We start from the raw sequence: 144,179 nt of genomic DNA on the forward strand, positions 1-144,179 counted from the left end.
CTTAAAAATGAGAATGGATTTTCAAGTTTTACACAATTTAAATGTTTTAGTAAAGACAAGTATTTGAGCTTTATTTCTTGACCTTTGCTTCTGAGCAATTGCTGTTAATATTTACCCATAAGTCAACTCGGCTCTGCTTTTTCCAGTTTCCATTGAAGGGTGAAACTCATTCATCTCAGTGCATTTGATACTATTTTAAATGAAATCTCTGGAAATGCAGCGTGATGTGGTAAGCCATCCATTAGGCCTCAATTTTACTTACAATCACAGGCTACAAAGTATCATGCTTCAATTTAAAGAAATAATGGCTAAAAAAACCAATCCTGATAGTGATCCCTAGAGAAATGAATGAGTGTGTACCCATGATACTGGCACCTTCTCAAGAGAAGAAAGTTTTTAAATGAAGAGGCAGGATGACTAATGTTTCCATGGGTAAAAGATCATTTCTTTCCATAGAAAGAAAAAGCCACTTGGCTCTCAACAAAGATCAGGAGATTGAAATTGAAGAAAACAAAGTGAATAAACATGGAAAGGATATCTGGAGTCATAAAGGATAAATTTGTTCCCCAAATCACAAATACCCTCAAAAACAGAAACAGGACACCACCTTAAGGGAAAATTTTTATTTATCCAAAGGAGACAAAGGCTCAGTAGGGGAAGCTAACAGGGGACTTATTAGCATAACATAGCAGAGACCTCATTGCAGTGCCCTTTTTTTGTCTTTGGAGTGGTAGCCTAAAATGGGTGGTGGCATTGCTCCCTTCTCTCACTGTGGCATTGCTCTCCCCTTTATTTTATACACCATACCCTCCCCTTCGATTCCAGGAGGGAAAGCCATGGCAATAGCTCTATTTGCCCACATCCGTCTACTTCCTAAGGTCATTCATGGCATTGACCTTGCCTTTATTGGCTGCCAAATGGCTATGACCTCAAGCCCTTGCCTCTCCCAGTTACAAAGAGATTTTTGGGTAGTTCTGATGGGGACGTTGGCCACTTCACATTGGTTGAACCATAGTCTGGTTTGGATTTCTCGAAGGATTGGGAGAAGTGCCAACCAAGAAGGTCCTCAATGTGTCTGTACAGTTGTGGTACTCTCTCTTATTTTCCAACTTTCAAATAGATTTTTCATTCCTTTATATTTTGGTTATTCCAATGGGAAAAAGAGAGGGTAGGGAATTAAAGATTAGTTCAAATCACCATCTCCAACTGGATGTTGCAGATTCTTTTTATATCAACACCCTATTTTTAACTATTTATTTATTCTTAAATGAGGAAAGGGAAGGTCCATCCTTGACATCTATTTGCCTAGAATCGTGGAGAAGACACTTACTGTGTAACCCCGTACTTCACTGCCTTCCTGTGAGCATGCCCAGTGCTGCAGTCTGAAGCATGTGGGTGGGCCCTGGCTGAGGAAGGACCTTAGCCTCCAAGCCACCTCACTTCAGTGTGTGTTGAGGGACAGTTTTCTATATTAGGATGTCAGAAGTTCTGCTTACCCTCACATCCACACCAGGTGTGTGGTGTGCTCATATCAAGTCTCCTTCCCAGTGCTATGGCTGCTAAGTTGAGTGAGTGTCCCATTACCCTAGGGAGCTCAGGTGCCCGCTTACATTGGCTGGTGACTCTCCAGTCCACAGCACTTACTGTTCTACACAGTGATCCAAAAGATCCCCTAGTCCTGGTCCCATCTCTGCCAGCCTACAAAGAGGGTCACATTGGTAAAGACATGATTCATACCGAAGAAGTAAGAGTGTTGAACTTTTTGCAACAATTATATTAGCTTCAAAACTGAAAAACTGTTAGGAGAAGAGGAAAACATAGGAAAGGAATTATAGTGAATTACTTAAATGCACCAATTTCAGTTCATGAGAACAAGTAGGCAAAAATAAATGAACAAACAAAAAGAGGTAGGAAGAATTTAAATATTTAAATAATTTAAATATCTATATTTATATTTAAATATTTAAATAATACAATGACTAAGGTAGACTTAATAGACATAAATGAAAAACTACATTTTTAAAGCAGACAGTGCCTTCTATCACAGGATCTAGGTGGTGATTAAAGATTTTGTTTTGATCATGAAATAAATGTAATATATTTGATAAGCAGAAATAATAGATAGCACACTCTTTGACAAAAGTAGAACAGATCCTGTAAGTAAGAAAAATTAGACAAAAAAATAACTCTGCTATTTTCCATTTGTAAATTGAAAAATTGAAAAATTGAAAAATTCTATGAAAAAGGCATTACCATTTTTTTCCCCCTGATTTCTGGGAAACCATCAGATGTAAGACAAACCATGATTTTAAACCGCAGATTTTTTAGGATTTTTAAGACAAGCTAATTGTATTTATTCTTGCATTTTATATAGATTTGGGTTAGAAATTGATGTTAAATACTTTTTAGAAGTTTACATATAAACTGACATTCTGATTTATTCTTCTGCTTTCTTAATTGTAGTAAAATGCACATAACATCAAATTTACCATCTTAACTATTTTTAAATGTAAATTCGGTAATGTTAAATACATTCACATCATTATACAACCAATCTACAACCAATCTCCAGTTAAAAAATAACTCTCCATTTCCCCCAGCCCCTGGCAACCACCTTTCTACTTTCTGTCTCTATGAATTTCACTCCTCTAAGGACCTCATACATGTGGAATCATACAGTACTTCTCCTCTTCTGATTGGCTTATTTCACTTAACATACTGTTCTCCAAATTATTTTTCTTATATTACCTATAATTATATATTTAGTAATATATTTCCTAACACCTTAAATTTCATTTGTGGATTAAGCCCTTCTTGGTCACAATATTCTTTTAATACATTCTTGAATTCAATAAGGTTAGAGTGAATATATACAAATGTTACAAATTGTCTTAGGCTTCTTTTGGATGTCACTTTTGGAAGGCAGCTATGCTCACCACTATACCTCCAGCCTTTTGGTTATTTCTTAGGTATTGTTATTGAAGTTTGGTTTGCTTCATAACTGGGCAGATGTCAATATTTTTTAATACATACTCTGGAGAAGTTAATTCATTTTCTATAATGTCTTACTAGTACACTTGTCCGTCTCCTGATTTGTTTATTTCTAATTTTATTTCTATTAATTACTTTATTGCCTTTCCTAATAACTGTTTCATTATTCTTTTGCTTTTCTAGAGTTTATTTTCTTTGTGTTACAGTAAACGATGAAAACATTTCAGGTTATTTTCTTCTGATCATAGATTCGGCACTCTTCCATCAGTTTTTGTATGTAATGTTCTCATTTTCATAATTGTTTATTAATGTATATGTGATTTCTTCTTAACTTACCGTAACTTTTTGACTTTAAAAGGGTTATTTCTCATACTTTAACATTTTCAAAATTGGATTGTGACTTAAATACAAAAGACAGAGAGCAAATAAGAAGAAATAAATTAACAACTTTTCAATATAACTGGTGGATACATAGGCTCTGTTAAATAATTCTTTGTGCATATTTATATATTCAGAATGTCTTATAATTAAAATAATTTACATGCTTAAAAAAAGAATAGGCTATAAAGTGAGGTATGGAAGGAAGTAGGGTAGGAAGATTTAAAAAAAAGAAAAATCTAATCCAATCTGTTCCTTTCACTGATGAGGAAACTGATGTCATTTTAGAGGAAATTACTGGTTACAGACCTTGAGTATTTTTAGGCCAAAATTTTAGGGGCAAACTGTCTGTGGAGCGTGTCCTCTGAAATGAATGGCCTTGCAAGGACAAAGGGAAAAGAAAGAGGGCAGGATCTGGGGCTGATATAATCCACCAGGACAAGTGCTCTTCACTGAAATTCTTTAAATTGATGCAAAAATCTAAAAATAGCTCCTTAGCAGACTTCCCAGGGTGTCTGGAACACCTACCATTATTCATTTCTTTAGACTAAAACATTGGAAAGTTCTAAGAGACCAGTCTCCTGGGAAAGTTAGCATCATAACCTGGCATCACCTTTAAAACCTTGGCCTCATTGTATTTACTAGATCTGATTGCAGGTTCTCTTTCAGGACCCAGATTATATAGGACACAGAAAGGTTAACTTTGCGGGGGAGAATAATGGGTAGGAAAGGTCCACTGCATATGAGTCCACCCATGCACAATGTCTGCTGATGGAACTGACTGTGAGAGTGGGAGGGAAAGATGAACAGGCCATGGATGCCAGGATTTAGCCATATCACATGGTTGCTGAGTCTGGGGCCAGGCCAGGGCTGAGGGCTTGCCCCCTTCAGGGTCAGATTTCACGGCACACTGTGCATGTGACCAGCCCTGAGATGTCTCTAAGCCCTTGTTCTGTTTTCCAAATCTCTAGAAAACCCCTTCTTGACCAAATGACAATTTGTTGACCTTTAAAATATCAGAGCTGGGAGAAGTATTTAAAAGGAAATCTGTCATGAACTTCCTAGCTGGAATGATAACTAAATGGCTTTGCCAATTTAATGTCTGGAAATTAATAACAAAAATAAAAACATAAACATTAGAGATAGTTTTTATTTAAAATTATAACTTTTAACTTGCTAGAGTCTTGATTTTATATTATTGCTTATTTTGCAGCAGGAGAAATGAAAAATAAACATGATCAGAAACGTATATTTTAAAAATGACAAAATATTAAAATCACGAGTGGAGGAACACTTTTTAAAAAGTAATCAAATGCAGCTGGTGTTTTGTTTTGCATGTTTAGCAGCAGAATTCTTTTATTCAGATGAAGTCTTTTGGGGAAGCTGGTATATAAAACAGTAATGAGTAGAGCTTTACCAGTGCAGGTAGAGTTGGGGACCAAGAGGCAGCTCATTTGGGCCGTGTATCAGTCAACTTTTGCTGCAGTAGAGCTGTATAACAAATAACCCCAAATTCTTAGTGGCTTACAACCACAAATATTTCTTTCTTGCTCACAAGGCTGTGCAATGGCCGTCATGGCTCTCTTCCAAATTGAGGAATAGGTTAAGAATTTTGCTGCATATGTATTCTCATTGTAGGACCAGACTGAAAGACCATCTCCTATCTAGGATTTGATGTTCTCATGGGAGAACAGAGATGCAAGAGGTTAAAATGGAAACATGAGATACCATTTAAAGTCTCTGCTCAGAATTGTCACATTGCCACTTCCACACAAATTCCACTGGACAAAGCAAGTCATCTGGCCATAACCAACATCAATAAAGTCGGGAAGTAAACACCTCTTATGGAAATGTGGGAAGAACATTTGCTAAACTAAAATATTATCTACTTGCTATAGCCTGAGTGTTTGCATCCCCCTAAAATTCACATGTTGAAACCTATCCCCAAAAGTGATGGTATTAGGAGGTCAGGCCTTTGGGAGACAATTAGGTCATGAGGGTGGAGTCCTCGTGAATGAGATTAGTGCTCTTTTAAGAGACCCCTGAGAGCTCCCTTGCCTCTTCCACTGTGTGAGGATACAAGTAGAAGTCTGTGACCCAGAAGAGGGCCCTCGCGCAACCATGCTGCACCTTAATCTAAGACTCTTCCAGCCTCCAGAACTGTGAGAAATACATTTCTATTGTTTATAAGTCACCCAGTCTGTAATATCTTGTTATAACGACCCAAATGGACTAAGATACCACCATCCCTGGAGTCCTTCAATCATCTCCATACAACCCTAAGACACTAAGGAGTAGAGTTTGAAAATCAATGAATGATCCAATCCAACTCCTTTCCTTTTACAGATGTGGGAATGAGGTCAGGAATTGATCAGGGTGATGCCTGCAGCATCACAGCAAGTTAGAGGTGTACCTAGAACCAGAACACAATGTTGCTAACTCGTTCAGTGCTCAATCAGTTGGAAGACAGTTCGTCTCTGCTAAATGATAATGCTCCAAGCTGCTGAAATATATCTTTTAAATACTTAAATATTCAAGACGTTAGGCAAAATTTATAATTATAGAGTACACAGTGAGACTATTAATTAACTTGTACCTGGAGTGGATTCAGCCCACTAATACATATCCTCTGATTTTGTCAATGTCAAAAACATCTTGGCAAAGATTTGCTGTCAACCCCAATCATTGGGCTTGGTCTTAAGGCCCCTCAGGATGGAAGATGTGATGAGATTTGGGAGGAAACAGAGGGTTTTATTTTTGTACTTGTCATTGATTTTTGTTTCGTGTTTTCAAATTTGTTTGTTTGTTTTAATCTGGGACATTCTCCTGATGAAGATAAAGAACTCATCATGGAGCTGTCCTATAAAAATGACAAAAAGAGGGGATATATTTATACATATAGCTGATTCACTTTGCTGTACAGTAGAAAGTAACACAGCATTGTAAAGCAACTATACTCCAATTAAAATTAATTAAAAAAAAATATACAGTCAGCCCTCTGTATCCATGGGTTCTGCATCTGTGGATTCAACCAACTGCATATCAAAATATTGAGGGGCTTCCCTGGTGGCGCAGTGGTTGAGGGTCCGCCTGCCAATGCAGGGGACACGGGTTCGAGCCCTGGTCTGGGAAGATCCCGCATGCCGCGGAGCAACTGGGCCCGTGAGCCACAACTGCTGAGCCTGAGCGTCTGGAGCCTCTGCTCCGCAACAGGAGAGGCCGCGATAGTGAGAGGCCTGCGCACCGCGATGAAGAGTGGCCCCCGCTCGCCGCAACTGGAGAAAGCCCTCACACAGAAACGAAGACCCAACACAGCCAAAAATAAAAATAATAAATAAATAATAAATAAAAAAATTTAAAAAAATATTTGAGAAAAAAAAATTCCAGAAAGTTTCAAAAATCGAAACTTGAATTTGCCGCACTGGCAACTATTTAGATAGCATTTACATTGTATTAGTTATTATAAGTAATCTAGAGATGATTTAAAGAATACAGGAGGATTTTAGGTTATATGCAAGTACTATGCCATTTTATATAAGGGACTTGAGCATCTGCAGATTTTGGTATCTGCAAGGGGTCCTGGTACCAGTACTCTGCAGATACCAAGGGATGACTGTATTGTTAGATGAAAAAGCAAAATGCCAATCATTGTGTAGAGTGTGCTATCATTTTTTTAAGAGAAGAAAAATAAAAGAATATACCTAAAAAAATAAAATGAAATAAATTTTTTAAATAAAAATAAAAATGACATGTAAGTCCCAACAAGCTCAGGAGGAGCCATAGACAAATACAATGGAAGGAAAGAACAGCCAGTGTGTATTTTTAAAGACTCTCCCAGACTTTTTTCCTTATGCAGTTAGCAAACACTTCTAGAAGATTCCTAAACTTTTCTTTCTGCCACTAAAGGTTTTCACACCAGCCTGCGGATTTTAGAGCAATGGGCTTTCCTGAATCCTTAGCCCCTTCTATAGAAGCAGGAGTATTTACAGATCAGTATTGCTTACCAACTGGCAAAAGACTTAAACAAGGCTTTCACCTCTCCTGTTATTAAACAGCAGAGAGCAGCAGTCCAGACTTGCTTAATTCTTAAGAAGTGAGCTTCTGTGTTTTGGGTAGAGAAATTTGGTTGCTGACAGATGGATTGTTCTTTGGTGCATGTGAGCCCATGGTCCTAGGAGAACATTTTTCTGAGGATGTTGACATTGTGTGTTCTCTCTTCTCTAGAGGCAGATGGCACCACCTTCACACTCTTGACCTGATGTTCCTGTGATCTGAAGATCTTGAAAACATTCAAGAAAGAAACCTTAACCCAGAGTGGAAGAATGTATCTCCCTTTGAGTGACTGGAGAGAGGGGAGGGGCAGGGGAGAAAACTGACAACAAAAGGCACAGCCAGAACACGTGCCTCTCCTGGTGCCTTCTTCCTGGAGTGTGAGATGCACAAGGAAAGAACCTCAACTTTTGGAAAAATAACCTAACATTCTCCTGAGTAGCTTTCACTGCCAATAAACCAACACTGACCCAGAAGCAATCAAGTTTATGATCTAGCTGAATCTCTGTTCATCAAAAACCAAATCTTAATAATCTAGATCAATGCAACCAAGGAGAATGCTCTAATGTCTAGGTATTTGTGACCTTTTATGTCCCTTAAATTTCATCTGAACAAAACATAAATTATTGAGTGAAACATTAACTTTATTTCAGAATTAACTTGGGAACCCCATTTCATTTCTGTGCCTCTTTCAATGGAAAATACAACAGTTATTATAATCCAATGTACCCTTTGAGATCAAACTGTAGTACTTTAGATATAAAAAGCTGATGTAAGAAATCATCTAGCATAGCCTTAATTTAATAGATAATTAAAAATCAGAGAGAAAAGGAGTCTTTCTTAGTATGGTAGGCAGAATTCTGACATGTTCTCTAAGATTCCCACCCCCCTGATGTAGATGCACAATATAATCCTCTCCCTTGAGTGTGGGTAGAGCTGTGAATATGATGGTTTTCACTTTTGTGGTCAGGCTATGTTGTATGGGAAAGGGTGACAGAATTTTTCAGATGTACAGTAAGTCCCCTGTATATGAATGAGTTCCATCCCGAGAGTGTGGTTGTAATCCAATTTGTTCGTAAGTCCAACAAAGTTAGCCTAGGTACCCAACTAACACAATAGGCTATATTGTACTGTACGGTCATAGCTTTATGATACTTTTCACACAAATAATACATAAAAAACAAACAGAAAAAATAAAGAAAACATTTTTAATCTTACAGTACACTACCTTGAAAAGTACAATAGTACAGTACAACAGCTGGCATACAGGGGCTGGCATCAAGTGAACAGGCAAGAAGAGTTACTGACTGGAGGAGAGAAAGGAGGTGGGAGGTGGTACAGCTGTACTACTGTGCTCTATACAGTACTGTACAGTAAAGTACACAAAAGCACAACCACTTGCAGAGGATGCACGCACGTGACAATGTACACCAGACACGTGAACTAACTTACATGACTAGACATGCAAACACATGTTCGCATGTTTGAAAGTTCACAGATTGGAAGTTCATATGTAGGGGACTTACTGTAATTAAGGTCCCTAATCAGTTGACTTTAAGTTAATCAAAAGGGAGATTATCCTGGGTGGGCCTGACTTATTCAGGTTGAGTCCATAAAAGAAATGGGAGATTCTCAGCAAGAGAGAGTCTCTGATTGGCCTTGATGAAGGACACTACCATGTTGCAGACAGGACCACGTGGTAGAGGACAATGGGCTTGCTCTCAAGGAGCTGTAGACCTCAGACCTACAACTGAAAGAAAATGAATTCTGCCAATAATCCGAATGAGCTAAGAAGATGAGATTGCAGTCCTGGCCAAGATCTGTTGAGACCTTGAGCAGAAGACCCAACTAACCCATGCCATAGACCCACAGACTGTGCAATAACAAATTTGTGTTACTTTTAGCCAAATTTATGGTAATTCATTACAGAGCATAGAAAAAAAACTAATACACTTAGATCAAACATTGAACCCGGGCAAGGCTGGACCTAGAAAAGCCTCTTTACTGACAATTTAGTTTCTTTCTGGCTATTGCCAGAAAGATCTCAGCTACCCCCCAAGAGCACAAAGCAACATGCAACCCCCAGAAGAGCTCAGAAACCTTGAGAAGGAGTCCACTGAGCAGAGTTCCTACACTCAGCTAGGATGAGCACAGCCGGACCCAAACAGAGTTTATAGCTTTATCCTCACAAGTTGAGGGCAGAAATCACACACCAACATCCCACAGAGGTGGTTTGCTTAAATCTTAAGAAAACTTGGGATTGGTTGCCAATATGTAAAAATTCAACAGATTTTATACAAAAATTAGAATATCTGGCTTTTCTTGAAAAACTTGGAGGACATGACAACATCAGGCCCATGGGGCCTGAGCAGCAGTGTCCTTTTCAAATGGGACAGTCATGGCAGACCCCATGGCTCCAAACTGTCTTGCACCTGGACTGTTTCACTCATTAGCTTTAAATGTCAGGTCCGGGGAGACTGTCGGTTTGGCACATGCTTAGGGCCATGTCCCTGCAGGGAACAAGTTGGCAGCTCAGCCTGGAGAAAGAAGCGAGGGTCCCCAGTATACAGGCAGGGCTGTCAGCCTTTCTTCCAGCCATGCTGGGGTGTCGTGGTCTCAGCCCCTTCCTGCTCTGGCAGGGGGAGCAGGAGAGGGAGGGGAGGAGAAGATGGGGCATTGGCCGCCGGCCAGGCAATTCCTGCTTCTCAGAGCAGATATTAAGGCACAGAGAAATGAGCGGCTGCAGCCGAGCTTGGCTGGAGGGCTGAACAAAGAACAAACTGCTGGTGACTCCCGCCTGGGGCTCTCAGCTTGCCAGCAGCCGGGGGCCAGGGAGGGCAGGTTGCGCCCCCCACACCTGATTGCCATTCCTTTCCAGCCAGGCAGCTCTTAGCAACGGCTACCGGAGCTGTGCGTCAGCTAGAAACGCAAGGTCCCCGTCGGCCTGGCGAGGCAGAGAGGGAAGGCAGAGCAGAGAGGAAGGCTTCCCTGGCGGGGCGCAGGCAGCATCTCCGGCACCAGGCAGGAGCTATGCTTTTCAGAGCTGAGCATCCCCGAGCCCAGGCAGCCTCTCAGCATCCTGCTCCAACACTGCAGGGCAAAGCGCCCAGGAGGGGAGCTGTCTGGCATCAAGGGTGCATTGATAGAAACGCAACCCTTGTTCTTGGCTCCAAATGGCCTTTGTCTGGGTCCTCACAGCCTGCGCCAGTGCAGAGAGAGAGGTGGGCATGCCACCAGCTGCCGGGCACCGCGGAAATGAGGGCAGAGGCGAGAGCAGAGGCGCCAGTTGGTGGCGGCAGCAGACACCACACTGCTCAGCTTCCCAGGAGGGAAAGGTAAGGGGACACACAGGCCTGGATGTTGCATTGCCTGCTGTCCTGAAAACCCTTTTTCAAATTTCACAAGGGCTGGAGAGAGGAGGCTCCCTGGTCCCGGTTCCTCACCCAGCCAGCGTCTGCTCACTCAGTCAGCAGCAAATATGTCCTCTTAACATTTCACCACTGAACTGGGAGCAATGGCTACTTGGGAGGCAGATTAAAAGGGTGTGATTGGGGGGGCGCGCCTTCTTGCAAAGATGCCCATCCCTGCTCTGCAGAAAGAGCCCCCTCAGCGCTGCTGGTGCAATTAGGGCCAGTGATGGCCTTGTGTTCATTCCCAGTGGCCTCGCCCTCAGGCATGTCCTAGAGGCCCTGATCTGGGTTTATACAAGGGCAAAGTTGTCCTGTCGCCATTTTGGCCCAGAACCCAAGTCCTCATCTGTCAAGTAAAGGGGTGCCTGCAGCTGTGATGTGAGCCATCTCTGACTCTGCAGGTCACCTCTCAGGACCTCGCCTTCCCCAGATCACAGGCACTGGCCACACTTTTGTGTCTCCCGTTGGTCTCACTCACATTCAGCAGCTAGCACGATCTTAGGTCTCAATGTAAGAGAGCACAGAACCAAGCCGTTGTCCTAACTTGAAGTCAGTGCCAGAATGGACAGTCTAGCCTGGACATCGGCAAGGAAGAAAGCCTTCCGTTGGGTAAGAAAATGCATATGAAAGCAACATTTAAACTGTAAAGCACAATACAAATGCCCAAAGTGGTAATTAGTAGTCCTACCACTTGAGCACTAGGACCATAAATTTAATGATGCATTCTCCAGTTCGTTTGGGGCTTACAATCATATATACTTTGCACTCCTTTGCATCAGGCTTCTATTGTCTTATATATGCTTGAGACTGGCCCTTGAGAAGACAGTGGTGCTTGTCTTAGGGCAACAGAGGGGGCGCCAGACAAGAACGCAGCCTGCAGGGTTTTGTTGCTTGCCTCTAGACATCCAGGAGTGCTGTGAGGCTTCTCGTGCCTCCCAGGGGCCAACTTATAGTATTTTTATTTTTTGAATTTTTGAATTTTATTTTATTTATTTTTTTATACAGCAGGTTCTTATTAGTTATCTATTTTATACATATTAGTGTATATATGTCAATCCCAAAGTTTCTTGAACGGCCTGGGACAGGCTCAGTCCCCTGTGCTGGGTGAGAGGTCTTCTTCTGGGTCTCTTCATTGGTGGCTTCTTTGATTCCCATTCAGGAGTTTCACCTTTTTGATGTGCACAGCGGCACAGAGTAATCAACAGAGAAACACCTTCAATGTGCTCCTCCCTGGCTCAGGGAGCTGCAGGTGACCCACCAGGGCCACCTGTCTTCCCGCCACCTGCCAGGTGAATGATTCCCTTTCCTCGGTGCAAGTGTGGTGTAAATCCTTCTGCACTAGTTTTCTCTCCTAATCCAAGACTCCCTTTATTATGGCTGAAAGAACAAACACAGAACCTGCACCAATCAGTGGCTGAGAACCTTACACTTAAGGGGAAGAAAAAAAATCCTTCAACAAAACTGCTTTTATAAGATGCTCCCAATCGGTATGCAATGTCTGTCTTGGAATGGCTGATCGGGACGTGTGTACAAAGCTCCATAGCGAAGCTGCAATTTGTTTCTTTCAAAGTAGCCCTTTCTACTTTAAAAGGAAAGGTATGGCCAGAAAATTTTCTTCTATCAAGGACATACAAATTACCTCTTCCATACCTCACCCATCATTCTGGATCCATTCAGCAAACACTCTGATTGATTTCCACTGACTGGGGCTAAGAACACACGAGGAGTGAGGTATTATGTGTGAAAAAATCCTCCCAACTCTGTTGCTTTTGTATGACAATACAATTAAAAAAACATCTTCCAAGGACAGGGGGACCCTACGGGGAATGAATTGTAGCCAATACTCAAGTCCACAGAACCTGGGTAACTTGTGACTGGGCCAAAAGCATTGAACGAATGCTTGCATGGTCTGGAATGATTTTTTTTTTTTTTGGTTTTGCACAATAAGCTGATTATTTCACATTTTGAGAAGTCAGTTTCAAGTGCTTTTTTTTTTTAATCTGCAAAAAGAGAACCTGGAAAGGAATACAAATTCTTTCCTGGAAGACATGTATCCTGCCCTCCCTCCACCCCTGATAAATAACACGAGCATGCAGCGATTTGCCAACAGCAGCTCCAGCATGAGGCACCACATCTGTTACTGAGACACTGGAGAGACAGTGGAAAGCAAGCTGGCTGCCTGCCAACCCTCAGACTCCAGAGTTTTGCTGACAAGGCTGTCAATAAATGGGCAGATGGCATCAGCTCTGCTGGCAGGAGCGTTCCGTTAACCCAGCACGGGACATTATCTCAAATTCATGGTGCACTGGGCTGAGCCCTTTGTTGGGCCATTAAAACCATTCCTTGATGGAGAAGGGGGAGCAGGAAGACGAAGAAAGTAGGAGGCACTGGCTTTGCTTAATGAGATTACCTAAGCCGCACATGATTGGCAGACCAAATAAGATTAGCCCTTGTGACCATGGAAGAGATGGGGGGAAGGGTACCACATTCACACGTTGCACGTTATGCCATTTAAACACAGGGATCCAATCCTCAGGAGCTGTGCACGCCCCTGCGAAGAGAACTTGACCTGAAATAAACACTCACCAGGAAGGGTCTGCATGTCTGCTTTGTAAGCATATGCACTTGCCGGCTTTTCTTATAAGAACTGTGTGCCAGCAGCTCTAGATGAAAAGCCAGAGTGGGCTCCCTGTCCTATCAAGCCCCAGAATAAATAGCAGGAGGAACCCTCAGAGACGTCCCCTAGTGGTGACTTGGGGACTACACCCTTTCCTGTAGTAGAGAACTGTTAAAACCATGTAGAATAGGGATGAATTGGGAGATTGGGAATGACATACATACTCTACTATGTATAAAATAGATAACTAGTGAGAACCTACTGTATAGCACAGGGAACTCTACTCAATGCTCTGTGGTGACCTAAATGGGAGGGAAATCCAAAAACAGAAGGGATATATGTATACGTAGAGCTGATTCACTTCGCTGTACAGTAGAAACGAACACAACATTGTAAAGCAACTATACTCGAATAAAAATTTTTAAAAAAGAAGCTTGCATTGATTGCATGTAATCTAAAGAGCCCCAGGTATGACAGATCGGCAGCGTGACCTGAAACAAGTCATTGAAACGACTCACCCTCTTTCCCCATCTAGAAATTGGGAATAATAACAAACCACTCAGCTGTTTAAAGTCATGAATGAGATAATTCCATGCTTCTGCAGAGCATAATTCCATGGGCGTTTGCGTACTTTAAGACAGTGGTTCTCAACTGGGGATGGTTTTGCCCTCCAGGAGACATTTGGTGTTGTCTACAGACGCTACTGGCATCTAGTGGGTAGAGGTCAGGGCTGCTGCTAAACATCCTGCAGTACACAGGACAGTCCTCCACAACAAAAATGATGCAGCCCAGAATGTCCACACTGCCCAAGTTGAGAAACCCTGCGTTAGGACTGTGTAGATAAAAGCTCTTCCTGTACCTTCAAAATGAGAGAAAAGAAAGACAGGCTGGCCAGGCGTGGAGAGAGAAGGCTGTATACAGTAAGACCCCTACATACCAATGAGTTCCATTCTGAGAGCACATTCGTAAGTCCAGTTTGTCCTTAAGTCCAACAAAGTCAGCCTAGGTACTCAACTAACACAATCGGCTGCTTTTACGCTTGCTTCCGGACATCCTGGGCTTGAAATAAAGATACTGTACTACTGTACTCTATACAGTACTGTACAGTAAAGGACACAAAAGCACCACCACTTGTAGAGGATGCACACACGTGACAGTGTACGCCAGACACGTACATGATTGGACATGTGAATTCACATCTTTGAAATTTCGCAACTTGCAGGTTCGTATGTAGGGAACTGACTGTATTTGTTCTTAGTGTCTCTGGGTGACTCCCTTTCTGTGATACTCTTCCAAGTGTTATTTGCTATTTTTAACCCTTCACTGCATTGCCGGTTCCCCCACTTTCCTCCAGCTATTCTTACACATCAGATTTAAATAGTGAAGTATCACCTCCATAAAAGGCTTTTTAGTTTAAGTTCTCATTATCTGATGAGAATATACATCTGCCCAATAACTGGGCCCGGAAAAATTTGAATAGGAGCGAGGTTTAAAAGTGGCAATTAGAATCTAAGATGTAAACAGGATTTAGGGGGTTAATAGGAAATTAAGTTGATTTCAGAATTGTTGGGCTTGGGGGGTTTGAGATCTAGCTACGGATGATCTCTTTCTCATTTCTCATTTTGGTTTTGAATTGCTTTGGACAGATAGGAGAAGAGAGAGAACCCACACCCAGTGTTAAAGGTGTAGCAGCCCCTTTGCAGGCATCATTCAGGTAAACCTCTGACCTGCCCGTCTCTCCATCAGGGAGATAGGCTGAATTGTGCCCCCCATCCATATGATGAAGCCCTAACCACACCCACCCCCGTACCTCAGAATGTGACCTTCTTTGGATATAGGTCATTATAGATTCAATTAGTCAAGATAAGTTCACACGGGAGTTGGTTGGGCTTCTCATCCAATATGACTGGTATCCTTATAAAAAGAGGAAATTGGGACACACACATGCACCCAGGGAGACTACCATGTGAAGATGAAAGCAGAGCTCAGGGTGATATGTCTACTAGCTAAGGAACACCAGCAAAACTGCCAGAAAAAAATTGCCAAAGATTGCCAGCAAGCCACTGGAAGCTGGGAGAAAGGTGGATTCTCCCTCACGGCCCTCAGAAGGAGCCAACCCTGCCAACACCTGGATCTCAGGCTTCTAGTCTCCAGAACTGTGAGGCAGTAGGTTTCTACTGAAGCCACCCAGGTTGCGATATTTTGTTACGCAGCCCTAGCAAACTAGAACAGTTGGGTAGATAGGAATTGGAGTTCCTGGCAAGGAAGGTATCACTCTTGCTGGAGTCATCCTCCAACCCCTCCCAACCCCACCCAGTTATTCCTAAAGAGCATGCAACTCTCTGCTCCACTTGGGCAGCCGAAGCTGCCACCCAATCCCCTCTCTAACAGGAGAAAAGAAGGAGCTTCATCAAGAGTCTCATTTTGTTATGCCCCCGGTGAGGTTTCCAGGAATATCTGCTACCCAGCTGGGTGGCAAACTCTTAAAACCACCATGACAGGGTAGGGGATGAAGGGGCGTGGCTGCTTACCTTGATTCCTTCTACCCTGTATCTTGGGAACTGGGAGATTTTTACACTCCTTATAAGTAGGGCTGGTTCAGCTGTGCTCACCTCTGGCTATGCACCAGCAGCATCTGGGAACTTAAACAAACAAACAAAACAAAACCCCAGGGTCTGGGGCCCCATCCCAGAATCTCTGGTCAGGGATGCTCAAGCAGCATCCCCAGGTGATGCTGATACACAGCCAGGGTTGATCCCCACTGGACCAGAAGGAGGGTCAGCGAGGACGGTAAGGAGAGACTTGCTGGAGAGAGTGAGGATGAAATCAGGTGATTTCTGGAGGATTTTGTGTTCATGCTCCGGAGTAGGCAACGCAGAGACCCTGAAGAATTTGAAGCTGGGAAGTAATGTTGTCAGATGGCCATTTCAGTGGCAATAAAGGGTGTTTTGGAAAGAGGAGGTAAGGAAGGCAGCAAGAGCAGTCAGAGGCTATTGTGTGGTCCAGGTGAGTGGTGGCAGGGATCTTAATGGAAGCAGTGGAGGTGGGCTGTCATGCTGTGGGTGTAAACAATACATAAGTGATCACTTGATTGGCAATTTAGACAAATTAGATTTGGGCATCGAGAGGGAGGGAGGAGTCAAAAGTGAAACCCAGGGGGTGTATAGTGGTGACATTTACTGGGACAGGAAGCCCAGAAAGAGACCCTGTGAGTTCTGGTCCAGACATGCTGGGATGGAGGGGTCCAGGAGGAGACTGGAACTCTTCAGGTCTGGAACTTGGACAGGCACATTAGGGTAAGTGGTAATTTTAGAAGTTGTCACTGTTAAGAACAGATTGAGAAAGAAGGGGCCACAGACAAAACTTGGGGACCACCAAGGCTTAAAGGGAATAGGAAAAGGAGTCTAACAGAGCAAAGGGCATCACACCGAGGACACATGATCGTGCACAGCCCTGCTTTGATGGGTCTCTGCTCTTATAAAGTAAAACCTCACTCCTTGACTTGACCTGCAAGACCTTCAGGATCCACGTCCTCCTCCCCTTCCTAATTCTGTAAACTCATCAGCTGCCTCTCCGCATCCCTCACCTCACCCCCGCCACACGCAACCATTCTCTGCTCCCCCAAATGACACACTTCCTCAGACCTCTTGCCTTATGCTCTCTCTGCCATTCATGAGCCCCTCCTCCATGAACTTGATCTTAGATCTTGTCCTTCAAGATACAGCTTCTCTGATCTTCAAATCAGAATTAGTATTCCCCTTGAACCGATGATGAAGCATCTGTAAAGCCGCATTGTAATTTTTTTTATTAATTTATTTTTATTATTTATTTTTAAACTTTTTTTGGCTGCATTGGGTCTTCGTTGCTGCACACGGGCTTCCTCTGGTTGCGGTGAGCGGGGGCTACTCTTCATTGCGGTGCACGGGCTTCTCATTGCGGTGGCTTCTCTTGTGGAGCACGGGCTCTAGCTGCACGGGGGCTTCAGTAGTTGTGGCTCGCGGGCTCAAGAGCTCAGGTTCAGTAGTTGTGGCACACGGGCTTAGTTGCTCCGCGGCATGTGGGATCTTCCCCGACCAGGGATCGAACCCATGTCCCCGGCACTGGCAGGCAGATTCTTAACCACTGCGCCATCTGGGAAGTCCCATGCCACATTGTAATTAATGGGCTACCTTTTCGTCCCCAAGACTGTGAATTCTTCGAGGGCTGGGACTGAATCTGATTCATCTCTACTTTTTCTGTGCCAGACGCAGCTCCTGGAACAAGGTAGCTCTTTAATCAATGTTTATAGTCCACACAGTTAAATCAATGAAAGCCTATCATGAAAGCAAAGCCTCGTTTTTTAGTGGGTAGAATCACACCACTGCTTACCTGAACGTGTTGGTGGAAGCCAGCGTACTTAAGCTTGTAAAGAGAGAAGGGTGGCAGGGTTTAATGTAATCAAGGGTTAGATGATCTACCAACATCTTCCCAGTTTCCTCCCCAGAAATCATCACCCTCCAAATGGCTGTTCAGAATATGGGAACAAAGGAAGTATTTTTCTTCAATCACTCATGACACATTTAAAGATAAAAAAGAGCAAGTTCCCCTAATACCTCTTTAATTCCTACCTGAAGTAGCCTGAGGGAATGAATATCTGATTCTGAGTCTTCCTGCCTGAAAAGAACAATGATTAAAACTTGCAAATGTCAGAAGAGGCTAAGGCCGGTGGTGCCGTTTGATCTATGAAGAGGAACTGTAAACTGGGATATCTTCTATTAACTCCACATCAAAGCAAATCGCAGTTCCTCCTTTTCAACAGCAATTAACGATTTTATGATTTGTTTAGGTTAAATCAGCCCAACTTTCTCCATTAAAAAAAAAAAAGCAGAAATTTGATCTTACAGAGAATTCTGGCAGAAATATTAAACTCTTCTCTCCACTTCCTTTCCATAACTAGAATCAAAAATACCTTTCATGCCTCTGGTATGAGGCGTCGAGCCTCTTGTGTGGGGTGAAGTCGGCACAGCGATGAACATGGTGCTGGCTCAAGGCTGGGTGTATTTGGACAAGGGTGAATGTGTGAGTCTGGGACGAAGCGGCCCATAAGTCAGCTCCATCCTCGCCTTGCTGAGAGGAAGTAAGCAATCAGAGTGGGACAGCTTTCCTTAAAGATCTTACTCTGAGCTACAAATGTGCGGAGGGTGAGCAGCACAGAGAGGGCGGACCTACGGGTCAGAAAAACAAGGAACTGGGAGGAGGAAGCAGAGACCTAACTCAGCTTCAGACGCCCTGCCCAGTGCATCCACCCTCTTTGCCTTTCAGCCGTGGTCCTTTTTCAGGAGTCACAGAAGAGTAGGCTGGGCAAACAGAAAGACCCAGGCTGGAGCACTTCCCACACCTCTGTGACTGGAAAAGCAGAAGCTTCCCCTGGGTCACTTCTCAGGAAAGCCACAGGAAGCCTCTTGAGGATGGCTTGTGGGGTCCAGGGTGCTTCAAACCTCCTTCCCCCTCCTCCCCCTCCCCCTCCTTCTCCTCCCCCCTTCTCCTCCCCTCCTCCTCCCCTCCTCCCCTTCTTCCTCCCCCTCCTCCTTCCCCTCCTCCTCCCCTCCTCCCCTCCTCCTCCCCCTCCTCCTCCCCTCCTCCCCCCCCCCTCCCCCCCCCCCCCTCCTCCCCCCTCTCCTCCCCCCCCCCCCCCCCCCCCTCCCCCTCCTCCCCCTCCTCCGAAGCTGGGATGAGCCCCCACCCACACGCTTCACTTCTTCCCCTTTAAACAAAACATATTCAATCTGCCTCTGGGAGCTGCTTCAGTCCAAGGCCAGCACAGTGCTAAACTGTGAGGCCAGGAAAAGCCCCATGATGACCCTCTGAGGGGTCTCAGCTTCCTCATAAGATGAAACACTGGGACCCCAAGGTTGGAGCACTTGAAAGTGAATCTTTACCTGGGAAGCCTTGCCACAAAGCCCGAATGCTGTTCCTGCATCCATCTCCACCTCGTAGGGCTCTATCCCTACTCCTGCCACCACCTTCAAACATGGTTTCCCCTATTGGAGCCTGGACACAGCCCTCTTTCTCGTTCCTCTTTAGCACAGATGCCTGCAGTTTTTGAAGGGACTATTCAAACACCAAGAGAGAATAAAATGAGAACAAACACCGATGATGCCTTGGCTGCCAGGGACTCTGCCCTTCTTGAGCATTTTCTCATTTCATCTGTGCTGCAGCCACAGGAAGCAGATGCCACCCCTATTTTACAAATGATGAGTCGGAGAGATGGTAAGTCCCGGACTGCCCACCAATCCCTCCTCTCTCCTCCGAACAACATCTCTACCTTCTTTAGGGCAGCCTCTCTCCCTCTACCCTCCAACAGGCATGGTATGGAGTAGTGGTTAAAAGCACGGATCAGAATTGCCTAGACTCTAACCCCACCTCTGCAATTTACTAGCTGTGTGACCTTTGAAAAGTCACTTAACCTCTCTGTGCCTTAGTTTTCTCATCCCTAGAATAGGGATGATCTTCAGTGTACCTACCTCATGGATTATCTCCCAGTGCTGTGAGGAGGACTAAAGGAGTTAATATGAGCAAGTGTTTGGAACATTAACTGCCACAGAGTAAGTGCTGTGAGTTTGGTTATTGTTTTTCTGGAGAGAGGGGGCAGGTTATCATAGCACCCAGCTCCATGGCCACAGCTGACCACCATCAGGGTGGACACATGACTCATGCAGCTAGTTAGGGTCTACCCATTGGATTTTTCTGCTTGGACCTGGGTTAGGAGAATCAGTCCCTCTGGGGTGGCTCCATTCTGAGATGTGAGGTGCAGGAGCTTCTTGCTGGATGGGCTGAGTGATTCTGAGAGAATATAGCCAAGCAGAGGGGAGAAACTTCGAAGAGTGTTCCCAGCAGCCTTTCTGTCTCTTCTTCAAGGTATTCCTGGCATCCAGAGCTTCATCCCATCCCAGACCCCACCCCTGTATCCTATGGAAGTCTAGTACCTACTAGTGGTAATAAAAAGTAGCATTTAATGTCTTCAGGGTGACAATGGTCTTATTAAAATAGCTGTTACTTGTAGCATGACCAAACACTGATTCAGGACACTGGAACACAGATATATAGTTTGCAAATATTTTCTCCCATTCTGAATGTGACCTTTTCATTTTGTTGATTGTTTCTTTTGACGTGCAGGAATATTTTAGTTTGGTGTAGCCCCACTTGTTTATTTTTGCCTTTGCTCCTTGTAATTAAGGAGCTAATATCTAAAACATATAAAGAATTCATACAACTCTATAACAAAAACGCAAACAATCCAACTAACAAATGCACAGAGACACTGAATAGACATTCCTCCAAAGAAGACATACAAATGGCCAACAGGCACATGAAAAGATGTTACACATCACTAATCATCAGGGAAACACAAATCAAAGCCACAATGAGACATCACCTCACACCTGTTAGAATGACTGTCATGAAGAAGACAAGAGATAACAGGTGTGAGCAAGAATGCGGAGCTAACACTACAGTGGTAATCATATTGCAACATAGAAATGTATCGTACCAACACGTACACCTTAAACTTACATAAGATGTCAATCATATCTCAATTAAAAAAAAAAAAAGATACTATGACAAAATGCTCAGAGGGGTGTTACACACCCAGGGTACCACAATTCACCTCTCACCAGGATCACTGAGCCAAACCCTCCCTGGTTCCCACCGCCCATTTCTCACTCACATCCCTCCACACTATAGCATACCTCTAAGATGCTGGATGGTTTAACTTGGCCATTGGGGCCAGCTATTTGGATGTGATTCTTGATGATTTTATCACTGCCAATTTCACAATGCCAACTTTATATTCCAGCCAGTTATTCATCAGTTGAGTTTTCAACCTTTGTCAGTGACGCTGTTCGAGGAAGGGGGTGAGAAGGATTTGTGACATCATCCTTGCCGTTTTCCAGGAAAAACATGATTGGGGATGTGAGGCTTCATGAAAAGTAATGGACATCGATGCCATGCTACATGCCTGGGATACAATCAAGTCTTTTTTTGGCAAATAAAGAAAATACCAAACAAGTTCATACTTAACTCATGCTTATCCCTGGGGGAACAAGTCTATAAAACTTTCAGCTATCAATAATTCCTGTGGAACATCTACCACTAAGAAAAAAAGAAGTGAATGGATGTTGCTCTTTGCATATGGTTTTCTAATTGATCTGAGACACACAGAATTAGATAAGCAGCTAAATCTTCAACTCCACAATCGCCTCAGCACCGTGTAAACCGTCAGTCTCAGTAAGTTTCTGTGTCTCTTGTAGGTGTGTGTGTTGATCTTAGTCTGGTAATGAGGAATCCTAGCCCCACCACTAATGTGTAAGCCCAAGACAAATTCAGGGTTTGGGAACATCATTTAGCCTTTTCCTCCTTTTCTCTTCACAGAGTTCACCCAGTACAGTGGGGAAAGGGGTGAGACACCAATGCCTCTAAACCAGCTCTGCCTTATGCTCTTTGTGTGACCTTGGATAAATCACTGCCCTCTCTCAACCTTGATTTTCTTACCTCCAAAATAGGAATAATAAGCCCTGCACATCCTGTTAGAAGGATTTGGGGAATTTAGGTGTGCACAAGTACATATGCATTGTAAGTATGGGACACCATCATCATCGTCATCATTATCTTCATCATCTTCGTCATCATCTTCTTCATCATCATCGTCCTTATTTATTCTTGGTCATGGTGTAGAGCATCCCATTAAATGGGATGGGTCTAAAGCAAGGTTTCTCAGCCTGGGCACTATTGACTCTTTGGCTGCTGAGGTAAGCCAATGCCAGTCCTGTGCATTGTAGGATATTTAGCAACTTCCTTGGCCAAGATGCCAGTAGCACCCCCTTCCAATTGTGACAACCCAAAATGTCTCCAGACATTTCCAAATGTCTCCTGGGGGTAAAACCACCCCTGTTTAAGAACCACTGGTCTAAAGGGTAAGCACTGTCTTTCCATGAGATGAAAGGAGAGAGGAAAGAGTCAAGCTCTTTGGGCAGTAAAGCAACTACTCCCTTCTGAACATTTGAACAGGAACCAGAAGAGACATCTGTGCCTGCATCCCATTGCTTCTGGAGTATCCTTTTGCTCCTTTATCCAAACACTCTTGCTTTGTCTTAGATGGCATTAGTCTAGTAACCTGGGAATCCGGTGTCTCTCCCAGCAAGTCCACTTTGTTTTACATCAGCCCCTCTGCCATTTACATGGAGACTTCACCATCTATTTTAACCTCTAGATTGTCTAGCAACCTGGAACCAGGAATCTGAGTATATACCTCCTGGCTTTTGGCCATGCCAGGGGCAACTCTAGTATCCATTCAGCTGGGAAGGAGACAATCCAGAGGATAATCAGGGGAACCTGTCCTCCACTTTCATAATGCTACCAAGAGAGTCACCTCCCTCCCTCAAAGCCACCTGTGGGAAACCCAGACCTGACCACCATGGAGTCCTCTCTGCTTTTGTGTCCTGCTTGGTTCTCTCCCAATAGATGGGTCCTCTCTAAAAGACCCCAACGATCTCTTTGCCGCTGAGAAACTTATCAGTTGTGTTCCGTCTTGTCTGGATTCCTCAACTTGATGCTGCAAACTTGCCCTCCTCTTGCAACCACCCTGGCCCAGCTGCAGACGCCAGGTGCCTCTTATTCCACCCCAGGAATTTCTGCCAATCTCACTCCTGGCCCTGGCTCCTGGAGCCCCATCAGGGGCTGAGCCCCTTACCCTGCCCTGTCCCCTGGTTGAGGAGGGGAGATAGGAGCTCTACAACCCTTTAACAAGAATAAAGGATTTGAAAAATTCAAGCACCCAGACACACAATTTTACCCGTCAACACATCAGCTAGCTTGATTTTTCTGTATTCCCATCTAATCCTTAACTATGTGCAAACACAGCTTGCATGCTTAATAAGGTATAAATTTCGTGTCCTGCTTTTTCATAGTATCATATCATAAGCATTTTCCATCTTGCTTTCAAAATGACCATTTTAATGGTTACAAAATTCTTCACTTAACCATTTGTCTAAGATCTGGTCACCTTTTTTTCCCATTAGAGTTCATTCTGCAATCGATTTACAACATCATCCAGAACTCAGAATTTTTTTCTTCTAAATTATTTCCATGGGATAAATTCCCAGAAATAAGATTAGCATTCAATCAAGGATATACATGTTTCTATGACCTTGATATAGATTGCTAATTGATTACCCAAAGGGTGGTCCCCAATGACCCTGGAATGAGCAATGCTGGTGTCATTATTTTATCCCAACCACATCACTCTTAATTTTTTTTTTTTTTACTTTTTAAATGGAATCATATTGCTTATCAATGTCTTCACCTGCATCTGTTGGACCACTACTAAAGACAAACATTTTCCCTATATGAATTTTGCAGTTCTATCAAAGAATGCATGGAAGGGACAGAGGAAGGGATTTATGTCTCCAGTTCTACCACAAACCACATTAAATATTTAAGAGTTCCGTCAAAAACCTTCCTAGGCCTCCTCGCCACTCTCTGTATGTTTCGCGGTTACTGTTTTGCTCTCCTCTCATCCTCCCAGGCAACATCAACTTTCTGACACATCTTCCCTCTTTTCCACAGAACCTCAGATTCCTCAAGCTTTTATTATCACAGACCAACTCAGCTCTGCCCAAACTCATAAAGGCTCAAATGCCCCCAAAAGCCCTACAGGTAAAAACCCCAGCAAACACAGAAGGCAGTCAGCCACGGCGTTCTGTAACTTCAGCTCATTGACACCCCCGCCAAGTCACCCCTTTCATAACTAGAAGGTATCACTGGTACTTCCGCACAGATACAGAGCTGTCCAAAGAATTCTGGGGAAGAAAATTTTCTCTATCCCCTGGTAAACTTCCATCACCAAAGAGAAACCATGTGTATCTCTTCATCACACACCTAAAGAACTTCATGGAGAATCTGTACCCTGATTCTGATAGATTTGACAATGTTTTCCTTCTTCCAGATGTAACAACAACAACAATAATAGCTAACACTTCCATAGCTCGCATTACAAGCCAGGGACTGCTCCCAGAGGTTCACGTTTATTTTTTTTTTAATAAATTTATTTTTTTGGCCACGTGGCATGTGGGATCTTAGTTCCCCAACCAGGGATCGAACCTGCGCCCCCTGCAGTGGAAACACAGAATCTTAACCGCTGGACCACCAGGGAGGTCCTGGGGTCTACCTTTATTAACTCACTTAATCCCCACAAGAAGTGGATGAGTGAAGTATAATAATTATACCTAGTTTGCAGGTGAGGAGACTGAGGCACAAAGCCTCTGGAGCCTTAGTCTCTTAGCAGCATGCTGCTGTGTGTCCCCTGATGCCACAGTAGCTGGCAGAGCCCAGGGAGCAGAGGGGAGGAGTGTGTGGGGACCAAGCAGCCCCTCCAGGTCCTTGCTCTGTTCGCCCACAAGGCCAGCTCTTCACACCAGACCGTTCAGAAGGGACGCACGTTCCTCACCGCAGTGGGCTCAGGCCTTCTCCCCGTCCTTGGATACAGCTTTGTAGAAACGCTCTAATGTCTTACTTCTCTTTGTCGGCCAATGATAAGGTCAGAGCGAATGTGGTTGGATAATGGATCTTAGTCAATACTGCACAGCACTCACGTTCTGCTGCCCCTAATGCTGCCTTAAAAATCAACCCCATTGGCATTAATAGAATGTCTCATTAAAAATATATGAGACATGCCGAGTGGTGTATGAATGGAAAATAAACATTGTGAAATGAAGTCAGTCACTGTGCTGAGTCTATTCTTCACCGACTTCTCCTTTTCTCCAAACTTACAGGCCACCACTCTGATTATTGCTAACTCATTACCAGCTATTCGTGCAGAACAGACAACATCACCGTCTGAATGACAGCACCACATACCAGGATGGACACCAGGCTTGGAGTGGAGTCTCAGCTGTGCCACCTGGGGCAGGTGTCTTAACATCTCTGAGCCTCACGCTGCTTCTCTATGAAATGCACGCTATTAAAAATCTCCTGACTGCCATCTGGGTCTCTATGAGAAGAGACCCAGTTGAAGAAGAGACTCAGTTTTTTGTTTTTTTTTTTTGGTTTTTTTTATCTGTAGAAGTAAATTTTTAATGGCTGGTTAATTATATCACTACATTTTTATTGCAATATAGTACTCATTTAAGCACTTAAAAATGGAAGGTGTACAAAGATTAAATTAAGACACGGTAAATTGACTAAATATTTGGTTTTTATATAAATAAACGTCATGACCACACTGTTGACATGTAATACTGTTATAATACAACAGTTAAACTTGTGAGTCTACACAGAAGTCATCTGTAGTTAAACAGGAAACAAAGTTGAAAAAGACCCTCGCTAATTATCCGATTTTTGCAAGTGACATACCTGTGCGAACCTCAGTTTCCTTGTCAGTCATATGTGGATGACAATCGTGGGGTTGAGGAGGGGAAGCAGGAAGGAATAGATGCAGACCCAGTTTGCAAACTACAATGTGCTGTGCGTGCATAATCAATGCCTCCTGCCTCTCAGTCACTTTACAAATTAAACATAATAACTAGAGAAAGGATGGAGATCCTTTCTGTTCTCATGCTGTATCTCTTTTTTTCATCCCAAAGGTGGTCTGCTGGCACCCCCAAACACCCTTTCCTCCCCCCCTGAGAGATTCTGGAGAGCCCTCAGAGGTGACAAAGAGAGGAGGCACCTCATGAATGTCCAACCGCAATGGTAACCTGTAGAGTGAGTGGACTCTAGGGGCTTCTGTTGGCTCGTGCAGAAACCAGGGCCATCCAGGTTAGTGCAAGAGGTGACATTTTGGGTCCACACGCTTTGAGCATCCTTCATACTCGGTGCCAACTTCTTCACTCAGTTCTGAGTTCTTTTAAAAACACTGATGAACCACTATAGGATAGTGATACTTTGGGGGAAGTTAATGCCTGGGAGGTGACTCGAGGGAGGGGGAACTTTTAGGTAGCTGGTAATGTTCTTTTTCATTACAGGAACACACTAAGTGCTACAGAGACATCACCGAGAGGGATTAATTGGCTGTTAAAATCTGATTGCTTGAAGCTCCCTTGTTTTTTTTTTTAAAGTTTGTACCCTTAACATCTCTCCTATTCCCCATACCTCATTCCCTGGTAACCAGCATTCTACTCTTAAATTTTTAATTTTTTCTTTTTTTGGCTGCATCGGGTCTGAGTTGCGGCATGCGGGACCTTCAGTGAGGCGCAGGCTTCTCTCTAGTTGTGGCGTGTGGGTTTTCTCTCTCTAGTTGTGGTGCGTGGGCTTCAGAGTGCGTGGGCTCTGTACTTGAGGCACACGAGCTCAGTAGTTGTGGTGCACAGGCCTAGCTGCCTCACAGCATGTGGGATCGTAGTTCCCCGACCAGGGATCAAACCCGTATCCCCTGTATTGGAGGCAGATTCTTTACCACTGGACCACCAGGGAAGTCCCAAAGCTCCCTTGCTGAGAGTCCGAAAAAGCTAACGTGATCGGTCAGGTGCTCCGCTGGAAGCTTTTGTGGAAGACCAGACTGAGGACAGGGGCGCTCACAAGTGACCCAACTGCCCAGAAATGGTCACTAGCTGCATCAATTATGGACCGTGTTTTTCCGAAGCGTACCTTGGCTCTAAGTTTCTCCAAGTTCTAATCAATCCAAATTAAACTGCATGAGACATTCGCTAAAACAACTAGTTGTAAACTATTTGCTCTTTGGTAACTTCCAAAGTTTATTCCCCTGGATGCCTAAGGTAAATGTTGACATTAATGTGTGTGAATTTTCCATCACGTTATAGGTTCAGATTGCAAGTTGAGCCTTCAAAATGCTGTTTTTTTCATTTACTCATTCATTCATTCATTCATTCATTCATTCAATTCAGTAATCAATTCAACAATTAAGGTCTACTGTGTGTCAGGTAGTAAAACTAGTGAAAGAAACACAACATTAAACATGGCCCCAGAGAGCGTGCAGTCGAAAGAAATGGACAGATGCGTAAGCTGAGTGTAATGCAGTGAGATTTGTGTTATAACAGAGGTGTGTACAAAGTGACTTTATCCTGCAGGCAGTGGAGAACTTGCAGTGGGACACTTAGTGGTGATCACGTTGTCATGAAAACCACCAAGACAGATACAATGAAAACAATATATGATAACTTGAAAATTAAAATTTTCTTTACAGTTAAAAACCCCAAAGTTACAAGACAAAATTATGGGAAGATATTTGTAATTTATTTTATAAAGTGTTGATATACTTAATATATATGATATGTTGATGTAATAATTATTAAGCAAAGAGACAATCACTCCAAGGGGATAAGGAAATAATGGATTAGTCCACAAAATAAGTTATTCAAAGGCCTAATAAACACATGAAAAAAATTTTCTCTCACTAGAGACAAAGAAACAGAATATTTAAAATAAAATACCATTTTCTATTCATTGTGCTAAAAGAGAATTTTAATATCTAGTCCTTGGAACAATGTGGAGAAACAAGCATTTTGACCACTGTTCTCAGGATTCAATTGGTTCATCTTTTCTGTAGAACTTTTGCTTAATATGTAACAAATTATTTTTAAATGTCCATCTTCTTTGACCAGGAAATTTCATGTTGAAGAATTCGAACTAGGAAAATAGTTTGGCAACTGCACAAGGACCATGTATAAGAATGTTCTTCACACCATTGTTTTTATTAGAGAAAAATGAAACAAACCTAATACTCAACCATTAATAAAGGATTATGCCATTCAAATATGGTGCAACCTTATGGTAATATACTGTGTGGCCACTAAAAATGATAATGACACACAGAAAGATGCCCATGACAAATCGTTGGCTGAAAACAGTAGATTAGAAAGTAATATGTAAAAAAAAATAAAAAAGTAATATGTATACTATGAACCCATGTGTGGGAGACATTACTAGATTACCAACTTGTGGTCTTCTTCTTCTTCTGGGCATACACAGAAAGTCTTATTTTTCAGTTTCATTGAAGTTGGGTTGGATCATCCGACTAGTTCTGGCCAGTGAAGTGTGTGCAGAAGTGACTTGTGTCATTTCTGGGCTGAGGAAGTAAAAAGCCAAAGCCTGATTCTCCAGTCTCTCTTCCCTCTTGCAGCAACCAAGACAACCCCGTGTTCCAGACGATGTGGTCTGTCTCCGTTAGCTTGGCTCGCTGAACGGCTGAGTAGAGCAGAGCCCCTGCCAACCTGTGTTGCAAAAGTATGAACGAGGAATAATCTTTGTTTTATCAAGCTGCTGAGGATCCAGAGTTAATTTATTGCTGCAGTAAAACTTAGCTAACGTGAGTAACATGCTATTTTTTTAAATAAAATCACAACAAAAGGGGGGTGTGAATGTGTATGCATGTGCTTAGTGAAATATTTGGACTTTTAGTTTCCAGAGTTTAAATGGTGACTTTCTCTGGGTGATGTATTTTCATCATTGTAATTCAATCCGTATTTTTTCCCCCAAACTTTCTACAATAAACATGTATTACTTTCACAATCAGAAACACTGAAGCTGTTTCCATTTTGAAAAATACAAAACACATTGATAATATCTCAGGGGGGATTATCCTGGTCATTTGAGAGCTTATGTCTACTCACATTCAGCTGTTATTAGGGGAAGACAATAATCCTCTAAGGATGCCTTTCTCAATAAACAAGCATATCATGTTTGGGTAAGAGTATGTTTTCCTTCTGTGCTAGTACTGAGAAGGACTAGCATGGAAATGAAAGATAAGGTTGCCAGAGTGAGTGGATGTCAGCTGGGTGGACCCCTGAACATCAGGCTACAGAGAAGCACCTAGAAGGGGAGAAAGGAGTAGGGGACTGAATGAAACCATGGAGCCACGGGACCCAACACGTTGTCCTGACTTTATTCCAACAGGGTCCCCGGGGGAACTTGCGTAGCTGTTGGAAAAGCCAGAAACCTGTCAAAATCTGTGAAATCAGCTGCATAAGTTAGGGTTCTGTTTGTTCATCTTTGCTCCCAGAATGTTATTCATTCTGTGACCAAGTTTTTAAAAAATCATCATTTTTTCAGGATAAAAAGTAAAAGCAGAGACTTTGATGTCATTTCATGAACGCAGTACACTTCCTCACACGCATCTGTGCTCCCCTTGCTCCTCTGCGTCCTCCACCACTGTCGTTCGCACACATATATTCAAGGGCAAGGGGGGAAGAGATGAGGAAGCAAAGTCATGGTAGAACAAGGGTCCTACCACGCTCCAAGGTGTGGGAGATGCCTCCAGGAGACGCTCCAAGGTGCGAAGACTGAGTCTGAGAGGGGGGCTCTGAGAGATGACGCAGTGTGTCATTTTTCTTTGACTCTCCCCCATGGACTGCTAGTTTCAGATTTCTGGAATCTTTAGAATTTCCCAAAATGTTAACTGTGGGTATAAGCAATCCAGTAAGTACCTAAGGGACTTTGTAGGAGGAAGGGGTTGGTGTGACAATAACTCACTGGGCCAGTTATTATGTTATCACATCTCAACTGCAAACCCACTCCTTCTCCTCGTCCACATGGTGCTGGGGTAAGGACCCTGCAAACCACATTGCTGCTGTGCCAACAGTTTCCTGGTAGGTCTGGAAATTGGGGTTCTGGAGGGAGACTGGGAGGCTGGAGGAGACAGTAGAGTTGACAGATAAAATACAGGGCACCCAAACGAATTTGAATTCCAGATGAACAACAGCTACTGTTTTAGTGTAAGTTGTCTCAAATATTGCATGAGATATACATACAATTATTATCTCTTGTTGGTCTGTAATTTAAATTTTACTGGGCATCCTGTATTTTTATTTGCTAAATTTGACAACCCTCAGAGAGAGAAAGAATGTGTTAATTTCTGTTCCTGACAATGGGACCCCAGACTCTTCTTCACCCCAGCAGTCACAGTTTGTTCCAGGAGAAGCAATTCAATCCAGTGGACAGTTTGTCCTACACTCACTTGCAGAACCAGCCTCAATTTCACACCCTCCGTGATGCCAGCACCACCTGGCCAGTTCACCACCACCCCCAGAAGCCTGGATCCCAGTGGTACATGCCCGCCTCCAAGTTCAGAGACATTGGCTCCTGGCAGCCAGTGCCCCGTTCACAGAAGCCTGAGCTTCAACTCAGAGATCATTTCAATTTCTTCTTTCTATTCCCTCACCCTTAAGGATGGTGATTGCTACTTCTTAATACACGAGTATTTTCTTTTGGCTTATTCAGTTCTTTCACAACTAACGAGCAATTCTTTATAATGAATTTTCTCTGTTAAAATGACTGACGTGGTTTTTCTTTGGACTGGGCTTGTCTGATCCACCATTAATCCTGGGGCAGGCATAGAAAGCAGCAGAGGAAAGGCAAACGGTGGCAGAGCTGTAAAGTAGAGGAAAAAAAGGAGGCAGGTTGTCTGGACTCTACAGGACATGGGGAACTAGGATGCAAGGGAACTAGACTTGGAAGAAATGGGCTTCAGGGGTTAGCATGCAGAAAGTCCACAGAAGTGCCTGGCAAGAGAGCGAGAAGGGATGTGTTTCAGGAGCTGGTGTCGAAGGAAAGAGAAGCTGATACTAGAAAGTGGCAAGGGGTTAAACAAAGATGCGGACGTGAAAGTGAAGGACAAGCACTAGGGATACAAAGTGATGGGGCATCAGATCAGTGGCCTACATGTGGCACTGGCCAGTACACGAGAGTAAGCTCCTACCCTTTCCTACAGAAGCGGGGCAGCTAGTAGGAACAAGGTCTCCATCCCAGTCACCCAGAGAGAGCCCAAGTTCAATGGAAATGAGCAGGGAGTAGACACAACTAAGGAAAGCATTCAAAACACATAGAAGTGTCCCCGCAGTGGATCAGGGCCCAGGGAGCCGAGCTAGTACTAGAGCATGCAGCACACTAGGTGTGCAGAGTGGAAACTGTGCTAAGTCAGAGTTGGAAGCGAGAGGAAGCAGAGGATGAAGGGAGCGTCTGGGAGGTGATGGGAGGGAACCAGCAGAGGAACACTGACTTCCGGGTTAGAATATCCACGGAGAATTGGGCAACAGAGTGTCGCTTCAAGTTCCTTCCTAGTCGTGGAGCTTTCAAAGTCCAATGGCTCCCTCCTCAGAAAGTGCAGTGGCAACAGGAAAACCTGTTCTGCTCCCAATTTCTCCCTTATTCTTCAGCGCCTGAGTCAGTAAAAATGTCTGCCTCTAGCCTTTGGCAAGCGATCATTAGCTCGCCTGCTGACAGAAGGTAGCAACCTTCCAAGAAGGCCCTACAGATTCCCATCACTGCTGTAACTGATAACCACAAACTCAGTGGCTTAAGACAAATAAATTTATCACCGCGTCGTCCCGGACATCAGAAATCCAGAATGGGTCTCACTGTTCCAAAATTGAAGGACTACGTTCCTTCTGGAAGACCTAGGGGACAATCTGTCTTCTTGCCTTGTCCAGCTTGCAGAGGGTGTCCTGATTCCGGGGCTCACGACTCACATCACTCTGGCCTCTGCTTCGTCCTCACATCTTCTCAGACTCCCCTACTTCCCTGATTCACTTATAAGTCCCCTTGTGATTTGGGCTCTCCCAGGTAATCCAGGTTAATCTCCGCTTCTCAAGATTCGATACCCTAACCACATATGCAAAGTCCTTTGTGTGATATGAGATAACGTGTTCACAGGTTCCAGTAATTAGGATGTGAACAACTTTGGGGGCCATTATTCTGTCTCCCATGGGGGCCAGGGCAGCGTTTCACGTGTACCAGTCCCTTTGAGCTTTGGAAGTGGACAGAGGTAGTTCACTGGCTTGTACTCCTTGCGATGACCACGCTGTGAGGTGGCGGTCACCCGTGGGTCATCTTGGGCTCCAGCAAAGGTGACAGTGAGGAGGAGTGTGGAGAGCGGGCTCAGGATGGGGCATAGGAACAAGGATGGTAAGAGGGCATCCAACCCAAGGTAGGACATTTCCATGACCCGCTGTGCTGGGAAAGTCCATCTTTAGCCTTTAGCCCTAGGGGAGTCAAGGTAAGTAGCAAATGGGAGGGAAGGTGACAGGAGGAATGAATAGGGAAGGTACAGGTGGAGACGATGCTTAAAGGAACCTCCCTAGCATTCGAGTCCTGGCCTCGGGGTGCTGCTACCACCAGAGGCCTCACCAGACCTCTTGCCTCAGAGGACAGACGTCCTCCCATAGAGAACACACGAGGACAGGAGCCAGTTGGCAATACTGTACCCACAGAAGTTTTATTATTGGCGACCTAGCAGCCAGGACTTCTGTTCCAGAACACCTGCCAAGTTGGCCAGCAAGAGACGTTTTGTGAACACGCTAGGCCAGAAGAAGCAACCTCCATTTGCTCAGGTGACCCTCTGTCTGAGAGGTTTAAGAAACACCAGAAGTTAATTTTCTGAACCTTCATTTCCCAACTGGAGTAATAGAGGAACAGAGATGTGAGTTAGCAGCTCCTGTGCAACCTCTGGAGAGAGAGACCTGCAAGACAAACCCCTCCCCAGGCTGGGCAGGCCCTGGCCACCATATTCCAAGGCCTGTTGTCATTTCATCCATGCTGAGCCTTCCAGGTCCCTGGTTCAGAGAGCATGCAAACAGATGCAAGAGCAAAAATATGTAAAATGACAAAGTTGTCACCTTCTGTCCTGGCCTATCTCTGGCTTTCTGTAAGACATGTACTTTCCTTCATAGGAGGCTCTCCAAATGTTTCTGTCATCTTTATCTGTTGCCCTAACGCTCCCCTAATTTCCAAATGAGGAAGTGGTCTCAAAGGAGTTAAGGGATGCAGCTACATTTACTGAACTTTACTAACCAGCCTTGTGGTTGTCTTGGGGAGCATTGCAAAGATGGGCAGGGAGAAGTTCCTGCCCCACGGGACTCAGAGCCGGGAGACCTACAGGTGCAGGTGGTTAGAATATGAACATGACAGCATGACGGACTGTGAGTGGTGACATAAAGTTCAGGAGAGTCGCGTGGGGCGGGGGCAGGGGACATCACTCTTAGATGGGGGAAAAGGGAAGTTTCCTCGAGAGTGGAGAGTTTGTGCTGAACTCAGAAGGAAGCAGAGGTGGAAGGGAGAGTGGAGGGGTGGACCCAGCAGGGCCAGGGCTTTATTTGGGAAACAGTGACCCTCCAATTGGGTTGCAATATCCAGTTCACAAAGGACACCAGAGAGAAGAAAGGGGTGAATGAAACAGAGCATAGGCTTCTTGTTTTCAGGTGTCTGCAGTCTTGAATGCACGCACATGACAATCGAGCCAGAAGATGACATGCAAAAACAAGCAGCTCCCTTGGTGGCCGTGAACTGCACTGCGGCTTTAGGAGTCTGTCCTGGCCACTTGGTCCTGAGTCTGTTCCTCAGGCTCCTCCAATACTGGGTAAGCTGTGTGCTGCCAGGAGATTTAACTCTTTCTGCTTAAACTAGCTGGAGTAGATTCAGCTTTCAGCAGCAGGATCCCGACTCATATAAGAGCTAGGAATATTTCCTATTAGCCAAAGGGTAGTCATCTGAGATCTCAAAACAAAGCCAAAGAATGGCCCCCAAAGATGTCCACACCTTAATCTTCAGAACTTACGAATATGTTACCTTACATGGTAAAAAGGACTTTACAGATGTGATTAAGTTGAAGATCTTAACATGTGGAGATCGTATAATTATGGGTATTACCCACATGGGTACCCAGTGTAATCACAAGGGTCCTTGTAAGAGGAGACTCAAGAGTCAGAGGAGATGTGAGGCCAGAAGCAGAGGTCAGGGTGATGGAGGCCATGCCTCTAGAAGCAGGTGGCCTCCAGAAGATGGATAAAAGGCAAAGAAATGGATTCTCCCCTGGAGCCTCCTGAAGGCACCCAGCCGTGTCAACACCTTGATTTTAGTCCCATAAAACTCATGTCAAACATGTCCAGAACTCATGTTCAGAACTGTAAGATGAAAAAAAAAAAAATTGTGTTGCTTTAAGCCACTTAAAGTCACTATGTGTAGTAATAATTTATTATGGCAGTGATAAGAAATTAATAAAAGTGTCACTAGGGATCTGCCCTGTGGTTGTTGCAAAAGGCACTGTACCCCTGTGTATTCATTTTCTAGGGCTGCCATATCAAATTGCCAAAAACTGAGTGAATTAAAACAACCAAAATGTATTCTCTCACAATTCTGGAAGGCAGAAGTTTGACATCCAGGTGTCAACGCTAGCTGCACTCCCTCTGGGGACTGTAGGAGAGAATCTGTTCCTTGCCTCTTCCAGCTTCCGGCGGCTGCCAGCATCCCTTGGCTTATGAGCCCATTGCTCCAATTTCTGCCTTTGTGGTTGCATTGCTGTCTGCTCTTCTCCATGCGTCTGTCTCAAAACACCCTCTGCCTCACTCATAAGGGATGATGCCTTATTAGGATACATGGGATTGTACTCTTATAAAGGTTCACCCAGATAATCCAGGACAAGTGCATACTCTCAAGATCTTTAATTTAATGACACGTTTCACCACATAAGGTAAATGTCACAGGTTCCGAGATTAGGACGTGAACATATCTTTGGGGGGCCACCACCACACCCTGGCACAGGGAGGTTCCTGGGGTCTAGAAGAAGGTAGCCAGTTGACACTGAGGTGGACAGAGGCCCTCTCTCTGGGAGCTCCTTCAAGGACCGCCCTGGCTTTCCTGGCATCAGTCTGGAGGTCCCCTCATTGCTCCTTTATCTCATGCCCTGCAGGGAAGAGTAGCAATGTAGTAGGTAGAACTGTAGGAAGGAAAAGTAGGTTTTTGGAACAGGATGAGCAGGGCCTGGGATATCCTGGACCAGTCTGAAAGCTTAGCTACATCTGCTGAAATCCTGAGAAATCTCCTTAATTAATATTTAGGGCTTCTTGGGAATCCAGCAGTGACTCCCGCTGAGACCCTCAAGAACTTTTAAGACTGAGCAGTTAGCAAAAGACCTGAAGTAACTGGACAGAGGTGGCTACATGACATTTTCTCTTTGAAACCAAATTGTAGGAGCAATTAAAAATACTCCAGCAGATTAGTGGGTGTCAGGGGCAGAAAGAAGAGGAGAATAGGGAATGCTTGCTTAATGGGTACAAGGTTTCCTTTTGGGGTGATGAAAATATTCCGGAACTGGAGAGTAGTGATGGTTGCACAGCATTATAAGAATGTCACTAGATTGTACACTTCAAAATGGTCGATTTTAACACATGTGTATTTTATCACAACAAAAAAAAAGAAGTCCTCTGCCCCTCATGGCTGGGTTGCAGCAATAAAGACAAACCATCCGAACATTCTGAAACTCTCCAGACACCCCTCAACCGTGAGGTTGTACTGAGTAGTCCCTGATCCATCCCAGCCCCAAGAGCACCTGCCCTGGGTGAGCCTTAGGCTTGACGCTGACAAGTTCAAGGGGGGAGTCCAGCTGGTGAGGATGCCCAAACCACCCATCAGCAGGGGCAGCCCTGGCCGAAGGACCCACATCTCACTGTGTGAGTCCAAGAGGTTCCTGGAATCCTCACGCTTTAATAATCCCCGCCCACCTCTGTTCCCAGGCACGCACTGGAAATAAATCAGAAAAGACGTGTAACTGGAGGACAGAAACTCCTGGGGTGTGCTCTGGACAAGGGAAGGGAAAATGTGTACGCTGCTGCTTTTCCCCTGCAGAGACGGCTAGACGGAGAGGACGCCCTGCCCCCAAAATTGTTCTCCTCTTGCTGGTTCTTTGCACAGCTAAGAGGAGCTTCCAGGAAGATGGCTGTCCTCCTCGGACACGCTGGGTCTGCTGGATGAGGTCTATAAGGACGGTCATTGCTAACGATGTGCCAGGTCTCTGCTCGTGGCTTAATTCTCCCAGCCGGCCTTCCGTTCTTTGAGGAAGATTCACTCTGACATCCATTTTACAGAAACTCGAGCCTTGAGTAGTTAAAGGCTCTATCCAGTGTCTCACATCCACAGAAAGATCCAGAACCAGACAGTCTGACTCCAGAGACTGCACTTTGAACCATTGCAGGAGGATGAGAAGATAAAGGTAAAATATTTGCACTTTATGTTGCTTTTAGAGAAAAAAAAAAGTCTTTGCTTTTTGGTCCTTAACATGGATTTGGACTGCATAGCTATTGTTTGTCATGGGTAATGTGTGTGCATGGATGAGAGGGAAGCAGGAGAGAACACATCTTCATCTCTTCACCTCCTACCAATGGAGAGACTTCAAGACAACCTGGACTTAGGATGCTAAAGCCCAACCTGGACGGTCACACCGAAGGTGCCTAAGGTGTTGTCCTGGGATCTAGAATGGGTACCCCCGCTCTGGGCAATGTGAGGCTGTGGGTTATCGTGTTCCAGGGTTTGGTGGAGAAGAAGGAATGATGCTGAGAGACATCAATTTGGTGTGGGGTGGCGGGGGAGGGGAGGGAGGGAGGCTTGAGACTGGGAAACAAGGTTAGGAACTGAGAGGTACCCATTAGGGGACTCCTATCAAAAGATCATTTTTCCTTTTTCTTTAGACTCTGATAACAGTCACTCTTTGAACTTTTTATTAAACAACCTTTATTAAACAACCACAAATCATATGTGTACACATGCACAAATCGTAAGTGTACAGCTTGATGCACTTTCATAAATGGAATACATTCACGTCGCCAGAACCCAGCCCAAGAAACAGCATGACCAGCATACGGACCCCTCCTTTGTGTCCCTTTGCGGTTGCTCTCCCCCTCTGGCCAAGTGTAACCACATTCTTGAACTCTAACACCAAAGGTCAGTCTGTTTCTGAACTACACATAAATAGAATCGTACAGTAAAAACTCTTTTCCGTGTGGCTTCTTTTGCTTGACAATAGTTTTGTAAGTTTCATCCATAATGTTGCATGTGGTTTAGTTTTAGTATATTCATTCTTATTTTTGCATAGTATTTATTTCATTCTGTGAATATATCTATCCATTCTACTACTGATGGATTTGGGGGTGTTTTCCACCTTGGAGCTATTATAAATACTGGTGCTAAGAACATTCTTATAAAAGTATTTTGATGAATCTTTCATTCATTTTTTAAAAAATCCTAGGTTAGTATCTAGCTTTAAACGTGTTTTGCCCCAACTACACTTAACCTCCTCATCTCCAAATCTACAGTGAAGTCTCTTATACATACATGTGTATTGAGTTGGAAATCTGAAAAGAGAAATGAAATAAAAATGAAATCCCAAATGTCTATCAACAGTAGAATAGGTAAGAACATGTTGGTATATTCACCAAATGTAATACAAAATTGTATTATGGAGTTGTGGAAACTTAAGTGATGGGGCAATAAAGAGAATGAAGTTTTATTACCGTTTACCCCTTTATTTCCGCTTCCCTGAGACCATCGTAACTGTAGCCACATCACAGTCAAGGAATGATCATCTCACGACAGCTGATGGCAATCTCTGTGTATGGTTGAAAATGACAAAAGTCCCAAGTAAGGACAATTAGAAAATCCAAGTTCAGATTAGAGTCACACAAGGGCCAACGTCACACTCCTTCAGAACTGAACTGTCTGCTGTCTTTCTTTTCTCCTATAATCTGATTTTGTGCTTTTTAAATGCAATTTCCTCTTTTGATGTAATCCATTACACACGCTGCTGAGGAAATGTTCTCTGAGATGAGTAGAGACCCATTTTGAGGAGTAGGGTTAGAATGAGAGAATCATGAGAAAGCTTAAGAGAATGAATGTGTATGGGTAGAAAAGAGGAGGGAGGAAAGAGAGACAGAGACAGACACAGAGACACAGAGAGAGATAGGGAGAGAGCAAAAGAGAAAGAGAGAAGCTACCCAATCAAATAGAGTTATCGTATCTTGCAAGTGGGATTTGGACAGTTGTCTCAAAGCTGATAGAAAAGAGCAATCTGCATGCCTAGTAAGATGCTCTAAGCCTGTCATTCATGCATGTGAGAGGGTCTGGGAAGGAAATACCTGGTTCGTATTTACCAACCTCTCTTCATTTAAGTTTCTGTATTTGGGACACTCATGAGGTGTATGAAAGAATTTTGAAATATGAATGAGAACTTCTGTTTCCAAATCAAAAGCTAGGAGAGAGAGCCCATGAGGTGGAAAACCAAAAGTTGAACAATACTCTGAGAATCTCATAGCTTGAGGAAAACACACATTAATATTGATGGCTTTTCAATAAATGTTTTTGAACAAAAAATCTCTTCCCAAAGGAAGTAAGCCAGTATTTCCATTTGGAAATATATATATTTCCAAATCGTTTCAGATAATTTTCCATTATTTCCTCCAAGTCTCCATAACTCACTTCCATCCATCTTGAGAAGAAAATTGTTTTCCAGGATTAAGTCTCAACAAACACCTCCCCTTTGAAACGGCTCCTGAGACTGTCAGCGTGGAGACTCCAGTGACGCTTCTTGGGTTTTTTTTTTTTTACAAAGGTCAATTTCACTGGGAGAGATAGAGCTCGTTCCTCGGGGACCACTTTTCACACAGTTCTGCATGCTTCTTTCCCTTCCCAGAGAAGACAAATGATGAACTGCAAAGGACATCTCCTCTTTGCCACTGGCTGGGGAGGAAATTTTGAAAGTCAGCCTAAACTGATTATTTTCCAATTTAACTGGTGTGTTTTTGTATGTTTGTTTTTCATCTGTTTCCCAGGCACCTCGCCTGAGATTTTCCCAGCGTGTTCCATTTCATATGAACTTTTCAGTCAGCTGTGGACACTGTCAAAGACCAGAACAGGGACTAAATGGCCCTGCCACGGGGACAGTGGGGCAGTGAGCTGGGGCTGCAGAAGCTGCCTGATCCTTGGTGCCCTGAAGATATGAAGTGTGAACCTGAAAACCAAAAGGAAATCGCCTCCTGAATAGAATCAAAGCCTCATGCGATTAGAAGTGAAATAGTCAAATATAAACACCACTAAGGTGTTGTAATAAGGTCATCTAGAATTCATGAGTCTTTTGAGCTTGGACCCAATCTGCAAGTTACCATTTGCACACACAAAAAAAGTATGAAAAATCACCTTCTTTCCATCATAACAACACAGAAAGAATATAGGCAGCTGAGGAATGTATACACAGGCGTAATGAGGATAGACACCTGCAAGGGCATATACGCAGTCACTGATACAGCAAAATTGTGTTGAATGCCTACCCTATGCACTGATCAAGCCCTGCCCTTGTGGAGCCTCCAGGATGGTGGGAAGACAAATAATATGTGTGACGAAAAACCAGCAAACCAGGTTCACGGGAGAGGCACGGTTGGAAGGAGGAGTCAATGAAGCCTGTTCTGTGGAACTGACATTTGAGGAGCATTTAAATGATGTGAGGGAGTGAGAAACTAATTTGAGGGAACATCATCCCTGACAGCAAACAGCAAGTGCAAAGGCCCTATGGCAGCAATAATAAGCAGGATACAGAACTAGTTTAAGATGTGCAAATGAGTACCTGGAAAACACTGAAACCAGAAATTAAAAGTAATGTTGTCCAGTTGAAAGGCAAAGTAACTATTTTAGCCACATCTCACTGGATGTTTTCATCAGTTTTTTAGTGGGTAGGAATTATATATGAATAATGAAACCCAATCTATTCCATGGAACTTGTAAACAGCAGGCAGAAGCAGCAGGGGCATACCTAGTTTAGATGGACTTCTCTCAGTAGTTGATCAACCCATCCTGACTTTCCTGGGACTATAAGTCCCACATCCCATGAAACCCCTTAGCCATGGGCAAACCTACTTAAGGATGAATAATAGCATAGGAAGCTTATGCAAAATATTCTGCAATATAGTGAAAAGTTGAAATAGCAATCAAAGGAAGAGAATAATTTTGGAAAATATTTGTAAGAAGAAACAGAAGTACCTTTAGAAAGTATCTTCTTGCTCTTCTTAAAGAGTCCAGAGAAAAGAGAGAAATACTACATATGAGTGTCAAAATTATTCTTGCAACAAAGAAATATAATGCAAAAATATTACTTTTAAAACAGATTTATAACCTGTTTATAACATGTAATTTATAATACAGACTTAAAATCCCAGGTTGTATGAACAAAGACAAAGAAGTTGGGATAAGGAATGATTTAGTTATGGATTCAATTCTTTTTTCAAGTCAAAATACTTGTTCAGGCTTGGTTAGGGGAAGCTGAGAAATGACCTTGAAAAATGATTATAAATTCATCTGAAAGAAAAGCCATATTAAAATAGCCAGTATTCTGGGGAGTAAAAAAGAGTTGTAACTGGCATGCATATATATTGAAGCAGATTAAAAGCAATATTGTACTGACTTGATAAAAGCAATGGAATCAAATAAAAGGCTTAAAACTAATCTCAGGTAAATATAGCTATTTATATAAGATTAAAATAGATGGATTATTTAATAAATGGTGGTGGGAAAATTGGCTAAGTATTTGGTGAGAGAGGAGAGTTAGATTCCCTGTCTCAAAACTTACACTGAATAAAGTCTAAGCCATTAAATACAGAGAAAACTTTTTTTAATTAAAAAAAAGTGAATATACAAGAAAATACAAGCAGACATATATAGGTTCAAAGTGAAGTGATGAAAAAAGACATTCCACACAAATGAAAAACAAAAGAGAGCAAGGGTAGCTATACTTATATCAGAAAATAGACTTTAAATAAAAAGCTATAACAAGAGACAAAAAAGGTCATTATATAATAATACAGGGGCAATTCATCAAGAAGATATAACAATTGTAAATATATATGCACTCAACACTGGAACCTCTAAATATATTAAGCAAATAAGAACAGATCTGAAGGGAGAAATAAACAAATATAAAATAATATTTGGAGACTTCAATACCATACTTTCAACAATGGATAGGTCATCCAAACAAAAAAAATCAATAAGGAAATGTTGAACTTGAACTATACTTTAGACTAAATGGACCCTACAGATACATACAAAACATCCCATTGAGTAGTAGTGGAGTACATATTCTTGTCAACTGCACACAGACCATTCTCCAAGATAGATCATACGTTAGGTCATAAAAGAAGTCTTAGCAGATTTAAAGAGATTGAAATCATATCAAGTATCTTTTCCAACCACAATGGTATGAAACTAGAAATCAATAATAGAAGGAAAACTGGAAAAGTCACAAATATGTGGAAATTAAACAATACACACTTGAACAGCCAATGGGTCAAAGAAGAAATTTTAAAATATCTTGAAACAAACAAAAATGGAAATACAATATACTAAAACTTATGGGATGCAGCAAAAGCAGTTCTAAGAGGGAAGTTTATAGCAATGAACACCTACATTAAGAAAGAAGAAGCATCACAAATAAACAACCTAACTTTACTCCTCAAGGAACCATAAAAAGAACAAACTAATCCCACAGTGAGTAGAAGGAAGGAAATAACAAAGATAAGAGCAGAAATAAATGAAAAAGAGACCAGAAAAACAACTGAAAAAAATCAACAAAACTAAAAGCTGGTTTTTTGAAAAGATAAACAAAATCGATAAACCCTTAGGGAGCCCAACTAAGAAAAAAAGAGAGAGAACACTGAAATACATAAAATCAGAAATGAAAGAGACAAAATAACAACTGATTTAACAGAAATTCAAAGGACCATAAGAGAATACTACGAACAATTATATACCCACAAATTGGATATCTTAGAAAAAATGGATAAATTCTTAGAAACATACAACCTACCAAGACTGAATCATGAAAAAATAGAAAATTTAAATGGATCAATAAAGAATGAGGAGATTGAAACAGTAACCAAAAACCTCCCAAAAAAGAAAAGTCCAGAACCAGATGGTTTCACTGGTGAATCGCACAAAACATTTAAAGAAAAATTAACACCAATTCTTCTCAAACTATTCTATAAAATTGAGGATGAAGACTTACTTTCAAACTCATTTTATGAGGCCAGCATTACCCTGATACCAAAGCCAGATAAGGATACTACAAGAAAAGAAAAGTACAGTCCAATATCCCTGGTGAATATAAATGCAAAAATTCTCAACAAAATGCTAGCAAACCAAATGTATCAGTACATTAAAATGATCATATACCATGAGCAAGTGGGACTTATCCTTGGGATACAAGGATGGTTCAACATAGATGAATCAATAAATGTGATATGCCACATTAATAAAATGAAAGATAAAAAATCATATTATCACCTAAATACAGAAAAAGCATTTGACAAAATTCATCATCTTTTCATAATAAAAACTCTCAAACTGAGTATAGAAAGAACATACCTCAGTGTAAAAAAGGGAATACATGACAAATCCAGTGTCATAACGATTATTTTTGGAAGGTGGGATTGAAATCTCTTTTCATTTTATTGTTTATGCTATTATCTATTTCCCATTTTTCCTTCTTTCTAACTCTACTATTTATGAACCAAAAAACCAACAAACATTATTTCAGAAAACATTAGCCCGAACTTACACAAGTCCAAGTACAAACTTGATTTGCACCACCCTACTTTGAACAAGAGTAGCTGAAAAAGTCTAACAGATTCAGGAATGACAGGTAGATTTAGGAGAGTGCTTGGTTTGTGGGGAGTTGGAGTGGGTGAGGGAAGGTGCCCCATTTGGTACGTTTGCCATAGGACAGGCATCAATCTCTGGCTGGTGGCAGTGAAGGGATTTTGCATAGAAATTATTAAATGAGATTGGAATTTGGAAATAACAGGAAAGGATTTGAGAAATGAGGAGAGATTTGATGTAAGTAAAGAATGCCTCCTAAATCTGCCATGGAAACTGTTCAGTGTAAAGGTCAGAAGAAATATGTGAAGGGCCCAGGGCTGAGGAGCCACATCCTGGGACCAGAAGGGTGAACCTCATCAGTTACAGGGATTTCTTCATCTCTAAGAACAGTTTTGAGTCCTTGCAAAGAACTGAGAGGATTTTTTGTTGTTGTTCATAGGATGGAGAATAGAATACCCTGGTTGTGTCGAACATTTAGAAAGTCCATCTTACTTCAAGTGTAATAGTTAATTACCTCAAGGCAAGCACCTCGACCCCCAATAATACAAACAAAACTCATGGTTTTCACTCAAGGTGAGGGGTAAACAAAGAGAAAATAAATATTTGAGCACTTCTTAAAAAGAAAGTAGCAAAACAATGAAGGAAATTAAAGGAAAGGAAGAAGGGGTGGAGGAAGTGATGGAAGTAAAGAAGAAAAAAGGAGGGGTAGATAAGGAAAAGAGAAGAAAAATCACTCTGTTAATAAAAATTTTTTAAAGCCATTGGAGAACGCAGAAAGCACTGTGTTTAGAATCAGGGGAAATGGGCTCTGGCCCTGGTCCTGGCCCTTGTGTGATCTTAAGAAAAATCCCTTAACCTCTCTGGATCCCGATTTCTCCTCCTACAAAACAGGTAAGGTAGCAGATGGCTTTATAGGCTGTCAGGGAAAGTTTTAGAATAAATTGCAACAGGATTTAACCAGTAATGATCATTCCTTATTTCTGTCCCACAGTAAGCAATGTAGTTTCATACACATGCTTTTATTTGAACAGGGGTAGACTTGGTGGAAAAAATTATATCATAATCTTCCTCTCATAACCATCCTTTGGTGGTGTCACATCCAAAGGAAAATAGAATTTTAAGTTAGGGGGCGATCATACATGCCAGATACTGCTGAGAGGGCTGGAAATTGCCAGTGGCTTTAGTGACAATAATGACATGGATGAGTTTGGCAGTGATTGCTTTAGTGGGTGGTGGGAGCAGAAGACACATTTCAGTGGACTCAGAAATAAGTGGGATATTTGGAAATGAAAAAATGAAGACAGAGAGCGTGAACCACACTTTCAAGCAGGTAAAATTCATGAAGCACAGCTGGGTGTGTTGGAGTGGAAGAACCAGGGTCATCTGGAGGTGATTGCCTCCTCCTTGTTATTTGTTTTCAGGTACGAGAGACTTGCACACAATCGTGGACCACAGAGAAGATGACAGTAAGAAATTAAAGGTTAGAAACATGAGACATCATGGAGTTCCTGAAAATAGAGAAGTAGTGGGGATAAAAGTCAGGGATGGAAGGGAAAAGATCAATCGTAGCTGAGCTAGAAGGGAAGGGTGAATATAAATGGAGAAAAGAAGACAGGAGGTGGACTGGGATGGAGTGGGGTCCTGCTGATTGTCTCTCAAGTGGAAGACAAAGCCATCTGCTGAGAGTACACGTACAAGGAGGGAAATTTAGAGCTGGGTGGGGAGGGTTTGCAGAAGCTCCTGATGGTGATGGGACAAGGATGTGACCAGGTTTCCCTAAAAGTCTTACAAAGCAGATATCCATAGTTTTAAGTGAGTTTTCTCCATTGTTGCTTGGCTACCCATGGGTAGGGTCAGAAAGTGGGTGATGAGAATAATTCAAGACTGAATCAGACAGGATGGATGTTGTAGAAGGACATAGGACAGCAAGGACTTAGAAGGTGAGCGAGAGGGTTTGGAGAATGCTGTTCTCTCAGATTCAGACTGGATGGGAAGGAAATGAGGCCGGGAATGATGGGATACTGGGGAAGGTGAGAAGAAGTGGACAGAGGATGTTAATTTGTCAACCAAGGTGCCCTCTATAGTGGGGGCTGCTCCTCTGTCCTTAGTGTGGATCCAAGCTGTGGTTAAAGCAAAGGGTGAAGTAAGCTTTTGGTGAGGGGGCTGGAATTATAGTAGAATGTGTCCTCACAACAATAGGAGTTCCAGAGGGGACGAGGTACAGGATTGGAAGGTTCCATAGTGAAAAGTCAAGGAAGGAAGCGTGGATAAGCAGGAACAGGAGAGCACGGAAAAGGTGACCTGAGGGGCTCAGATGTTGGATGGTGGCAGGAATGCATGGAATTAGCAAGCCTCATGGCTATGAAAAGACCAATGATTAAAATTTTATTTGGGAAGGAACTGAGCTGTTGTGAACCGTTCTTTAGGTGCTCAAAAAGTATTTATTAGGCTGAATTTTCTCATCTGGGCTTTTACAATATTCTCATAACTAATTTTTAAAAATCTTCATGTACACACTGCTATATTTAAAATAGATAACCAACAAGGACCTACTGTATAGAAAAAAAATTTTTTTTTAAATCTCCAGTTGCAATCCCCACCCAAGTCCACCTCCATACTCCCACCAGAAATATCTTTCTAAACTATGGATCAAAGACCAATTACTCCCCTGTTTGCAATGCTTCATTAGCTCCCCATGATATTAAGGAAAAAGTATAAATTCTTTAAACATGCCGTTTAAGACCCAGCACAATCTAGCCCTATCCTACCTACCAGCCTGCCCCACCCCATCCCATTCATGTCAATCACACTGGACCACCTCATGGCGGAAGGGTGGAATCATGGATGAGAACTCAGTCTTCAAAGCCAGTTTGCATGGGTTGGAGCCCCAGTTTCATGACATGTGCTGACTGTATGACCTTATCTAGTTACTTATTCTGTTATCCTTTCCCACATTCTTAAGATGGGATGGCAATGTTACCTACTTCAGAAGGCTGTGTTGAGGATTAAATGAGTTAATACAGGCAAAGCACTTAGATCACTGTCTTGCACTGAATACGTGCTCAATTAACGTTAGTGATTAGAGAACAAGCATTCACAGTTCCCATGATGGTATACCCTCATCGCTCTGCTGGAAATGCTCTTCCCAACTTTCGCATCTCCAAATCCTCTTCTTCTCTCAAATCTCAACTCAAATATCACCACTTCTTTAAAGTTTTTAGAGCTTTTTTCCTTTTCCTCTTCCCCAATTTAAAATTAATCAATGATTCTGTGCTCCCAGGAGATTTATCCAGACCCAGGTAAAGCAATAATAGCACTGTATTTATTTGATTTAACTACTTAATGTGGCTTTCCCTAGTACAAGCCAAGAGTGGGCTAACCCCTGCACTAAGGGTCACAGGCAAATTCCGAGCTCTGCAGTCTTTGATACACAAGTAATGAAAAGGAAGTGTACGTTCTTAAACAGAAATAAAGAAACACCACTTGTTATGCTTTCAAGCAAAAGCTGCTTTCCTGACTGCCTCTTGTCCAGTCACTCTCTTGTTCACCTCTACATCCCAAGTGCCTAAGTACGGTGCTCAGCACTTAGTAGGTGCTCAGTAAGGATCTTTTGGATCACAGGAAATGGAATGGAGTAAGACAAAGGAAGTGAATACAGTTATGTTTTAGGGAGATAGAGGTATCCACCACCCAGATCTCTCAACCCAAGGCACATTATCACGACGTTTAACTGTTTTGAAGAAAAATTCTAAACTGAACCACTAAATACTATGAATAACTAAAATGCATTTTAATGAGCAACAGAAAGCTTATAATATCCCACTGCGCTAGCCAGCAATATGTCCCTTTTCTTGCCAGTAATATTTTCAATGGGGAAAGTATCTACAAGTATTTCTAGCTGCCTTTAATGTTATTAAAAGTACCAGTGTAACCTAGCAACCACCAAGATACAGATATTAAAAGTCACTTTAGAATATATTCCAGTACTTTGCCATCCATTTAGTACAAATGTCTGCATTCTAATAATTACCCTTTTCTTATTTATAAGAATAACATTTCCTCCACTGTCTTTTTCAGGACCCTTTCCTTTTACCTCCCCCTCCCTTCAGTGTTTTGACTGATCTATTCAGAGGTGAGGTGAGAGGAAGAAAAAGTCCGTTAAAGAAAAAAAGAAATGAGAAACAAAAGAGTGCCTTGATGGGACAGGGCAGGTGGTATGAACGTATTGTTGGACCAGGTCCAACAACATGAGTTGGACTTCCTCCTTTTAAACCTGGACGGCTGCTTTATTAGCAATGGAAGGGCATTATTTTGGTAGAAAATCTATTGCATCATTATGCAAAGAGTCACACAGGCCCTGGTGATAAATAACTTAGGTCAATGTATATTTCAGTCTGAGGATCTTGCATTTAACTGAACCATAAGGCAATGAAAAACAGAATCCTAGAAATGGGGATTAAAAGGAGTCTTGAAAGTTATCTCGGCCACACTCCCACATATTTTTGACAAGGCGCCCACCCATCCTGATTTAATGCTTTGGCAACACAGACCTCACTGGCAGGGTTTGGTACCACATAAAAAAAGGGGACTGAGGGACTTCCCTGGTGGTCCAGTGGTTAAGACTTTGTCTTCCCATGCAGGGGGTGTGGGTTTGATCCCTGGTCAGGGAATTAAGATCCCACATGCCTCGTGGCCAAAAAACCAAAACAGAAAACAGAAGCAATACTGTAACAAATTCAAGAAAGAGTTTTAAAATGGTCCATATAAAAAAAATCTTTAAAAGAAAAAAAGTAGGGGGGTGGGGCTGAGATCTAGACTAAAGGTGGGTAAGGAGGACCTGAAATCCTCCCTTTCTGTGAAGCTTGGCTGTGAATGGAAGAAAGAGCATTGGGCATTCATTCAAGGCATAGAGCATGTCAAACAAGATCCTTTTAACCTCCCACTCCCTATAGTTGATATCTGTGGACTTGTATGGTAAATGAAGATGGAAAAATTGCTGGTCTTAGGGAAACATTCAAAAGAGGGTGCAAAGCCTGGAGGCTGAAAAGCTGGAGGGAGTGTAGTCAATGAAGTTCACGTAGGTTGAAAAGAATAAGAAAATCTCCTCCTAGGCATTAAAAGGAAAGGAACATAATGTGTTAGAACTAATAAATGAATTCAGTAAATTTTCAGGATACAAAATCAATATAAAAAAATCTGTTACATTCCTATACACTAATAACAAACTATCAGAAAGAGAAATTTAAGAAAACAATCCCATTTACAGTTACATCAAAAAGAATAAAATACCTAGGAATAAATTTAACCAAAGAGGTGAAGGACCTGTACACTGAAAACTATAAAACATTGATGAAAGAAATCGAAGAAGACACAAATAAATAGATATTCCATGCTCATAGATAGGGAGAATTAATATTGTTAAAATGTCCATACTACCCAAAGCAATCTGCAAAGTCAGTGCAATCCCTGTCAAAATGCCAATGGCATTTTTCACAGAAATAGACCAAACAATCCTAAAATTTGTATGGAACCACAAAATACCCCGAAGAGACAAAGCAATCTTGTGAAAAAAGAACAAACCTGGAGGCATTGCAATTTCTGATTTCAAGCTACATTACAAAACTTTAGTAATCAAAACAGTATGGTACTGGTATTAAAAAAACAAAACAAAACACATAGATCAATGGAACAGAATAGAAGGCCCAAAGATAAAGTCACATATATTTTTAAAAGAAAGGAATGTAAAATAATTGGAGATGGAGCTATATTTCTAAAAATATCTTTTTCATTTATTTCACTTTGATTAAACTATTCCTCTCTGCCAAGCACTGTCCTAGGCACTAGGGTTAAAACATAATTCCCTGTGTCTAGTAGTAAAAAGAGTTTCAGAAAGGGAAAATTATAGTTGCAATATTATCTAATAAGATAATAAAACAAAGCAAGAGATCAAGAAGAGGGAGATGCTTCATCCCTGCCTCAGGATGATTCCAAGGGGAAGTGGCATATAATCACGATAAGGAGGAAAGATGGTAGAAGATGTTTTCTAATCCACATTTTTTTCTTTGCAATTAACAAGGATAAAACTAAGGAACCACATGTAAGCTTAAATAAGTAAATAAGAGCTGAGAGTATGAGAGGGTCAGTAAAGCAATCAGACAGCATCTCCTTCTACATCTTCTGCATTAGAATAGAGTACCTTGCTCCATTCCAGAGACCTTATTTTAAGAGCATATACTGATAAATGATAGATGCCAGCAGAAGGTGAGCAGATGGGAGCATCTGAGGACATATCATACAAGGAATATCTCAAAAGGTGTTGGTGCGTTCCGGCTGGAGCAAAGGGGATGGAGATAATCCTTGATTGCTGAGCACAGATATGAACCCTTCCCACAAACCACCCAGCGATCCATTGGTGGGAAGATGGCAGCATCAGTTTCCCATATCCAGGTTCCTTGCTTCCCTTCCGCCTGCCTTATGATTGAAGAACAAATGGGATGCTGACTCTTTCCTGAAAAATTGCTGCCTGTAAGCTGAGCACCATCTGTCATACATCCCAAGATCAATCCCTCTTTGTTGATGGCATTGGCTTTTGTCCTGGTTAGTAAATGTTGTCTAAACACCTAACATACATGGGGTGGGAGAGACAGAGGGAGATAGAACCAAGTGGTTATTCACTGGGGCTAAGGATGGGGTAGAAAATTCATACTGGATGCAACAGAAGTCATCATAAGCCAGTGAGGTGGCACATAGAAGGATCTCACATCTGTTGAAGAAACTCCAAGGCCAATCAACAGAGAAAGCTAGTGAAGAGGCAGAACCAAGGGTCTGGAGCTTGACAGTAATAGCATTAGAATGGATGAAACTTGGCACAGAATTCAGGAAGTTTGTGGAATAATTATTGCAAAGGCCTGGGGGCGTTTGCAGCTTCTCTTCATAAGTCTGTGGTCCATCAGCTTCTGTAAAAGAGCCAGAGGCAGGGCAAATAATTAGTGTCCACCTGAGAAAGCAGGCCTCCTTCTCCACGATGGTCCCATCACCCCCCTCAGCTTCTCCTAACAATATCTTACAGAAAGGACACAGACAATGTGTGTAAATGTGAGTCCTCCTGCCACACATTCTTACTGTTGTGGCTGTCACCAGTAGCTGCAGACAGCTGCAGGGATGAAGGGAGTGAATTCTGGAAGAGTTTTTACAAATTTAGCTGAGAGAGTTGGATCCTCAGCAGAGGTTCAATAACAGTGTTTTCCTGTTGGGCTTATAAACCAGTGGGTTTATTTTGACCTCTCATGTAAGACCCATTGTAAGCGACGCTAGAGAACTAGGGTACATCCAGCAGAGGGCAATCAAAAGGGTGAGGAACATTTGAAGATCTTGGAAATACACCCTTCATCTTCTCTAAGCCAGAATTCCCCAGAGCAGTGGTTCTCAGACTAATCGAGCCTAAATCAGAATCTCTTAGAAGGTTTGTTAAACCATTGTTTGTCAGCCTCAGCCTCAGAGTTTCTCATTGGTTGGTCTAGGGATGGGCCTGAGAATTTGCATTTCTAAAGAGTTACTGGGTGATGTTGATGCTGCTGTTCCTAGCAAAATAGACTGACCTTGATTATTTACAGCACTGGAAGTATTTTCTCCAGAAGGCAGAGCTGGGACCAATATAATATTATTTTACTTTGGGTTCCCCTGAGACAAAGAAAGGTTAGTGTGCAATCAGAGTGAGAGGTGATCCCAGCAGACACTGGTAGAGAAGTAGGGAAGTGAGATAGGAAGGGAAGGAACCGATAAAGGGTACATTATGAGGCTAGTTACCATTGTGGGTATCTAAAGCTTAGTCTTGCTGCAGAACTCTGGGAAACAGTGGGAAACACATGCCTGAGCATTGTCCCTCTTTGGGAGGGGGTCCAGGGAAAGTATTAGGCAGTAGCTCCCGCCAACCATTAATTGATGGGTGCTCCTGGGAGTGTTAGTTCCTAAGCACTTTTTTTTTTTGCAATTGATATCATGATAACTGGTTACTATTCTTTCTACACAACTAAACTTTTCTTTTTCTTTTTTTTAACTTTGTATTTTATATTGGAGTAGAGTTGATTAACAATATTGTGTTAGTTTCAGGTGTACAACAAAGTGATTCAGTTATACATGTACATGTGTCTATTCTTTTTCAAATTCTTTTCCCAATTAGGTTGTTACATAATATTGAGCAGAGTTCTCTGTGCTATACATTAGGTCCTTGTTGGTTATGCATTTGTTAAATGACGTTTTATTTATTTATTTTACCTGTGTCTGGTCTTCGTTGCCATGCGCGGGCTTCTCATTGCAGTGGCTTCTCTTGTTGCGGAGCACGGGCTCTAGTTGCGCGGGCTTCAGTTGCGCGGGCTTCAGTAGTTGTGGCTAGCAGGCTCAGTAGATGTGGCTTGTGGGCTCAGTAGTTGTGGCACATGGGCTTAGTTGCTCCACGGCATGTGGGGTCTTCCCGGACCAGGGCTCAAACCCGTGTTCCCTGCATTGGCAGACAGATTCTTAACCACTGCGCCACCAGGGAAGTCCCCGGTTATCCATTTTAAATATAGCAGTGTGTACATATCAATCCCAAACTCCCTAGCTATCCCTCCCCCAACCCGTCCCCGCTGGTACCTAAGCACTTTCATCCTGCCTCATAGGGGTAGCTAGCCCACCATGCAGATGCAAAGTCTCATGGGCTACAGACAGAATGCCTACAACGCGGGCTACAGCTAGAATTAGGAGAAGACAGACATAAGCACGACGAACAGGAATTCCTACAATTTGCACTCTGCCACAATCCACTGACCATTCTCAAGAGTCTGAGTGTTCTCTGGAGCAGAAACTGGGTGACCATTATGTCAGTAAGGCACTGCACTGGGTCCAACATCTTGAAGATCCTCTCCAAATGAAGATTCTATTCTTGGATGATAGGTGAATATTAGAGAGTTCAGGGAACCCTAAGGATGTTTTTAGGGAGCGAGGCATCCACAATCACCCTTCTCCTAATGCCCTCACCCACTGGAAGCCCCTCCCACAAGCTACTTTTCATCTCCTATGTTACAGTTTAGACCTGATCATTTCTCACCTGTAACTATGACTTCAGCCTCATGACTTACAGATCATGTCACTCTCCTGCTTCAATGACTTCCTAGTCTCTCTTGATAAAATTCCTAGCATGACGTTCCATACTCCTCTTGATAAATCACCCTCCATTTCCAACCTTACATTCTTCTTCATTCCCATAGGAAGCTGAAGCCATAAGATGTTGAACTACTTAAAATTCTAAAACACTGTTTTGTACTTAGGAGTTTTTGCAAATTCTGTTCCCTCTATCCAGCACCTCCATCCTTCCCTTACCCACCAGAAATTTACTCTCCAGAAATTCAAAGATTTGGAACAATTTGCCTGATATTGCTCTATTTTATAGGCTAAGACCCCCATTTTTTTTTTAGCATATATTATATTAAGTGCTTAATTGCTTTGCTTCTCACAGGTCTGATAGCAAGGAGCACTTTTTTTTTTTTTTTTTTTTGGCTGCATTGGGTCTTCGTTGCTGCACGCGGGCTTTCTCTAGTTGCAGCGAGCAGGGGCTACTCTTCATTGCGGTGCACGGGCTTCTCATTGCAGTGGCTTCTCTTGTTGCGGAGCATGGGCTTTAGGCACATGGGCTTCAGTAGTTGTGGCTCGTGGGCTCAGTAGTTGTGATTTGTGGGTTCTAGAGCGCAGGCTCAGTAGTTGGAGCACACGGGCCTAGTTGCTCCGCAGAATGTGGGTTCTTCCCGGACCAGGGCTCGAACCCGTGTCCCCTGCATTGGCAAACGGATTCTTAACCACTGCGCCACCAGGGAATTCCCAGGAGCACTTTTTAATCCTTTCTTATTGATAGTGCCACCCAGCGACTCTGCTGGGTAAAAATCCTCCCTGGCTGTCAGGCATCCTCTTTGGTCACATGAGACAGTCCAGCTGGTGGTTAACAGCTGGTGGTTGCAGCAGCCGTGTTGGTGACTACTGACTTTGCACAGACGGCTCAGCCTCCCTTGTTCATTTCTATTTTTATTAGTGCAGGAGGAAAAATAGCATCATTGGTGTTTTATAATTAGAAACATGACCTATATATTCTTGGCTGCCCCAACCTTTCCTAGAAGGGGGAAAAGAAAGTGAAATTTAATTTCAGAAGCAAAAGTTTCCTAATCTGTGTACTCAACGTTAATGCCTCCAGGTTAATTAAGGACAATGAAATGTGGTTGACTGAAGACAATGCGGGAAGGAGGGAGAGAAGTTAGATTCCAGAAGTACAAGGCTTCCAAAAGGAAATTGAAGAATAGGATACATGCCCACAGCAGTCACGGAGTTTTAAATAGCTGAATCTACTTAACTTGCAATTTAAGTCTTCTGAACACAGCCTTGGGAAAGGAATGTTTCTGTGGGACTTGGGAAGCCAATCCAGACGTTCTATTCTGGCCCTTGAGATGTGACGGTCCTAAGTCACCACCTGTTTCAGGTGACCATGAGGTAACTTAGTGTCCAAGCAGGAAGGACCCAGACTTGCAGGTCTGTATGCCACCGGACTCAAGAAAGCACAGTCCCCAGATAAGTGAAACTCTTTGACCCTTTTTCCTCCTCCTTTTCTCCCATTTCTATTTTGATGTTGTTGTCTCAAAGGCCTCTTGATAACTCATCATCTCTTTCTGTTCATTTCCAGTGTGGACCCTCAGCCCTAACCAATCCATGAGCCAATGAGACTCTGGTCTGGCACCCGTACATGGGGTCTGATCCAGCCCAGATCCCAGTATCTCTCAAATGAACTCCCCGTGCTGGGAATTCACCAAGCTGAAGCTTTCCTCTGGGGGCCCCGTGGGCCTGAGTGGGATTCAGCTTGCTTCCAGGCATTCCCCCTGGTCAAACAGGAGTCAGGCCAGACCAGTCAGAGACAAGATCCCCTCACAGTTCCTGCTGGTCCCAATCGGAAAAAGACTTGAGACCAGACCTTGTTGCCATGGATACCATGCTGTGAAGCTTCATGGAGATAGCCCGCTAAACTCTCATGGCAACAGCTTTCTTCTATCATCTACTGCTTTAAAATTCTTAGGGGTTCTGGTTCCTGCTCTGTGACTTACTAACTTGATAGCCTCAGAAATGTCCCTTTCTGGGTTTATTTCCTCTGCAGTGAAGTGGACACAATGACTTCTGCATTTGCCTCTGCAATTCTCCACTCTTCCACTCTGAGGCCGTCCCAGAGCCTAAGAGTGCCTTTCTTTAGCCCTCAAGCAAAAGAAAATCCTACCATGAAGGTGGAGTAGATCAGTGACCTCAGCTACCAGGTAACTGAGGAAGGAAGAGACAAAAGTGGGTGACTTGGAATGACAATTGTTACTATTCGCCCAGTAGGTTTTCATTCCTGTATTCTGATCACAGACCATTTTTAGCTTGGGGAATTTCCTCCGTAACTTCCAGTAATTCTGGTGGAGCTGCCCACCAAGTGCTCTACTCTCTCCTCCCCAGCCCATAGGGGTGAACATGTGACCAAGAGTAGACTTAGCATGCACTGTGTCCCCTCAACAATGTGACCGCAAATGAGCCGATTCAGGACATTTACAAATAGGGGACAATTAGCTAGTTCTTTCTTTTTACCTGTGGATTGAGAATTCTAAAGATTATAGACACACCGCTATGGATGACCATTTTTTCTCAGCCACATAGAGGAAGATAAGTGAAAATGAGGGTTTGCTCAGACAAAGCAGACTTAAAGGAGGTGGGGAATGATTCTTGATCCCCTCTCTTTGCTTTCCTAGACCTACCTTTGTACTTCCTAGATATTTCCCAATAAACCCTCTCCCCCACCACCAACACCCTTTTTTTAAATTTATTTATTTTTAGCTGTGTTGGGTCTTCGTTTCTGTGTGAGGGCTTTCTCTAGTTGCGGCGAGCGGGGCCACTCTTCATCGCGGTGCGCGGGCCTCTCACAGTCGCGGCCTCTCTTGTTGCAGAGCACAGGCTCCAGACGCGCAGGCTCAGTAGTTGTGGCTCACGGGCCCAGTTGCTCCGCGGCATGTGGGATCTTCCCAGACCAGGGCTCGAACCCGTGTCCCCTGCATTGGCAGGCAGATTCTCAACCACTGCACCACCAGGGAAGCCCCTCCTTTTTTTTTTTTTGGCTAAGCCAGTTAGAAAGTTTTTATTGTTTGAATGTGAAAGTGTCCTGAGTCATATCATAACTTCTTGCTCACCCTTACTCTCTCTGTGCCTGAAACCCATCTCCCATTACATTTCAATGCCTTGATTCCCTTCATGGCACAAAACTGCCGTTGTTTGGACTTTCTGCCAGCCTTGATGTACCTGGGGCCCTTCCAAGTCTTTTAGGGGTCCTTAGCCCTTGTGACAAACATCAGGCACACTCCCACTCCCCAGAAATACAGTGCAGGAGCCATATCCAATTGTGCTCTCTTTATGTGGGGGACACAGTGTCCAGGCATGTGGGAAAATGGAAGGATAAGGACATACCAGCCAAGGAACGTAAGCCCCAACCATGCCAGAGAGAAATGAAGCCCACATTTGCAACGTTTGCCTCAACTCAGCATAGACCTCCAGAAAACAAATGCCCCTTCCCCTAATCCTCTTAGACTAATCAACTTTATTAATCTCAAATAAATGTTAATTAATTCCAAATGGAAATTCTTAGGTGAACTAACCTTCTGTCCACCCAGCCTAAGGAAAGTGGCAAGGATATATATGTGTGTGTGTTGTTTATACCAGCTGTGGAATCCCACAACCTCCGTTTTTTGAAAGCTCCTGATTCCCTAGGTTGTGAAAGGATCGTGCAGTTTTAAAACCCTAAAATAAAAGATCAAATATAATAATTTCACACTTTAATTATTCCATGAATAACCACATCCAGTTTAAATGTGTCATTTGGCAAAGCCACAGAGACAAAGGAAAATGCTCCTAATGAATAATCTTTTATAAAACAGCCCTGGAAAATCTTAGTGCTTTTTCGAGCACGATATATTAAATGCAATTTTATTTTTCCATTTTTTGCCCAGGTTTCAAGTGGCAGAAGCAATCTGATGGGCTTATAGGCTCCGTATGTAGGTCACTGGCACATTTGCATGTCCTCCCAAGAATCATTTTCCATAGGGTTTCTACTCAGGGAGTGAACACGTCTAAAATTGAAACTCACTTTGGTGAGACTGATATTCGAATGGGAAAAAAATAGAGAGTGGCTCCCAAGCTGTGCTGACCATGCTGGTTCCGTTTCAAAGTGTGTTCAAGCTGATGAGAATTACAGAGATGGCCACCTAAGCTCCCAAAGTATCAAACAGCTAAAACTGTATTTGGAAAAATAAAATTGCGGTGTCATTTACAATTCACATTTGCCCTTTCTAGATTTATGCCCAAAGGCATCTTGTCATTTATCGTTTGGCCAATGCCTCTTGGAGATGTTTTTCTGTAATTACTTCCATGCATTTTCACAGAAACATCTGCTCTCCAATGGTGATGCCCAGGAAGAGCATTAGAGGGACTATATATCCAGAAAGTCGTGGAATCTGAATTCTCAAAATGAGAAGCGACAAAAGCCAAGGAAGGACATGGGATAGAGTTTCCGATTCTGTATTTAGAAATTCTATATTCATCTATTAAGCTACGGAGGATGCAACAGAAACTACTTTTGCATTTGCCTTCATTCTTCCCTCTTCGGCCATCCAACAGAGGGTTAATCAGACCAATGTCACTGCATGTCCCCTTAACGGGCAGGTTGTCCTAACAGTCTGCGAAGAAGGTTGAGAGCCTGATGCACTTGCTTGTCTGTCTTCAGTCTGGGTTTTATCGTTACCCCTTCCTGGGAGATGAGAACCAGGGACCATGGCGGCTTGCTAGCCTTTAGGAGGAGCTCAGGCCTTACCTCCCTCTCCTCTCCATGCTCCCTGTGGAAGACAAGCAATCAGGGCCAAGGACTCAGTTGTTTCCAGGTACTAGCTGTTGGTGAAGTTAAGAATAAAGACATTACAATCTACCTCTGCTAAATGCAGTGTGGCGCCATCTTTGACTGGCTCCGTGAGTTGACCACCTCACACACCTGTTCCCCCCTCCCTCTTTGCTCCCAGGCAACGTTTACTTAGGACTTGGGAATGCCCCCCCCCTTATATGGATCCATGTGGAGCCCAGAGAAATGGGATTTCAACATCGTGGCTGAATCCAGTCCTTTTCTTTCCTTTGGGCTCCAGCTCTGACCCTGTGGGTGGGAGATGAATGGAGAAATAATCACCGGGCATTTTTCTTGTCTCTCATTGAGGCTTGATGTTAGAGGAACCCAGGAGACCACATGGGTCCCTTGTGCTTCAGCCCAACTCACCTGAGTAGGGTAAGTACATGCAGTTAGGATGTGCCATCTTCTGTGTCATCTGCCGTCCCTGGGGCCTGGCTTGACTACCGATGGTCAGGAACCTGTATTTCTGCTTCTCTGCTTCACTGACAGATCAACTCAACCCATCCCCAGTCCTAGACTCATTTACTCAACCAAACTTTTATTGGGCCCTATGACAGGTGCTGGGGAAATAAAGGTGATCAAGGTACAATTGTGATCTAAGAAGCGTATAGCATAGTGCAGATGGAGCTGTATGTACAGATAGCTACAAGCCAGGGTGATCCACATAAACACTATCAGGTAGATGTGCCAAACAGTGAGGCCACCCATGGCCGAATGTTCCTGGTGACAGAGAGAAGACTCCAAGTGTGGACTGAGTGACGAGCAGGCGTCCACAGCATCGGCCAAACGAGAGGAGGCTCTAGGCAAATGGAGCAGGAAATTTAAAACAATACAGGGCAAGTGAGAAAAGCTTAGCTTTAGCTGGAAACAGTGATTGGGTATTCCAGCATGGCTAGAAAACAGGGCCTAGTAATAGAAAACAGGAGTACGTGAAAGAGATAGACCAGGGCCTTATCATGGAGGTTCTTGTACATGATTCACTCATTCATTTGTTCATTCATTCTACAAATATTTATTGAACATGTTCTCAGGATCTACACTCTTCTAGGCACTGGGAATACAGCAGAAAAGAAAACACACACAATCCTGATTTCATGCAGCTTACATTCTAGCAAGGGGAGGTGAATAAGCAAACAAATTAACAGGTGAGGTTAGTATTGTGAAAAACAGTCAAGGTGGATAAGGCAGTAGAAAGAGATGAAGGATGTTGCTTTACGCAGGGCGCTCAGGATGGCAAGTGGGCGAAGAACTGAAGGAAGCGAGAAAGCGGACCGGGGACCAGGTCCGATCAGTGTCGTCATCTCTACAGCTTGGTGTTCATGGGTCTCAGCTGGGCCCTCAGGGCTGCTGAGCCGTGTAATCACGGGTCCCTGGTCCCTTGCTTGACCCCTGCCCCACAACGGTCCTTCCAACCCTTTCCAGTCCCAGGAACTCTGCACCAGCTGACCCTATACAGAGTAAATAGAGGTCACAGGACACAGCTTCTGCCTTTTGTGCCCCCAACTGGAAACGCATTTCTGCGTGCACCCAAAGTCAACTCGCCAAGAGCCAGAGCCCTGGAGTTCAGGTCACTGATTCACCAATCTGATGAAGACAATTGACCAAATAATTTGCTAAATTTACCACATTCCCGTGCTTTTCAGAAATGCTGTTAACCACTTTAACAGTGACTATGTAATAGCTTTAAGAATGTTCAGCCTTTATTCTCAGTAGTGAAATATAATTTTCTAAATGTTAAATATTTCATTATCAGAAACAAAAACTTCAGCATTCTATGTGAGAATTTTTAAGGTAATGTTGATTTTTTAATCACTTTTGAGATCTTTTTTTCTTACGGTTTTATTGAGATATAATTGACACAGAGCACTGTATCAGTTTGTGTATAGCATAATGATTTGACGTATATTGATATATCATGAAATGATTATCACAATAGGTTTATTGAACATCCATCATTTCATGTAGATACGACATTAAAAAAATAGAAAAAAAGTTTTTTTCCTTGAGATAAGAACTCAGGATTTACCCTCTTAACTTTCATATGTGATAATTATATTTATTATGTTGTACATTACATCCCTAGTACTTACTTATCTTATAACTGGAAGTTGGTACCTTTTGACTGAGTTCATCCAATTCCCCTTCCCCCCACCCCCTGCCTCTGGTAGTCACAAATCTGATCTGTTTTTCTATGACTTTGTTTTTGAAGTATAACTGACCTACAACACTATGTTAGTTCCTATTACACAACATAGTGATTGAGTATTTCTGTGCATTTCAAAATGATCACCACAATAAATCTAGTTACCATCTGTCACCATACAAAAATATTACATAATTATTGACTATATTCCCCACACTGCACATTTCATACCTGTGACTCATTTATTTTGCAACTGGGAGTTTATACCTCTTAATTTCCCTCACCTATTTCTCTCCTACCCCACCCCTCTGGTAACCACATGTTCTCTTTATATATGACTGTTTCTTTTTGGTTATGTTTGTTCATTTGTTTTGTTTGTTAGATTCTACATATACTTAAAATCATATAGTATTTGTCTTTCTCTGTCTGACTTATTTTACTTAGCATATACCCTTGAGGTCCATCCACGTTGTTGTAAGTGGCAAGATTTCATTCTTTTTATGGCTGAGTAATATTCCATTGTGTTATATATATATCTCACATCTTCTTTATCCATTCCTCTATTGATGGGCCCTTAGGTTAATTCCATATCTTGGCTATTGTAAATAATGTAGCAATGAGCATAAGGTGTGCATATATCTTTTTGAATTACTGTTTTCATTTTCATCAGATAAATACCCAGGAGTGGAATTGCTGGATCATATGGTAGTTCTGCTTTTAATTTTTTGAGGAATCTTCATACTGTTTTCCATAGCAGCTGCACCAATTTACACTCCCACCAACAGTACACCAGGGTTACCTTTTCTCCATATCCTCACCAACACTTGTTATTTCTTGTCTTTTTGATGATAGCCATTCTGACAGGTTTGAGGTGATATCTCACTGTGGTTTTGATTTGCATTTCCCTGATGATTTGTGGTATTGAGGATCTTGTCATTTGCCTTTTGGCCATCTGTATGTCTTCTTTGGAAAAGTGTCTATTCAGGTCTTCTGCCCATTTTTTAATTGGGTTGTTTGTGGGTTTTTTTGATGTTGAGGTGTATGAGTTCTTTATATATTTTGGAGATTAACCACTTATCAGATATATCATTTACAATTTTCTTCACCCATTCAGTAAACAGCTTTTTCATTTTGTTGATAATTTCCTTCACTGTGCAAAAGCTTTTTAGTTTGATGTAGTCCCATTTGTTTATTTTTGCTTTTGTTTCCCTAGCCTGAGGAACCATATCCAAAAAAATATTACTAAGACCAATGTCAAAGAGCATACTGCCTGTGTTTCCTTCTAGAAGTTTTATGATTTTAGGTCTTCCATTTAAGTCTTTAATCTACTTTGAATTTATTTGTGTGCATGGTGTGAAAGAGTAGTCCAGTTTGATTTTTTTGCATGTAGCTGTCCAGTTTTTCTAACACCATTTCTTGAAGAGGTTATCTTTCCCCATTGTATATTCTTGCCTCCTTTGTTGTAAATTAACTGTCCATATAATGTGGGTTCATTTCTTTTTTTAATGTCTTCTTGTTGTTGTTTTTACCAATCTTTAAGCATTTTTAGGATTTTTAATCCTTCTTCACAATTTCACATTTGTAGTTAATAGATATGAAATCTGAGGTACAAGCATATAGTCCACTACAGTCATTTCTTCTGAGAATTCTCATTCTTTTTCTCTTAATTTGAATGGTATTAACATTTTATGTCTAATTTTTATACAAACTATGACAAGTCAACACATCCAGACTTCCTTATTAGACATGAAAATTTCATTTTAGCAACGTGTTTTCAGTCAATGCTGATTTCTTTAACATTTTTTTCATCTAGTTTATCTTAAAAAAAATTAATTGCTAGAAATATATACAAGGATGATTTGAGGGATTAGCAAGTCAATACTGATGATGGAAAGCTTTTAAAAATAGAAAAATACATTCAAAAGCACCAGAAAGATATCATAAGTAACAAAGAAGATCTTATCACATTTACAATATAGAAGTTCGAGTGACAGAAAAATAGCACTTTACATGGAAAAATGTTCATTTATCGTGATTTCTCTTTGTCCGAACTTTAAGAATTTCGGGATTTGCTTGCCATTTTCTCAGGTGGCAGAACAATTTTAGATTAGTTCATAATTAGGAAATCTTATTACATAATCAGTAACCAAACATGAACATTTCTGCCAAAGCTATAAAACAGTCACTTGAAAGCTCTTAAACTCCAAAGCTACAATTGATAAATATGATAAGTTTAACGAGTTGGTCATTTGATGAACTGAATTTTGACTCATTGAATTTTTGAGAATTAACTTCTGGCCAGATTGCCTGATTTTGGAAAGAACAATTCCTTTCCCCCAGGGGAGTCTGTCTCCACAATCCGCCTCCCATGGGCAGTTGGTCTGCAGGCTTGTTGTGTTCTTATCTGTTCACTCTTCCTAGCGTTTCCGATTAGATAGTAAATCTTGGGAAAATCTGGAGCCCTCTTGGGATCTGTCACTTCAGCTTCCTTGGTAAGACGGGATGGGACTGGGATCGTGAGCTGTACCAACACCTTAACTGCGGTTGAGTCCACTTCCATTCATCCTCCCATATGTCACTCTGCTACGATCAGGACCTTTCCTTTCTGCCAGCTTATAATGCAGGAAGGAAGCCTCTGGACTTCTGTTGAAACGCTGACTTCTGTTGTATTTTGTTTTGTTTAACATCTTTATTGGAGTAGAATTGCTTTACAATGTTGTGTTAGTTTCTGCTGTATAACAAAGTGAATCAGCTATATGTATACATACATCCCCATATCCCCTCCCTCTTGCGTCTCCCTGCCACCCACCCCTCTAGGTTGTGACTTCGGGGGTTTTTTTTGTTTTTTAAAAAATTTTGTTTATTTATTTATGGCTGTGTTGGGCCTTCCTTTCTGTGCAAGGGCTTTCTCTAGTTGCGGCAAGCGGGGGCCACTCTTCATCACGGTGCGTGGGCCTCTCACTATCGTGGCCTCTCTTGTTGCGGAGCACAGGCTCCAGACGCGCAGGCTCAGTAGTTGTGGCTCACGGGCCCAGTTGCTTCGCGGCATGTGGGATCTTCCCAGACAAGGGCTCGAAGCCATGTCCCCTGCATTGGCAGGCAGATTCTCAACAGCTGCGCCACCAGGGAAGCCCTTGCCAAAATATTAAAGTATTTTAAAGTTCAAGTTGTCATTCTATCCTAACATAGCAGGGTTTGGGGATGGATAATTCTTTGTTGTGGAGGAACAGCCCTGGCCTTTACCAACTAAATGCTAAATAACATCCCACCCTAATTTGTGACAACCAAAAATGTTTCCAGATATTGTCAAATATCACCAGGGGGCAAAATTGCCCCCACTTGTGAACCACTGTTATATAATAAATGTAAGATACGAATCTAAAATTTAGACAAGTTATTTAGTAGATCATGTTAATGATTTACGTATATTAGTATCACTTGATGTCTGGAAGTTAAGAATTTGCAGGCACATTGGTAAAGATTAAGAGCAGACCTGTGAAGGAGATGAACTTGGCTTTGAATTCTGCTTCTCAGCCTACTAGCTTAGAGATCTTAGGAAGGCAACATCACTTCTCCAAGCTTCCATTTCCTCACCTGTAGGATAGGGTTGTTGGGAGGATTAAATGTGATCACACATGCTTAGCTACGTGGGTGTTGCATGACAGTAACTTTTGTTATCACAGTGACATCTGTTGGTAAAATTTAATATTACCACTCAGCTCTGCTAGAACTTTTATTGAATATGATTTATTGACCACATACTGTGTGTGTACCAGATACTACAGAGTGCTGGAGATACAAAGATGAACCAAACAGAATCACTCTCCTCAAGCTGCTCACCCATTATTGGGGGAGGCAAGCTAATCAATTACTAGTGCCAGTAGAACAGTCAGTGTGATAGCAGATCTATGGGGGTACAGTGGTCCAGAGACAAAGCAGTGTCTAACACTGTACTACAGAGATTCACATTCTATCGGGGTGACAAAAATATGAACTCAAACGATCTCTACCATATGCTTTGTGCTGTAGCACAGGTATATAAGGGAGAAGCTAACATTGCCTGGGAGAATCAGAGAATGCTTTTCAGAGGAGGTGATAAAATGTACAACAAGGCCTTTGAGAATAAACTGTTTAGAGATCACATTAAAGATATTTTTCAGATTTCTTGTAAATGTAAGGAAAGATGAGCAAATGTATCCATCAATGATGGAATTTTACTATTAAGACCCATAGGAAGGGTCTCACCTGATGGGGAGTCACCTGATCATTGTACAAACATTCTCTGTTCCATTGTGTCCAGGTCTGGTACATACGCTGGCATCCTAAAGAACTGACAAGGTAATACAGCAATTAGGATCATGATTAAAGCATAAATGACCAACATTTTCAGGGCTCACCTAGTATGGAGACTTCCAAAGAAATCAGATCAGATTGCATTGGGAGGCCACTTTCCAAGACAGAGTACCCCTATTGGGCAAAGTTGTCTTCAAGTCACCTCAAAGATGACTTCCTCACGCCCTACTCATTGTCTTTGGCTAGACACTGATCCCTGGCACAATCGGCTGTGGCCCGCACGGCTGGGGTGACTTCAGTCAAGGCATACGGCACAAGCCACAGAAATAAGTGAAATAAAGATGTGCTTCAGGTCACCGTATGGCAGAAACTTTGAAGTAGATTGGCCTGATTAGCATATAAATCTGTATCTATGTATTCGTTTCTAACACATTACCTGTGTGATAAATTGTCATAAACTGGGTAGATGAGAACAAAGAATAAATTTATTCTTTTACAGTTTTGGAAGTCTAGAACTCCAACATCAAGGTAGCAATAGAGCCATGTCCTCCCCTATGGCTCTGGGGAAGAACTCTTCCTTGATTCTTCCTAGTTCCTAGTGGCTCCTGGAAATGTCAGCATCCTTGGCTTGTATGGCGGCACCTCTCCAATCAGCCTCCATGTTCACATGGCTTTCTTCTCAGTGTCTCTGGGTGTCTTCTCTTCTTCTTGAGGACACCAGTCATTAGATTTAGGTCCCATCCTAATCCACTACGATCTCATCTCAGTCTTTAACTAATTACATCTGCACCCTATTTGCAAATCAGGTCACATTCTGAGGTTCAGGATAGACGTGAATTTTTGGAGGACATTATTTGATCCATTACAAGCTGCAGGAGTATTAGATATTGGTCTCCAACTATAAGGTCAGGCTTTGATGCAGGTGTGAATTTATTTTTAAAAGTTGACTGGTGTATTTCAAAAGAAAAATATTAAACAAGCTGCTTTGAGGGACTGAGAGAGGAAGTTTTCAAAGTCACGTATGTGAATCTGGAAAAGTCATGGTAAATCTGGGCCTTAGGACTAGGTAAAATTTCCACAGGGAAATGTAGGTGGGACTAGATCATTTTCAAAGAGGGAGCAACATCAGCCAATGTGTAAGAGCAGACTTAGTCATTCAGGAAATAAGAGGTAAGCAAGAAAACTGTACTTAAGAATGGGCCTTTGGCTAGACAGAAAAGAAAGCTTCCAGGTCTAATGAATTTTTTTTAAAAGTACTACCATTCCTTGTAGATTTTGTACTTTACAAATATCTTCTTCAAAGTTGTGAATCAATCGTATTTTAACTTTTATATTAGTAACTTCCAACAAAGAGAAGCATTAAAGGTTAATAAAGTAGAAAGTTTAGGGCTTCCCTGGTGGCGCAGTGTTTGAGAATCTGCCTGCCAATGCAGGGGACACGGGTTCGAGCCCTGGTCTGGGAAGATCCCACATGCCGCGGAGCAACTGGGCCCGTGAGCCACAACTATGGAGCCTGCGCGTCTGCAGCCTGTGCTCCGCAACAAGAGAGGCCGCGATAGTGAGAGGCCCGCGCACCGTGATGAAGAGTGGCCCCCACTTGCCGCAACTAGAGAGAGCCCTCGCACAGAAATGAAGACCCAACACAGCCAAAAATAAATAAATGAAAATTTTTTAAAAACTTTAAAAAAAAAGTAGAAAGTTTAATCTTTTTCTTTGTTTGTGCTTTCCTTTAGTACTTAAAAAATCCTTTCTAACTCCAACATCAAAAATATTTTCCCGCATTTTATTTTTTACTTGTTTTATACACTCAAGTCTTTTAATTCATGCTACCATCAATTCTTTTAAGGTATGAGTTGGGGACCTAATTTTATTAGTTTGGAGAAATTGACATTATAAACATGAATATGGCATGACTCTCCCTTTAATCAAGCCATCTTTTCTGGCTTATAAAAATGTTTTATAACAGTTTTTTGTCACAGGTGGACAAAGTTATACAAGAATGATCATTGCAATATTTTTCATAATTGTAAATGAAATGTCCTTCAAGAATAAAATGGGTAAATAACTTTCAGTGTATTTATACTGCAGTAAGCAGAACAGAACTGGAGCCACACATACCAGCAAGGGAAGCCTGAAAATTATTGTGTCGAGAGAAAATAAAAAGTTCCAGAATGATATTCTTTGAAACCACTTAAAATAAATAATAACATAAAACACACAAAACAATTCCATACGCTTAATATGTAGTAATAGCATAAAAACATGCAGGGGAACCATAGATACAACTTTATGAAGTGACCACTGGGCAGCAAGAAAAGGAATGGAATCAAGGAGGGTTCGTGGGGTGGGGGGAAGGTCTCTGCTCCAGCTCTATCTGTAATGTTAATTTAAAAACAAACAAAAACAAGCCAAAAAAAAACCCCTGAATGATATTGGTAGATGTTCTAGAACTGAGTGGAACTGGCTGGGATAGAACTGGGTTTGGAGTTCTTGGGTTTTTGTTATAGTATTGGTCCATGCAGTGATGTTCAAACTTTTGACTGTGATCACGTAAGAAAGAAGTTATTTTACTTTGTGACCCAGAACACAGGCGTAGGTACGTATACACACACACACACACACACACACAGAACTGAAACCAAAGTTTCATGAAAAAATATTTACCCACACTAAATTAATGCACTCTGATATTTTCTACTGTATTCTATTTCTTTTCTAAACAAATGTTACCTGCAGTTTGAAAACTACTGGTTCAGATTTTTGTACGATGAACCATTATACAATGAAAATATCAATATTAGCTAGCATTTTAACTGGATGAAAGCACGGATTTATCTGGAAGGCTTGTTGATAATGCAGTAAAATTCATAGCATGCTTGAGTCGCAAGAAACAGTACAGTGCAATGGTTTTCAAACTATGTTCAGTCATGAAACCCTTTTAAAAAGCAAAATGGTCACCATATGCAAAGAAAGAGGAACACGTGACAACCTAAATACCAGCGACAGGCTCTTTCTCAGGGGAAGAATTGTCGTCCTTTGATGCACACCTCAAGTCAAAGGGGAGCCTCTCCAAGGCCTGGCTCCAAGCTTTGGAGGCAGAGAGAGGTTGCCTTGCAAGACTGAAGGGGAGAACTTAGAACTTCCAGGGCAGCCCCACAGGGATGGGATGAGGGGCAGGGTTAGGAAGGCAACAGGGAGCTGGCAAGATGACAAAGGACTGTGAGCCCCCTCCCTAGAACCATCCTCCAGAAAAGGTTAGTAAGCTCAAGGATGTCTGTGATACAGGAATTTGCTGTTGTAGAAATGAAGGGCTGCTGCGTATCAGGGTTGACTTGGTATGGCAGAGTAGCCCACAAGAAATCCAAAACCCAAGGAAGCCAAAGGAACATAACATAGATTAAACATAAATGGATTAAACATAAATCCATAAATAAAGAACATAATCCATAAATCCATAAAACAAAAACAAATCCATAAATCAAAAACATAAATCAAGAGGAAGATTTGGATCTCCACCAGCGTCAAAGCGAGGGATCCAACACCATTTCAGCTAGATCACAAAGGGCAGGCAGTCCTTGGATGGATATTAGGTCATGACGTCATCTTGACATGTAAAACAGGTAAACACTGCTCTGATGAAGAGGGCAAGGGTGGGGGAATGGTGGGAGACAGGAAGGCAGAATGGGATGGGGAGAGCTTGAGTGGAGGCTTTGACTGCAGCCTCCCTCCTCCAGCAACTGAGGGACCGCTGGGAAAATGAGGACTCTGGGAAATGCAGGATGCAACCCATTTTACAGATCAGGAAACAGAGGCCCAAGATGACCCAATTAAGAAAACAATCTGGGAGACCTTCAAGATGGTGGAGGAATAAGACGTGGAGATCACCTTCTTCCCCACAAATACATCAGAAATACATCTACATGTGGAACAACTCCTACAGAACACCTACTGAACACTGGCAGAAGACCTCAGACTTCCCAAATGCAAGAAACTCCCCATGTACCTGGGTAGGGCAAAGAAAAAAGAAAAAAACAGAGACAAAAGAATAGGGACAGGACCTGCACCTCCGGCAGGGAGTTGTGAAAGAGGAAAAGTTTCCACACACTACGAAGCCCCTTCACTGACAGAGATGGGGGTTGTGAGGGGAGAATCTTCGGAGCCACGGAAGAGGGCACAGCAATAGGGGTGCAGAGGGCAAAGAGGAGAGATTCCCACACAGAGAATCAGTGCCGACCAGCACTCACCAGCCTGAGGGGCTTGTCTGCTCACCCGCCAGGGTGGGCGGGAGCTGGGAGCTGAAGCTCCGGCTTCGGAGGTCAGATCCCAGGGAGAGGACTGGGGTTGGCTGCATGAACACAGCCTGAAGGGGGCTAGTGCACCACAGCTAGCCGGGAGGGAGTCCAGGGAAAACTCTACACCTGCCTAAGAGGTAAGAGACAATTGTTTTGGGGTGCGCAAGGAGAGGGGATTCAGAGCAGCACCTAAACAAACCCCAGAGATGGGCACGAGCCGCGGCTATCAGCGCGGACCCCAGAGACAGGCATGAGACGCTAAGGCTGCTACTGCAGCCACCAAGAAGCCTGTGTGCGAGCACAAGTCACTCTCCACACCTCCCCTCCCTGGAGCCTGTGCAGCCTGCCACTGCCAGGGTCCTGTGATCCAGGGACAACTTTCCCAGAAGAACACACGGCGCACCTCAGGCTGTTGCAATGCCACACCAGCCTCTGCAGTTGCAGGCTCACCCCGCATTCCGTACCCCTCCCTCCCCCCAGCCTGAGTGAGCCAGAGCCCCCTAATCAGCAGCTACTTTAACCCCGTCATGTCTGAGCAAAAAACAGACGCCCTCAGATAACCTATACGCAGAGGTAGGGCCAAATCCGAAGCTGAACCCCAGGAGCTGTGCGAACAAAGAAGAGAAAGGGAAATTTCTCCCAGCAGCCTCAGGAGCAGCGGATTAAATCTCCACAATCACCTTGATGTACCCTGCATCTGTGGAATACCTGAATAGACAACAAATCATCCCAAAATTGAGGCAGTGGACTTTGGGAGCAACTATAGACTTGGAATTTTCTTGCTGCATCTAATTTGTTTCTGGTTTTATGTTTATCTTAGTTTAGTATTTAGAGTTTATTATCATTGGTAGATTTGTTTATTGATTTGGTTGCTCTCTTGCTTTTTGTTTTTATATATAGATATATGTTTTTTACCTTTTTCTCTTTTTGTGAGTGTGTATGTGTATGCTTCTTTGTGTGATTTTGTCTGTGTAGCTTTGCTTTTACCATTTGTGCTAGGGTTCTGTCTGTCCGATTTTTTTCTTTTCTTTTAGTATAGTTTTTAGCACTTGTTATCATTGGTGGATTTGTTTTGGTTTGGGTGTTCTTTCTTTCTTTTTTTAAATTACTTTAAAATTTTTTTATTTTTAATAATTAAAAAACAATTTTTATTTTAATTACATTATTTTATTTTATTTTATTCTTTCTTTCTTTCTTTCTTTTTTTCTCCCTTTTCTTCTGAGCCGTGCAGCTAACAGGGTCTTGGTGCTCCAGCTGGGTCTCAGGCCTGAGCCTCTGAGGTGGGAGAGCCGAGTTCAGGACATTGGTCCACAAGAGACCTCCTGGCTCCATGTAATATCAAACTGTGAAAGATCTCCCAAGATCTCCATCTCAACGCTAAGACCCAGTTCCACTCAACGAGCAGCAACCTACAGTGCTGGACACCCTATGCCAACCAACTATCAAGACAGGAACAAACCCCACCCATTAGCAGAGAGGCTGCCTAAAATCATAATAAGGTCACAGACACCCAGCGGACGCAGTACTGTCCACCAGAAAGACAAAATCCAGCCCCATCCACCAGAACACAGGCACCAGTCCCCTCCACCAGGAAGCCTACACAACCCACTGAACCAACCTTACCCACTGGGGGCAGACACCAAAAACAACGGGAACTACAAACCTGCAACGTGCAAAAAGGAGACCCCAAACACAGTAAGTTAAGCAAAATGAGAAGACAGAGAAATACACAGCAGATGAAGGAGCGAGGTAAAAACCCACCAGACAAAACAAATGAAGAGGAAATAGACAGTCTACCTGAAAAAGAATTCAAAGTAATGATAGTAAAGACAATCCAAATCTTGGAAATATAATGAGAAAATACAAGAAACGTTTACAAGGACATAGAAGAACTAAGAGGCGAACAAACATGGGTGAACAACACTATATAAATGAAATTAAAATTCTCTAGAAGGAATCAATAGCAAGTAACTGAGTCAGAAGAACGGATAAGTGACCTGGAAGATAAAATAGTGGAAATACTACCACAGAGCAAAATAAAGAAAAAAGAATGAAAAGAATTTAGGACAGTCTCAGACACCTCTGGGACAAACATTAAATGCTATAAGACTAGATGTCAGTTACAGGAAAAAATCCAAACACATGGAGGCTAAACATACACTACTTAATAACCAAGAGATCACTGAAGAAATCAAAGAGGAAATCAAAAATACCTAGAAACAAATGACAATGAAAACACGATGACCCAAAACCTATGGGATGCAACAAAAGCAGTTCTAAGAGGGAGTTTATAGCAATACAATCCTACCTCAAGAAGCAAGAAACATCTCAAATAAACAATCTAACTTACACCTAAAGCAAGTAGAGAAAGAAGAATAAAAATACCCCAAAGTTAGCAGAAGGAAAGATATCATAAGGATCAGATTAGAAATAAACAAAAAAGAATGAAGAAAACGATAGCAAAGATCAATAAAACTAAAAGGCTGCTTCTTTGAGAAGATAACAAATTGATAAACCATTAGCCAGACTCATCAAGAAAAAAAGGGGAGAGACTCCCATCAATAGAATTAGAAATGAAAAAGGAAAAGTACAACTGACACTGCAGAAATACAAACGATCATGAGAGATTACTACAAACAACTATATGCCAATAAAATGGACAACCTGGAAGAAATGGACAATTCTTAGAAAAACACAACCTTCTGAGACTGAACCAGGAAGAAATAGAAAATATAAACCAGACCATCACAAGCACTGAAATTGAAACTGTGATTAGAAATCTTCCAGCAAACAAAAGCCCAGGACCAGATGGCTTCACAGGCGAATTCTATCAAACATTTAGAGAAGAGCTGACACCTATCCTTCTCAAACTCTACCAAAATATAGCAGAGGGAGGAACACTCCCAAACTCATTCTACGAGGCCACCATCACTGTGATACCAAAAACAGACAAAGATGTCACAAAGAAAGAAAAGTACAGGTCAATATCACTGATGAACACAGATGCAAAACTCCTCAACAAAATACTAGCAAACAGAATCGAACAGCAAATTAAAAGGATCATACACCATGATCAAATGGGATTTATCCCAGGAATGCAAGGATTCTTAAATATATGCAAAGCAATCAATGTGGTAAACCATACTAACAAACTGAAAGAGAAAAACCATATGATCATCTCAATAGATGCAGAGAAATCTTTCGACAAAATTCAACACCCATTTATGATAAAAAGCCTCCAGAAAGTAGGCATAGAGGGAACTAACCTCAACATAATAAAGGCCATATATGACAAACCCACAGCCAACATCATTCTCAGTGGTGAAAAACTGAAACCATTTCCACTAAGATCAGGAACAAGACAAGGTTGCCCACTCTCACCACTATTATTCAACATAGTTTTAGAATTTTTAGCCACAGCAATCAGAGAAGAAAAGGAAATGAAAGGAATCCAAATCGGAAAAGAAGTAAAACTGTCACTGTTTGCAGATGACATGATACTACACATAGAGAATCCTAAAGGTGCTACCAGAAAACTACTAGAGCTAATCAATGAATTTGGTAAAGTAGCAGGATACAAAATTAATGCACAGAAATCTCTAGCATTCCTATACACTAATGATGAAACATCTGAAAGAGAAATTAAGGAAACACTCCCATTTACCATTGCAACAAAAAGAATAAAATACCTGGGAATAAACCTACTTAAGGAGACAAAAGACATGTATGCAGAAAACTATAAGACACTGATGAAAGAAATTAAAGATGATACAAACAGATGGAGAGATATAATATGTTCTTGGATTGGAAGAATCAACATTGTGAAAATGACTCTACTACCCAAAGCAATCTACAGATTCAATGCAATCCCTATCAAACAACCAATGGCATTTTTCACAGAACTAGAACAAGAAAATTCACAATTTGTATGGAAACACAAAAAACCCCAAATAGCCAAAGCAATCTTGAGAAAGAAAAACAGAGCTGGAGGAATCAGGCTCCCTGACTTCAGACTATACTACAAAGCTACAGTAATCAAGACAGTATGGTACTGGCACAAAAACAGAAATTTAGATCAATGGAATAGGATAGAAAGCCCAAAGATAAACCACATACATATGGTCACCTTATCTTTGACAAAGGAGGCAAGATTATACAATGGAGAAAAGACAGCCTCTTCAATAAGTGGTGCTGGGAAAACTGGACGGCTACATGTTAAAGAATGAAATTAGAAAACTCCCTAACACCAGACACAAAAATAAACTCAAAATGGATTAAAGACCTAAATGTAAGGCCAGACACTATAAAACTCTTAGAGGAAAACATAGGCAGAACACCCTAAGACATAAATCACAGCAAGATCCTTTTTGACCCACCTCCTAGAGAAATGGAAATAAAAACAAAAATAAACAAAGGGGACCTAATGAATCTTAAAAGACACAGACATAGAGAATGGACTTGAGGACACGGGGAGGGGGAAGGGTAAGCTGGGACGAAGTGAGAGAGTGGCATGGACATATATACACTACCAAACGTAAAATAGATAGCTAGTGGAAAGCAGCTGCATAGCACAGGGAGATTAGCTCGGTGCTTTGTGTCCAACTAGAGGGGTGGTGTAGGGAGTGTGGGAGGGAGACACAAGAGGGAGGAGACATGGGGATATATGTATACATATAGCTGATTCACTTTGTTATACAGCAGAAACTAACACAACATTGTAAAGCAATTATACTCCAATAAGATGTTTAAAAACAAAAAAAAGGATGAGTGAAGAGGTACCAAGAAAAATTTAAAAGGATAGCAATATTGTTATCATATTGAGAAAACTTCTAAACAAATAGCATTTTGTAACAATAAAATAAATCCACAATGAATGCATAGCAACTAAGAAATTTTATTCTGTGTATAATTATCATGAAAATTTATAAAGCCAGCCTATTAGAAATAGAAGGAAAAGTTGACAGAATCATAATCACAGTGGAAGAATTTAATCCATATCTCTTATGTTTAAAAGATCAAGTTGATCAAAATTACATAATGATATAGAATATCCTAATCCTAAAACTAGTGACCTTCTTCAATAGCCACACACTTTTAAACTTTGTAATTCACAGAATACATTTTCCTTTCAAATATTTCTAGAGTATTTAAAAAATTAATTTCATATCAGAACACCAAAACTCAATTACTTCGTAAATAGAAATTGCACGTTACATTCTTCTGTGACAATTCAAAAAAAAAAATACCTTTTTGAATAAAGACGCTGAGAACAAAGGCTTATCCAAAGAAATCCAAACACTCAGGAATTTAAAAATACTTTAAAAAATAACATTGATGTGAAAGAGGAAATAATGGTCTCCCCTCCAACACAGCCCTTTTTATAATCACACAAAGGCATCTTGTGTGCTAGTAGCATCCCTGGCTGGGACCATCCTGTTTATTCACCCTTGCTGGGAAATAGATGATGGGTGCCCTCTCCTCCTAGCGCCCCATCACTAACCGGGCTTCCTGCCTACCAGGGACTGGAGGTCCTGGTGTGGGGAGTCAAAGGACATGTTTTTATCTCAACACCTACTGAAATTAATTTTGACATCTTCTCCTTCCCCCAGTTCAGAGTCTATTTATTTTGGAAGCTTGGCTTTTTATGTATTCTTTCAAAATTCTTGTTTAGACCCTCCAACCTAACAGTAACACTTTTATTTTCCATCTTTTACTATGTTATTCCTTACATGGTTCTATAGGCTTTAAATGCTGTAGCCATAGAGGAGCTGAATCTAGAAATGGCAAGGGTAACAGGAAATTTTAGAGAAAATTTAGCTAAAATAATATAAAAATATAATTTTTATTCTGCAATATGAGTATAAACTTGATTTTAAAAAACCATGACCCAATACATCACACGCACAGGTGAAAACTAGGTCAATCTCACTTAAGAATATGGATGTAAATGTTTAAACAAAACATTAACAAAAAAAGAAATCCAAAGTACAGTATATAAAAACAACACAAGATTTGCAACAAGCAAAATTGTATAAAATGTACTTTGAGTATTAGAAAATGTGAAGTGTGTGAAATGGCAAAATGTTGATAATTGTTGAAGCTAGGCATAAAGGTTCATTACACTCTTTTCTCTACTTTTGCTCACTTTTGAAAATTGCCATAACAAAATGATTTTTAAACAAATATGTACACCATGTCAAGGCAAAATTTATTTTATTACACTCAAAAATAGTTCAATATAAAGAAATCTATTGGTCATCAAATCAAAGGCAGGAAAAGAAAAGGCATTTGACAGGATACAAAATTAATGCACAGAAATCTCTTGCATTCCTATATACTAATGATGAAAAATCTGAAAGAGAAATTAAGGAAACACTCCCATTTACCATTGCAACAAAAAGAATAAAATACCTAGGAATAAACCTACCTAAGGAGACAAAACACCTGTATGCAGAAAACTATAAGACACTGAGGAAAGAAATTAAAGATGATACAAACAGATGGAGAGATATACCATGTTCTTGAATTGCAAGAATCAATATTGTGAAAATGACTATACCACCCAAAGCAATCTACAGATTCAATACAATCCCTATCAAATTACCAATGGCATTTTTTACAGAACTAGAACAAAAAGTCTTAAAATTTGTATGGAGACACAAAAGACCCCAAATAGCCACAGCAGTCTTGAGGGAAAAAAGTGGAGCTGGAGGAATTGGACTCCCTGACTTCAGACTATACTACAAAGCTACAGTAATCAAGACAATATGGTACTGGCACAAAAACAAAAATATAGATCAATGGAACAAGATAGAAAGCCCAGAGATAAATCCACGCACCTATGGTCAACTAGTCTATGACAAAGGAGGCAAGGTTATACAATGGAGAAAAGACAGTCTCTTCAATAAGTGGTGCTGGGAAAACTAGACAGTAACATGTAAAAGAGTGAAATTAGAACACTCCCTAACACCATACACAAAAATAAACTCAAAATGGATTGGAGACCTAAATGTGAGACCAGACACTATGGAACTCTTAGAGGAAAACATAGGAAGAACACTCTGATCTTTTCTGATCCACCTCCTAGAGTAATGGAAGTAAAAACAAAAATAAACAAATGGGACCTAATGAAGCTTAGAAGCTTTTGCACAGCAAAGGAAACCATAGACGGGATGAAGGGACAACCCTCAGAATGGGAGAAAATATTTGCAAACGAATCAACGGACAAAGGACTAATCTCCAAAATATATAAACAGCTCATGAAGCTCAATATTAAAAAAACAAACAACCCAATCCAAGAATGGGCAGGGGACCTGGGTAGACATTTCTCCAAAGAAGACATACAGATGGCCAAGAAGCACATGAAAAGCTGCTCAACATCACTAATTATTGGAGAAATGCAAATCGGAACTACTGTGAGGTATCACCTCACACCAGTTAGAATGGGAATGATCAGAGAATCTACAAACAACAAATGCTGGAGAGGGTGTGGAGGAAAGGGAGCCCTCTTGCACTGTTGGTGGGAATGTAAATTGATACAGCCACTGTGGAGAACAGTGTGGAGGTTCCTTAGAAGGCTAGGGATGAACTACCATATGATCCAGCAATCCCACTACTGGGCATATACCCAGAGAAAACCATAATTCAAAGAGACACATGCACCTCAATGTTCACTGCAGCTCTATTTACAATGACCAGGTCGTGGAAGCAGCCTCAATGCCTATCGACAGACGACTGGATGAAGAAGATGTGGTACATATATACAATGGAATATTACTCAGCCATAAAAAGGACCGAAATTGGGTCATTTGTAGAGACGTGGATGGATCTAGAGACTGTCATACAGAGTGAAGTAAGTCAGAAAGAGAAAAACAAATACCGTATATTAACGCATATATGTGGAACCTAGAAAACTGGTACAGATAAACTGGTTTGCAGGGCAGAAATTGAGACACAGATGTAGAGAACAAACGTATGGACACCAAGGGGGGAAAGCGGTGGTGGGGTGGGGATGGTGGTGGTGTGATGAATTGGGAGATTGGGATTGACATGTATACACTGATGTGTATAAAATGGATGACTAATAAGAACCTGCTGTATAAAAAAAAAAAGAAAAGAAAAGGCATTTGATAATATTAAACATCTATTCCAGAAAAAGCTCTTAGTCAACTAGGAAAAATGTGGTATTTTGTTAAAATGTTAAAAAATATTTCAAGAGAGCAGGCAATACCATATTATAAACAGCAGCAAGCACTTACATAGGATTTATTACATGCCAGTCTCTATTTAAGTACTTTACATATATGAATGCATTTAATTTTCCCAGTAGCTCCATGGGGAAATACTGTTACCAGCCCTACTTTACAAGTGCTGGAACCAAGAACAGAAAGGTTAAGTAACTTGCCCAAGTCCACCCAGTGCAACAGTAGAGAAGAGAGTGTAATGAACCCAGCTGGGATTGAAACACACACAGTTTGGCTCCAGAACGCATCTCTCTACACCTGCCACGGCACCTCCTTGTATTATGCTCACCTGCAGTGAAATTCAGGAGAATTTATCATTTAGCATCAGGATCTCATCTTGGTTACCCATGATCATGACAGTTATTTAATATTGATCTGAAAGCTCTATTTACTTACAGAGCTTAATAACATGAGAAAAAAGAATGAAAAAGAAATGCACAAAGTTTAGAAAGAAACTGACCAAATTACCATTACTTGAAAATTTTAAAAATAATATCTCTAAGAAATGCAGGATAATCAATTGGAAAATTATTGAAACAAAGAGGCAAATATGAAATAAATATTACATCAAAGAGTGTTTTCCTACATTCCAGAAATATTTAGTTAGAAAGTATAATGAAAAATAGATTCCCTTTGGAATGGCAAGAAAAAAATCTAATAAACAAATATAACATATATGCTGGGTATAAATGAAGAAAACCACAGATTTTTATAAATAACATAAAATAAGATGAAAAATTGACATATACCATATTCCTGGATGTGAAGTTTCCATATTGTAAAGGTATCAATTTCCCAAAATTAATTTACAAAGATGATACAATGACAATTACAATCCCAATGCTATAGATTGAATTATGTCCCCCGCAAAATTCATGTGTTGAAGCTGTAACCCCCAATGTGATGGTATTTGAAGATAGGGCTTTTAAGAGATAAGTTTAAATGATATCATCAGAGTGGGGCCATAATATGATAAAATTGGTGGCCTTATAAGAAGAGAAGCTCCCTCGCTCTCTCTCTCTCCCCCTCCACCATGTGAAGACACAGCAAGAAGGCAGTTGTCCGCAAGCCAGTAAGAGGGTCCTTACCAGAACAGACCATGCTGACACCTTGATCTTGGACTTCCAGCCTCCAGAACTGTGAGAAAATAAATTTCTGTGTTTAAGCCAACCCATCTGCGGTATTGTGTTACGGCAGCCCAAGCTGACTAATATACCCAATAAGGATTTTCATGTAAATATTTAACAAAATTGTTCTGCAGATCAACCCAAAGACTAACCTCTTAAGAACTATATTCTAGAAAATCATCATTGATTTTCATTGATTCAGTTAGGAGTCATCAATGGATGCTAAAACTAGTGGGTGAAAATTTTATGAGTAATAGGATATTTATAGAATTTCAAAGGATTTCCCCACATGATACTCATTAATTACAAAGGGAAAATAATAACTGAATAATGGAAAAACCTGGCAGACACCACCTTCACTAAATTAGCCAAGCTACCATCACTAGTAACAAATAGATTTGATGTTATCTCCTAATGTGACACACAGAGAATACAGCAACACTGTGATATTCCTGCCCAAGCCTGCATCATCTGAGTCTAATCATGATGAAACATCAGATAAATCTACATTGAGAGACATTCTGCAGGATAACTGGCCTGCACCTTCCAAAAAACTCAAATTCATGAAGTCAAGGAAAGACGGAGACACTATTCAAAAAAAAAAAATAAAGGAAACCATAGAGATGTGACACCTGAATGCAATGTTATGATCTGAGATTTTCTTTTGCTACAAAAGACATTACTGGGAAATTCCCTGGCTGTCCAGTAGTTGGGACTCTGAGCTTTCACTGCTGAGGGCGCAGGTTGCATCCCTGGTTGGGGAACTAGGATCCCGCAAGCTGCGAGGCACTGCAAAAAAAAAAAAAAAAAAGACATTATTGGGCAACTAGCAAAATTTGAACAAGGTCTATAGGTTAGCTAGTAGTATTGTGTCAGTGTTACTTCCCTGATTTTGATCATTTTACTGTGGTTACAGAGAGATTTTGCCTTTTTTTTAGGAAATACACACTGAAGTACTCAGGGGCAAAGGGATGTCATGTCTGCAACTTGCTCTCAAAAAGTTAAGAAGAAAAACAAGTGTGTGTGTGTGTGTGTGTGTGTGAGAGAGAGAGAGAGACAGAGAGATAAAGTAAACATGGTAAAATGTTAAAACTTAGAGGATCTGGTGAAGGATACATGAGACATTTTGTGCTATTCTTGCAATTTTCTGTAAATCTGAAAATATGCCAAAATACAAAGTTTAAAATAAGGATTCCATCTCGAGGACGACTTTAGCTCCAAGTTTTGAGGTAGACACATCACTGTAGTCCTAATCCTCAGATAAAAGCTACTCTTAGGATCAAATGCTTTTATGGACACATGTGCACCCATATCTAAAAATTTAGATTTATACAAACATGCATAATATCTACATTATGAGCAAAATAAAACAAGCAGAAGGCAATCCCAGGATAGGAACTTAGATCAGTTCAAACAGCCTCTTATGTTTCCGTCCTGGAGGCCAGGTGAATAAAGCCATCTTCAGTCAACTGGTGACAGAGTAAGTATCCTCTTTGCAAGTCTGTTTCTTTGGAGGAGCGAGGAGATTAGGAAATAAACTTCTTGAAGGTTGAAACCTAAATCTTACAAAATGGCAGCACATATAATCAAAGATACTGCAGAAGTGACGAGATCTTCCTTGTGATCTGGTCCCATCTGGACAGAAATTCCACCTGAGGCTTTGTTAAATTTCTTCTGAAGATTCAACTCTCTGAGAGGAAACAAAAACCCTCCCCCATCTTGGGAAAACTGGACAGGAACATACTTCCTGTCATTGTCAGTTACAAATTGCCTGCTCTCTCCAGAGCTCCGTAGAGCAGGTGATGGGAAGTCTGCTCCTTGCTTGAAGGTAGCCCCTGAAATACATAGAGTCCAGGACAGAGCAGGCAGCCATTTCCTAAGCCATCCTAAAAGCTAAGAAGGAATGTTCACATCCTCAGAAACCCCACCCAGTCATGACAACTTTTGCCAGCTGGAGTGAAACCTGCCACACTCAGTGCTCTAAAAGAGACAAGTAAAATCTGTTCTTTTTGTCTGGCTTGAAACCAGCACTGGAAACCATCTCACATCCTAGGTACATCTAGGCCCTCGTACAGTGAGGGAGAAGGTGCAAATGCAAACCAAAACAGTTCTAGGTGACTACTGAGTAAACCAGGTTGAATTTCATTAGAATTTGCATGTGGCCCAGCCTAAAGATGAGTCCAAGACAAAGGACTGAGTCCAGGTGGTATACTTTGAAAATGATCGTGGAATGAGAGTGAGGAACTGGGGAGATTCCAATGGTAAAGAGGAAATGCCAATCGAAGGCGCTTATCGAGCCGGTGACTGCTGTGGTCACTGGGCCACCGTCCAGTCCTGGCTGGACCTTCTGGGGAGCTGCACAGAATGCCCCTCAAAATCTACTCAAGACGGGGAAGAAGGAGGTTTTAATGGTGAGCGTCTATCCCACACTGATCCAGGGTTATTTCGGAGGGGTTAACCTGCTCATTCTCCCAGTCTTGTGCATGCATCAGGGCTTTGGGCAGACTCCTGTGGGGATCCTATGATGTTGAGGGCAGAAAGTGTGAGCTAGGCAGGGTCGCTCCGGAGAGGTGCTGTCAGCTACACTGGAATGTGGCTGTTTGCTGCAGCGACCCCTGGAACAAAACAGTGAGCTGAAAGGCTCTAAGGGCAGTTCTACTAGACATTCTATACGATACAAACTCCATGCGAGGAAAAATCCGAGACAATGAGGGAGAACCATCAAGAGCTCAGAAACAATGTCTGTAGGTTTAATTATATTTGTTTAATTTAAGAAATATTTAATGAGCATTTACTATGTGCAAAGCATTCTGCACGGTCCTTTGAGCAAAGCAGGATAATGCAGAGATAAGACAAGGATCAGCCCTCTGTAATCTCAATATCCACTGAGAAAAATCGTGTTTTCTCCCAAGGCCCACATTACTTAAGAAGCATTCTTGAACACCTTGCCATAAGTGGATTACTGTACAGTGGACCTCATTTTTCCATAGAAACCATGTCATAATCCTTCAGTTTATTCCTGTATAAAGATTTGGCATCAAACACATATCTTCAATTAAAAAATGTATCAAAGAATTAAAAAATGCAAGAAGGCTAAGGTTTTATAACTTTTTTAAATTACAAAAGTAAACTCTAAGTCCTATTAAGTAGGCCTCGTTATATTATAGACATTGTCCACACAACTTTACTGCGCAGTGTCCAGTGCTGGGTGGTGGGACAGAGTGGGCATTATAATCATCCAGCCACTCTAGAGACTATCATACAGAATGAAGTAAGTCAGAAAGAGAAAAATAAATATCATATATTAACACATTATGTGGAATCTAGAAAAATGGTACAGTTGAACCGGTTTGCAAGGCAGAAATAGAGACACAGATGTAAAGAACAAACGTATGAACACCAAGGCGGGAAAGTGGTGGGGGGTGGGGGTGGTGGTGGGATGAATTGGGAGATTGGGATTGACATATACACACTAATATGTATAAGATGGATAACTAATAAGAACCTGCTGTATAAAACATAAATAAATAAAATAAAATTCAAAAAAAAAAAAAAGAATCATCCAGCCACAATTCCAACCCTACATCTGAACACTCACTGGACTTGGATAAGTCACTGCCCCTCCATCAACCCTGGCTCCAACTCACATCCTTCTAGAACCTTCCACTGAACAATACTTTCTCCGTCCTTTGAACTCTTCCAACATTCACCAGGACTTACCTCTGATTTTTAGCATTTTATGTCTTTCAGTCTTATTCTAGTATTTCAAAGGTTCATATTGAAGTAACCCTCCTCCAAAAGTGAAACAAAATCAACTTGGTTTTGAAGTACCTTTAGCCACAATGAAGTGAGAAAGTCAGGTGGATAATGAAAACTAAATGTGTGTGTGTGTGTGTGTGAACGCACAAGTGTGTTTGCCTGTGAAAAAAACCTGGAAATTAAGATTTGATCCCTGGAATCATAAACCCTCAAGGTCTCAGGGTTAGAAAGGATTTTAAAACGGATTCTTGAATTCTTTCAGCAATGTTCCCACCCAGGGGTATTCAGAGTATGCCTCAATACATGCACTACAGGTAGCCATTAATAATAAAAATATGTATAATAATTAAGTGCTTGTATGCTAGCTGCTGTGCTAAGCCCTTTGCACACCTTGTCTTTTTTAACCCTCACAACTACTTCAAGAGGTAGACATTATGGTTTTCATCTTATAGAAATAGAAAGCAAGGTCAAAGAGGTTAAGAAACTTGTCCAAATCACAGAGTTAACCAGGCGGAAGATCCAGAGCCTTCCGTATTTTCATTGTATTAAAACTTCACCAAGATTCTCTCTGTGCCCTTTGGTCACAGCTCAGTTCCTTGGGGCTCCATAAGTCACATCATTTCTCGAATGGCTGCAGACTCCATATGGAAACAGGAAGCTCTGGGCCACTGGAGGAGGGCAGAGTAAAGAGGGGAAAAATTGAAGCTTTAGGCAGAAAAATAGAAAAGTTTTGAAAAGTATATCAAGGAAGAAAAGGCCATTAGGAAAGGGAGGGGTGTCAAGTTGGGAAGTGAGAGTTAAAATGAGAGGCTCCCCTCTGAGAAGGGTAAGTTTGGTGCCAAGGTAAAAGCGTGCAGGAATTCTGCAAACAGAGCCAGGAATCCAAGCTCATGTGAACAGCTCTTAAGTTGCTGGAGTGTGCCTAGGAATCATAGGAAAAGGACATCAATTTTTCAGAGATTCAAGACTTAGGAGAAAAATTATAATAAACTGGAAGCATGCTAAGGTGTGGGAAACACAGGCACTGATGTCAGACACTCACCGCCTGTGCAAGCTGGGCAAATAATTTAACCTCTCTGAGCCTCAGTCTCCTCATCTATAAAATGGGAATAGCAATAGATTCTTCACAGCATTTTATAAGGATCAAATAGTTAAAGTACATAAATAAATGTTTAGAACATAGTAGGTACTTAATAAAGAGCTCTAAAGTTTGTGACTGCAGTGGAGGATTCAATGGAGCTTGAAAAGAGCTCTGCAGCAAATCAACCAAACAGAAGGAAAGGCCTGGCTGAGACCAGAGCATGGCTATTGAAGGGTTTGGTTCAGATCCTCATCACAATTTTTCTCCCGCATGCTTAAGAGTCTGGGAGGAGGAATGAACATCCTCTCCCCTGCACTTCTACCCCAATAAAAACATAGAAACAGAAGAGTGGGTAATTGTTATGCCATGCAAAGTGCCTTCTATGGCAGGCTTTTTAAAATTAGGTATATTATGTCTTGCAAATTCATTTTCAATTATTTTGAAATGAGCTTGATCCAGCCACTTCTATAAGCAGAACGTTAAATGCAGCAAGTGTGGATGTTCTGATACAACTGCAGTCAGGGGACCCTGCATTCTGTGCCTATGTAGTCTTCGTAGTACCAGACCACTTCAGGAGATCATCAGTGAATTGCTAAAGTCAGAGGCAAGTGGAAGATGCAGTGGACACATCACTATATCATGAAACCTGTTTGTACCAAGTGAGAAACCCGGTCAATACTGTCTCTAAAATGGTCTTTGATTCTGCCACAGAAGAACAGCTATGGCTGATTGCATTTCCAATTCAGGTAATTGTTATAATTTGCCAGTTATAAATCACTATTCTATAGCATAAAAATAGTCATTAAAAAGCTTCCAGGTTTAGGGCTTCCCTGGTGGCGCAGTGGTTGAGAATCTGCCTGCCAATGCAAGGGACACGGGTTCGAGCCCTGGTCTGGGAAGATCCCACATGCCGCGGAGCAACTACGCCCGTGAGCCACAATTATTGAGCCTGTGCGTCTGAAGCCTGTGCTCCCAACAAGAGAGGCTGCAATAGTGAGAGGCCCGCGCACCGCGATGAAGAGTGGCCCCTGCTTGCTACAACTGGAGAAAGCCCTTGCACAGAAACGAAGACCCAACATGGCCATAAATAAATAAATAAATAAATAAATAAATAAATAAATAAATAAAAAGATGCAAACTTTAAAAAAAAAAAAACCTTCCAGGTTTAAAAGAAATCAGCTGATGGGATGACTATAAAAGCCAAATTAAAGGTGAAACAAGATTCCATTAGTGTGGAAGAAACAAAGAGAGGCAGCCTGAACTTGTACTTGCCATGGATAATGGAGGCACAGTGGTCAGTCTTGGTGGTGTGATTCTTTTCTGCTCCCAGAATTGTACTTTGCAATGAACTGGGATGGGGTTAAGCAATTTTTCTAAAAAGTCTTGATGAAGCCTCTACTGTTCTAATGGGGTATAGCTGTTATGAAATTCCGATTGTTGATTATTTTGCAGAAAGGTAATTATTGATCCTTTTCAGAGCAAGGGAGTGTGGGAAGGGAAAGTGGTTGGATGTGAAATTATAGAATCTCAGTGCTTAAAGTGACCTCATCTCACTTAGTTTAACTCTTCACTTTACCAATGAGGTGCCTGAGAGTCAGGAAGCTGTGGTGGCTCATCCAAGGTCAAAAGGTGTAAAAGTGAGGAAGCCATGACCTTCACCTGTCCAGTATAGGCTCTCCCATTAGTACCTGCATAGGGACAGGTTATACATTTGAGATTTTTAATTTCAGGGTCAGAGCACGCTGCTGCCTTACTTTGCAGCATCCCCAGCTGCCCAAAAGACATAAATGAATCTAACCCTTTATAAGTACCAGATTTTGAAGCACTTTGAGGATGAACATGTTCCTAAAATAAGCTGATCTCCTGCACCACCTTCCAAAGCAGAGAATATTGAACATAATTCAGAGCACCGCCCCACAAAGATGTGTACATCCTAATATGTCAATATTGCCTTACATGGCGAAAAGTTTTGCAGATGTGATTAAGTGAAGGATCTTGAGATGGGAGATTATTCTGGATTATCTGGGTGGGCCCTAGATGTGATCGCAAGGGTTCTTATAAGAGGGAGGCAGGAGTCTCAAAAAAAGAGAAGGGGACGACCTGACATGACAACGGGAACAGAGGTTGGTGTGATGTAGGGAAGGATAGCTCTAGTGGAAATTCTGTTTAAACTGAGACTTAAAAGATAAAGAGAAATTTACTAGGCAAAGAGGAAAGCTGCACCGAAAGTCATTAAAGACAGAGGAAACAGCATGTGAAAAGGCCCAATTTTGGGAAAGCATGGGACAAATTCAAGGAACTGAAAGCTGATGATCAGTATGGCTGGACTGAAGAGAACAAGGCAGCCACCAGAACAGTGGGGGCCGGATTATGCATGGCCTTCTAGACCAAATTAATAAAGATGAACTTTATTCTAAGAGCAATGGAAAACCAGTGGAGGGCTTTAAACAGGAGAGTATTATTAACAGATTTGCATTCTGAAGTGGTCAGGTTGACACTGTGGTTAAGGGTAGATTGAAGAGGGAGCAGGAGAGGAAATGGCTTAGCCATCCAGGAGCATGATGATGGTGGCTTGCTTAGGTAAGGTGATGGCATGCGGAGGGAAGTAAGGGGACACATTTGAGTGATCTTGAGATGACATAATCCACAGACCTGTGTGACTGTTTTAGATGTGGAAAGTGGAGGTGGGGGTGTGGAATCAAAGATACCTTTAAGGCTCCTGGTTGCAACAACCAGAAAGAAAAACAAATACTGTATATTAACACGTATACGTGGAAGCTAGAAAAATGGTATAGATGACCTTATTGGCAAAGCAGAAATAGAGACACAGACGTAGAGAACAAATATATGGACACTAAGTGGGGAATGGGGTGGGATGAATCGGGAGAGGGGGATTGACATATATACACTACTGATACTATGTATAAAATAGATAACTAATGATAACCTGTTATATAGCACAGGGAACTCTACTCAACGCTCTGTGGTGACCTAAATGGGAAGGAAATCCAAAAAGGAGGGGATATATGTATACGTATAGCTATTCATTTTGCTGTACAGTAGAAACTAACACAACATTGTAAAGCAAGCATACTCCGATAAATTTTTTTTTTAAAAAAAGATGCAAAAAACAAAAAAGAAACAACTAAACAGAGAGTAATGCCGTTTCCAAACAGAGGGAAGTGCATTGAAAACCTCAGTGTTCATCAGAATGGTAATGGATTAGTACATTCTGACAGCCTTTACCATGGAATACTCTGCAGCATTTACAAAGGAGGAACTATAAGAAAAAAATAAGAAATACTCTCGGGCTTCCCTGGTGGCGCAGTGGTTGAGAATCTGCCTGCTAATGCAGGGGATACGGGTTCGAGCCCTGGTCTGGGAAGATCCCACATGCCGCGGAGCAACTAGGCCCGTGAGCCACAACTACTGAGCCTGCGCGTCTGGAGCCTGTGCTCCGCAACAAGAGAGGCCACGGCCCGCGCACCGCGATGAAGAGTGGCCCCCGCTTGCCACAATTAGAGAAAGCCCTCGCACAGAAACGAAGACCCAACACAGCCAAAAATTAAAAATTAATTAATTAATTAATTAAAAAAAAAAAAAAGAAATACTCTCCAGTTAAATAAAAAAAAGCAAAGTACAGAACACAGAGTAAAGTGTGCTACTATTTGGTTTTTTTTTTTTTTTAATGTGTGTGTGTGTACTTGTTCACTTACGTAAGCATAGAAACAGAATATAAAAGAAGTAACTGTGATTATCACTAGGGGATATACTGGAGGCACCAGGTGGGAGAAAGTCTTGCTTTTCACTGTACAGTGTTGTGCTACTTCAATGTTTTAATATGTGTTTGAATTACCTATTTATTTAGACTGAATTTCAAGTAAATACATAACTAAATGTAAAATGCATATCTTCCTAAAAGAATGGAAGGCATGAGATAATGCCAAGAAAGCAAACAAAAGGCAATGGAGACAATATCAAACAAATAAGAATTCCTGCCAAAAACTTTTAACAGGATAAAGCAGGTTATTTTGAGCTGAAGAAAGATACCATGCAGAATTCCTATGTAATCATCTTGAAATGTTACCAAATATCATAGCCTAAAGCACATGAAATTTTAAAACTTAGAAATATGAAGATAAATTGGCAAAACTAAAATCACAAAGGGAGATCTAAATATACCTTTTGAAGAGATACAGAATAAAACCACAGAAAATAAAGAAACTAATAAAATTTAAAGTATTATTTACAGAAACTAATGAACTTTGTAACCTACAGTCTACACATCCCTTTCAAATAAACAAGGAACTTTCATCAAAAAAAATTATCTTCTAGGGCAAAGTGAAAACTACAATAAATTCCCCAAAGTAAAAATTATATAGGATTCTTTCTCTTCCCATAATACAGCAAAATTAGCAGTTAATATTTGGAAAGCAATCACCTGGAAATTTAAAATCCATCTCTGAGAGAATACTTAAATTGCAATTACATGTTGTTTAGAAAAATAACAGCAGTGGCACAGTGAAAACATTACATATCAAAACCAGTGGGGTATGACTAAAATTGTACTCAGAATATCAATAGCCTTAAATGCTTTCATTATTTAAAAGAAAGAAATAATAACAAAATGAATACACTTAGCTCAAGCTCAAAAAGCTAAATGAAAGCAAGAAAGTAAATCCAAGGCAACACTTACCAAGTTGTTTTTGATTAAATGACAGAATCCCCAGTGTTTAGATGTGACACACACACACACACACACACACACACACACACACACACACACATTGAAGACAGATGGGGAAGTTCCATCCTTTCATAGTTGGTGAAACTTTTACTAGTATACCCTCTCTTGGTTAATCACCAATATACATTAGCATGTTTAAGTTTCAAACATTTTTACCTTTAAACGAGAGACTATTTAATTTTGTATAACTTGACTAGCACAATACTGATGTCATCTTACCCTGAAGGTAAAAGTATAAACTGGGATAATTTTTTATGAAAATAAATTTGTTAATATATATCTAAAGACATAGAATTTAATTGATAATTTGACTTCTGGGTAAATATTCTAAAGAAATAAATAATTCTAGAGATGTGCAAATACCTGGCTAAAAGGATTTTCACAAGAATTATTTTAATGGTGAAAATCGGACAACTTTAAATGTGTAACATTGGGAGAGCAATGACTGATTTCTGGATTGGTCATACAGCAGCAACCTCTGCAGCATTTACACTCACGCTGAGGATTTAATTATGGTTAGGTGGGAAAACAGCATATAAACACGGTATATAGAGTCCCAATTTTGTAAAATGCCTACGTTACCGAGTCCAAGCTCGCTCTGCGGGCCGCACGACAGTCCAATGAATTGGAGACGAGGTGTTGAGGCAAAGGAATACGACTTTATTAGGAAAGCCAGCAGACCGAGAAGATGGCAGACTAATGTCTCTGAAAAACCATCTTATCGGGGTCTGGATGCCAGTTTCTTTAATAGAATCAGAGAGGGAGAGGCGGTGAGGAAGTAAAGTAAAAGGGCCATCGGTCTTGCAAAACATCTCCTGGAATGGCCAGCCTCGGGGAAGGGATGTGTTAATTTCTTCTTTTCTGCAGCCATCCACAGGTGGGCAGGGTCAGGTTGTCTCCCTGTGAACTGAACAGAGGCGCTTTAGTTTAACATTCAGGCAAAGGGGCAGTGTTCCCAAAAGCAAAGAAAAGCAAAGTTTAAAGTCAAAGAAACAGATCGAACATGGAGTCCAATTTAGCTCTGTTTAGCCTGTTACACCTTGGCTACTTTAAAAAATAAAACCTCCATGAATAAGATTCAGAGATTTCCAAATAAAGTCATCTTTAATATTAGGAGAACCAGTTCTTGGTTCTAACTCTGTTTAGCTGCATGACTTGGGAAAACTTATTTTTCCCTCTGGATCTGTCTCCTCATTGGAGGGGGTTGACTTAAAGTATCCCATCCAGGTCTGAAGTACTGTGATTCTTTTATTCTATGCCTTCAAAATGGTAAAGTCATTTTAGGTACATGCTGTAAATTCAGATGTAAGTACTCATATTTTGTGAATGACTATTTTGTGCAAATCACTACTGTAGAGATAGTCAAAGGCTCTGATGTGATTCTTCTAACTCTAAGGTGTATTAATAATCAATTTACGTAAACCAATTTTCATCTTATAGCAAAGGCAGAAAGCAAAGAATGCTAATCTGTGAAACCACCTGCAGTTTCAGAAATTTTATTTTGCACATAAAGCCAAGACAAAACATAAGTTCTGGTTATTTCACATCATAATTTTAATAGCTCTGTTTGTTTCATTCTTCAACTTTGAGGGTATCTTAATTCAGCCAACATCTAATTATTACAGCTTGCTTATGTACACGGTATGTTAATGTAGGGATCTGTGCAGCTATCTTTTCCCTTCGAAAATGATTTGTTATTGTTTTGTAAGAATAAGCATTTCTAGACTTTTCATTAAAGCTCCTAAGATGCAAAACATATTTGGATTCTTTTTCTTGTATCCTTTTCCTTTCTTTCTTTTCCCTTCATGTCCTTCCTTCTTAGCTCAAGATTCAATGTTCCGTTTCTAGGATCTCAACATTCTGCAGTGAGTAGATAATTTTCCTATGAATCTGTAAGTGCAAGGTAAATGCAACTGCGTTTCACGCAATGGAGATGTTATTTTCTCCAGGCTGGCTAACTACTTGTGGGGAACTGGGAGTCAGGAGACCTGGCTCCAGTCCCTGCTCTGCAGTATGCGACTACGTGCAAGTCACCTCCCATCCCTGGTCTCAAGGGTCTCATCTGTTATATCACACAAAAAGGAAATGGAGGGGGAGGGAACTTTTTCCAGGGATTGCGAGCTGGGGATGCTTTCAAGATCTAAGCAGGTAACACAGTGAATGAAGTGGCCAGATGGGTACTGGGGCAAAACGCAAGAGTTCATGCCGCATCCTCAAGAGCATCTGTTACCAAATCCAAGCTCGCTCTGCTCGCCACACGACAGGCCAATAAATCGGAGAGGCGGTGTTGAGGCAAAGGAATACGGCTTTACTTGGAAAGCTGGCAGACTAATGTCTCAAAATAACCGTCTTATTGGGGTTTGGTGCCAGTTTCTTTCATAGAACAGAGAGGGGGAGGAGATGAGGAAGTAAAGTAAAAAGGCCATGAGATTTGCAAATGTCCCCTGGAATGGCTAGCCTCGGGGAGGCGATGTGTTAATATCTTCTTTCTTGCAGCCATCCACAGGTGGACAGGGTCAGGATGCTTCCGTGAACAAAGGCGCTGTGGTTTAACATTCAGGCCCAGGGGCAGGGTTCCCTGAGGCAGGCCATTATGTATCCTTTTAGTGAACAAAAGCAGCAGAAAACAAAGGTTAAAGTAAAAGAAACGGATCCAACATGTAGTCAGATTTGGCTCTTCCCTGTTACACAGCTATGACTCAGCTTCAGCCCCAAATCCAATGTTGTATCTGATTTTTTTCCAGGGGTGCTAGAAATGTGGAGTTTTACGTGAAATCCCCCAATTATTCAATGTTGACTGCTCATTCCGTATTTTAACATGGTGCAACCAGACACAAATGGCAACAGCCCACATTCTTTCTATAGGACAACAGTTTGCCACTTCTAATCTGGAAGAATATCAAGCCCACTCTAGTGAGAAGACGCTGCCTACACGGACTTGTTTACAGTTCCTTCCCACGTGGTGGTACAGTTTTCATCACCATCAATAACAAGCCTGCATGAAGCAGCTACTGTCAACAGAGCACATGCTCGCCACTGGCAATGCAACACAAGCATAGATCTCCACTGAAGCCCTAATGGACACAGACACCAGGGAACTTTCGTCCTTTAAGTACAACTTGCCTGTCTCCCCCTTTTCGAAGACTTCCCTGACTCCTGCCCCCATTGTGACCCAATCCAAGCAGAAGAAATGCCCCTCTCTTTTAGCTGCTTATAGCATCTTGCCCAAAACTCTCTTTCAGACCTTATTACACCTTATTAGCATTCTTTAGTTTAGTGTCTATCATTCTCAATAGGCTGTGAGCTCACTGAGGGCAGGTTGGTGTCCTTTTTCTTTTTGTACCCTCAGCGTTTCCTTTAGGACCTTCTACGCTCTTTGCAGACAGTTACATCGTCCAGGTAGGAATGCAGAACACACATGATCCAGGCTGGGTGCCCAACATACGGCGCTTCCCAACATACGGCGCTTCCCAACATACGGCGCTTCCCAACATACGGCGCTTCCCGTGGAGAAATGCAAGAGTTCAGAGGAAGCTCCATTCCTCAAGCTGAAAGAAGAAAGAGTGGTTTTGTGGAAGAGATGCAGTTAAGCAGAGCACACACCTGATGCTGGGTCTACAGGAGGCCAACTGAGATGGGAAGAAGGGCCCTCCTCTCCCCGGAGGGTACTCCCCAACCAGAGTTAGGCATGACCAATGCCATGTGGTAGGTTTAACCAAGATGCAACCAGGGTCTCCATTTTCCTCAAAAGACAGGAAAATTGTTATGGAACCTCAAATTCTATGGCTTATGGAAAGTGTGAAATTCTCCTATGACAGCTCAGCAGGCTTCAACTCTTAGGACCCCCTCCCCACCTGGGTTTCAGCTTCATGTGCACTTTCTATGTTGGCCCAACATTGACCCAGACATGACACCAGATCCTCCTCTAATATCTACAAGCACATTTCCCTTCCCACCCACGAGACGTCACACAAGGCTCGAGTCAACGTGGCCAATGTAGCTCAGGACCTGAGAGGGAGACAGATGAAGTGGTCACATGACAGCAACAGAAACAACGCTAGGTCCCACTGGAAGCTTTCCCGCTCTCACCTCCTCTTCTGAAATGCTTGGTTTTTCTGCAGCCAGTCAAGCCCTCAAGTGCACAAAAGCCATGTCTACCCGCAGCGACGTTCTCCACTGCACAGGGAGTTATCCCTCTCCTCCAGCGGGTCTCTCTCTCCACTCTCTTTATTCTTCTCTCCCCACACCGCCGCCCAGAACCAGGGTCCGATATTTCAGTTCCCTCTTTTTGCCTCTGCTCCCCTTTGCGGCTTGAGCCCCTGCCAGCTTCCATTGCACACGGGGTCTCCTCCTCACGCCAGTGGCGCGTCACAGGCTATTCCAAGCAAAGGTATCTTCCTTCGGAGGAAGACTTCTGCCTGCATCGCCTCACGCTGAGTTACAGACCCTGCAGGAAATCTGACTCCTGGCCCAGGCAAAAGCCCATCGGGGAGCAGTCAGCACCGTCCTCATTTTGTAAAGTTTAGGATGGCAGAGTCAGCCGTGAGTTCGTGGGCAACTTGGTAGAAGACACCAAACTGCAGAATTCAGGGTCTCTCTCCACAGTTTTCCTGAGCTGTTTGGAGGTGTGACGGTGAGGCTATGAAATCACCTCTTTTCTTGGTTCTTTTAGTTTTCTTGAGACCAGATTGGGAAGAAGGGAACGAGGTTTCCTGTGACTGATTCAAAGAAGGGAAAACTTGAGTGACTTTAGAATGAATTTGGCTTTCCTTCTGGCCTTCCTGTGGGAGTGAACATGAAATCTAAAATTCCATGATTAGGCCTTTGCTGATCAGAAAAGTATCTTGGGGGCAGCCGTGAGGGGCCTCACTGCAAAGAGTGGTTCACTTGGCACTTGACAGTGAGCAAGGGATCTTTCCTCCGGGGCCTCACATTGAAACATAAACTTCTGCATTAGCCACTCCAATTCGTTTTTGTTTTAATCCATTTTCTAAGCTAATGCAGTGTTTTCAGTATGATCTCACAGTGTCCTGGCATAGGAAGGGCCATGATGTCATATTCCAGCTATTCATTATGATTCTAATATGTGAGGGGAAATGGCCAATTCTTTTCTGGCTCCATGTGTGATGGCAGTTTGAACATTCTCTATCCAGTTAAGAGTAAATCAAGATGAAAAAGACCTATAATTTCCCAAAGAGGGCTGCAGCAGACAACCCACATAAATTAGGAGTTGCTTACTTGGAAGATATATAAACTTGGTAATTATTTTTAGGCGTAGATAACTGTGATCAAATTAAAGAGCTCTATGGATAGAAAAGAGGGAAAAAGAGTCAGGGAAAGAGACAAAGAAATAAGGCAATTGAATACATCTCAGGAATTTTGATTCCTGTATTTATTCTCAGAAGTGAGGGAGGACAGAGGGAAGAGCCAGAGGAATGGAGAAGCGTGAATATCTTCCATGTGGGCTCGTTCACAAATGGGTCTCCAGAGTCATAGACAGTTAGTTCTGGAAGAAACTGAGGCCCAGGGATGGGAGGTAACTTGGCCGAATCTCTCAAGTGAGTTATGCCAGAATAAGGATGAGGGGGTGCGTCTTCCAGTCTTCAGTTCTTAGTGGTCAACTGTTTAACTTCCACTTGAGTTCTCGTAGCTGTATGTTTCAGGAGCGCAGACCGGTGGGATTTGCCTAAGTCATTTTTCCTGTAACTTAACTAAGAGAGCTGCCTACTTGGACTGGGGCTTTTTGCCGCTACCTGAAACAAGCCTGGGAGGGAATTTCCCCTCAGAAGCAGTGAGGGGGTGGGAAAGGTTTCAGGATGCAGGATCAGAAAGTCAGGATGCTAGCTCGGACCTCCGTGCCCTTTGTTCAGGGAGCCTTGGTCTCCTTGTCAAGATTAATGAGCCAAGCCTGGCTCACAGAGTCAAGTGAGAATCAAGCCAGATGAAGAAGGGAGAAGCGCTCATCAATTGCAAAGTGTGAAATAATGTGTGGTGTTGACAGTGTTAATATTATGATTAAAAGCCTGATGGAGGAGGTCTTCCAAAAGAGTGTAGGAGTCATAGCCTAGGGCTTTGGGGTCATTTGTGCATGCGGCCTGGCAGCCACAAGAAGGAGATCCAGACATCAGATGCCTCCCCAGAAGGGACACAAAGGACCCAGGAGCATGGGTGGATGGATAAGCCTGCTGGGGCAGTATTCTCAGATGGGGTGCTAGCAACTTCCCTGAGGTGGATCCTTCCACGTCCAGCTTCAGGGCATGTCAATCCCAGACACCAGACAGACAGTGGGAACACAGCTCACTCAATTTCAAAAGCATCACAAAAGGCAAAAATCACAGACAGTCAACTTTTACCTTGCAAGTCCCAACCGATCCAATTTATTTTTTTAGGGTGGGAACAGGTTGGGGTCTCCCTAGTGGGACCCCTGTTGAAATAGGTAGCTGGTGTTTCAGCCTATGTTGTCCAAAAAGTACAGAATCACACTCAGAGAGCTGAGATGCTTAAACTCTGGGGCCCTGGAGACTAGATGGGCTGAGAAGGCGGATGAGTCATGTTTCTCATCCTGTGCGAGCTCGGGATGAGCTCCTTGAAGAGGAGGATGGGCAAAGTTCCCTCTGCCACTTAGATTGCTTCCTTTCTCTCCTCTCCCTTCCTCTGGCATTTGTCATCGAATTAGCACATGTGATGTGACTTCTCTGAACAAGTGTTGGAGCTCTGGACCGTTCTCACCAGATCCTTCCCCTCAACTGTGTTGACCGTGGAGGTCCCTCAGGCGTGTGCCATGGTGGGCTTAATCAGTGGTGTCAGGCATGGTCAGCTGATCATGGGCGGGGGCTCCAAAGAACCAGCTGTGGCCCTTCTGCCCCCAGACCCTGCAGGAGTGCCAAGGCAGAACTTGTATCAAACTCTCGGCAAAGGACCAAGAGGAATCTATTGGAAATGACTCCAGCTAGAGGCCCCTTCTCTTATTTCCTGGCTCTGTGGACATGAGCTGTCTAGCCTGGGGAAATTCCTCTCCTTTCTGGGGTTTGTAAATTACAAAGATTAGATTAGATGAGCTCTAAGTATCTCTAACATTCTACCTGGAGCAACAACGTGCTGATACAGGCTGTAACTAAGCACGTTCAAAAGAGACTCAACATGCTGGACACACCCATTTGTCGCAACACATTGCTACACCTCTGAAATTTTAAAAGGTATTAGTGTGGAGTCCTGGATTCAAAATGGTAGGAATAAGACATGGTTGGGATCCAAAGTCAAAAGGGAGGGGTTGCGGGATGCTGCTTCACTACTGAATGCCGGGTCCCTTGTTTATTTTATTTAACAAATATCTGTGTAGCACCTACTGTTGCCAGATGTTGTTCTAAGTGCTTTACAAATATTCTCTTAGTCCTAGTTACAGCCCTATGAGGAAGGCACTATTACTATGTCCATTTTACTGATAAGAAAACTGAGGCACAAAGAAATTAAGAAACTTGCTTAAGATCATACTGCTAATAAGTAAGGGCTTATTAATATATTTGCTCAGATTTTAATATGACTAGCATTCACATTAAGGAGGAAAGGGATCAAAAGCAACATCCCCAGGGAGGAGAATAAGAAAGCTGGGAAGTATACCCAGGCTTTTTGACCCTCAAGCTCATGCTTTATCCACTTCCATAGCATTTCTCATGGTATTTTTTTTCCCAAAAGACATTAATAGGTAACTTGCGAACATATGAAAAGATGTGGGTGGGACTTAAACAAAGTTCAGCCGGTCTCTTTGTTATAAGACTTTTCAGAACCTTTACAGTAAGTCCCCCACATATGAACGAGTTTCATTCTGAGAGTGTGTTCATAAGTGCAATCTGTTTGTAAGTCCAACAGAGTTAGCCTGGATACCCATCTAACACATCGTCTATATAGTACTGTACTGTAATAGGTTTATAATACTTTTCACGCAAATAATACATAAAAAACAAACACAAAAAATGAAGAAAACATTTTTAATCTTACAGTACAGTACCTTGAAAAGTACAGTAGTACCAGTTACATCACTGCTGCTTTTACGCTTGCTTCCAGACATCCTGGGCTTGAAATAAAGATACTGTACTACTGTACTCTCTACAGTACTGTACAGTAAAGTACACAAAAGCACAACCACTTGTCGAGGTTGCACACACGTGACAATGTACGCCAGACACGTGAACTAACTTAAGTGATTGGACATGCGAACGCACGTTCGCATCTTTGAAAGTTTGCAACTTGAAGGTTTGTATGTAGGGGACTTACTGTACTCTGCTAAGAATCCTTATGAATCTCCCAGGGAGGTGATAGAATGCAGCATCTCTCAAACGTGTTTGATGATAGGACCCTTTTTTTCAAGGAGTAGCTCAAGGGATGAAAGCTCTAACAAGCACACTTTGAAAACAATGCAATGGAAAGTTGGTTTATATTCATTATCTCCTCCAAATGTGATCATTGACCCCTCCCCTTCTGAACGCTTCTATCACATTATCCTCTCATTCTTCAACACGTTTAACTTGCCATTGTGTGCAGTGTATGCACACACCTGTCTCACCTCCACTGCTAGTGGGTAAGCTCCTTAGGGCAGAGCCCTCTCTGGTTTATCTCTGTGATCTTCTCATTAATGAGCACAGTGTATTGCACTTAGTAGACACTCAGATGCTTGTTAAATGAATAAAGGAGTGTATGAAAACCATTTCCACATAAGACTAATAGAAACCAGTTACCCCCCCCCCCAAAAAAAGAAAGAAAAGAAAATTAAAACTGAGAGCTCCATTTTGGGTTAGAATTCTATGGTGGTGATGGTGTGAAAAACAGTAAAGATCAGGAGAAAAGACTACTTCTCTCATGAGAGCTGGTTTGTTGGTAACAGAAAGAATACAGAGAAAAAGCAAAAGAAGCAGCAAGATTACCCAACTTTTAAAACCGAAGGGAACATTGAAGGTATACCTGCCTGAGCCCAGCACTTTGTAAGTGGGGAAACTGAGGCCTAGATATACATTGGGACATCCTCCAGGACAAAAAAATATCAATCCTCAGATGTTCATAATGCTATCAAGGCTGTAAATCCAAAGAATCATTCAAAACTGACCTCCTGAAATTCTTTTTAAGGAAATGTCATTATAGGTAGGCAGGAAAAAAGGAATTTCTTATTAGATTCTCCTCCTATTTGGAAATAGCGTGAGACAATCTAATTTGGAAGGGCCAAAGGACAATTTTGCTGTCAGTCCTGAGCTCCCAGCAAGCCTCTCCTTCTCACATCTCCCCTCTCCTATCCAGTTACGATGTCCCAAGCTCAGATCCAGACGGTTGCATAGGAGAGTCACTCAAAACTGCTAAGCCCTGAGTTTCCATCAGTCTGTACCAAGCCCACAAAGCATAAGGCTCACAGTAGAGAAACTGCAATTTCCGTGTCTCGCCCATCAGCCAGCTTACCCAATGGATCATTTTTCCTAAATCTTGGTAAGAGCTGAAGTAAAAAAATCATACATTTTTAAAAATTCAAGTCTGAAATAAATCAGCAACAGCAGACTTCCTCAGCTTAGTCGCAAACCTGCAGTCATGAAATATGAAAAGGAACAAAGGCCATTGGGCCAGAATTTTTTTTTATGGTTTCCTGTGAAATATCACGTTACCTCCCCACGTCCTGGAGTTTTCTCAGCGTTCGCTGGAAGAAACCTCCATCAGATAATGGGAAGGGAGTAAAGAGCTGCCATTGAAATTCAGAGCCTTGTCTAAACCCCACACGTGGGTGAACTCAGGGGACGGTTGTCTTAAAGTTCTTCTAAGGTCAAGGGTATTTGTTTGCCAGTAAGAATGCCTGCTGAGAACACGCCACAGACAAGCTGGAGTTCCCACACACTGTCCTTTGGGAAAAGTCATGATGCTGCCCTAGTTCTGTCCGATCTGACCAGGTATTTCAGCACCTATCTGAATAATTCAGTCACACTCTCATTCCTTAATGCATAGTTACACGTCCACGCGTATATCGGGGCCAAAATAGAAGGGACATGAGAAAAATCATCTAAGTCTTTATAAACAAAGATAAATGGCAAATAGAATTTCTTTTTTTTAGATGCCTTATAGGATTTATTTAATTATAAAATCCAGAATTATATTCACATTGTAGATATTATCATCTCATTTTACAAATGGTGCAACAGGCTCTGAAAAGTTAAGGAAATTTTTACTATATCATTCAGATAGTAATTAATGGAGACAGACTTTGAAAACGTATATTCCTAACACTCAAATCTTGTTACATTGAATTAAAACCATGATTTAGGTTTAACTGTTATGTTCTCTGTTTTATTGAGGCTCAATATAAGAAGTAGTAGAAGATATTGATTTCTCGATTCTTTGTAGAATCATCACTGAATTTTTTTCTGTTATCTTTTGATTGTGCCTTATATGGAAACTAATAAGATAAATCACTTCCAAATTTGATTTGAGGATTTAAAAAAAAAGCCTTTTCTCATTTCATTACACTTACCCTGAATGCCCTTCCTTATTCTCTCCCGTTTATAGAATTTCTGTTTCACATATGTGAGGGGCAATCTTTGCACTTTATTAAATACTTTTATTTATATGAGACACTTTTATCCATCTTATTTGATCCTCACAAGGTACAGTCGTTGCCCCACTGTACACCTGCTGAGGCTCAGAGAAGTTAAAGAAGGCACCCAGGGTAGCACAGAGGCTGACAGAGTCAGGATTAAGATGAGACTGGACTTCTTTCTCTGTCCAATTCCCATAAATATTGGGTAGATTGTCCTGTAGGTTTATCTCTTCCATCCAGTGTGGATTAGGTTCTGCCAGTCTTAAACATGATATTCCGGTGTCCTGCTGCAGAGATGAATTTACGAAGGCATGGCTTGAGGTAGTGATTCCATACTAGGAGGAGCTCTTCCTGGCCCGCTGCTGCCTGCAGTGTGACTGCGGCCACCAGGTACACGGCGCTCACTGCAGGGTAACCACATGGTGCAAGCTGGCAGAGCCTGTGCTACAGGTTTCCTCTGGCGCATGGTTCCATTCAGATTCATTGTAAACAGCTCTATTTTAAGAGCAGAGTGTGGCTATTATTAATTTCTATTGCTATGTCCAGAAATGGAATCAAAATGTAGAGGAAAAACAGCAATATGCAGTTTAATCGTTTCCACATTAATTTTCCACGATTATCAACAAGCGCTTAATCTATCCCTGACCTCTTCTCAGACTGAACTAGAAAACAGCCTTCCAGGGCAGCCCCTGTCGGGGGCACATACACAGCTCTGGCTCTGGTCCTGGTTGTTGGCTTCTGCCACCCCCTGCCCAGCTCCGTTCCAGGTGTTAAAAGTCTTCTGCCCACCCACTGGCTCGCACCACCCAGGAGAGAGTGTGTCTGGGAGCCTTGCCCTCTCCTTCGATGAGATCTGCCAAGAGTTGCCTTGCTGAGGACCTGTGCATACACACAAACACACACACAAACAAGCACACACACACACACACAAGTACACACTTCAAAGTGGGGCCGGAATATATGAAGGATTAGGTAGGACACAAGGTATCTAGGACACATCCCATTTCCTTCCCCAGGATGAGGGTTGAACTCAGAATGGGAGGAGTGGGGACTTCCCTGGTGGTCCAGTGGTTAGGACTCAGTGCTTCCACTGCTAGATCCCGGGTTCAATCCCTGGTCAGGGAACTAAAATCCCACAAGCTGCGTGGTGCAGCCAAAAAAAAAAAAAAAAAAGAATGGGAGGAGTGAAGCAACTCTAAAGAGACCTGGACAGAGGCTGTTTTTCCCTCTGCTTCCACTAGGCTGGAAAGCCTGAGGTTAGCCAAGCTTTTGATTGACAGCTGCCCATAGGTGAGTATTATCATAACTATATTTCATAGAATGTAGACACTAGGGGGTGATATAAATATCAGTATTTTGTGTATCAGTTTAAGAAAAAATCACTTCCAGTTGAGCTAGGACATGCCTTAAGTTGTAAGAGACATCCCAATATCAGAAATGTTGAAAAGTGAAAAAAAAGGTCTTAGAAATGATAGACGAGTCTATGTTTATTTTATGAATGGAGGGGGAGAGGGAGGAGGCTCAGAGAGGGTAACTGGTCTACTCAAGGTCACACAGCTAGTATGGGATGCAAATCCAATTACATCTGACCCCAAAGTCAAGATTCTTTCTACAAAAACACTTCCGTGTTCTACCCACTAAATTCAACCTTTCAGACAATAAGCCCTTTCAGAACCAACCAGAGTCCTTAGGACATTGTGCATGAAAAAGCTGATCACCAACACAAGGACCAGCATCATGGCAAGGCCACTACCCCCAGACCTGGCCTGTGTTTACCCCTCCTAGCTGCCTATTTTGCAGAACTCTCACTATACCAAGTGCCTGAAACTACCACATATGTCAACAGCAGGTGCTCTAAAGCAGTGATGCCAAAGAGATGTTGGAAGACTTTTGTTTTTATTTTTCTAGCACAACAGATCAGAATTGTCAATAGATGGGCACTATTGGTATTTGGAGCTTGATAACTCCTTGTTGTGAGGGCCTCCTGTGCATTGTAGGATGCATAACAACATCCCTGCCCTCTACCCACCAGATGCCAGTAGCACTCTTCAAGTTCTGACAACCAAAAATGTCTTCAGACACTACCCAATGTCCCCTGGGATGGAAGGGGGGCTGTTTAGTGGGGGAATTGCCCCAGTTGAGAACCACCACAAGAAACCTTTATCAGTCTCTTTTTGGCTTAAACATTTTTTTCAAGACATCTCTTTAGCATCCTCATTAGCTTTCAGAGTACTACATTGCCTCTGGCCCCATCACAAATGAGAAAAAGGAAAGAAGGGGAAATAGATTCCAACTGTCCTATAAGTCCATGGTGATTATAGTTTCCAGTAAGCCAGGACAAGCACAGTGTTAAAAGAAGGTTTTTCTCTCTGCCCATCAAGTGTTTTGTCAACAGCACATCATGTGGCAAGTCTATCAGCTGTAACCCACTTCTGAAGGCTTGACCTGCCATTTCACTGCTTGACACTAGCAGCTTCTAAAGACAATTGACCACTTATTTCTTGAACATAATCATTGCAAATACACACAGCTAAATGATCAGGAAAAGTTACAGTGTCTCAGGCAGAGAGAACCCCAAACCATTGATTGCTGGAGGTTGACAGGAGCTGAGATAACTTCCAACATAATATCTTCATTTTAAATATAGAAAACCTCAGGTTTGGAGCAGACATTGCCCTGCTCTTAACGAGAACAGGTAACCAAGTTTTCAAGTAAAAGACAAAGATTCTCCAACTAGGTAACATCCCGGTTACGCAGATTTGATTTCAAACATATCTCGTCTTCTCCATTTCCATTTTGGTAAATTAATTAGTCTAAACTATGGCTGAATCTAAATTAAAACTGGAGTCTAGTGGCCTTGACTTGGAGTCTAAGGAGTTAATTCTCTTAGGACAGGCTTTGAGAAATCAGCTGAGTTCTCATTTCCTCCCTTTCAAGCAAATCCCTGAAGCATGGATTTAAGAATAAATCTAAATAGTCTTCAGCTTATTTTAATGATTATTAGTTTGTGTTATCTTTCTCATCAACTGCCTAGAGAACATGGTATATGATTGTAACTCGATAGTAAGGCTAAACTAGCCCACTTGACACTGGAGATGCAAATGTAGCCAGAAAAATAGCAGCTTACCCTGGTCTGCATGTATTGTATTTTTTTCCGTGGCTATGCAAATTACCCCACAAAATTATAAAGAAGCTGCAGCTGAGGTCCAGGAAACTAAGAAAATAAATAGGTAGTCATTGAAAGAGTGTTTCTATTAAATAGAAAAAAAATAAATCCTTGACCCATTTACTCCTTTATTCACCCATTTATTTATTATTCATTATAAAAATATTTATTTAGCTGCTACTTTGGGCCAGACTGGGACAAGGAAGAGAATAGAAGCGATTCAGACAGGACCTCAGAAAGCCTACACCAAGCTGGGTAAACAGACAAATAAGAAGCACTGAGTAGAACGATTATTGTGATGTGGAATATAATGCAATATGTGCAATAAGAAGCATTTCTCTTGTCCCGGGGAAATGAGGAAGGGCAGGAAGATCCCTTGGAGATAGTGATCTTGAGGTTGAAACTGGAAGTAAGAGTAACTCCTACCATCACAGCTAAATGATCAGGAAAAGTGACAGTGTCTCAGGCATAGAGAACCCCAAATCATTGGTCTCTGGAGGTTGACAGGAGCTAACTTCCAACATAATATCTTCATTTTAAACATAAGAAACCTGAAGTTTGGAGCAGACATTGCCCTTCATGTAACCAGAAGAGCTAGACCCTAACCACTAAATTCACCTCCCTTGACTCACCCTTCAGGGTTTACACACCAAGCTTCCACACAACTGGAATGGCTGGCTGGCTGATTCCTTCTGATTCATGCATTCTTACTTGCATTCAACCGTTTATCGATGACCTCTGTATGTTTTGGATGATACAAATATGGGTCATAGACTCTGCCTTCAAGGACCTTGTACCAAATCATTATAATAAAAGATAGAAACTGCTAAATGCAAAAAGAGGAGTGCAACAAGACACGCTGGTGAGGATGTGGAGGAACAGGAACGCTCATTCATTGCGTGTGGGACTGCAACATGGTGCAGCCACTTTGGAAGATGGTTTGGCAGTTTCTTACAAAACTAAGCGTAGTCTTACCTTCTGATCCAGCAATTGTGCTCCTTGGTATTTACTCAAAGGAGTTGAAAACTTACATCCACACAGAAAACCTGCACATGGATGTTTATAACAGCCTTATTCATTTGCCAAAACTTGGAAACTACCAAGATGGCCAGCAACAGGTGAATGGGTAAACTGTGGTATATCCAGATAATGGAATATTATTCAACACTGAAAAGAAATGAGTATCAAGCCATGAAAAGACATGGAGGAAATGTAAAAGCATATTACTAAATAAAAAGACCAATCTGAAACGGCTACAGACTGTATGATTCCACCTATATGACATTCTGGAAAAGACAGAACTATGGAGACAGTAAAATATCAGTAGTTGCCAGGGATAGCAGAGAGGAAGAAATGAATAAGTAGAACACAGAGGATTTTTAGGACAGTGAGACTACTCTGTATGATACTTTAGTAGTGGATACATGTCATTATACATTAGTCCAAGCTCACAGAATGCACAACACCAGGAGTGAACCCTAGTGTAAACCATGGAGTTTGGGTGATAATAATGTTATCAATGTAAGTTGATCAATGGTAACAAAAGTACCACCCTGGTGGGGGATGCTGAGAGTTGGGGAGGCTATGGATGGGGGGAGGGGCAGAGGGTAAATAGTAAATCTCTGTACTTTCAGCTCAATTTTGCTGTGAACCTAAAATGGCTCTAAAATATAAAGTCTATTAAATAACTTAAAAAATTAAAGAGATGTGCAAGTGTGAAGAGCCCAGGATTTGAACGGTGTTGACAGAGTGCATTAGTCAGGAGAGAGCAAGCTGCTGTAATAAGAAGATCCCCAAAGATCAGCAGCTTGAAGAACAGTAAAGTTTAGTTCTCCCTCCCTGAACAGTTAGAGATGAGCACTTCGGACAGTGCCTCCCAAGGGTGTTTTCCTCATCCACATGGTCCAAGCTGGGTAGACCAGTCTAGAATCCAACTGGCAAAAGGGGAAAGAAAGCTCCCTCTGTCTCAGCCCCTCCCTCCAGAAGTGAAACACGACCTCCACTCATGTGCCATTGGAGAGAACACAGCACAAGTGGCCTCACCTACCTGCCAGAGCCTCTGGGCAATGCAGTCATGGGCCCAGTTACACATCGATTACCACGGAAAAAAAGGAAAACTGAATTTTGAGGACAGTTTGCCATCTCCAGCAGCAGTGGGGACTTTCTTATATTTGGCTGACCCTCTCTAATGGCGCCTCCACTTTCCCCATAAATATGTTCAATTATTCCCCAGGCCTAGAAAAACACACCTTCCTTCCACCTTATCTCCTCCCTTCCCCTATAGCTACTCCTCTACTTCCTCTCTTCTTCCAAAATTCTTAAAAGAGTAGTGAACACACACTCCATTTGCCCTGCTCACCTCGCTTATACTACAGGATTCTCTGCAGTCTAGATTCCACCCTGGCAATTCCCAGTGGTTATGTGTAACAGTCAATTATGTCATCTCTTCGCAGCATCTATCAATAATATTCATAATAACAGCTAATATTTATTGAGCGTACACACTGTGCTAATCCCTGTGCTAAGTGCTTCATGTGCATTTTGGTTGATGTTTCCCAAGCTATGAATCAAACCCCATCTTTCTTTCCAAGCTCTAGACTAATCTAAGGACAGGCACCCTCAAATTCATCCTGATGCAAACAGAACTCATTAGCAAAATCCCTCTGCTGGGTGTCTCCTCCTGCCCCTCCAGATCCACTGGCCAGCCTTGCCACCCCGCTCTGTGCTCTGAGAGGGTGACCCCTGTGGATGGATTCAATGGGCTCTTGCTTCTGGCTTCCAGCTGGGTTTGGCCAATGGAGGCCCCTGGCAGAAAACTGGAAACAGAGAGCAGCATGGGTTACCTGTGTCCCTCTACTGAAGATCACAGCTCCTGTTGGGCAGCCCTTACACCACAGCTCTCCCTGGACTCCAGTAACTTCTCCCTTCCTCCTTCAGGCCTGAGGAGCTCACAGCCCCACTGTTGCAGTCCCAGGGCAGGGCACTGTCTCTGGGACTTTCCCTGCACCTTTCAAATAGCATTTCTCTGTGAAAGTCTTCTCACATGACTCAGCATGATTGGGCCATCTTTTCTGGCCAGAATGAAGGCTGGTGCACGCCCCCTCTCTGTTCTCTAGTTCAGCTAATGGAGTTGCTACCACAAAATCTCCTACCATGGAAACCAAGACTGACCCTCGACTCCTTCACCCTCACTCCTAACACCCAGGAAGTCCAGGCCATCTTCCTTCAGGAACATAAACCCTAAATCACTCCCTCTCCTGGATCCCTGTTCTCATCGCCTCACAGCTCAGTCTCCCTCCTCACTTAAGAAATGTCACGTTTCTAAAGTGACCATCGGACCACTTCAGTCCTCTATGTAAAGACATCTCCATAGTCTGCAGAATTAAGAGAGAAGTTACAAGGAACGAAATTGTGCCATTTGCAGAGAAGTGGATGGACCTAGAGACTGTCATACAGAGTGAAGTGAGACAGAAAGAGAAAAACAAATATCGTATAATATCGCCTATATGTGGCATCTAACAAAATGGTACAGATGAACTTATTTGCAAAACAGAAATTGAGACACAGACGTAGAGAACGGACGTATGGATACCAAGGCGGGGAAAGAGGGTGGTGGGATGAATTGAGAGATTGGAGCTGACATATAAACACTATTGATACTATGTATAAAATAGATAACTAATGAGAACCTACTGCATAGCTCAGGGAACTCTACTCAGTGCTCTGTGGTGACCTAAATGGGAAGGAAATCCAAAAAAGGGGATGTATGAATACGTGTAGCTGATTCACTTTGCTGTACAGTAGAAACTAACACAACATTGTAAAGCAACTATACTCCAATAAAAATTAATTTAATAAAAGAGAGAAGTTACAATTTACACAGGGGGTTATTTAAAAGTAAGTCTCTTTGAAACATATGAACAAATGACTTCTGTGAAGCTTAGAGAGTTTCTATACCAGCATATAGTTATCTATATCCATACCAAAGGAAGAGACTTACAATATCTCACTAAATGTCCTGAAAGCATTAAAACAGTTATTTCATGCTTCTGACATAAGCCTAGGCAAGTTGGATCTCTAATACCTAGGCCAAATAATAACAACAGTAGCAACAGAGATTATTTCATCTTTCCCAGGTCTGTGAGTGAAAAATAAAGAACAAATCTAAACTAGGAGGAAACTAGTTGCCTCCTATCTAACAAATAAAAACACACCTAATTTTCCAGAGCAAGCAAGTGACAAGTGCTATAAAGCAATGCAGCAAAGGGTCCAATAATTCTATTGGACTAGGCTTGCTGGGAAGGTTTCATTTTGTGTTCATTTTGGTGCAGCCCCCCACCCCGAATAATGGAAGCAGAGAAAAACAACCTCTGAGCCCAGAGCAGATGCCATGGCCACCAGGCCCTGCAGAGAGGGTGTGATACCACACGCTGAATCTTCTCAGCAGGATGGGAGGACATCAGCCAATTAGAAAGAAGGATCCCGAGTCACTTTGTTCTTGGCACAGCAAACAGAGCCCAAGGTTTTAATTCCCTGGGAGCCTTTCAGGAGAGAGCTTCACATAATTTCTTATTTAGGAAAGATTTAAAGAGATTTGTGCTGGAGTATTTAATCCAAAACACTGGAACTGTCCCAGCAGTGGGTATAGATTAGGGGACAGTTGACTTCACACATTGATATTCAAAATAGAAAGTTGCTATCCTTCCAAAGTGGCAGGGAGATGGGTGAGTGACAGCATCCCCAGCTGTGCGGGAGCTCGGATCTCCCTCTCTCAAAACTTTCAGGAGTGTCTGTAGCTCTTGGCAAGCTAGCTTCCCACTTGATGGAGGACTCCCCTGAGCCCTTGGATGTCTGGGACTTTGCAAAATCAACCACAGACTTGATTGCTTTCAAGAAAGGAGCTCTATCATCTCTTTCTCTCTCTCTCTCGCTATCACTGTCTCTCAGTTACCTTTTCTGTTCTATTTCACTGGCTTTTCATGCCACAGACTAGGAATGTTTGCACTTGTCAGGGAGCCCTCAGTCATAAAACCCAAGAAGCGTTGTCTATTTATAAGAATTCTGCAGTTAGGGTAAGTTCAATAGAATGTTTCCACTGAAAGTAAGCAAGAAGCTTCAGGTGATCCATCACCGATTTATGTTTTCCATTGAGAGAACAGCATTTATCACTATCTGCAAATAGTGTTTTGCCAAGTCAAATACCCGGCCGGTGAACGTTAGACAACACTGAGAGGAAGTGAATGCATAAATCAAGTCTCGGGGGTTTGTAGACAACAAGCAGAGAACCACGGGAGATGCCCACAGAACCTGGAAAGAAGGTGACCCCCTGACGTCCAAAGTTAGAAGGATTGATTCATCATGCTTTATTTTTAGCCTCAAACAGAAGCAATTCACTGCAAGAGAATTGCAGTCTGGAAGGTGTAGTGGACGAGACCTAGGGAAACCCAAGTCCAAGCAGGGATCATGTAGGGTGACGCCAAGGAGACAGGGCTGGGGGACTGATTGATAGCAAGGGAGGCTGGTGATGTGCCCTGCGTGTAGGAACACTGTGCAAACAAAGAGGGGAACAGACAGCACAAGGACAAAAAGGGGGCCCAAAGAACGGGGTGTGGGTTAGTGCAAGAGCACCAGTCCTAGCTTCTGGGGTGGTAGACCAATGGATGAGAACCCAGTCACAGAAACTCCAGCAAAGTAATGCATCCCATTCCTAATACATGTCTGGGTAGCCAGATAGCCCAGTCTCATCCTTCTTTCTTCTTTGTCTCATCTCTGTGAAGAGTTGATGGCTTCCATTTTCACTCCGTAACCCCCACCCACTCACCTAATCCCAATCTACCACCATAAATCTACGTGATATCATTCTAGAGGAACAACTCAAAATGGGATGGATCTTAGCCAAGTACTTATAAACGAATGGAGAAGAAAGGCAGAGGCATGGCCAAGGTCTAGGCTCACCCTGGCCCTGGGGTAAAATACATCACAATATTAACAGGAGTAATCTTATGCACGGTTCTGGTTGTTTTCTATGTATTCCAAATATGACTATGATACCTAGTGGAAAAAATAACAAGGTTTAAAAGCATGATAAGCAAAAAGATAATAAAGTCCAGAAAGCAGTTTAAAAAGGGGTTGGTGTTTAGTGGTACAGGAGGAGAAATTCTATGATGGCAGTGAGTAGAGCTAGGAGCAGATTGGGTAATATCCCCAAAGATATTAAGGTAAGTGAAGAATCAACTGTCAACACACAGTAAACCCCAGTCAATGGATCTGGGGTTGGGCATAGCCATAATCCATGGGAGGAAGAATGAAGGAGACATGGCAAGACTCCAGTTCGAATTAGACATGGGGAAATAAGGCAGGTGTCCTGAATAGGAAACAGGAAAAGATGTTGAGACAAAATCAAGTCAGAGGTCAAGGAGGAGAAGAGTCTGGGGTTCCAAAATGGGATGCCAGATTCTGGCGAGAGATGGAAGCAATGGAAGGCACGTAGTTTTGCGTAGGGGAGGAAAAATAATTTTCTCTCCACCCTTCTGAGTTCTCGGCTGAGATCCCTGGAACAAAAGACAGACTAACTAACAAGAGAAACACAAACAGAAGTCTATTAACATGTATACCTCACGAATATATGGGAGATACCCAGAGAACGATGAGTAACTCAAAGCAGTGCCTTAGAACTCTGGCTCATAAAGCATCTTCAACAAAGAACAATAATTTGTAGAGAAATGGCAGGACAAAGGAAAGCAGTTTGGGGCTTCCAAGTGCAAAGATAAATGCTTGTTAGTAAAGTTTGTTATGTAGCTTCCTCTGGTGGTGTCTCAAGGCTGATGGGGTCTAAAGTTGTCTCCAGTGATTAACTCTTATCTTTCCTGGTAGAGAGAGAAGGAGAGACACCTTTGTCAATTGACATCTTGTTTTATGACACATAGGAAGAGGGCAGGGAGCTTTTCTTGTATCTGCTTCTTCTCAATTGCCTTCAGCTCAAAATAACCCTTGTGTCAAAGTGGCACATTTTAGGGTGGCATATCTGCTACCTTTCATTTGCCTCCGATATTTTAGTTACTTTTGTGTAACAAGCAACCACAGAAATCTCAGTGGAGTAGAAAAGTATGCATTTATTTAGCTCACACATCTGTGGATCAACAGGAAGTCAACTGTTGTAGGCTGATCTCCGCTGGGTGGCTCTCCCAGTCTTGGGAAGATCCCACACACAACTGCAGATCAGCTGAGGTCTGATTGATGTAGGCTTGTCTTGGCTGGGCTGTCAGGCTGGTGTCCCTCTGTTCCACATGTCTGCTATCCTCCTCCTGGGACCAGTGGGCTAGCCCAGACATGTTCTTCCCATAGTGAAAGTACCAGTGCCAAAGAGCAAGCCCAATTGCACTGGACATTTTTTAAACTTTTGGTACAGCTGGCCCCCTAACATTCCACCGGGCAAGGAAAGTGATTGCCATACCCAATGTCAGAGGGTAGAGAAGTATACTTCATCCTTGGAGGGTGGAGGAAGGGGGATGGCAATGAGAGGAATATATACTTCTGAACAACAACTCACCAGCCCTCAGGTTTTAAAACAATACATTCAGAAACAATGAGGAATAAAAAGAAAGATTCAGAAGACAAGAACAAGGTTAGGTCTGATTCAATCGCCACTTTTGTCAGACAGACCACAGGTTCCCCAACCTCTCCTCCAAGACAACAGGAGACAGAAGTCAGATATTAATATTTATTTTTTTCTTACCATAACTGAGACCACATGACCCCCATTTGCACATCTAGCTTTGTCCTAAAGAGTTTAAAAGCTAACCTCACTTTCAAAACTTGAACATCCATGGTAATCCTATGATGCAAACTGCTCAGCTGTCACCATCCAAATAGTTGGCCCATTTCCCAGAAATGATTATTCTTTAAGTGGGGAGTAGGGATACATTCTTTTTTTTATCAATTAAAGGTCAAGTATGAATAGAAACCAACATAAGGACTTGGGATCAGGATAACATAGTGATTAGTGCTAGAGAAGGACTTCCACACACTTGCTTGGCTCAGAATACTTAATGGTGATAAAGTACAGAAGTAGGTAAGTCAAATGACATTACTCAACTCAAAATGAATCAAGTCTCCATGGATCTGAAGTGAAGCAGAAGCCTAAGGTAATGAACAGAAAGGAAGTGGAGGAGCTGTTGGGTTTGGGATCCAAGAGAAGATAGCAATGAAAATGAATGAATGTATGCATCAGTGTGGGTGGGTGTCAAAAATGTAATGATATGTGAAAGAAGTCAGACACAAAAGCATACGAACGGTAACAATCTGGTATAAATAATGTTCTAAAACAGGTAAGACTTATCTACAGAAATCAGGATCGTGGTTACCTTGGAGAGAAGTGGAGAAGGTAGTGGCTGTTAGGGAGCCTCAGAATGATTTCTAGGATGCTATTAAAGTTCTACCTCCTGGGCTTCCCTGGTGGCGCAGTGGTTAAGAACCCACCTGCTAATGCAGGGGACGCAGGTTCGAGCCCTGGTCCTGGAAGATCCCATATGCCGCGGAGCAACTAAGCCCGCGAGCCACAACTACTGAGCCCGCGTGCTACAACTACTGAAGCCCACACACCTAGGCCCGTGCTCCGCAACAAGAGAAGCCACCACAATGAGAAGCCTACACACCGCAACGAAGAGTAGCCCCCACTCGCCACAACTAGAGAAAGCCTGTGCGCAGCAACAAAGACCCAATGCAGCCAAAAATAAATAAATAAATAAATTTATAAAAAATTAAAAAAAAAAAAAAGTTCTACCTCCTGATCTGGGTGGTGGTTACACACGAATGCTCACTTTGTAAAAAATTAATTTGTTGTGTACTTATGATTTGACCAATACACTATATGTACGTTATGCTTCCATCAAAAAGTCCACCAAAAATTTTAAATTGTAACCATTCTGCTTTCAGCAATCATGAGCCATGTTATATGAGACTGACTGACTCGTCCACTGAGCAATATTTATTTTTAAGTCTAAATGCATCAGAGAGCTACCAAGGCAGGGGCTAAGATACTGGAGAGATAGAAAGACTGAGTGAGCTCTGGCTGAATTCGGCACTGCGTTCCACTGATGGCGGGAAAGTGGTTAAAGCTTTAAGTTCTATTATATTTTAATAAGCCAGGATTCCATGGTGTACATGCTAGAGTAACCACAAAAAGTATAATAAATTGATTGAATAGTCCAGTCAAAAGACAAAGATTTAAAGCCAACATCAGTTGTATTTCACAGATTTGGATTCTCATTTGGGTAGGGAAAAAAATACTGGAGTACAGCAGGGTGACTATAGTTTTCAGCACTATGTTATATACTTGAAAGTTGGTAAGTGAGTAGATCTTAAATATTCTCATCACAAAAAATAAAAATAATTATGTTAGATGATGGAGGTGTTAACGAACCTTATTGTGGTAATCATTTCACAATATACACATGTATCAAGTGATTGTACACCTTAAACTTACACAATGTTATATGTCCACTATATCTCAGTAAAGCTGGGGATGGAAAAAGGAGTAGAGACAGGAATATAATCCTAAATTGCTAGTTCATAGTAGGTCAACAATTATAGAAAGAATGCAGGAAACTCATATGGATGGATGGATGGATGGATGGATAGATAGATAGATAAGAAATGTTTACAGATTAAACTAAAAATTTTCCATTCATAAAATGAGGCACTGAGGAGTGTACAGAGGGAAACTTGCAAAACATGTACTGTAGGTTGAGGATCCAAGAGTTTAGAATCCTGAGAACAAAAGATTTGACCACAGGTTACACTGTCCTTGCTCTGTGCCGCAGAGCCATTTTCACTGAGCAGTTTGTTGATTTAGTAATAGTTTCTCCAAGCACTAACGGAAAATAACCTCTAGAAACACTTCATTGACCTGTACAAGAAGGACAACCATGTTTTCTTTTATTCAGAATGGACTGGAGGGGAAAAAAATAAGGAGAAATTACTTCAGAGAGTATTGCAAAGTAAATACTGACTTTACATGATCAGGTACCATGTAGGAAGCATAATTCATGACTTCTGTGTATGTGAAATGGAATTCAATACGTGTCACCAGCCACCCATCTCTAGGAGGAAATAGCACGAATACTCTGGCCCTTCTTCTGTAGTGGAGACATTTTCACACGTGCTATAGCACAGAAACATGGTGAAGCCGTTCCTCTAAAATCGTTTAGGGGTTGTGGGTACAGCAGGTGCCCATGTGGAAGCAACATTATAATATTTATTATTTATTTATTTAATTTATTTATTTTTATTATTTTTGGCTGTGTCGGTCTTAGTTGTGGCACATGGGCTCTCTAGTTGAGGCGAGTGGGCTTAGTTGCCCCGTGGCATGTGGGATCTTAGTTCCCCGACCAGGGATTGAACCCGTGTCCCCTGCATTGGAAGGCGGATTCTTTACCACTGGACCACCAGGGAAGTCCCACAAGCAACATTATAAAATGTAAAGTTTAGCACTGGGATAAATCCATCAGAACAGGCTCAACCACAACCCTGGGCTATTATCCATCCAAGCTCAAATTATTTTGACACCTTTGTGAAATATTCATATGTCTCTTTTCAAAGTGCTTACAATTCTAAACCAGATTCATGCTAAAGAAAGAAAATGTAGCCCATGTTTCTCTCCTCTTCCCACCCACCCCGACTAATGTGGGATTGTAGCCCATGGCGAAGTCTACCCACCTGCTCCCCCAAACATCATAAACACATTTGCACAGCCAACATGCTCCCAATTAATTTTGGAAGAACCCAGGAAAGTTCTCATGGGTATTTGCAACATGTTCCAGCCATTACCATGTGCCAGCTGCAGTTTCAGCCCTCTTGCCCTGCAATGGCCCTCTCTGTGAGTACGTCCAGAATGCACCCAGCACCTACGAAGACAAGTCCTCCCTCCCTCTAATTATGCTGCACCCCCTTATCTGTTTATGCCCCCAAAAGTCTTGCAGAGTTTTGCCTGAACCAGCACTTTCAGATTTTATGGTTGGCCCTCCACCTTCCTCCCTAGCACTCAGTTGAGTGAACCAGGAGACAAGCCTAAGTAAAAATACAGCTGGCTTGACTCAGAATGGACCTTCCTCATTGATGACAGTTTTTCTTACTTGGCCAAGATTATTCTCTTTCTTTAAATCGGATGCTCTTCCATTAGGGTGCTTTCTGTGCCAGGGGTCTTCTTCAGCCCTCGTGCATGCCAGCTCCTGACAGGGCTACCCTGCAGTTCTCTAGATGAGCAGGGGCAGGTCTGAACCCCAGTGATGGGCATAGCTGAGGCTCACAGTGGGTTCTCACTGCCAGTCAACATCATCATATCAACATTTGTTTTAAAATTAGACCAAAAAGATGTTTTTAATGAATTGTTCAGGGTTGCAATCTTTGTACTGAAGGAATTTAAAATACCTATTTACAATAGCCAAGACATGGAAGCAACCTAAATGTCCATCGACAGAGGAGTGGATAAAGAAGATGTGGTACATATATACAATGGCATATTGCTCAGCCATAAAAAGAATGAAATAATGCCATTTGCAGCAACATGGATGGACCTAGAGATTGTCATGCTGAGTGCAGTAAGTCAGACAGAGAAAGACAAATATCACATGATATCGCATATGTGGAATCTTAAAAAAAATGGTACAAATAAACTTATTTACAAAACAGAAATAGAGTCACAGATGTAGAAAACAAACTTATGGTTACTGGGGGAAAGTAGGGGAGAGGGATGAATTGGGAGATTGGGATTGACATATACATACTATATGTATAAAATAGATAACTAATAAGGACCTACTGTATAGCACAGGAAACTCTACTCAGTACTCTGTAATGACCTATATGGGAAAAGAATCTAAAAAAGAGTGGATGTATATATATGTATAACTGATTCACTTTGCTGTACACCTGAAACTAACACAGCATTGTAAATCAACAATACTCCAATAAAAATTTTAAAAAAGAAAACAGAAAACAAAAACCAGACCTCTTGTGGGAAGGTTTTTAAAACCTAAAATAGGCAAATTGCTCTGGCCTACTTTTCAACAAGTCCTAACAAGGCACCGACAGTAAAAACTGGCAGTTTTCTTTTGGTCTTCACCAGACTAGGAAAGTGTTGAGGTTTGGTTTGCAGTTTTCCACTGGTCAAAAAGACCACTTTCCTAAAGGACAGCCTAGAGGTATTGGCACCTACGGTGGTCCCAGACTCTGAGTCTTCCCTCCCCGCCCCGCAAAAGGGAAAGGGCTGCAAGTGATCTTTCTGCCCATAGCTAATCCATTTATCATCGAAAAGAAATGTGTCTTTGCTGGCCAGATCAATGACTTCCCTAATGAAAAGCACATTTCTAGACATAATCCTAATGAGATCTCATGGAGGGCCTATGAAGGCTGAAGCAGCAGAAGCCTGCACAGCTTTCAAAGCTAACTGCGTCCAGGTGAACGAAGAATACGACTAGAGCTCAGATGGCGCTATTTTCAACCTAGTGCCTGAGTGTCTTTGTTCTTACAAGTGTAAAGTTTCCCTCATTCTCCTTTTTATGGCCACAGGTTTCTGGCTTGTCTAACACCCAATAAGAGAGCACAAAAGGGCTTAGTTTTTATTGTTTTGTTGTGTTTTATTGACTCCATGTTTTATTCAACTAATGTGTGCCGGAAGAGGCAATAACAGTTCAATTACACCGTTCAGGCTCTTCCTCTCCTCCCAGAGCCCGACCATGACCCAGGGTACTTTTATTACATCCACATGCAGATGTGAAAGGGAAGAAGAAAGGAACGACGGAGGACTGGGAGGCGCTTGGTTTAAAGTATTAAAGCTGGAACCACTCCTTTCCCAAATGATCCTTGAAGGCCAAGAGCTTTCCAAAGAATAGCAGTTTGTTCCTGCTGTGGCCATGGCATCAGTCACCCGATCTCTTCTTGGAAGAAGAAGGCTGTTGCTCTTTGGAGAAGACCCAGAGGAAACTTTGCCTATTTGAAGGATTGGGGGCATTGGGATTGTGCCATAAGGACCCAGCAATCCGGGAGCCGTTGGTCCAGTCTTGGAACCAGTGGCATCTCAGTGGATGTGGAGGAGCTCACTCACACCTCCTTAGATTTTGCTAATATTAATTTTCACGGTGTTTTAAGTAATTCACAAGAGGTCATAGAACCTAAGCTTTAGAATCAAAGAAACCAGGATTCAAATCTAGGCTCTGCCACTTCCTAGCTCTGTGAACTTGAATAAGGTACTTAATTTTTCTAAGCTTCTGTTTCTTCACCTGTAAAGTAGGAATAACGTTACTCACCTCAGGGTTGCTGTGGATATTTAATGAGCTAATTATAAAGCACGTGACATATCACCTGAATGCACACAAATTGGTAGCATGTTACCTTTCATACATACATACAGTTGTAAACAAATGCCCTCAATTTTTGTAGTTTGCTTGTTGTCACTTGTTGTCATTAAAATTTTATCTGTGGTCTTACACATCTTTGTTAACATTATTTTCATTGTATCATAATGTCCCACTGAGTAGAGGTATCATAAATTTTTAGCCATTCCTCATTGCTAAATATGGAAGATTTTCCCAATACCTATGTAAATAATGCTATAATGTATACATTTGTGCATAAATTAATCAGCATTAATTACTATGTCCTAAAATAGATTCATAGCTGAGGACTTACAGGGTCAAAAGTTGGTAACATTTTTAAGATTCAATACGTATTACTAAGTTATTTTCCAAGAAGGGTCCCCTTACGTTTCACAATGATGCTAATAACATCTCTTATTGGCCGTCAGAAATGGGAAGAAATAGCCCAATTTTGGCTTCTTTTATGAAAGATGCATATTTGGGCAAAGTTCACATTCCCTTCTACATAACAAAGGAAGTGGAAAATAGTGGTAACTGTACAGCTATCAAGAATTATCCAGAAAATTGAACGAAAATGAAAAGTGAGTTGTCTGAATATTTTCTTGATTCTCCACATTTCATTTCCAGACATAATCTCAGTAGCACAGAACTACTGTTTCTACATTTTGCAGTCCAAATGCTTTTGTCCTAAATTAGAAGAGTTACAAGCTAAGACGTCCAGCCATTTTATGGAGTCTTAAGTACTCAATAGGTAGAACATGGGTGCCCAATTAATGAATTCTGAACAGTTTAAAGGCTGCAGAGGACATAGTGTTTTCAGTGCAACCATTAGCATAAGGTTAACATCACTGTGGGACAGAGCTCATGGATGATCTACCTAAACGTTCTCATTTTTGCAAGTGAGCAAAATGAAACCAAGAGAATTTAAGGGATTCGTCCAGTTGCCCAGCTGGCAAGCTGCAGGGCCAGACCCACCCGCAAGCAATGCTTGTCTCCATGCTGCTTGCCTCTTCCTGCGGCATCCATACCACCACTAGATGGTAACCCCTCCTAGAGATGGCCCAGTTCTCAGCAACAGTAACCACCTGAAGAACACATCCTGATGGGAGCCGAGCAATGTGCCCTAATGAGAAAAAGCAGGAAACCATTAGTCCATGCATTAGAATCATATACTGTTAGATTCTGTTTCACCAACAGAAGATGTGTGACTTAGCCAAAGTCCCACATTCACTCTCTCATCACCCCACGTTGGACCTCCTGCCACCTCTATGCAGATAGGAGGGGAGAAGTACTGTTTCCAATGGAGCAAAGACCCCCGCAAGCATCCCGGTCAGGTGAACTCTTGTCCCAGAAATCCAGGAAGCACAGGCTCCTGGTCTTTGATCGCTCCGTGGTCTAGCAGACCAGCAGCCAAATCCAGCCAGCAATCTCTTTTCATAACACCTGTGAGCTAAGAATGATTTTTATATTTTTGTAAGGGTTGAGGAAAAAAAATAAAACAGAATTAGTGACAGAGACCATGTGGCCCACAAAGCCTAAAATATTTACTATCTGGCCCTTTACTGAAAAAGGTTGCCAACCCCACTGTAGATTACAGCTCATTACTGATTTATCAAGCATAGTTTCAAGGTTCCGACTCTATGTTTGCACCTCAAGTTCCCCCTTGTCTGTCAGAACACCTCTTCTCAAATACTGTAAAGGGTGATATTTGGAAACACGATGCCCAGGGGTTAGGAGTGCTGCTTTCAGAGTAAGTGGGTCTGAGTTTAAACCTCAGTGACTCCATCATCTGTGACCTGTCAGACTGTGGGCAAACTGCTTTACTTCTGGGAATCATAATTTTCTCACCTATGAAATGGAGGAAATACTAGTAACTGCCTCATAGGATCATAGTGAGGATGAAATGAGATTATATATATGTTCATATATATGTATATATTTTTATAACCTATAAATTATATTTATATAAATACATTTATGTTATCTTCATATATACATAAATTAGATTACATATATATATATTTAAATAACCTGTAAAGTCCTACAGAGATAAAGGTATTTTAACTCATAATATCGGACCTGAAATGAGATTTTTTTTTAAGACTTGCCCATTTTTAAAAATACGTTATATCTTTTCATCTTTTTTATTGAGGTATAATTGGCATATAACATATTCGTTTCCAGTGTACAATATAATGATTCAGTATTTGTAGATATTGTAAAATGATCACCACAGTAAGTCTCTAAGTAACATCTATCACCATACGTAGTTACAATATTTTCTTTTTTTGTGATGAGAACTTCTAAGATCAACTTTCTTAGCAACTTTCAAACATGCAATACAGTATTATTAACTAGAGTCATCTGCTGCACGTCACATTCCCAGGACTTATTTATTTTATAGCTGAAAGTTTGTACCTTGGGCTGCCTTCACCCATTTTGCCCATCCCTCACTTTATTAAAGTAATAAAAAGCATGTTTATTTTTCTTTTCAGATCACCTGTAATGACTTGCCCTTTGAACTGAAGCAATGTAAGGAAGGCAAACGTACCAAAGGGTGTGTTTTTTGACAAAGCTTGAAGATATCCCTGCAGCGTTGATCCTGTGGACAAAATAAAGATAGTCAAAGCAAGGGGAGAAGAGTCGAGAGAGAATATGAGATTCCTGGGATAATTACTACTCACTGATTCATCGACTCATGTAACAAATGAGTTTTGTACCTGAAAGAATTAAATTAGGCTGTAAAAAATGACAAGCATATAGGGATTTGCTTTTTTCTTGTAACAAGAATTGACAAGCTACCCAGAAGATGGCCACTCAGGCCCCTTTTATGTCCCAGCTCTGCCACCTGCTGCATCTGGCTTTCATACTCATGGTCACAGGATGACTGGCTACTCCAAGCATCAGGTTCATGGACGTGAAGAGGGCAAAGAGCCAAGGGTCCAACCAGCTGAGCTTTACTTTTAAATGAAGCTCTCCTCGTGACCTCAGCATAAATCTTGTGGACTTCTGCTTCCAAGAAGTAAATGTATTTCTCCCTATTCCTCCAGCTAAATACAAATAAAAATCTTGGACGTTGTATAGCAAGTCCCCTACATAGGGACCTTCAAGTTGCGAACTTTCAAAGATGCGAACATGCATCTGGTTCCAGCAAGGAACCAGAACCTGTGCCATCACCGTCAGGCGTGAGTGACATTGCAGCTCGCCCTCCATCTCCTATTGCTGACGATCCTTCAGCTCTACCATCTCCCACCTCCTCTCCCCCCTCCAGTCAGTAACTCTTCTTGCCTGTTCACTCGATGTCAGCCCCTGGATGCCAGCTGTTGTACTATACTACTGTACTTCTCAAGGTACTGTACTGTAAGAGTCAAAATGTTTGCTTTATTTTTTGTGTTTGTTTTTTATGTATTATTTGTGTGAAAAGTATTATAAACCTATTATAAATAGTACAGTGCTTTATAGCCGATTGTGTTTGTTGGGTACCTAGGCTAACTTTGTTGGACTTAAAAACAAATTGGACTTATGAACCCACTCTCGGAATGGAACTCATTCGTATGTAGGGAACTTACTGTATTTAAAATGAATGTAAGAAGACTCCGAAACATGGAGAGAAGAAGACAGACCAGCTGGGGACTTCAGGACTCAAGGAACAAAACAGTGGTGGGTTCTCTGGGTTTTCTTTTTGTCCTGTATCTCCCAGATTGGGAGCCAAAGAAGCTGGCAACCAAGAAATGCCAACAAGCACAGACAAAAAGCCCCACAAAAGCCTGTTCTCTCCAGCCAAAGGACCAGGAAAAGGCAACCTAGAAAAACAAATCTTTTAGACAATAACCTCTCTACTCCAGCCAAATACCCTAGAAAAGAAAAACGTGTCACAAAGTTGCAACAAGGTGCCCCAATAAACACACACACACAGGATGGTGTCAGAGAAGGCCAAGTGGTGACCCACAACCTCCATCACTGCCAACTGATCATGAGCTCCCAGCCCACAGTGTCAGAGAGGTGCCAGAACCCCCCCTACCCAGCAGTAAGTAGGGCTCCCTCCACAACCACTGGGTGTTAACAGAGGCCAAGGGGAGAACCTGGGTTCCTACCTTCACCCGACTGTCACCAGGAGGGCCCTCCTTCCCCTGCCAGCATGGTGTCAGAAAAAGACATCTAAAACAGATTTAAACAAGACCACCTGGTGTCTTGTAACATAATACAAAAATGCCCAGGAGTCAATCAAAAGTCTTCTGTCACACCAACAACCAGGAACACCTCAACATGAATGAAAAAGACAATCAGTAGATACCACCACTGACATGAAAGAAATGTTAGTTGTCTGACAAAGATTTTAAAGCAAGATAAAAATGCTCCAACTAGCAACTGCCCATGAACACACTTGAAACAGATGTAAAATGCAAAGCCTCAGCAAAGAAATCAGAAGCCTCAGCAGAAGATACCTCATTGGCCAGGACGGGTCACAGAGCCATCCCTAACTGCAAGGGAATGGAGAAAATGTGTCAGAATAGAGGAAAAAAGGGAAAACAGGGTTTGTGAGTGGTTTGGAATAACCAATCTGTAGCGTATTCTGCAAACCTCCTTACAAAATATCTTTGAAGCCAACTGCTTTATTCAAACCAAACTTAGCATTTTCTGTGGATCTTTTGATCTTTCCTTCTAGTGCTTATTGCATAAGTGTGTGTATATGGCTCCTATTCCTTTGTGAAAATAATAAGTAAATGAATTATTCCTTCACCGTTGAGTGGTGATTGATGACTATTAATAAATGGTCTCTGTAGAAAAAGACTATGAAGACTAGAATCCTTTCATTTTCACACTGATATTCTAATTACTGCTTTTAAGCAAGCTATAAAAAGGTCAACATTTCAGGGGAAACATAAAAATGCTTTCTGAAGTTGCCGTAATGTCAAAGGTTGTGTGTTTTCTAAGACAGTAGTTGCCATCACAGATGTTTTCTTTCAAAGTGACTTTGAAATACATGCACTCAAACAAATTAATGTTCCCCTGGCTGACTCCTTTTGCCAGGAGTGACATCACAAGCCAATTTGGATAGACAAGGAGGGATGGCACAGGCAGAAACTGGAGACACCCTTTACCACCGTGTAAGATACGTGCAGTGACACCTCATTCAAAAAAAAAAAAAAAAAAAGAAAAAAGGTGTTCTGCGTAACTAATATTTAACCAAAGGAGTGGGAACTGGGTGGTGAGTGAGAATATAGCAGAATATTTCCAAGAACAGAAGGAGCCCCGTGGGTCCAGATTGAAGCCCTGGTTTCATGGTGAGACACACTGTTCCAGGAGCAGAGTGAGGTGGGCTCAGAACAAGAAGGCTGCTCATTAAAGAAAAATTAACAGTAATAAAGGATGCAGTAAAAATAGTTCACCGATTACATTTCTTATTAGGTTCTGGGTTCACATGCCTTCAAAATTTTATTTTGAGAAAGATGTATTTCTCATACATGGTCCTTGTGATACAGGAGGTTGGGAGGGAGGGGCTGCAGAGGGAGAGGATAATAAAGAAGGGACTTGGGGCAAGAGTTTTCTGTGGAAAATAAAATAAAACTAGAAGGAATGGTAGGTGCAGAGAGAGTTCTAGAAGTGGAAAGAGCTGCTGGGTGACCTTGATCGTGCTCTGAATCCAGAGGCATTTCCACCTCCCTTTGGTCTTCCAGAGTCTTTGGCTTTGCCAGGTGGTAGAGAAAGGCCAGGGCAGTCAGACATTTTGACCTCCTCTTGGACACTCATCTTTGGAGCTAAGGAGAGCTGGAGGCCTGATTCTGGTCATGTCACTTTGAGTGCACGTTACAGGAACAGCCTCCAGCTATAGAAACACTAATAGGAATTTAGTGGAAGAGATCTCATCTGAGTACATCAGTTCCAACTGTCTTCCTTCAAGATTCAAATGCCTGGGGGGAGCACATATTCAGCCCCCTGCGGGTCACATGCCCACCTGCTCACCAAGGACCCCTGGTGTGGCAATCCCATTAAGACTAAAAAAATATTGGAACAGTGATGGTCAAAAATGGGGTCATTAATGCCAAACAGGCAAAATCCACAGAAGTCCAGTACACTAGCAGAAGTCTCGGAGGAGTGAGGTAGTTCTGAGAAATGTAAAATCACAACATTTTCAGTCAATGGGATTAGAAATGAAAATCAGAGTAAGTAGGGAATGATTGACACTGGGAAGAAGGAGGAAAGAGGTGGTCTATGGTCTTACTCTGAGTGCACATACCAGGCACCGTGCCCTGAACTTTGGGGGCATTACCTCTTCTGTCCTTAAGACAACCCAGTAAGGAAAGTTCTAATATTTATCCCTATTATACAGATGAGGAACGTGAGTTTCAAAGCAAAAATGGGGATTTTCTTAAGGTCACACAATGGGTAAACAGATGAGGGAGTTGGAATCAGAGAGCTGATTCTCTCTTGTTAAGAGTCACAGAATTAACAAGTCACAGAGCAAATGCACAAACCCAAGGGTAACTCCATCACAGCCTTCCTTGTCTATCCCACAGGCCTGGCCCTGAGCCACTGTGTTCTATGTAAGATTTCTTCTTGCTCAAGACACGATAAACACACCCATGTTTTTAAAGCCTCTGATGGAGGTAAAGAGTATAGAGACTTCCAGATTCCAGCCCATGAAGAGATGATAGGCATCACATAAGACTTCTATAATGTATTGCTGAAATATATGGGTGGAAGTACTTCTTTGACAATAAGAATAATCACAGAAATTGGTTTCAGCAAGTATTTTATGCCATGGTGGCAGGGGGAAAAAATCTGTAATTGGTTAAACTCCCATGTTAATTCCTTACAATTTGGCCATTGCTACAGTACATGAGTCACTGAGCATATTTTCGTTTTCAGTCCTAAGCACAGTAATGTATTATATAGTTTAAAGTTGGAACTTTTAAAGACAGAGTCAAAATTAAAACCATTTTTAATAAAAAGGCTGAAAATTATTGCACGTCATCTTGATGGTTTAAACTATATATTTAATGTTTTAGTTCTTATATCAATCATTGCTATGAAATGTTATTTATTTAGCACCGTTTTTCAACTCAATGCACCCAAACTATATTCTTTAGTCCTCCTATTAATTGGAAATATTCCACTATATCTGATTTTGTGTGCAGGAACTGTACTCTTGTAACAATGACAGGATTCAATTTTAAAGACTCTACTGTATCATTGCATAGGGTATAATTTGTGCCCAAAAGCTTTTGTTAATATTTCTACAAACTGTTACTCTTTTACGTGGGTTTCATCATAGCATTGATCTCGAAAAACTGAAATGCCTGTCCATGTCTTTTCTGTCTTTACCAAACAATTCAGCTTTTAGAGTTACTATTTCTGAGTCTAATTTCACCAAAGGAAACCCTCACCTAGCCGTGACACAGAGTGGCCCATACATAGCCTCAGAGGGAAGGGGATGGGGAACAATAGGTCTGTGACTGCTGCATTTTCTTCCTGGAGTCTCTAAGATCATTTCTAAACGTGTGATGCAGTAGAGGAAACATGATTGAGGGTTGGAAACTCAGAGTTTAGCAAGCCATCTCCATGGCTAAGCTCCTTGGGCTTCAGTCACTTACTCTGTGAAATAGGTATTCCAACTTCTCAGCTCTGTTTTAGCAGATCAGCTCCCTGGAGCTCTCTGGAGCTCTGTTCTAGCAGATCTACAATTTCTGCAATTTTTTTTAAGAAAGTGAGCTATGAAGAGGAACTAAAATAAAGTTGAGATACTACATGGTGAAGAACAATACTGAAGCACATTTGCATGATGCTTCCTTCACAGGTGACAAAGCAATATGACATGCACGTTCCTTTTTCAAGGATTCAATAATTCTGTGTGGTAGAGAGGAGACACAGCTGAGAACGTGGATTCACACTCTTCCTCCACTGTTGACAGCATTGTAACTTTGGACCAGTTACATAACTGCTGTGCACCTTAATTTCACCCCCTCTAAAATGAAAATTATAATAATGGAAACATTTTTACGAGATTAAGTGAGTAAAGACACGTAAAGGATGCCAAACAGCACATGGCAATGCTAAGTGCATTAATGACAGTTGATGATCATCACTGTTGTCACCACCATTATTTTTATGCCTTCTGTGGTTGTACGGAATCTGAGGGGCTGAGTGGTGGATGCTGTCTGTAGGTTGCCTCATTCAATTTCCATTACAACCTACTTCTCGTCTGTCTCCCCAGAGTCAGAGTCTGAAAGCTAAAAACACTTCCCAGATTCCACTAGACTAGAGTCCTGAGTATGATTTGGGGTACACCTTTCGGATGAATTTACAAGTGGGGAGAGAGGCAAGGCTGAAGGCATTCACTTTCCTGGTGCAGTTAAACAGAGGAGTGCAATTCTGGAGTGGGAAGCTGTGGTGGAAATTTCCAGATTGGGCAGCTTTTTAATCACATAGAGGCAGAAGCTCCTTTGGTGGCGTGGCTCAGTGGTATGGTTTTTGGAGTTGTTCCCCAAAGCTCAAGCCTCTGTTTCTTCCACACCCCCTATGATACTGTGAGCTATGTATATGTCTTACTATATCTCATTTTCTTAGACTAAGTAGAGAGGATTCTGTTGTCTGCAACTAAGAAGACTCATCAATGTGGAGGGTACAAGCCACTTTCCCTAAACCATAGGCATAAACCATAGAAGGCCGGGTTTATGACTCCAACTTTAGTGGTCATTTCATTACCTCACAGTAAGAGAAAGGAAAATCAGCCAACTTTAATCTGATCATATCTCTAAATATGATCATATCACTTCTACAATCTAGAAACTGGGCTAGGCACTAGAAATGTTTCTGAGTTAACATGTAGATAAATGACATCACCTCAAGGAGCTTTTAATCAGTGGAAAAGACAAAACAAAAGCAAATAATATGTAATATAAGTGCTTTAATAAAGACAAATACTGTACAGCAGGAACATGATGGAGAAAGCAATTATCCCAGGAAGCCATAGTATGGGTTTCTCAGGTGAGGGGGCCAGACAGAGTATGTGGGGAGGAAGTAATTCCATGCAAAGGCAATAGCATTTGCAGGGGCACAGGAGACATAACCATTTATGGCATTTTTAGGGTTGTTTTAATATTCAGATAAAAATCAGTATAATTTTATTTCACAATTGGGTTAATTTAAAATTGTTATACTTCGTAACTGTTTTGAACCGTCTTGATTGGGGTATGTATTACAGGAGATTCAAACAATCAACATAGAAGCCACAGGCTGGGGATTAGCCAAATAAATGCATATGGCTATAAAGCATTTGGGCTTATTTAATCACATTCATATCACTGTCATTCCCTTTGGAGGAACACCAGAGGCCATTGTGAATTAAAATTGTAAAGAGCCTTTATTCAGTCCACAAGTATTCTTAAGAACTTGCAACGTGCCACTTGCTGTGCTAGACCAGAACGCAGCAAGATCCTTGCCCTGGAGAAACTGACATTCTGAGATTGAAGGGGAAAGAGCTCTTTGTTTTATTGTTTTTTAATATCCATTGACTATCAATAGGAAGAAAAATTTTGTAACTTCCCCTCCACGTTCCTTTGCCTGTGCCCAGGACTTTGGACATCTATTATTCAGAAAAACACTCATATCTTTCTCAATCCCTGGGGTCAACATTTCTACTGCTAACAGACTTCCCAGCCTTCTCTTTTTACCCTCTTCCCTACCTGCCCTCCAATTTTTAAGTATCTCTCAAAAGCTTCCCTTGATTTCTCTGCCCAACTCTTTTTTACCCATCTCCTGCTTAAGATCTCAGAGGACTCCATAGCATATTGTGATGGAAATAGCAAAGAAATGGGAGTCGGAAATTCTGGGTTCTTACATTTTTGCATTCTTGGAAAAGTCACACCCCCTCTCTGGGCCCCCATGTCCCAACTGTAAAACAAACCCACTGAGAGAGATGACCTCCGAAGTTCCTCTAGTACCAACAACTTGAGCACTTGTGCCTTTCTGAGCCAGGGAAGTTTCTTTCAGATGCAGATATAATTATGTTTGCTGAGGATAATTGAGATGGAACATGAGTGGTAGAACATTTGTTTTTTAAATTTGTTTATAACTAAATGAGGTTGAACTAAATATGGAGTTTCTCTACCTCTGGTCTAAGGAATATAGGGGGAAAACACACAGACACATTCTGAAAATGCCCACTGTGGAAGCATCTGATGGTCAACCAGATGGAATGAGTTGTATGCCTAATTCCTATAGAATAAATAACCAAAAAAACTGATAACTATTAGTAATGAAGCACAAATGTAATTTCTTAATTTGGCCAGCTGGTTTTACAGGCTTCTGTCATCATCTTGAGGATACAGAACATTTTTCAAATCTAAAGCTGAATAACACAGGCTGAAATTAAATTACAAGTGTAGTCTGGACATCATGATTTCCAGGGACTGATGAGGACAGGGAAGTAGTCAGAAAATCTGGTTCTGCTTCTGCTTCTGCTTCTGGCTCCTGTTGCATCCCTACTCACTGAGTAATCCCAGGTAAGTCACCCAAACTTTTTGAATTCATGCCAGCCCTAATGACAGGGCTTTTGTGGGGTTCAACGGAGACTGTGAAAGTGGGAACATTTTGCAAACTGTCAGCCACTGTACATCCTTGGGGGATTCTTACTGTCTGAGAATCCTGAACATCTGTGTTTCCTCTTGTACTTAAAAGGAACTTTAATACGTGATCTCCCATTGTTCCAGATATGGAGCTAAGTGCTTTAAATACATTTTAATTCTCACAACAGTCCTATCTTCATTTTACAGATGAGGAGACAGAGGTCCAGAAAGATAAAGTAACTTGTCCAAGTTCACACAGCTAGTTAGTAAAAGAAGAGCCAAGACTCAAACTCAGATCTAGCTGAGTCTAGAACAACTAGAAGTTGTTTTGTTTATGAAGATACCTTCATAAGATATCCCATAGATAGCCAATAATAGGGGAGGCATCTTTATCAGAATAAAACATGAGGATTCTTTATCCATTTCCAAGCAATGAAGAAGGCAAGAAATATTCTCTGTCTATAGATGGTCTGACTTTCTGGCATCTTTCCAGCCTGCACATTCCGATCATCTTCTCAACTCCAACAGAAAGTTACTGTTCCTTCCTCTCAGGTGCCATGGGTGCTACTCTGGCTGGGGTATCACAGGGAGACTGCAATGTCCTGGCCTCTTAAAAGTGCCCTCTGAGAAAACCGTAATTCAAAAAGACACATGCACCCTGAGTTCACTGTGGCACTATTTACAATAGCCAGGACATGGAAGCAACCTAAATGTCCATCAACAGAGGAATGCATAAAGAAGATGTAGCACATATATACAATGGAATATTACTCAGCCATTAAAAGGAACGAAATTGGGTCATTTGTAGAGACATGGATGGACCTAGAGTCTGTCATACAGAGTGAAGTAAGTCAGAAAGAGAAAAACAAATATCATATATTAACGCATATATGTGGAAGCTAGAAGAATGGTACAGATGAACCTATTTGCAGGGCAGGAATAGAGACGCAGACATAGAGAACAGACGTGTGGACATGGAGGGGAGGGTGGTGGGACAGGGGATGAACTGGGAGATTGGGATTGACATATACACAGTACCATGTGTAAAATAGATAGCTAGTGGGAACCTGCTACATAGCACAGGGAGGTCAGCTCCATGCTCTGTGATGACCTAGATGGGTGAGATGGGGGGTGGGTCATGGGAGGGAGGTCCAAGAGGGAGGGGATAGATGTATACGTATAGCTGATTCACTTCATTGTACAGAAGAAACTAACACAACTTTGTAAAGCCACTGTACTCCAATTAAAAAAAAAAGTGCCCTCTGCCTTTCCGTGTCTGAGCTGTCATATTGGCTTGGAGATCTTTGGCTCCCTGGGCTGTTACCACGTTAGTATCTCCCACAAGCACAGACTCGGCAGAGCAGGCCTGTTGGTAAGTAGCTGGAGGAGTCAAAAATGCTCCGACTCAGACAAAGACAAATAGCATCACTTATACGTGCAATCTAAAAAAAATGATACAAATGAACTTATTTACAAAACAGAAACAGACTCACTGACATGGAAAACAAACTTATAGTTACCGAAGGGGAAAGGCCGGTGGGAGGGATAAATTAGGGGGTTTGGATTAGCAGATACACATTACTGTATATAAAATAGACAATCAACAAGATCCCACTATATAGCACAGGGAACTATATTCAGTATCGTATAATAACCTATAATGGAAAAGAATCTGAAAAAGAATATCTATACGTATATCTGAATCACTTTGCTGTACACCCGAAACGAACACAACCTTGTCAATCAACTGTAAATTAATTAAAATAAAAAATGCTCTGACTCAATGAAGAGAAGCTAAGAAAAACCAAGGGCCAATATAGTCAGGCTTCCTCCTCCCAGTCATTCAACAATTATTTCCCCAGGCTGTCCCCACATCACAGGTTCTGGGGAGGATGCAAGTTACACCTAGCACTTGCTCCTGCTCTCCAAGAGTTCACCTCCAAGGAACAGAGATAAGACAGAGACACAATTTCTCTTCAAAGAATGCAGCAAATTTCTGGGTGTTAATGCATCTCATTTGTATACACCTGCTATTAATGGTGTGGGAGAGTAAACAGAATGAAAGAAGAAATTTGTTTTATAAACTGATAAACAGCACATTGTCTGGGCCGGGGAGTTGGTCTGACGTTCATCTTTATGCTTGGTTCAAAATCCAAGGCAAGGGTTTACAGCTGTTTCTGCAGATTGGAGAATAGTGTATGGCCAACACCACTTCGCATTTGCACCACAGAAGGTAGGAGGCTGTAACCATGGGTAAATCCAGTATATATAACATTCACTGTTCTTATTTCTTTCTCAGAATGCTAGGAGTCTTTATAGGATAGAGTGAGAAGAAAAGAAAAAGGTAAGAAATCCTGTTTCGAGAATCATAGCATCCTTCCCTACTGGAATGTTTGTAGACGTTTTTATAGAATGCCTGGTAGCAACTTGTCATGGGGCAAATGAGGAAACTGAGGCTGTGGGAAAAGTGGTGGCTTGCCAGGATCACACAGCTAACAGCGAGGGCTAGGGCATCCTGACCTTGTGAATTCAGATGGCCCAAAAGTTAGTTTCTGTCAACCTAAAAAGAGAGAGGAAAGAAGGAAAGAAGAAGGAAGAGAGGGAAGGAGGGAGGGAGGAAGGGAAGGAGGGAGGGAGGAAGGGAGGGAGGAAGGAAGGAAGGAAGGAATGAAGGAAGGAAGGAAGGGAAAAATGGGAAGGAGGGAGGGATGGAGGGAAGGAGGAAGAGAGAGCAAAAGAGAAAGAATTTATATGTGGTCCTACTATTTTAATGATCACCAATAGATGCCACATTTTAGAGTAGGGAGAAGATAGTATTTTTGAGACCTATGTTATTTGCAATTCCCCATAGATAAGGGGCTTTTATTGGAACTTTTAGCTTGAGGCTTATTTAGCCTAGCCTTGCTGCTGTGATGTTGAAAATTAAATCCTGTCTACTCTTTACCCTCTATGTCCTACTCCTGCCCTAGCCCCTAACCAGTACCACCCTTAAACCCAGGAAAGAGGGGCCCCTGCCCAGAGCCCTGAGCTTTAGAAGGTCCCTTCCAGCCGTCCTCTAGCCACGCCTTTCCCTATGAGGACAGGAGTCCCCAGGACTACAGGGGCACACCCCTTCTCGGAACTTGTATTCCACCTTCTAGACCATGCACACAGTACCCAGGACCACACAATTCTCTGCCCAAGTGTCCCTGAGCCCACATGCCACCAGTGTGTAAATCACCATGCCCTAGAGGTGACCAAAGCGGGGTTGTGACTGGCATGGGTTGAGCTTGGAAGCCCAGGTCAAACCCAGAGGTGTGGGCAGAGCTGGGCCACAGGCCGAACTCTGGAGACCAAATCTTGACTGCCATGTTCTGAGGACACCATCAATCCAAGGAATCCCGATTTCCTTCAGCTCTAAATTCTAACCTGGCCTTCCAGGTCATTATGAAGGAATATTTCTCATGGTATGAAGAGAGAACATTGATTTAATAATGTGTTAGCTTGACTTATAATGTTTTAAATGGAGACATAGGGTAAGTGGCTCTCCATTTGTACTCTTGCTCTGGGCCCCATACATGAAGTTGCAAGCTGTGTTTTGCCTGAAAATGCCTTTCCCCTGTGCAGAAAGCATTGACCTGATGCTTTCAAGCCTAAAACCAGCCACAGTGGAGGGGTAGGTGTCTGGAGGCATGTTTCTTCCTACTGTTGGTGTTTTCTCTCATGGGAAGAAAGTTCCATTAGTAATACGCCTAGCCTCTCTAATCTTTAACTCAGCCCAGCCCAGGAGAGATGGAGTGAGTGCACTGATAGATTTAGAAAGAATAAACCAGGCGTTCTTGACTCTCCTTTTCCTATTGGGATCAAACTTCTCAAAGGAAATAGGAGTTCCCCTCTTTCTTCCATGCATAAGTCCATTGCCTATGACTGGATAGGTAAGTCTGCTAAATGAACTACAAACCAATTTCTCTAATAAATATAAATATGAAAAATAAAACATATTGAATCTAGATGTCAAAAGCAGGATATGGAACCAAGCTAAGGTCTCTTCTAGAAATGAAAGGATGATTCGATGTTGGGAAATATACCAGTTATATTAGCAGGTCAAAGAAGAAAAATCACATGATAATCTTGATAGATGGTTATTTGATAAAAACCAACATTAATAATTGATGAAAGCTCTTAGTAAACTAGGGGTAGAGTGATACTTACGTAGCATGACATGATAGGCTAAACCTACATCACCCCAAGATTGAAACACTGAACTGTAGTGTGACAGGTATTTTCTACTAAGCAAGAGGTCTGTGTTTGTGTTATCCACATACCTCCCCACCCTCCACTTCTTCTTCCCCACCAAATTGGGGGAGAAAAAGATTTCCATGGTAAAAAGACTTTAGAAAAAAAGTACATGTTACATCCTTATTTTTGAGTATGATAACATATGCAGAATGACGCAATACAAGATTTTAGAAAATGACTTACAATAAATAAAACTTTAAATCTGATTACCTTTACAGCATTTGACCATGGAAACTTTTCTCATTAACATTTACTCATTGAACACATTTTGTAAAATAATGTGCAGAATGTCACAGTGTCAAAAATAAAACAAATAAGTCCATTATTCTACTATTTTTTATCCATTTCTAAATAAAACAAGGAAGAGTACTGGGAATAAATACTGGAGATTAAGAGACAAATTATTGCTTTTGGGAGATGATGTGATTGTCTATCTGGAAAACCCAGAGAATGAACTAGAAAAACTAACTTATTAGAATTAATGAGAGAGTTCAGGAAGATGGCCAGTTAGAGAACAAATTTACAGTAATAGATATATATAGATATAGATATAGATATAGTGCACCTATAAGCCAGCAATAATCAGTAATAGCATACAATTTTAAAAGACTATAATAGCAACAACGATATATATATTAATACCTAAGAACATTATTACAAAAATAGACTTGTATAAATAAAAAGGAAAACTACAGACCTTTATTGAAAAACCATAGACTTGAAAAACAATTAGAATATGTACCAGATTCCTTTTTGGGAAGAGTCTAAATGTAAAGATATCAGATCAGTTCTCCCCAAAATAACTCATTAATTCAAAATGATTCCAGTCTAAATTTCTAAGAGATTTAAAAAATTTTGTCCAAAAAAATTTCTAATATTCATCTTGAAGAGTAAACAAGACCAAAAGAAATCTTTAAACATTAAATAAATAAAGGAGATAGCTTGCTAGATATTAAAATCTAATATAACTGCAATAATTAAAACACTGTGACACTGGTGCTGGATGAGACAAAGAACACAGACCAGAAACAGAACAAAAAATACAGAAAGAGTTACGAATTTAGTACAACCAAAAGATTTCATTCAAGTAAACAAGCAAACAAAAAAAATGAATATATTGAATTAAATATGGTCTTGGGGCTACTGACTAATATGGAAAATAGGACATGTAAATCCCTCCATCTTCTCATATTTTTTAAATAAATTTTCAACAAAAATAAAATTTAAATATAAAAAATATGTTCACATATACTTCAAGAAAATGGATTTTAAAGCAGGTTAACAAAAATAGAAATAATAAAGGAAAAGATAAGTACAGATTTAAAATTGAATATCTAATTTATCAACTACCTCTTGAATGTCTACTGTGTCAGGCAGTGTACCAGACACTGGCCTTGCTGGGTTTTCCCTAAGTAAGTAGACTCTACTCCCAAGTTGCTTTACATCTGGATGGGGCCACGTGACTAGTTGGGACAATAAAATGTGGCTGGAAGAGATGCAAGCCAATGCATCTGCCTGACTCTACTGAAGAACAAACAACAAACCTCTCAGTCTTCCTCTCACTCCCCTGTTTGCAGCAATCTTGGAGCCACACGTTGAGGATGCTATCACGTGATAGAAGCAACCTTGATCCCACAGTCACCACTTGGTGAAGGAGCCCAGCCAGAAGGGCCACCTATCCATGAACATCCCCTTGGAACTTTGCATGAGCAAAGAAGAAATCGTTCTTATATTAAGCCATTGAGACTTGAGGCTGTTTGTTACAGCATTTTGCTTAACTGACTAATACAATTATCACTGAAAGTGGGATTGGCTGAGCAGGCAGGGGCAGTGAGGATGCCCACGGCGGGCTGGGAGGCTGGATATCCACGCTATACAGAGGCAAAATATTCAGAAAGACTGTCTTAAAAGATAGACCAGGAGACTGTTGATCCTGGAGGAGAAGATAGAAGACACATTAGCTGTGTACATTGGTTGTCACTTGCTGACTTTGGCAAGGTCTGATAGGAAAGGGCTGCACCCAGGAAAGAAGAGGTTAGTTTATAAGCAAAACCAAAAGAGAACAGAAAGATTTCAAACATTTGCAACAATGAAGGGTGAAAAAGCCAACTGCTTCTAGATTCCAAATAAGAACAAGATGGGATTGGAAAAAATCTTTGAGTGGCAAAAATCCAGGAAAAATTCTCAAGGGAATCAAATGACCCCAGGCAGTGATTGCAGTAAAGGTGTATCCTTCTTCTCAAATGCTGTTTTAGATAGACTCAAGGTGGCTGCCTAAATCAAGACTGTGTGTGGGTGGGGAAGCAAAGAAACCAAGAAAGAAATCGGCGGGGGTCGGGGGTGGCGGATGGGGGAGATTGCTAGCACCTAGTATTGAATGAAAGCAAAGAAATCAGAAGTCTTCTAAGTCTTAAAGGGAATTATGAATTGCTAAAGAAATTAATTTTTTTTTTTTTTAAAAAAGGAGCTTTGTTCAAGATACAAAACTTGGGGATTCGAGTTGCAGGAACAGGAAGAAGTCAGCAAAGATGTATAGCTCCCAAAATAGTCCACCACCTCCACACTCACTTCCTATTTGGCCAAGGAGCATAACAGAAAAAGGAAAGGTTTTCCAGAGGGTGGAGTCAGGGGCCCCAGACAGCAGAGCAAGTCACCTTCTCTCTCTCTCTCTCTCTCTCCTTTCCCAAATAGGTTCCCTTCCAGGACAGAATTAAGTCTTAAAGCCCCAAGGCATTACTTACCTTGTAAGGAATGAGTTAACTTCTTTCCCATGTATCTACAATGGTTCTAACTATGTACCAACCAAGGGAGAATTGGAAATAGTCACTCAAGTCATTTTCTGTGTGGCTTATTCTCTCTTGGAACCCCACGTGAGAAAGGATTCCAGGGAGTTCCTTCCAGAAAGTCAAACCTGGGTCTAATTAGGAAACCTCCTCTACCACCAAGACAGGAGACTTCAGGATTTCGCCATTGACAGGGACCAGAAACTGCGTGTGGAAAAGGAACACTCTTAAATTATACTGACAGCTGTGGAAAAATGACAATATCATTTGAGTATAATGTAAAAGGCCTTTAAAATATATGTATCTTTTTCAACCCAGCAATTCCACTTTTAGGGTTGCATCTCAAGAAAATAATTGTAGGTAGGTCCAAAGATGTTCATTCACTGAAATGTTAGTCATGGAGCAAGTTTCTTACTGTGCAGACTTGAATATGCAAGAAATATCAATATATTTTATAATTTTTAATAGAAATCAGGGTGGGGGGAAGGGATAGTTAGGGAGTTTGGGCCTGACACGTGCACACTGCTATATTTAACTTGGATAACCAACAAGGACCCACTGTATAGCACAGGGAACTCTGCTCAATATTCTGTAACAACTTAAAAGGGAAAAGAATTTGAAAAAGAAAAGATACATGTATATGTATAACTGAATCCCCTTGCTGTACACCTGAAACTATCACAACATTGTTAATCAACTATACCCCAATATAAAATAAAAAGTTAAAAAAAATAACTAAACGCATAAATAAATAGAAATAAACATGGCATCCCCACCCAATCACACCAGGAAGGGGGGAAACCAGTCTTGGCTCTTTTTGAAGACTCCTCTTTCTTCTTGGGGTCTCCAGTCAAAGGAATCAGGAAGCTGAGTCCAATCTTGGTGGACACGGGTGACTTCCTTTTCCAAGCTGGCGGGGCCTCGTGTAGGCCGTGTGCCCCTGCTTCTGTGCCTTGCTTGGAGACGGGAATACTTGCCCAGGCTTAGAGCCTACCCCCTGCCCCGGCCCTCACCCAATATCAGCCCCCAGCAGCCATTCCCAGTGATGCCTGAGCCCCCTCCCAACCCCTGGGGCACTGCCAGGCCCAGACTCAATCCTTCCACTCTTTCCTCTCCCTTTTATGACTCCAAAACTCGTCTCTCACACAAAGCCACTTTGCCCTTGCTCTTTGCATAATCCCCTCAATAAACTGAGACCTAACCAACAAAAGCCAGGAAGAGAGATCTGTCTTCCTGCCTGGTCACAAAGGATCTCAGGGGCTTTGGGCTCCTTTCTTAAAAGGAGGAAGAGTGAAAACTGGGGAGAAGGAACACAAAGAACTTGCGTCCTTTCACATTCTCTACCCAGGCAAAAAGAACACGCCAAATTGTCTTTGTAAATTATTCTGCACCTTTATGATAGCCAAGCAACTGGACATAAACTACACGATTTACAAAGTGAGGCTATTAAATGCGTTACCATTTATTCAGTGCAAGAAATAGTGTGCAAGAAATATTATGCAAGAAATGAAACAAAATGCTATAGAAGATTTAATAACAGAAAAAGTCAAGTAAAAAGGGGGGGACAGGAAAGGTGAAAATCGGGTGACAAAAACGTATTTAAATATATCCCACTTCTAAAAAGCCAAAATTTATAATGTAAGGGTGTGTGTGTATGTAAATGAGCCTATACCCACAAATATATGATATTCCAAGACACACTGCATGCACTACAATGTGTGGTACAATTTTACATCTTTTGTCTTTTTGCTTGCACGTATGTAATGCAGTTTTTATAATGACACATATTTTCACGATCACATGTATATAAAGAACCCGTATCCCTCCCTCCGCTGCGACCCTCTCTCTGGTCCTGCCTGGCTTACAGCTCCAGCAGCTGCCAGCAGCTTGCTCACTCAGACTTCGAAAGAGCAAAGCCCAAGCCCTGTGAATTATAATTGAAAACATTCTTCAAGGGCTTTAAAAGCATTATTGGCTCAGGAGTTCGTGCTGAGGATGAGCCAGCCTGGGCTTCATGAGGACTGAAGGGAAGACAGAGAGTCCTGTCAGATCTGGAGGACCTTGAGGGAAGTGGGGGGCTGTGGGAGAGAGAGGAGGTGAGGAAGTTGGGGGTGGCGAGGCAGAGGGCAGGGCCAGGTGTTTCCTTGGAGTGTCTCCTTTAGAGAAGAAGCAAAATACGTGGAAGGGCCCGGGTTTGGATGCTTGTGTGTCTACCTTAAATAAGGCCTGATTCATCGTGTGGTGATGAGGATTTTCCAAGAGTGTAATTCTGGACATCTAGCCTTTACCCTGCTCCCAAATTCGTCTCACTGTGCATTAACCTGTGGTTCCTTAAGACTCATCAATGGATCCTTAGGGCCAAACCAAATTAAAGATCTCTGAAGTGTGGTCCAGGAAAACGAATGTTGGCAGGGCACCCTGGGGAGCACGATGGGCTCTGCCACTAATAAGGTGCCACCTTCTGCAGACTTTCTCCCCCAGATGAAGAGACCCCAGCCAGGCTAAATTATGCTGATCAGAGTCACCTGCAGAGACCCCTGAGGGTGGGGATGGGGTGAGGGGTGTCACCTCTCCACTTGGGCAGCTCCTGCTTGGTTGGCTCTGTGTGTGTGTGTGTCTCCCTGTGTGTGTGTGTCTGTGTGTGTCTCGGCATCTCTCTCTCATACTTTGTAAATGCTTTCACGTCATTTTTTTTTTTATGTTCTACAGCTGAAAACTGGTTCGGAAACTATGACCCTTGATTTTTGCATTCCCTTTCTCTTCTATCGTTTGGTGATTTTTTTTTTTTTAATCAGTGTAGTAGCAACAACAGGGTAATTCAATAGCAGTATGGGAAACACACCTAACACAATGCAGGAACAGCACGGGTTTCCCTGCCATGGTCAGTCCTGCGCTTCTCCATCTCCTTAGAGAGGTTAGCACCTCCTGTTTGGGTGTTAAACAAGGATTTATTAGAAGAAAGAGAACAATAAAGAGGGAGGTAGAGAGAGAGGGCCAGGCAGGAGGAAAAGAGGGAGAGGGGAGTGAGCCTGTGGGCTTGGGCAGTGATAAAACACGGGTGGTATTATCACCTCCATGGGCCCTGGGCACTTTTGACTTCCTGGGCCCCTTCCTCCAAAAAATGATATTAAAAATTTTATTTTACAGCTGCATTGATATAAAGACAAATTTAATCTAGCTTTGATTATATTCATCGTCTTTCTTCTGACTTCTGATTTTAAAAGAAATGAAGGTATTTCGCTGGCTCCTAAAATGATCATGGGCCCCGGGCACTGGGCTTGCTCTTGCCTGATGGGGAATCAGACCCTAAGCCCCACCCACCTCTGCCCCTTGTCCGTGGTCAGCTCCTTCTGGGATGGGCTTGCCCCTACCCTGACCCCACGCTTGGTGCAAATTCCTAAAAGAGGGATCTAGTTTTTGCACATCTGAGAGATGGAAAGTTAAACATAATGTTCTGTAGGAATTTTTAAGGCCTCTCTGGAAGAAAACCATCACAGAAATGGTAGATACATTGGAATGAACAAACTCCCCCTCCTCTTCGCATCTCAACCCTTGCACCATCATCAAGAGAAAAGCAGGCAAATAAATAAATAATAGCTTGGAAGAAATTAGCAGATTGTCATTGGATGATTTTACTCGGTTTCAGCAAAGTGCAGTTGGCATTCTTTCTGGTGTAATAGGCAATTAACTGCACAGTGGTGACAAGAGGCAGAGGCTCATTATAAAAATAAAAGAAACGTGTGACCCGGGCACCAAAAGGGAAGAGACAGGGCTGCATATCTTTCCAGCCGGGGCCTTGTAAAATAACTGGCCCTCAATCCAAATGTCTAACACACAAAGTGAGCTGGGGGCCTCGGAAGAGCCCCATTTAAGAGTAAGGAGTCGACCATGGATGATCAAAGAAAAAAGGAGAAGCTCAGCGAGGTGAGGGGGCAAAGAAAGAGGAAGGAGGGAGGTGGCTGTGGAATGTCAGGGTGAAATCGGGAACTCGGTCCCCACGTTTGATTTATGACATCAAGCAGAGTGTCATTGCTCAATCTTGTGAAGGAAGCAGGCACTGGGGGTATAGCTCCAGATGGAGGCAGGGCATGGCTCTGCAGGGCCCCTTGGACAAAGGGGCTTTCAACACCATCACAAGGTCTCTGGGTGACCTTGGGTGAGTCAGCTCCGCTCTCTGTGCCTCAGTTGCCCCATCTGTAAAATGGGGATGATTACCTGCCTCTCAGGGTTGCTGTGAAGATGGAACAAGAGCACACGTGGACACCGCCTGGTTAGAATACGAGCTCACTAAGGGTTTGCTGTGACTGCCATCACCAGTCTTCTTATTATGGTCAGCATCTTTAGACAGCTCCTGGGGTGTCATGGAGACGCGGCGGGCAGAGTCAGGGTTTGGCTGTGAGGGGCTCCCACTAAAGAGGTGTGTTTTGGGGACTTCCCCGGCAGTCCAGTGGTTAAGACTCCGCCTTCCAATGCAGGGTGCACAGGCTTGGCTTATCCCTGGTCGGGGAACTCCCGCATGCCCCGGGGCGCGGCTAAAATTTTGTTTTTTAAAAAGAGGTGTGTTTTTAAGATTTGGGGGATTGGAGGAGAATAGACTTGGTGAGGACCCATTAAGTTTTAGAGATTGTTTCTCTCTTTCACACACACACACACACACACACACACACACACACACTACCTCGCACAAGTTCTTCATGGCTTTTTACATCAAAGTCAGGAGATGAAGCCTCATGTAACCTACATCCAGATATAACCCATTCTCAAACTAGAGCAGGACCCCAGGCTGCCTGTACAGACACTGCCAAACCCGCTGACCCCACGCCCTCCCCTCACTCCCAAGGCCCCCTGGCCATCTCCAGCTCCGAGCTCTGAGAGCTGGCATTTCTGTGGTACAAGTGCATAAAGGAAAGTAAAGAAAGGCCTGGCTCAGCTGAGGGGGCCTGATGCTGGGAACAGTTCACAGGACCCCTGCTGGCAGGGCAGAGGCGGCATCTTCAAAAGGCTGCCCTGCTAAGTGAGGTGCCGCTGTCCCCCCAGCCCCGAACCCCACATGTCTGAGCTCCTTCGGGGGACATGGAGGAGCTTTCACTGGATCTCTCTGCCACTGTCCTTTTTAGATTTGCCTCCTAAGTGCCAGCCATGAAGGTTCATGTAAGTTTGTAGCTGTAATTTCTTCTGAGAAAAAAAATTAGCCATTTCTTGTCTGCTTTTTCTATGTTAGCCAACTTTTAACTTTTCGCTTCATCACCTGCCCAACTCCAGCCCTTAATCCTGCCTTTCCACACTCTATGCATTGTGAGGCTTACACTAACATCGATAGCCAAAGTTGATGGCATGCTTACTATGTGCGGGCACTGTGCTAAGCATCCTATGTGCGTTATCCCTATTATGTTTACAAATGATGACGGTGACACTCAGAGAGGTTAAGTCACTTGCCCAAAGTCACACAGCAGAAATGAGTTTACCCAAAAGTCAAGGCTGTCTGATTCCAGAGCCCACGCTTAGAGCACCAACACTCTACTGAAATGGAGCAGGACCCTATGGTCTATGCCCCCCATGTCCTCCGCCTGCCTTCTGTCTGTGGAAAAACTTCAGCCAAAGAATCAGTTTAATCAGACAAGTGAGAAAATGCAGAAACAAAGGAAAAGCTAACACAAAACAGTCATAGTTTAGTCAGTAAGCAAAGTCAAGGACCTTTAGTTCCTTCTCAAGGGCTACAGAGAATATTCTGAGCCATATCCTGTGCGCTGTCTTATAGATACTGAAACCGCCACCAGGTGGAAGAAGTTACTACATGATGACCAGACAGTAGTCATGACATAAGCTGCCACAATGCAGAGAACTGGCCTCAAGGAAATGGGAACAAGCCAGCCCTGGAACTGAAGATTAACTGTACCTAAAACAATCAAGATGACACTGATCAGACCACCGATGACCAAGTTCAAGATGACTGTCGGAGCTGACTGTGCTGTTTCTGCAGGTATGTATTTCTCCCTCCGTCTATAAAAGCTCTTGCCCACTGATCGTCAGTGGGGGGAGTCAGCCTTTGGACAGAAGTCCGCCCTCCACCCCCCGCCCCCGCCCCAGTTGCCAGCATCCAAAATAAAGCAAACTTTCCTTTCCACCAACCTTGGCTCTTTATTGGCTTTTTAGTGGCGAGCTGCCGGACCCCACTTTCGGTTACACTACTAGTTCATTCGAGGCAACTTGGGAAATGTAGAAATAGACGTGCTGTTGATAAAATCCATAATTAAAGCACATGCTAGGGTAATTTAAATAGTTAAATGAGGACGTATTATGCTAAGTCTGACCTACACACAGGATTGACCGCAGTACAGCCTCAGAGAACCCAGCCAAGCAGCATGCTAAGCAGACGCCTGGTGAAAAGTGAAAAGAGGTGGACGGTTTCCACTCTCTGAGCTTAGGTCAACCAAGCAGGAGCAGGATAAAGTCTTAACTCTGAAAATAAACAAACAAATCCTCAGCTATATAAAGTCCACAGCATCGAATAGAGGTCAGTGGGCTGGGCGAAACCTGGATTCGGATAAACTCTGAGGATGGAAATAACAGGGCAGGCACAGGGTCTGAAGTGAGAGACAGCCAGTGCCTGCACTAAGTCTGGGGTCCACATAAAGCACAAAATCTGGCTAAAGGCCAGGGACCTATGAAGCCTGATAAGCCCTAGAGACTGATGGTGTTGGGTGAAGTCTAGACTCGAGTACAGCCCGGCTCTTCTCCATGGGGCACAGCTGAAGATCATTCCTGAGGGATGGTGGTCCCCAGGAGCCATGGGTCTCCACTGTCCTCCCTTCCTGCCTGGCCGGTGGCACCACCCTAAGCTAAGCTCTACCCCCCACCCCAGGGGCAGGAACAAACTCTCGATCCCTTTGACATCTTCCTCAGAAGGGGACAAGGGGACCCAGTGCCTATGTGGTGTCACCCATCTGTCAGCTTTCTCCTAAGACTCTTTAACCCATCTCAAAAGAGGTTAGATTTTGTCCTCTTTCAAGGGCACGGCTGTAAGAAGCTTGAATTGCTTCCCCAGAGTACCGGGGGCTCCGAGGGGCTCCTCAGGCTTTGAGTGAGTCCCACCTTTTAGTTCTCTATACCGGTTTTTACTGCCTGCAATGTCACTTGAAGAAAGGTCTCCACCTTGTTAAAGAGTTTGAAAACCCCTGGGCCATACGGTCAACAAGTCCCTTCCAGCTGTTGCCGCCCATCTTCTATGACAAGTCCCTTCAGCCAGGAATCACAGGCACCAGGTGTGAGGGCCCTGCAGGCACCGGCCAGCCTGTATTGATTTCACTCTGGCCCCTACCAGGACCTGGCTCAGCCACTGCGCGCCAACGCTCAGGGACCAGCCCCGAGGGAAGCTCCGGCTAGCTTTCCAGCTGATGGGCAACAGCTGGCCCTATGCTGGCAGCAATCTCATGGTCCTGATGGCTCATCCTCTCCCCTCCCCCATTCAGTCACCCAGGCCACCAAGCCAAGGCCAGCTTCCTCTTGGCCTGTGGAACCTCGGCAAAGTTCGAGAAGACAGACCCAGTGGGAGGCTTCCTGGGGTGGCCAGAATAGCCACTGCGTCCCAGGGAGGGACAGGCGAACCTGGCACAGCAGCCTGCTGGCAGCCGCCACCTCCTGCAGCTTGCACGGTCTCGGGAAACCTTCACCACGGCCAGCGTTGTCCTCGTTCTCAGCCAGTCTCAAGTGGGAAGCCCGGCTGAGGACAGGACCACCGGCCGGTGGCCCCTTTCCCATGTGGAGGGCAAGGCCAGGGCTCAGGATCACATTCAACCTGCTCCCCTGCGTGGCCTCACACAGACCTGCATTTGGACGAGATGCATTTGAGTCCTGGCTCCCCGGCTTCCTAATTAGAGGACCATGAGAATTTGTTTAGCCTCTCTGCGCGTCCATTCCCTCACCTGTAAAACAGAGGTACTAACCCCTACCTGGCTGGGTTGCTTGAGGATCTGCTGACCTATTGTAAGAGCATAACACAATGCTTGCACCTCGTAGTGGGGGTTTTTATTCTTATTAAATTTTTAACGAGGTGTGTGCATCTGATGCTGTTCAAAAACGCAAAATCTCTCTCCAGGTGCGTGCCGGGGGAGAATCTATCATCTAAATGTTTATCACAGAATCCAGGTGACCTCACTGCCCTATCCACCTCCAATTCCATCTCTGCCACTTACAAGCTGAATGACCTGGATCAAGTCTCTAAAGAAGGGCTTGAACTAGTCAGTGGTTCTCACACTTTAGCATGTGTCAGCATGGCCGTCTGGGGCCCACCCACAGAGTTCCTAATTCAGAAGGCCTGAGAATCTGTATTTCTAGTTTCCAGGGGATGCTGATACTGCTAGTCTGTGCTACACTCTGAGAACTACTGGATCTTAAACGTCCTTTCCAGTTCAAATGTTTTATATTTTATCTATTTATATTTTACATAATTATATTTTAAATATTTATATTTTATGCTTTTAGGATTTTATAGTCTAAGACTATATGGGGTCTTGACTGGATAAGTTTTCCAGGAAGGCACTGCAATGTAGTATTAAAGAGCTGACAGCTGGAGTTCGTTAGTTGGCCTGTGGAATCCTGGCTGCTTATAAAGGTGTGTGCATGTGACCTTGGAAAAATTACTTACCCTCTTACTACATCTTTCTCATCTGGAAAATGGGGGTAATAACACTACCCTACTTTATATAATTTGAGGTAGAGACTGATGGTTGTCCCCCTGAACCCCCACAACAGAATACTGGTTTTGTGCCCAACCCCAAGATATGGATCATAATTGGTCAAAGCCAGTTGCATTCTCCTTTGCCAGAAACTGTTGGGGGGATGGGCACATGACACAATTCTATAAAGGGGAAGTCTGCTGGGGCCTTCTAGGAAAGATGTTCATCCCTAATTAATGACAAGAATTTCTCAAGGGAAATTCTTTTTTCCCTGTCCTTTTTTCCACTGCTTTCCTGCTCGGGTTGATGTCTTATGAAGATATAATGCTGGAGCTGCAGCAGCCACTTTGCAATCATGAGGCCACCCACCAATGACTCGCTGAAGATGGCTGAATGGAAAGACAGAAAGGACTCGAGTCCTTGAGGGGATCTTTGAGCTGCTGGGCCAACCTTGGGTCCATCAACTTCCTGATTCTTGTTCATAAGAAGCCACATTGGTGAGCATTTACTATATTTACTATCCACCAGATATGCTATTATATCAGATGATACATGTGAAGCACGTTTTTATACAATGCCTGGGATGAAGTTTATAATCAGTAAATATAAGCTCTGGGCAATAATGAAAAATCTCAACATTTTCCTGTCGGTAGCATCTTCTTTAATTTTTAATAAAATCTCTGACTCAAGGAAACAGAGAGGCAGTGTACATTTACTAAGTGCCCACCTGCTACCCTTTTTGCCCCTGAGGACATTATACAAAGTGCATGCACAGTCCTGTTCTTAAGGACATTACAATCTAATGAAGAAGAACAAAGTAACATTTTGGAAAAAAATAAGTTTTAAAAATTATTATGTATAGCACTAAGATATTTTTAATTTTTTACTTATAAATAAAAGTAATAAAAGTAAAAGGCTTAAAAACTTTAACACCTTAGAAGGTAGCAAATGAAAAGTACAAGTCTTCCTCAGCCTCTCTTTTTTGCCAAGGGTCACCGTTGTTTACAATTTCTTGTATATCTTATCAGGAAAAAAATTATTTATGTACTAACACTTACACACGTATTTATGAGTTTTATTGAGATATAATTTACAAACCATACAATTGACCCGTTTAATTTGAATTCAGAGTTGTGCAAGCTATGCTGCAATCAATTTTAGAACATTTTCATCACCCCAAAAGGAAACCCCATCATTAGAGTCACGCTCCATTTCCCCCTCTCCCCACCCCCTGGCAACCCCTAATCTACATTCTTGCTCTATAGATTTGCCTATTCTGGACATTTCATATACATGGTATCATACAATAAATGGCCTTTTGTGTCTGGCTTATTTCACTGAGCATAATGTTTTCAAGACTCATCCATGTTATAGAATGTATCAGTTCTTCATTTCTTTTTATTTCTGAATAATATTCCCCTGTATGGATATACCACATTTTAATTTACCCACTCATCAGTTGATGAACATTTGGATTATTTCCATTGGGGGCTATTATGAATAATGCTGTTGGGAACATTCAAACATAGAAGCTTTTAAAAAATTACAGAAAGGGACTCATCCTGCTATACTTCACAGTTCGTTTTTCACTTAAAAATCCATTTCAAAGATCTTTTTATATTAGCACATTCAGATTGCTGGGTAGAAAAATAAGTGCTTTGGAAGTTTGATAAATGCACTGAGGAGAAGGAATTTGTGAGAGGAAAAAGCCATCTTTTATTTTGAATGAAGCAAATTTATAGAGAAAGGAAACAGCTAAGAAGAGATGACACACAAGCAACCAGAAAAGGTGTTGATGAGGTGAATGCTGTTATCACCTACTCTGGCAAATATGGTAGCTTCTCTTGACATCCCTAGCCTGATTTCTTACCAGAAAAGCACTGACAGTGGGTGAATTGTCAGAACTGACAGATTGAATTGACAGGTGACTCTGTTTGGTTCACGTGACCCTGGCCAGACATGCCCACAGCCCACCATCATTAGAGCCAGCACCTTCCCCCACCTACCTCCTCTCACTGCATCTCTTGTCCTCATCTCTTCCCAACCCAGTCCTGCATCCATCCTCCTAATATCAGCAGATAGAAGGTAAACCCCTCATATGCCCAATCCTTCACTATCTCCCAGTGTCTTTTTCTTTTTAACTTTTTATTTTATATTGGAGTATAGTTGATTAAAAATGTTGTGTTAGTGTCAGGTGTACAGCCAAGTGATTCAGTTATACGTATACGTGTATCTATTCTCTTTCAAATTCTTTTCCCATTTAGGTTGTTACATAATACTGAGCAGAGTTCCCTGTGCTATACAGTAGGTCCTTGTTGGTCATCCATTTTAAATACAGCAGTGTGTACATGTCAATCCCAAACTCCCTGACTCTCTGTCCCCCACCACCCTTCCCCCCTGGTAACCATAAGTTCGTTCTCTAAGTCTGTGAGTCTGTTTCTGTTTTGTAAGCAATTTCATTTGTATCATTTCTTTTTAGATTCCACTTATAAGTGATATCATACGATATTTCTCTTTCTCTGTCTGACTTACTTCACTCAGTATGACAATCTCTAGCTTCGTCCATGTTGCTGCAAATGGCATTATTTCATTCTTTTTAATTGGACTATCTCCCATTTTCTTTATGAATGAACTCCAGAAGTACCCTGGAGTGTCTGCATTTTTAACCACAGGTACAGCCTGGGATGCTGAGAGCAGCAAAAGGATGGGGAGAAGGTAAGTAAAGGGGAGACTTAGGCTCCACATTTTTCCCCTTTGTTACCTGTTATTAAGGTAGCTGACACTAGCCTACTCATCCTGAATGCCCACCCACCCTCAGGGCAAACCTCATGCATGATAATGCAGGATCTTCTTATTTCCCACTTTAACACCCAAAGCTGTTATTTTTTTCCCCCTAAGTCAGAATTGGTTGCTGTATTTGTGAGAATTCATTACGGAGGTATTCCACCTGGCGACCAAATCAGACTGGCAGCAGAGTAAGGCTGATTATACAAAATCCCATCTGTCCTCATTAATCTGGGTAATGATGTGCAGAACGCCAGCCGGGTACCCTGGAAGCTGGCGCTGAGGACCTGTGTGCAGGCAAGAGCAGGCGGTGACACTGCTCTACACAGCCTCCCTCTTTGATCTGCAGGAGCCACATCAGAGGCGATGACAGCCTGAGGTCTAAACACAGCCATGGAGACAAATCATTAGCTGGAGTCAGAGGGGACGGGACCAGTGTTCTACAAAATTCAAGTCTGTCCCATTTCCAAAGGCTCAGGTGACTCAGTTAATCTCTCCTTCCTTTCCCCTGCTCTGCCATCACCACCCATCACCCTTCCTTAGACTTGAAAAAAATAATCTAGCTTTTTTTAAACGTGGTTTTATAACATTGTGGATGTTTGGAAGTAAAGAATACAAACTTGTGTGTTGCAAACTTTATCATCTCCCTCGCTGACCAGCTCACATGCAGACTCTAAATCCTGGAATGACCCCATGGGCGGACATAGGCTGGCATGGTTGGGATTTGGCTGACAGGCACATCTACCATATGCTCACGACCCCAGCTCCAAAAGAGCTCAGAGCTCTCCCTTCCCGGCAGCAAAATCATTACCCGCACAGCTCCCCGGCACCACTTCACTGGACACACTGTATTTGTTCAATACAAACCCAGACTTGGTAGTAAGAGGGCTGAAAATACCTTTGGTTTCAAAGGGAGCAGCTGTTTATCTAAAGTAAGGATTTGGGTACTTTCCTGGTGGCACAGTGGTTAAGAATCTGCCTGCCAATGCAGGGGACACAGGTTCGAGCCCTGGTCCGGGAAGATCCCACATGCCGTGGAACAACTAAGCCCATGCGCCACAACTCCTGAGCCCGCATGCTGCAACTACTGAAGCCACATGCCTAGAGCCCATGCTCCACAACAAGAGAAGCACCGCAATAAGCCCGCGCACTGCAACGAAGAGTAGCCCCCACTCGCCTCAATTAGAGAAAGCCTGCTCGCAGCAATGAAGACCCAAGGCAGCCAAAAATAAATAAATAAATAAAGTAAGGATTTGTCCTAATCTGCAATTACCCAGAAGTCTGAGGACTCTCCACTTGAATATCCCCTGGGGCCATCAACTTCACCTAAAACTGAACTCCTTCTTTCCCCTCCCAACATCCAAATGAAGTTCTTTTCCCAACACTTGAATTTATATTCTGGCACCACTCTCCTCACGTTCACCTTCTCACACTCCTCTCTTCCCTCCCAAAGCTGCTGTCCCCACTGGATCGGCTTCC

Source organism: Balaenoptera musculus, chromosome 2 (assembly GCF_009873245.2).
Source record: "Balaenoptera musculus isolate JJ_BM4_2016_0621 chromosome 2, mBalMus1.pri.v3, whole genome shotgun sequence".
Classification (NCBI taxonomy): Eukaryota; Metazoa; Chordata; class Mammalia; order Artiodactyla; family Balaenopteridae; genus Balaenoptera; species Balaenoptera musculus.